General features: G+C 39.3%; 9 protein-coding genes across 12 annotated transcripts; 3 read left to right on the forward strand and 6 right to left on the reverse strand.

Annotated features, from left to right (window-relative positions):
* Nucleotides 1-40,500: 40,500 nt before the first annotated feature.
* mylk4a (myosin light chain kinase family, member 4a) lies at nt 40,501-49,991 on the reverse strand. 2 transcript variants are annotated; one of them, XM_083890034.1, is made up of 15 exons: nt 49,179-49,991; nt 46,714-46,851; nt 46,368-46,464; nt 45,692-46,103; nt 44,962-45,179; nt 44,329-44,434; nt 43,717-43,810; nt 43,302-43,411; nt 43,012-43,153; nt 42,838-42,908; nt 42,616-42,744; nt 42,382-42,534; nt 42,207-42,285; nt 41,928-41,982; nt 40,501-41,687 (listed from the first exon to the last, which is right to left on the reverse strand). In XM_083890034.1, exons 1-14 carry the CDS (start codon nt 49,707-49,709, stop codon nt 41,929-41,931), a joined length of 2,334 nt encoding a protein of 777 aa, XP_083746160.1. In that variant the 5' UTR covers nt 49,710-49,991; the 3' UTR covers nt 40,501-41,687; nt 41,928. The 2 variants fall into 2 exon arrangements, with proteins under 2 accessions (XP_083746160.1, XP_083746161.1); XM_083890035.1 differs by lacking the exon at nt 46,714-46,851.
* A 7,513-nt stretch (nt 49,992-57,504) lies between these two features.
* wrnip1 (WRN helicase interacting protein 1) lies at nt 57,505-63,673 on the forward strand (the record flags this gene model as incomplete). The annotated part of the gene is made up of 7 exons (XM_083889590.1): nt 57,505-58,185; nt 59,441-59,635; nt 60,009-60,247; nt 60,682-60,905; nt 62,204-62,359; nt 63,014-63,093; nt 63,173-63,673. 7 exons carry the CDS (start codon nt 57,505-57,507, stop codon nt 63,452-63,454), a joined length of 1,857 nt encoding a protein of 618 aa, XP_083745716.1. The 3' UTR covers nt 63,455-63,673.
* Nucleotides 63,674-63,903: 230 nt separating this feature from the next.
* On the reverse strand, nt 63,904-65,584 carry LOC310927298 (chymotrypsin-like elastase family member 3B; the record flags this gene model as incomplete). Its single annotated transcript, XM_083889592.1, has 8 exons — nt 63,904-63,921; nt 64,011-64,163; nt 64,255-64,397; nt 64,566-64,702; nt 64,944-65,069; nt 65,199-65,281; nt 65,369-65,457; nt 65,545-65,584. 8 exons carry the CDS (start codon nt 65,582-65,584, stop codon nt 63,904-63,906), a joined length of 789 nt encoding a protein of 262 aa, XP_083745718.1.
* A 554-nt stretch (nt 65,585-66,138) lies between these two features.
* dhx30 (DEAH (Asp-Glu-Ala-His) box helicase 30) lies at nt 66,139-72,976 on the forward strand (the record flags this gene model as incomplete). The annotated part of the gene is made up of 19 exons (XM_083889593.1): nt 66,139-66,310; nt 66,613-66,743; nt 66,834-66,944; nt 67,039-67,272; nt 67,354-67,503; nt 67,581-67,733; nt 68,274-68,744; nt 69,208-69,576; nt 69,679-69,757; nt 69,881-69,985; nt 70,086-70,261; nt 70,389-70,595; nt 70,695-70,776; nt 70,857-71,050; nt 71,171-71,330; nt 71,579-71,736; nt 71,896-71,996; nt 72,081-72,220; nt 72,717-72,976. 19 exons carry the CDS (start codon nt 66,139-66,141, stop codon nt 72,974-72,976), a joined length of 3,453 nt encoding a protein of 1,150 aa, XP_083745719.1.
* A 468-nt stretch (nt 72,977-73,444) lies between these two features.
* Nucleotides 73,445-77,847, reverse strand: LOC310927300 (alanine aminotransferase 2; the record flags this gene model as incomplete). Its single annotated transcript, XM_083889594.1, has 11 exons — nt 73,445-73,535; nt 74,347-74,459; nt 74,605-74,760; nt 74,868-75,042; nt 75,500-75,636; nt 75,738-75,817; nt 75,893-76,136; nt 76,234-76,367; nt 77,337-77,442; nt 77,576-77,665; nt 77,743-77,847. 11 exons carry the CDS (start codon nt 77,845-77,847, stop codon nt 73,445-73,447), a joined length of 1,431 nt encoding a protein of 476 aa, XP_083745720.1.
* Nucleotides 77,848-79,762: 1,915 nt separating this feature from the next.
* On the forward strand, nt 79,763-87,742 carry sharpin (SHANK-associated RH domain interacting protein). 2 transcript variants are annotated; one of them, XM_083890237.1, is made up of 9 exons: nt 79,763-80,193; nt 83,736-83,910; nt 84,876-84,968; nt 85,070-85,211; nt 85,286-85,376; nt 85,466-85,751; nt 86,396-86,499; nt 86,689-86,790; nt 86,918-87,742. In XM_083890237.1, the coding sequence occupies exons 1-9, from the start codon at nt 79,930-79,932 to the stop codon at nt 86,981-86,983; spliced, it is 1,323 nt and encodes a 440-aa protein (XP_083746363.1). In that variant the 5' UTR covers nt 79,763-79,929; the 3' UTR covers nt 86,984-87,742. The 2 variants fall into 2 exon arrangements, with proteins under 2 accessions (XP_083746363.1, XP_083746364.1); XM_083890238.1 differs by having other exon boundaries at nt 86,692-86,790.
* Nucleotides 87,743-89,194: 1,452 nt separating this feature from the next.
* gpaa1 (glycosylphosphatidylinositol anchor attachment 1) lies at nt 89,195-93,638 on the reverse strand (the record flags this gene model as incomplete). The annotated part of the gene is made up of 13 exons (XM_083889278.1): nt 93,600-93,638; nt 93,193-93,304; nt 92,518-92,697; nt 92,214-92,325; nt 91,973-92,120; nt 91,669-91,770; nt 91,332-91,528; nt 91,031-91,227; nt 90,772-90,925; nt 90,585-90,656; nt 90,293-90,489; nt 89,525-89,695; nt 89,195-89,438 (listed from the first exon to the last, which is right to left on the reverse strand). The coding sequence occupies exons 2-13, from the start codon at nt 93,264-93,266 to the stop codon at nt 89,195-89,197; spliced, it is 1,848 nt and encodes a 615-aa protein (XP_083745404.1). The 5' UTR covers nt 93,267-93,304; nt 93,600-93,638.
* A 488-nt stretch (nt 93,639-94,126) lies between these two features.
* On the reverse strand, nt 94,127-95,914 carry exosc4 (exosome component 4; the record flags this gene model as incomplete). Its single annotated transcript, XM_083890118.1, has 3 exons — nt 94,127-94,546; nt 94,651-94,857; nt 95,744-95,914. 3 exons carry the CDS (start codon nt 95,912-95,914, stop codon nt 94,187-94,189), a joined length of 738 nt encoding a protein of 245 aa, XP_083746244.1. The 3' UTR covers nt 94,127-94,186.
* A 12,358-nt stretch (nt 95,915-108,272) lies between these two features.
* On the reverse strand, nt 108,273-119,226 carry prkacbb (protein kinase, cAMP-dependent, catalytic, beta b). 2 transcript variants are annotated; one of them, XM_083889482.1, is made up of 11 exons: nt 119,087-119,186; nt 118,857-118,990; nt 113,757-113,818; nt 113,548-113,676; nt 113,048-113,146; nt 112,860-112,942; nt 112,305-112,431; nt 111,639-111,734; nt 111,155-111,277; nt 110,816-110,980; nt 108,273-109,771 (listed from the first exon to the last, which is right to left on the reverse strand). In XM_083889482.1, the coding sequence occupies exons 2-11, from the start codon at nt 118,900-118,902 to the stop codon at nt 109,646-109,648; spliced, it is 1,056 nt and encodes a 351-aa protein (XP_083745608.1). In that variant the 5' UTR covers nt 118,903-118,990; nt 119,087-119,186; the 3' UTR covers nt 108,273-109,645. The 2 variants fall into 2 exon arrangements, with proteins under 2 accessions (XP_083745608.1, XP_083745609.1); XM_083889483.1 differs by having other exon boundaries at nt 113,757-114,492; nt 118,857-119,226.
* Between the last annotated feature and the right edge of the window lie 11,277 nt (nt 119,227-130,503).

Consider the following 130,503-nt stretch of genomic DNA (forward strand, 5'->3'; position numbering starts at 1 on the left):
TGCTCAAACCACAACTAGGTCTGCTTTTTTATTTTTATTATTTTATTCATATATATCTCCATTTAAAAATAAAATATATATATATATGTATGGATATTTGCATTGCATATCCACCAAGTAATGTTTTCTCCACAAACCTCAGGTTTAGCATCCACACAAACTGCACTGTGTATCTGCATTTTTCAGTTTTTCTAGTGCAAACCACAGACAATATATTTATTTTCAAAGAATACCTGCATACTAATGATCATAACAACAACAGCAACAACAAAAGTTTGTTTTGCTGTTGTTCCACAGTTTGCTCCATATCCACGCTTCAAAGGGCTGTGTACGTTCCTCCACCATGCTGGATGAGCCCGGGCTGAGTTCTGCAGTAGCCCCCTTCCATTCAAACAGAAGGCAGGTTGGTTGATATTTAAATGGCCTGTGTTTGTTTTTCTTTTGGTCCCGTGTGTGCTTGTGAGCCCAGCATAAAGGATCGTGTCCTTTTGAAGGGGATAGCACCAGGAAAGTGCAGGGGAAGGAAACTTTGCTTTGGTGTTTTATGTATCAACGGAATGACTTCCCTCAAATAAAGACGTGTTCCATTCTGCCGGTCGGTCTGGAACAAGCTGCTGGTTTCCTGTCCTGAAAACTCGCAGTATGCTCGAACAATGCACTCAGCCAGAAAAGAGGGAGATGTCACGTCTTGAAGCTCTGGTGCGATGCTTTTGTTTGACCGCGGGGTTCAGGCTTGAATCATGTGTTTACAGTATATGTGACATTTGAATGAACCGACACAATTGTGCCATTTGAATTAATATAAATGCCGAAACAATAGAGATCCGTTTTTTTGAACTGTCATCTTGAACAAAAGGTGAAGATGAAAGCATTTCCTCTGAGGCTTTAAAGTGACTTTTCAGCCTTAAACGGGAGCTGCGCAATAAATCTGGAGATGAGATTTGTGGAAATGAATGTATCCCAGTTGAATTAATCTTCCCCATAACATTCACTTTTGTGCTAACAGACATGTCCACACCACGGACAAAGGCTTCCCTCTGCCTCACTCACCGCTGGGAGCTTGCCATGCAGAGTTTCTCATTCACACTGTCCCCTCATCAAATTACAGCCCTGCTCCCTCCTGTCATGTTGGCAAACAAAGGTCTTAAAGCACGCTCCCAGAGTAATTGCCTCTAATCTCAGACATAATGTGGTCTTTCATGTCAACTGCTTGGAGAGAAAGGGAGCTGTTGTTCTCTCTGCCTCCTTTTCACCCCTTGTGTTCTCCCACTTTCACTTTGAAGAGCGCAGTGTGTTTTCTGTTTTTAGCGCTTTTATTCTGACTCTGTGTAAAGGTTTTAACAAGGTAAAAATTTGCTCTAAACGACCTCAAACTCTATGAACAGATGCTTGGTGCTGCGCCTACAATAAACATGAAAAGCAGTTAAACCCAGAGAAATGCTTGGCAGTGCTGTAGTTCTTGGTGTGCTCCTCCACCTTTGGCCTGAATTCTCTCCGTGGTGAGCATCAGGCAGTCTGCAGCTGGAAGTGTTTCTGCGGTTTGGCCAGGTGTCTCTCTGCCCTGCCTGGGACAAGGCCTCAGCGGGGCCTGGGACTGGATTCTGGGAGCAGGCTGGAGGCGCTGAGTGAGCTGGCTGCCCCTGCGTGATCTAAAATGTCACACAGACCCACCTGACTGGTGGTCAGCTGTAACTGATACAACACAATATACAGGGGAGGGGAAAGGTGAAAATGAAGATGTGTGTGAGCGTGTGAGAGACAGGGAATCAGAGCTGTGGGGGGAAAAGAAAGAAGAGGAAAGAGAGAAAGATGGGGGATAATGGAAATTTTTGAAAAAAAAAAAAGAAGAAAAAGTTCTTCAGTTAAAGAGGCCCTTTGGTTAAAAATATGGAATACAGGCTTTAATATGGTTTCCAGGGGCTTTGGCAAGCAAAGATGAACATATCAAGTAAAAAAAACTATATCTGATATCTGCGCTGTGCTCGACGGAGAGCGAGTACAGCGAGAGTGCACGGTAAGACGAGATGCAATGTTTCTAAAACCATTCATTGGGCTTTTTTAAGGGACCCAGCTGTGAGCCCTCGAGGTCCAGAGCTCTAACTGGGGCAAAGTCAGCACTGTGAAGTCAGGCTGTAGCTTCAGAGTCTGGTTAGCCATGACCTGATGTTCCAGGGGCCTCTGTGAATTGATGGGCCCCAGGAGAGTCATCACCAGACCCCGAACAATCACCCATTCATCCCTCCGACCACAGCAAGTGGGCAAACACTCTGCAGCCTTTGGTAGTGTTGACAAAAATGCTCGTACAAGTGTGATCTAGTGATGTAAATAAAATAATTAAGATTCTCAAAATGTCCAGGATTAGTTCGCCCACATGTTTCATTTTAAATTTCAGAATTTAATATTAGATTTTGCAAGATGCTGGTGTGTTGAGAAGTGCTGAATGTAATTTATTCTCCGCCACCTACTTCGAAACTCTCCAGTGAGCATCAATTGTGAAACGTTGAGAAAAACACCAAATAAGTGTATATCCCCCTGTGAATATGGCCAATATATTTTTGGATTATGTGGCTGAGCTTGGCTCGAGCCCATCACGCCTCATCTGCCAGGACTACACACTGCTGTTACATAAGACAGCTGAGCCAGGCCAGACATCCAGACTAGACCTTATGTGGACAAAAAAGGGTGTGTGCACTGCGTCCCCTCACCCAAATCCATCTACCGTAACTGTATCAACCAACTTTTCTCCAGCGTTTTTAACGTCCCTTTAACCCTCAACGATGAGAGGCCAGAGGGTCAAACGCACATCAGTCACATTTTTCTCGGAGTAACCAGCAAGTTATTTATAGAGCACGAATAAATATACAATAGAAGGAGGGTAGTGATTTGAGCAGGAGGCAGGTTAAATCCAGGCACATCTGTCCTTTCAAAGGCATCTCTTCCTTGGAATGCCCAGAATCCACACCAGGGGTGTCAGCACTTCCCTGGTAGTCAGAGTACTGGCATGCTAGTCAAAACAGAGCTGGAGAAAGGGGGGGGAGTATAGAACCTCATCCTAGTCCAATCTCCCATGTCACTGAGTGCAGTGTGTGTTCCCAAAGTCACCTGACTGTTGACACTTTCTGGGTTGGTCTTACTAAAGAGGGCAGGGAAGAAAGAGAGTGCAGGGACCAGCCTTTCCGAGTGAAGACATGACAGTTCAGACTGTAGTGAGGAAAACACAGAGCGGCCGGGAAACGTGATTTGTTGTATTGTGAACAGAAAATCCTTTGTCCTTCCAGTTGGTGAGCAGTAGATTTACCGTGTCATGTTATTTATCGAAAAACAAATACAAAGTACTGAACGTTACTGGCAACTTACCACTTGACTATTTTTTTTTTTGCCAATTTCTATCGACCCAATTGTATTGTATTGTAATTGTTTATAAAGATCGCATGGCAAGGTTTGTTCTACTTTTATTCCAGTACAAGCTCTCTGTTTTTTTTTTTTCTTCTCTTGTATCAACCTGTTTTCAATATCAAGACCGGTTCTGATTTGATGAGATCATGTGTGCAGCCAAGATACACAAACATGTTTGGAAAACGGGTACAAATATAATTTAGCGCTGGATTTGTCATTTACATTAATGTGCATGTGTGTGTGTGTGTGTGTGTGTGTGTGTGTGTGTGTGTCTTTGTTCAGTCTGTCTGTGTCAGAGATGCATCATTACACACAGTCGTAAATTCAGCTGCAATGACAATCCCAGTGCGACCACTCACTCTATTTTCTATAATTCTTTCTGACGTGCATGGAGACACGAAAACACAAAAATGCACACACACACACACACAGGTACACAGAGGGCCATGTCATCACCTTTATTTGCAGTGTTTCATTCAATAAATGTAGATGCCTACACATCACAGTACAAATAAGTCTCTTTAACAACCAGAACATTGAACCTATAGGCTTCAAATAGCATGAAAAAACACACATTTCATTCTAGCATAACTATTTTAAATGTATTGATTATGCAAAAATTTAATGTTGGAAAACAACTGAATCTAAACGCAGACAAAAAAAATCCCTAATCTTCTTGTATACTTTTAATTGTGTGCATTATTTCAAAATCAACACTTGATGTGTTCTTTATTTGTGCAGCAGAGTGAATCAAGTGACAATGAGCAAAAGCTCTGCGAAAATAATTAATTCAATGATATTTTTTTTTTATTATTCTCCTCTTTTACTGTGGTCCTGGTGTGTTTTACTTCCTCGGCCATGCGTTGCAGTACAAGTAAGGAAACTTTGAGGATGAACAGCAGACTAAATAAACTCACTGAAAGCAGCAATATCACATACTTGAACTGGCTGAGAGATGTATTATTTCTGGAATGACGTTGGAACTTTTCACTTTTCGAAGACGTATTTGTTCGTTGTGTTCAGCAGCCAGTGGACACTGGATTTTTTTTTTTTTTTTTGTTATACATACCAAACATTTTAACATGAGGAACTGCTGATAAATACTTCAGAAATAACATTTAAAATAAGCCTTCCATGCAAATTAGTGATTTCTTCATTTCTTCTTTCCAGCTCCATCGTCACATCCATTCTTGACTATTAGCCATGGGCAGGACACATTTTATTAGAAATAATTATGAATTTAAATTCATCCTAAATAAATATATACATGTGTATATATGTGTGTGTGTGTGTGTGTATATATATATATATATATAGGCTTGAATTGATTGAAATCTGATTAAATTGTCACAGAAACAGCTACAATATTTCATTCTGATTTTTAACATCTACTCAAGACCCAAAAAAAAATTAAACAGTTTCAAAAAGTTTATTTTTTTCACTTGGAAAGTCAAGTTGTAAAAAAAAAAAATTGGCTCAACTTGTTATATCTTTGCTGAATTATGTCCTTTATTACGTACGTTCATAAGGGTAAAATACTTATTCATCATAAAAATGAGTAACTCATGTCTTCAACATTTATTTTGGGTTATGATCAATTTATTTTGATTTATGAAATAACTCTGCACACACTCACATTCTTTAAACGTTTAAGGCCGTAGTTTTGTGGTTCTTTGTTAAATATGTGCAGTCAATACAGAAAAGAAAATGAGTGTGTTGGTTTAGGCCTGTTAAAACACTTTAACAAAGGGAATTATAAAGAAAACAACAACATTTTAGTAATATCTAACTGTTTGTTTGCAGAAATAAAAATAGTTTTCCATTCTTTTTGCACGTTTTTAAAGAGCTTTCCGAGTTTATTCATTGACGCCAAAGTGAAGGAAATGATTTTTTTAATTATTCTTGAATTAGACATCATCTATCCTGAGGCTCTAAAGTTTCTATGGGAGTCAAAATTATATTTGGGCGTCCAACATCTTTATTAATTTAAGTGTTTGTAGTTTGTTGGCTTTCCTTGTACCAATTGTTTCTATATTTTACAAAAGAACAAATTAATATATCTTTCAACGTTTCTCTTAATTCAGCTGTTTTGTCAAGATAGTGGTATAATATATTTTTCTAAGTTTGTAATTTTTTGTGATCTATTTCATAATAATAATAATAATAATATAATAAAATATGATATTAAATCTTTTGGATATCAGAAACAAAGAGGGAAGCAACTAATCATTAACCCAGAAATGACGTAAAATATCAGGTGTAATTTTGTACATATTTACAGTGCACCATGAATCAGTGTATCATGAAAAGAGAGAGTTGTCAAACGCCTGTGCAGGAAAGAAATCCCCCTATAATTACATTTAAAGAGCAGAGGAAGCCGTAGGCCTGAACCCCGTCATTTAGACGGCATTAAACACAAGCCCCATCAGTTTCAGATATGCCCTCACACAGTTGCACTGTAAATAACGTCTGTCATGGACGTGAACACAAAAATCTCGGGTCATGATCAGGGTAGGTGAAGAGCAGTCATGCCACTGAGTGATATATTAAATGTGGGTTAATCATTAAAACATGCAAGAATGCACTGTATTACACCAGTGCTGTATCATCAATCTATATTAATCCCTTCGTATAAAAAAAAGAGGGAAATCTGTATCAGTAGTGTGACAACAAAATGTGCCAATTATTCAGCATGGAGAAAGACCAGGAAGAAACATGTTTTTACTTGTCCAAGAGCAAAAAAAACACAACAAAATACCTGTAGACTGTGGATGGTGGTACAAGGGCTTAAAGGAAATCTCCTAACTGATCGAAAACAATGGCATATTAATTGAAACGAGTAATGTGTTGAGCACAGAGAGGTTTGCATTGATTTCCAGATCACTGAAATGTGATATTTAACACACGTGATGGAATTTCTATTCTTCGTCTGTCCCGGCTCGCCTTTGATTGCACGCCAATACCCTCACTATCATAATCTTTTAAGAACCTACAAAGATGTGCATTAGTGGGGTGGGGGGGGGGGTTATAAATGATTCAGTGACAATTTTTAATTTGAGATCAAACACGACACTTTGTCGCACCTTTAAATAACAATGTCATATTGATTTTCTCCTTTGATATTGACATAAATTTTATTATATCATAAAGTGTATTTATTTGCCTCTCAAAGACAAAGTGCCTGTTTATATTAGGATGTGTTTTACCACCATTAATAACCATTACTTGTTTTTAATGATAGATTTGGTTTAGTTGACCCTAACCCATTTTTACATTCATTTGAGAGCAATAATGTATTCTGATAAATACAAATTTTCAATTTAGTTTTTCACACAGACATCTCTCCACGTAGTGATCGACGTTGTTTTGAGGTGCACCGTTTGGTCAGCGGTGCGAAACCTCTGACACGCAATAAAACGTTAGAAAACATTGGATCTGCTCATTAAACTGCAAATGTGAAAGGTTACAGGCCTTAACAAAACATTTCTCACCAACTCTTCTTGCCTTATCATAAATCATTTCCTTGCTTATAGGTGCCACTGGACAAATTGTGAGCCAAAGCAAATCACAGCTTAGTCTAAAAAATAATTGATATTTGATAAATACAGTAGATTATTCCAGGATCGTGATAATCTTACTAGAAGTGACAGTAACAACCAGGAGAATTAGACTTGTTTTAAATTTTCCACCAACTAATGTGCCTCCAGAGATCCCATGATCAGGGTCTCAACTGTGCAACGCACCAAATATTTAGAGTAATAGCTGGTTACTGTGCTATCTCCAACACTACCAGCTGTCAATCTCCGCTGTGGAGCTAATTAAAAAGGCCCTGGCGCTTTATTTGTTTGCACACACTCTCAGGGCAGACTGGAACAGTGAGGCATGGGGGCATGACATGCACGCCATGCCCCTTTAAATCACTCCCCTGTGCCAAAATGCTGACACCACACCAAGAATCCTGACAAAACATGTGCCGTGTCCCCAGTGTGTGGGCGAGACACAGACTTAAACAATCGTAATGAGGATGATTTATAGGCAGAGTGCAACAACCAAATTGTACAAAACATGTATACCAAATCACATTGTTGTATCTTTATCATTCAGCTTCAATATTGTAATGCTATTTTGCTGGGTTTAATGAATAATATCACTCACACTTGAACTATTTCTCCACATTAAATAAAGGAGAACTTTGTTTTAGTGCAAATGGTACAAAACATACTCACCTTTCTGTCTCGGGCCTGCATCCATTCGCCCTCAAACCTGCTATCCTCATGCTTCACTGCCTGCATGTTTGTCTCCTTTTCTCTTAAGAGCTGCTGTTATTAAAGTATTTTGCTACCTTCTGAAATCTGGACGTGCTGCACGAGAAGTGACACAAAGATGGAGCTGGCAGGGAATAAAAGTCACATGCATTTTAATTGTGGTGCACTGGACCCTCAGGCCCATTAGCTGCTGCTGGCCTCATGGCTCTCTGCTGCCACCTGTCTGTCTGAGGAGGAACAGCATGTGAGGAGCTGAGACTGACCAGCAGAATAATGCTGAGTAATGTCGCCGATCATGTTGTAATTGCTGAATTTCTTTCATATTTTTCTGTCTATGTATGTGGGCTCTAAAAAAGTGTTTTTTTCCCCTCCCTTTTTTTTATTCAACCATTCACAAGCTCCATTCTATAACATTGGCTTACACCCAAAATGGTCTAAGTTTTACAAATAAAGTGGCATGAAAGTTTCATCTTTTGGGAAAATCACATCATAAGATTATAACTGATTGAGATTAGTATTAGGATTAGAAAGTCTCTGGACCAGTGAGATTGTCTTGTCTTTGTTTTAAGAGGGAACTCGTGCTTTGCATGATTTGATCGACCAACAGGAAGTCGTTGAAATGCTAACATAAATAGCAATCAAACCATGTGTAAACCAGACAGGAGCTTTGTTTCGAGATATGCATCAATCAATTAGCAAATGGATTTCCTTCCAAATTAACAAAGGGGAATCAGGAAACTTGTTAGGGAAAATCTATTTGTTTTTGCTTGATTTAGGATTGATTGTAGTAATTTGTATTAATCTAAAGTCTTTTGTTTTAATCATTTGATGATACTTTTTTTTTTCTTTTTTTTTAACCACAAGTCGTGCTCACACAGCTGTTGTCCAGGCTGCAGGCACAGCTCCATCACCTGCATCCAACTGCAAACCACAAACAGATTGAAGTTTTCCCTTAAAGTGGAGTTTTGCACAGTTCATCACTGGCAAGGAAGACGTACAAGCACAAACTAAATACAATCGATGTAATTTGCTCACCAATGAAGGTCAGTTGGCAAAAACTTAAAAACTCTGGGTGCCGCAGAGGGTTGACACGGCAGTAGCGATGAATGGTGCCTGACCATGTGACAGCATTTTCCAGACCACTAATCATTGAAAGCAGACCGATGGAGCAACATGTTGCACTGATTTAGTCATTTGACAAATAGCCTTGGAATGAGTCTTCATGTCCAGTCGTTCGTAAGCAGTTGCCATATAAGTATTGGATAAAAGGAAACATGGTTTCCTATTTTAAGAACAGGAAATGAGACAATGACAAGAGGCGAACTTATCACTGAGTGAGATGATTGTGGTCAGTGTGGTGAGAAATGTTCTGTGGATGGCGTCTATATTGTCTACACCGACGTCCTGTTGTGGTCATCCCCGTTTACAATATTGATGCAGCTCAAGGCCACATCATTACTGGATTATCAAGCTTTATGTCATTCAGTGAGTTTTATAAATGGCGCATAGTATTTTTCCATTTTCTTTTACATTATATCCAACTTTCTGTCCTTGTAAGATATTATTCTCTATTCGCTCTCTCTCTCTATATATATACATATATATATATATATGTATATATATATATATATACATATATCATATCGGCTGAATGTGAGAATTAGCTCACCTGCCAACATCTGAAATGTCATTTATCTTCTACCTTTTTTGAACCACTGGAGCAAAAATATCTTGCTGTCTCCTGTATGGTGTTTTTGTTTCCTGAAACATGCTGATACTAGTTGTCTTAAATGAACTGTGCATATCCCAGGCATAATTGCATATCATACCCTAAACACCTGTCTTGATAGAATGTTTGAATGCAATCTTTTCTTGGTCTCGCTCTGTGTCCCAGCACTAAACAACCCCATCACAGATTTGCTTATGAAAACACTCGCTGTGATTTGCCTCAAGTCTGAAAACTATAATATTGAACTTCTGTCAGTGAGAGCAACCTAGTTGTGAAAACAGCTTAATTCACTATGGCAACACCTGCAAGTGAAAGCACTTTCAAGAAGGAGAAAAAGATCCACGGATAACTGCTGCAGACGATGACACTACTATATTTACATTTGTCTTTTGGCAAAGGACATCTCAGCCATTCCACTACAAACCACAGCCAACTTTTTGTCTAATCTGGGCCAATGTAACTCTTAACTCAAGTGTTAGACTGAGGCTTCTGGACCCTAACAGGGTCAATGGTGTCAAGTGACTTGGAGTGACTTGAAGTCCTTGCAGTTTCTTATTATTTGGAGGAGCTGAGTTGAATTATACAGCATGCCAGTGAGCCAGTGATGTGGCCAAGAAAGAAAAAGAATGGAAGGCAAAGGAAAAAACCCTAACCTTAATACTGAGACAATAGAAAGTGTTTTCTTATGTAAGTAACATGCTGATTAGTCAATGCGGAGGAAACATTAAAAATGCATTATTTGATTGCAGTGTAGCACTGTAGGGTACATATTTAAAACAATATTTCTCTTAAAAACACATTTTCAGGATATATACACATTGCATTTTTCAGATGTCAACTACAGGGAAAAAATGTCCGATGTTAGGCTGTGAGACGATTTTAACAGTGTACTTGTGAGAAGAGTTTTCAGTTTTCCATCGTGCTGTAGGTTTGGACCACTTTTGGCATTATGACATTAGGGCAAAACGATACGCAGAGTATAATAAAATCGTACATTAATTTGAGTTGTTTCTGTATATTAAATCCTGCAAAAACTAGAGCTGTCTTAATTAGGTTCAGCATGAAACAACACTGCCATTTCATGTTTCACAACAAGTTTTTAAGAGGGCGACCTTTTTACAGTAATTTATCCATCATTCGCAGTGAGAACAACTGATACTGCCTCCCTCTACCCTCCCCGGCCTCAGGTCACATTCAGGTGGAGCTTCTGTTTGACGCCACAGGGTCATGATCCCAACTCAACAGACTTTTTTTTTTTTTTTTTTTTAATGCCCCTCTGACCCACGGGCCAACGATAGTACACAGGCCTGTGTACTGGCATTGAGTTTGCTTTTATTGAGGCTTTTCCGGTCCATCAACTGTACACATTGTGCCAAGAAAGATGGTAACTTTCAAAAGAGAACAGAGCGCACAAGGTGAGAAAGGGCAAAGAGATGTACAAACAAAGGGAGCGAATGGGAGATAACGTATCAGACAAAGAGATAGCGAGAGCGGCGGAGCGAAAAAACCTGTTATCGCCGAGCCAGTTCATCACACACTCAGGTCAGAGGGGTGTGAGACATGAGTTGGCAGTGCTAAGAGCAGGGGCTAGTTTGAATATGTGTGGGGCCATAGGAAGTCCTGTGTAGAGAAGATAACGGTATGTGACTGTGTGTGTGTATGTGTGTGTGTGTGATGGGGAGTGAAACAAGGTCCTCAGCCCTGCCCTGCTTTCCTCTATTCACTACCCTGCATCCTGTCTATGTGCTGCTCCTTAATGGCTTTTAATGAGCCACTGGTGAATCCCTCTCCTTCCTGCCTTCACACTACATGCCAGAGAGAGCATGAGGTGATGGTCACATGTTCACTGAGACATATAACAGAGATGATAAGATTGAGGAGTGACATGACTTTTTGAAACACTACGAAAATGAAACAAAAACTATTATACAGCGACTAGACAATGCAGGAGCACATAATATGTATAAAAAAGTGGATTTTGAGTTATATAAACCCATAAATACTACACATTGTCCCTTTAACCTGATCATGTTTATATTTTCCCGTGTTGTTATCCTCACTCAGTACTTTTACATGCAACAGTTTAATCGAGCTAAGGCTGTAGTCCGACTAAGACAGCTAATTGGACAACTTGCCCAGCCTGAGTATACATGCCTATACATGGCCGGCGTACATTTGACTCCGCCTCCATAGGTGGCGCTGTGTCTCTCGACAAGCTACTGCTTACTGAATCAGTTTCCTGTTGACCTTTACGTCACAGAAAAACAAACAGTGAACAGCGAGATGGATGGTGCAATGAATCGCGCTGTGGTTCTGTATGTTTGGTACCCGCTGTACATCGTGATGCAAATTAGATGGAGCATGGCTCTTGTGGTTGCCGTGTTGTCTGAAGAAAGACACCACAACCGCTGCATGATTTCCAGAAACAGTACTGCAATTTATATCGTCTCCTTCTATTTCCGGGGCAAAGACCGGGGAGGAAATTATGGCGCATGCTCAGAACACTAGTCAGACTAAGTGTGTACATGTAGGAGTAATCGGACTATGAATTGCAGGTATGTTAGTCTGACTAAGACTATAGCTCGATTTCAATAAGACTAGTATGTTTTCATGAGATTAGGAAAACCAAATGATTGTTGACTAAATCTTTTAGTCAGGACTTTTAACATACATGTAAACACAAATGTTGGATAAGTTTAGATTTAGTCAAACATAATCTTTTTAAATGTTTATACTAAAAATATATGCAGGAATATAATGTATAAAAGTAGGAAAAGCTCATTATATACAGTGTGAAACAAAAGTTGAAACAAGGGAACAATATTATGTAGATTTCAAGGGAATCGTAATTTTGCCGATTGAAATCGAAAAGAGTAGAATACCAGCTAATAGTATATCCCACCATGTTATCAGATAATATTGTATGCTGTCTGCAGAAATGTTCATGTGTAACCTCAACACAGAAAAGAGCAAGCAGACATGTGATACACAGATAAACTCTGTTCAAGTTGAACATTTGTAATTGCTCACTCACGTAGAAAGGTATGAAACGCTTCTTAACACCACTTTAAACATCGCTGTCTCCTTCCCCATTGTGACCGGTCGGACTTCATAGGCCAGAGTTGTCTCGTCACTGTGATAGATGACAGGTGAGAGAGTCCCTCTGATCCGCTTGACACTCTGTAATCGAGTTAAGAATGCCGGATTATAGGCTCCTTTTGAAAGGGGCTGAGGTCAGCACTCTATTCTGCCTGATGCATAGCTTCAGAGAGCGACAAAAAGGCCAGACAATGATTGCAGGAATGTGTCTGCACGTGAGACGGAGATAGAGGAGGAGAGAATGAGGGAGACCGGTACAGTACTTGTTATTCCTGTTACTTCAGGAGGACGTTTGGACCAAGTTTTCTGCTATCAAACATTCACAATAGAATATAGATTTATTTTTTAGAATAAAAAAAAGCTTAACAATATGTATGTAGTAGTAGTTAATGGCGCCATGTGATTCAAAATTGTTGTACTTTCTATGTCCCAGGCAGGCAGTGCTAAACATTTAATTATTGTTAAATCAAATTTGCAATTTGAAGCACTGCGTAAAAAAAAGCAAATTGCAAAAGCTGCAATATTTACTGATTTTATTTTTGACTGATGTACCGTTAACATGCATGCGGGAAACAATTAATAAAGTAGTAAATAATTTGATGGTGTCTTGGAGCAGTTTTTTTTAAATCTATTAAAGGAATTTTAACATCGATGGTTCTCATTACATCACTGATCAAATCACAAACACATATCTGTCATTAAAAAAAAAAAATCACAATTTCATAATTATTTTCCCTAAATTATTCGGGCTTGGTCAAGGCTAATTCATAGTATCAATGAAAATTGTTATCCACCCATAGAACGATGTGTTGTGACTGTGTGTTGGGTATTGTTGTTGTGTTGTTCTCCTTGTCTTTCTCTCTTCCTCTGGCTGAGAGTGACAGCTCTGGTTCACCTGCACAGCTGCGCTCATTTTGGTTAATTGGATCTGCCACTACTTAAGTGCTGCTGTTGTTTCTGTCAGTGCCTGATTGTCAGGACACCCAGAGAGAGCCATGTTTGTTTCAGCTTGTAGTAATTGTGATTCCTGTTTAGCTTCATATTAGACCTTTTTTCTGTTGTTACTTTGGGTTTAGTTTCATCAGGCAGGTGCCTCGCTTTTGGTTGTACTTTTTTTTTTATTTCCGGTGTCCAGACCTGCTCAGCCCAGACTTTTTCCCTATCTGCTTTTTTGGTTCTCATTCCCTGCGACGCCATGACAGGATTCTTTTCAGAAAATCTAGCACAGGGAAAAGGGACTTAAATAAAAAAGATATACTATGGGATTGTATCATCTGATTTCCATAGCTACCCTGCTATTTCTAGAGTATAGTTGAGAAATGTGCGACTGTACACTATCATTTTAAAGCCGTCGTTTGTTCACAGAGAGCGGCTGCACATTTCAGCATGTGCAGTTTGTGGCCGTGTTTTCATTCATACTTAAATGAGTCCTCACAGTCTTGTGTTCTATGCATGCATACTGTATGCTACATTCCATTCCAGTTGCATCAATTATCTGCAGTTATATATTATCTGAGATGCATACCAGTGGCCCTCTTTATACAACCTCAAGCAAGCATGCATGGTTACAGCCTTTTTTTACATATCTTCCTCACTACAGGGAGCATGCACAGCCATCACTTATGGTGCATTTCCATTATACAGTTCTAGCACGACTCAACTCTACTCGGTTTGGTATCAAACACGTTGTTTTTTCCATTACTTCATAGTACCTCCTCAATGTGGGCGGGGTCGTCACAGCACGGCTACCATGACGTTGTTTTAAATAGACATGGACAAAGCAGTTATTTTCAGTACATTGAATCATTGGAATCAGTCAATTTATTAGATTTGTTCAGTACTTCCCGCATGACTGGAGCGTAAACTCCATCTGATACAATCACTGAGTTGAAATGGGGCTGAACGGGTTGTGATTTGGCTCGTGATCGCTGGCTTTCGGCAATGCTATCACATAATACTCCTCTGGTAAATATTGAGATTTTAGAAATGTTCTTGCTAAATGTTGGAGATTTACGCATGTTTGAGTTTGATTCTTGTGTCACACATAGAAACTTCTGACTCAGTCTGTTGACGTCACATTTAGTATGGGCTCAGCTCGCTTGCAACTTTGCCAGAGCAGGTATCAAAAAAGCACAAGGTACCAGGTGCTATCGCTAACGTCGAGTCGAGTTGAGTAATGCTAGAACTGTATCATGGAAAAGCACCATTGCCATCCATGTAGTCACAAAGAGAAGCCCATGTACATATAGAGGGTCTGGCACGCAATGTCCTAGACATGGACCATGGTGGAACTTTGCAGAAGGTATTTCCCAGGCCATAGTTGGTGAGTCCTGCCAACACTCCAACAACAGTCCTGACTATGAAAGTAGATGCAAGAAACGTGTGGTAAAGCAAAGCAAGGGCACAATGGTGGTAGGTTTCACTGCCCCCCAAATTATTATATTTCCCAGGAGCCCTGGTGATGATGAATAGGTCAACCCCAAATACCCTAAAGATAACAATGAATTCTGGAACATCTGCTATGCCCACAAAAAATGGAAAAGCAATGCATCACCTTTGCAATCACAAAGGCATTTAAGTCATGTCAAGTAAGGCAGTGACAGCAAATATATAGCACACTGTTGTAAGACAGTATACCCGAAATCCATCAGTACAGCTTCTGCTTCAAGTGTTTGTAACCACAGTTGAGTAATAGATGGAACAGTTGTCTTTTCATTCCTCACAAATCACCCATCATTTCTTTGGGAAGAAGTGTAGTGGTGACAGCATCCAACAGATGGCGGTTAGTTTAACATTAGTCATAATAGTCATGATAGCGATGATGATGACAATAATAGCTGCTGCTGCAGCAGACGACGAGTGCAGCTGCAGGTGGGGATACATGGAGGAGGAAACGTGTTTGTGAGTGTGTCCATGCAAGCACCTGAGTGTCTTGGCAACCCTCAGAGGAAGGGTCTCGGTCATCGGACATGCCTGCTGCAGGGCCTACTCCCTGCAGCAGACCCCCTAATCAGTGGGAACAAAGGGGGGAGGGCGTGTAGCAGCTCCAAAATAGCATGAGGAGTAGGAGGAGTGGAAGGATGTAGGGAATCTGATCCAATGCATTGTGGCACACATTTTAGTTATGGTCAAAATCCACTGAACAAACAATACACCTGGTAAATATTGCCACTGTCCTACAAAAGTAAACACCACACTAGGGAAATAAGAATATAAAGGTGAACATAAAACAAGCAGAAAGATTCAAAGTTAGTTTACCTAGAACGTTTAGAAAGTTTACATTTCTGTGTTTCTTTGATCATGTAAATCTGGAGGATATTTGAGTGTATATATATATATATATAGTATGTGTGGATGTGGTTGTGTGTGACCTCTTCAGCGTTATGAAGTGACAGCCTGACAAACTGTGGCTCTCGTGGTTGCATCATCTTCCTGACCCCATGAGCCAAAGTCTTTTCCCCTGATTGACTTTTCCTCTTGGACACCACACAAGACGATTTAAGAGTGCACTGACATTCTGGGGGAGGAATCCTTCACAAATCTTGACATGAATCTGCCTTGATTGGGTTTATTTCATTTGTTGGTGTTTACTAAAAAAAAAAGGATTGCCCTCTGATTTTCATAAAAAACAATTTTGATAACAAATGAAATCTTAATTTTAACTTACTTGAAGAAGCCATCATTGTCTCCAGTGACTATTTTTCTTGATAAGTCCCTGTCCATATGGAGAAAGGCTCATCAAAAGCAGGAGATGATAAAGTGGACAATAAGCGGTGGCCACCAGTTCCCCATCCTCTGGGGGCCACAGATTAGGCCTCCTGCACTTCCTTTGGAAAACAGGCACCGGACCCAGAGGAAGCTCCTGTCAGCTGTGCTCCCTCACCTTTCTGGCCTCTCTTGCTCTAATTTCTAACTCCCTTTCCCTACCACTGTCTATCTCTCTCGCATGCTCTTATTCTGTGTGTCTCAGAGATGAAACGCAGGCCTCTCCACAACTTGCCACGGTACTCCACCCGGATACCACAGGCCAAGCCTCATCAAGCTACTGCAGCATGTCACACCATGGCTGTTTTTTCTTCGTTGTACTGCCACATTCCAAGTAGAACCTGAATTAAATTATATATTCTGATGGATAGCCTTCACTAATACACCATAGACCTTAATTTGTACGTTTGTAAATGGCGTAAATGCGGAGGAACATAGAACTGTGAAACAGAAAGCAAATCTCCTGCTGAGAATATCCTGTGTTCTGCTGCTGTTCTGGGTCAGGTGGTCAACGGTGATTAAGGTTGGACACTCCCTCAACTCCAGTGCCAAATCAGTTACAGTCATCAGACAGATGACATCAGGTAGTCCCCCACCCTGTTGTCTAGGGACGAGCCAATTATTTTTGGGACAAATAGGTGCTTTTGCCATACAAACACTGTCAGCTGGGTTTGGCTCCAGCTTCCCCTCACAGTCCTAATAGAATAAGCAGTAAATAATAATTCAAAACATAGTTGGCCATATTATATTTACAGAATTACCTATTCTAAAAATCTGTTTGGGGATAAAGATCATCCTTTATTCACTGAATGCACTTATTTTCATTTACTTTTTATTGTTTCCATTTAGGGTTATTTTCCAAAAGCTAAAAATACACTATATAGCAGGGGTCACCAACCTTTTTGAGTCAGAGAGCTACCTTAAGGGTAAAAAATAATATGGAGGGCTACCATATAATATTTTTTTGTTTGTTTACCATTTAAATTATTAATATTATGCATTCAACTGCATACACATTCCTTCCAGTGCTTACTCCTAACGATTACCAGTTTTTATAAACAATATCAAAGATATTTTACTGACAGATCATACGGATACATGCAAGTGAGGTGAAGTGAAGTGAGACCGCGGGCACCATATTGGCTGCCCGCGGGCTACCAGGTGCCCGCGGGCACCACGTTGGTGACCCCTGCTCTATAGTTAAGAGACCAACTTTTTTTGTTCATCAACCCCCAACATTTGTGGAGTCCAGTCAATGTCATGCTAAAGTCCAGACAATGAGCTATAGATAAATTATGTCCAAAGAAACACTGGCCCAACTAAAAAAAAATGGCAAGCTTCTTATAAACTATACATTTTCCATCAAGCATTTAGGGTAAAACATGTATTTTCTTGGATTTCAACAGTTTTTTTCGGGGGGGTTCAACCATACTCATGAACAGACATTCACTGAACCGTGTGACTGCTTGAGGCTATTTCCTGTCTGAAGCATGCATTGCCAAAAATCATGCTAAAGTCACAGACCCAAATGATTGACGTGTTTAGAGTCACGTGTGTGGTTAGTACTCTGTCCAGGGGTTGCATTCTGGTCTTTGTTGACATGACAGGCATTTCAGAAGACTGCAGTACTGTAGGTTCTATTTCCAGCGGAGCCGCCACAGGCAATTTGGATCTCCTGCTGGCCAAGAAGTGTGCTTGGTGTGGGCGCACATGGAGAGCCTAAGTAGGTAACTTAGTCAGGCTTCCCTGCAGGCCCAGCGGCCGCTGAAAGCTGGCACACAGTGAGTTCTCCACCACAAGCACTGCCACAGGTAATGTTTTCCTGAAGTTACGCCAGTGTTTTAAGAATTTCCATGCATTGACGAAAAAGACCTAGGCCTGACTCCTGAAACACAAGCAGTCTTTTCAGCCAATATGAAGCACTAATGTAGTCTGTGTGCCTTTACAGACAACAAGCAGACTAAAGCTCTGCTGTCTTGGAAGCAAAGAGGTGAGAGGATTATGGCTTGCCACAACATTTAACGACACTGAACCTGTTTGATTCAATCAAGCGTAGCAAAAAGCAGACTCAAACAACTGTGACCTAAGCCTCCTGATTTTAACTTTGCCTTGCAATGTGTGGCTGTGCGAGGACTGTGAGTGTGTGTGTGTCTGCTGAGTGAGAGCCTCGTGGCACCACACGCCAGCGCATGGGGAAGGCAGGTTGATCTTGCAAATAATTTCATCATGTTTTCCCCCTGACAAATTTGACAAATTCACAGGAAAATCCTATCATGTGTAATCAACATGCACCTCTGACGAGATTAAAGGTGAGACACTGGTCCTTTCAGAGAAATACTTACTTCATGTCTCAATGCTCTACACTCCACATTAACGTGTGCATGCGTCACTTTAAACCTGAAATGACTATCTGTCTTACTAAAACTGAATCATTTCTTCAAGTTACCTGAATAGACCTTTTACATAAATTCCCAGCGTATGTCCAAATTAATCTAAGGTGATCACTTAGACATTTTTTTTTTTTCAAGAGTAAGAGCTCAGCTCCTGACTAAGACGTGTCTTGCTATCATTTCTTCCATTTTATGTGAGCCAAAAGCCAGACCTCGGCCAGACACCAGTACACCCTATCCCTCGAGAGGCAGGTTCTGTGATTTGACGGAGTCTGGGCCTCAATCTGGTCAGGACGGAGTGGAGCGAGCCACAGAGGAATGACGTGTGATAAATGGGTCTTATCTGGAGGTTGGGGCGTTGGGAAGCTGACTCTGTTTCCCTACGATTACATTAGCAGGCAGGAAAATGGGACATGGGGGGAATTGCTGGAATTCCATAGTGCGAGGGTTAGACGTACGTTTGCACTTGTTTTTACCGAATGATAAAGAGACCAGGAGGAGGCAGAGAGGATGTGTGCTCGACAAGGTGTCGCTACATATGATGATGGCCATGTCTTCAGTGGGTTTAGCTGCATGCACGATACACAGTTCATTGAGTCCAAAGTGAATTAATGTCACCTGTGCCATTCGATTGCCTTGATGGCTTCCCAAACCTGCAGAGTTGCACACAAGTGTGTGTAAGAGAGTCTGAGTTCCATTTTGCATCCTCACTCTCAAGGTACATGGTGGTTCCCTGTCACAATATCCTGATTATCATGAACTAAACAGATCCCTCTTTACTGGAATCAGTAACACCTGTGTTTTTCCTGCTAAAACATGTCAAAATGGCAGCTGTGCAAAGGGTCAACTGGTTTAAATCAGGCCCAGACCCTTTGCTTAATGTTTCTCCTCTCTGTCTGTCCTGTCAGTTTGTACTCTGAATGTGGAAGTAATGCCATAATGTCCAAAGAATAAAAACAAATGTAATAAAGTTATATTTTTAGATGTATTGAGTATTATATGTATGGTATATTTAAATATTTGAAAGAGTTCCATAGATGTATCAAGGAAATCCCAATTACTCAGTGGTACACCTTGTTTTTGCAGATATTTGACACATCTGCACTGTCAGCATCTCATTCCAACTCTTTCCAAAGATCTCCGGGGCCTCTGCTATGAAGTAAATAAAAACGGCAGCCACCTGGAAAAGTTTTGACAAGTAGATCATAACCTGCTGGATATGGCCTTTAAGAAAAAAATCACACAGAGGATTGTGTAAACGTGAAACTGTAAGCATTAGAAGGTAGGCCATATGGATCATTTCTTTGGGAATCTTGGTAGTTTGATAAAACTTTCTCACTTCATAGTAGACTAATTACTTTATCATCAGGGTTTTTAGCCTAGTTTCCCACAGTATATCTGCATGTCACCCACTTTTTTCCACAAAAGATTAGTGGGCTGCTAACTTAATTAAAAGAAAATAGTGTTTGCCTCAATACAGCTTTATTGCCTCTCTCTGAGAAGAAAAAATATTGTTTTAAGATTTCAGAACAGATAGAAAAACATAGATATATAGTATGATATTGAGGAAGGGGGAGAAAAAGGAAGAGAGAGCGATTGTGATAAGAAGTAGGCAGCAGCCCAGACAAACATGGCGTGGCCCTTCCTTACTGACATCCTGAGAAGGAAGCTGTGGTGTTCTGGCCCTCTCCGTTCCAATCCCTCGGAGATCGGCTCCTCCATCGGGTCATCGAAGTGAGCCAGTATCAGCGCTTATTAACACTTTCCCTTCCGCTTTTTTATCTCTCTCTTTGACTTACTCATTTTTCTGTTGAACTCAACCTTAGACGAACACGTACGCACAGCCTGTCTTCTAATCTTGCTGCCTGTATCTCACATAACTTGTTTTTTACTCCCACCATTGTCTATGTACCTCTTTTTTTTCCCCTCTTTTCTTTCCTTTCCACTGTCCACATCACTTATTTTCCACACCTGCTTGTCATGGCTCTGAGTCTATATCACATACCAAATAACTGCAGATATCCTCCAGATATGCAGGGGAGCGAGCAGGGGGAAAGTTCTACTCCCGGTTCCATAAATCACCATTCAGACAGTCAAGCTAATTGTTGCTCAAATGGCTCCTAACGAAGCTCTAATTGAATAAGGTGGCTGGTGCATTTAAGCAATGCAGTAAACTGAACTCTGGAAAGGATATCTTGAAGGGTGTGTGTGTGTGTGTGTGTGTTTAAGTGAGGCAGGCCTGCTGGCACCAGAGGCACAGTGGTAAATGGCTCAGTTTAGCATTACAGTGGTGGCTCCCTGTGGGTCTGTCCTCCGCTGCAGCAGCAACCTGAGGAATTGCAGGCACTTGGAGAAAAGGCTGGAAAATAAAGAGTGAGACCAGAAAAGAACCAGGTTGTGCCAGTGAAGTATGTGCACCACAAACACCCGAGACCATTTTACGCACTAAATTGCAAGTGCATTCTCACTGCAAGACACACATGTGTCTGTGTTTATGTCCAAAATGATTTCATTTACATATTTCTGTTTTTGTTTTACTTTCTGTTTTTCCCTTTTTCGCCTTTGAAACACCAAAGGGTTGACGGACGTGTTTTTGAACAGGGCGTCACTGTAAAAAAAGAATACCACAGCCCAAAAAACAATGAGCAGCAAACAACTTTTTTGGATGTTGGATATGTGTGACTGCCATGTGTTGTTATTCTCCATTCATTTTGTTCTCACATGTATTCATCCTCTGGCCTGGTTATCTACACTCTGCATGCCTGTCCAGCACAGCAGGGGTCCCCCGGGAGAACAAACCCACAACGACGGGTATAAAACAGTCCCACAATCCCCGTCTCCCTCCCCTTCCCTCTCCTACTCTGTCTGCCTTCTCTTATCCCACTGTGTCACTGCCTATATGCCCTGCCAGTGTGCCTTATGACCTGGCTGCTGATAAGACCAGAGGCCCTGCAGTGCCCAGCCCCTGGTGCCAGCACTTCCCCCTCATACAAAGTCAGTCAAGCTATATGTCACAGATGGGATAGGTGATCAAAAACAGCAGCCTTGCTCCAAAAAAAAAAGAGCAGAACCATGAGACAATAGGGCTCCATGATATGTGTCTACGGGTTTTTTAACCCTGTGTGTATGGCTCCTTTCACATGTCAGTCCAGTATAACAAATACAATCATCTGCACCTTCTTAACCCTTTAACGCCTAAGACTCAAAATGTACATCTGGACTTTTTTGCTTATCGTAACAATAAAAGGGCCAGAAAATGTCCTGTGAGTAAGTGCTTTTGCCCATTTTTCCAGAATAACTTTCAATATATGGCAGTTATTTACCATTTATTGCATGTTAAAATAGTGTATAAACAATTTAAAATGAAGCAAAACAAAAAGTGTTATTTAGAAATAAACACTGTAGTTGTACATGAACACCAGATTTTGCATGTTAAATTTGAAATTTCAACAGTATAAAACATATTTAAAATAACATTTGGCCAAAAAATTTAAACTACGTACAGGTGTCTTTCCAACTCTCTCCTCTCTGTTGACAAAGACGCTGATTCGCCTGCTTCATGCAGCAGTGCTATTTAAATTACCGTTATAATCACATTGTTGTTGTTCTTGACTTTAGCTTTCAGAAACCATTTTTCCAACAGCACAAACTGTCGTGTAATTGCACTGCCGTCAGCGATACGCTCAGTATTAAAGGGTTTTAAGATGCACTATGTTGTTTTCAGTGAAATAAATTCACTTTGTACCACAGATGTTGTTTTATGACCACACACCGACTGGCAATGGCCTAATTTCCTCATCATGATTTGAGTTTGTTGCTCATTGAATCACTGCAACTGCAACAAGAACTGTAAGTATTGTAGCCTTTTTTTTTTCTTTCTGTCTGTCTTTCTTTCGTTTTTTTTTTTTTTCTTTTGAGGACTCTGATTTCGTTCCGTTATGTAAAAGGTATTTGGCCACAGGCCGACACCTATACAAGGTGACACACAAAGTCCCACAGATTCATGTTTATACACAGCCCTTCACTCACTCAATCACTCTGTAATTCAGAAAGTGTGTATGTGTGTGTGTGTGTGTGTGTGTGTGTGTAGTCCCTCTCACTATTTGTCTGGACATATATAACAAGGCTCATCAATCTTCTTCAGGGACTGTTCAGACTTTGTATTAAAAACACCTGGCCCTGAACAGGCTGACTCATGAGGTGGAAACATGCTCGTACCCAGTGAGAACACCAAAGAGCAGTCACTCTAACGCAACCTCAGACAGATAGAGATGGAGACCTGGGCATGGTCCTGATCCCTGTTGGTGTTGTGGTTCTGGGAGAGCTGTTTGAAACTTAACTCTTTCTTTCTTGAAACAAACTATGGAATAAGGCACCTGAACTATAGACAACCTTTTTAAAAACCATGCAATAATTAAACTGCTAGAAAAGATAGGAAATACAATGAATGAAGTGGGTCATAGTGTATGGGCGTATTTTTTTTTTTTTTTTTTTTTTTAATCGAGATAAATAACATCAACATCCTATAGTTAGTGAGATAAATGTGATCTTTCTAAAATTACATATTCAAAGGTTACATTTCTGTTCAGTAAAAGAGACAATAGGTTTTTAGGATACATTTCCCTGGGATATGGCATATAATACCATTACTAAACTGAAAAATGTCTATCCTAAACATTGACAGAGCATGCAGTATAAAGTGAGTATAATTTACAATATGCAGAATTAATTTAGTTAAAACTCCAATGCAGAGCTTCTGTCACCCCATTTAAGGATTTCTTAGTAATCAGCACAAACCACTGCAAATGCCCACACAGTCGTCTTTCTTTGGTAGCATTACGTTGCTGTTGCGCTTCCTCCTCGCCGCCGTCAGTCGTGGCATAAAATGAATCACTTCCTGTGTGCAGTCTGGGAATTTCAACAGGCAGCACGGGAACAAAACACAGCGATGCTGAGAAATACACAGAGAGTTGCATGGAGCTGATAAGCTTACTCAGCATTGTGTGTGTGTGTGTGTGTGTGTGAACTAATTTAAAAAATGACTTGAACGTAAAGGGCATCCATTTATATTTAAAAGTTACACATGAGCATCCAGATCACCTATAGACTTCTTCACTACATTACACAAATACAAATTCACTCAGCTCACCAAATGAAATTAAAGACATTTAGACAATTATTTATTCATATTTATTCTATGTTTTTGTTGTCCTTGTATAGTTTGAGCTTTGTTATTGCTCCTCTGGACAAAAATGCACCATGCAGCCACAAGTGATTATGCAGGAGAAGCCCAGAACATGAATCACTTTTGAATCAACTGAATCAAAATATCAAAAAGACCCTGAGGGGGGAGAGGGATATTGGCTTCCTCTGTGGTCTATTTGCCTTCCTGAGCTGATCTTGGCTCTGACAAAGATTAAGTCAACTCCAGAAACAAGAAAGGTGAAAGTGTGCCCATGCTGAAAGTTTGGTATAGTTCACATAGGAAGGAAGAATGGGCATTCTGAGAGTGTTGGATAAACACATTCCTGGACAAAGTTAAACCAGTGCAGACAATAATATCTGTCTGAGGAGGGGGGAAAAAAGCAGTAATTTAAGGCAAAGTAAGATGTTGGATAAGTATTGAGTGTCACCGTGAAGTTGTGCACGTACGATCATACGTGTGTGGCGGGCTGAGAGAGGTGCTTTGACCCCGGTCAAGTCACTTGACTTCTCGGCACCTCTGGCTACCCCAGCTGTATCAACACAGCCCCGCTTGCAGTGAGCTGGTTATGTGTGTCATGAGTTCTGGCTTCAGCCCATCACCCAAAGACTGGCTGTGTTTGTGTGAGTTTGGGTGGAGGGGATAGAGGGTGGTGGAAAAGGACCTGCGCCCCTCACCACAGCTCCACGCTATGGAATTCAAATAATTCCATGCCACCCCCACGTCCCCCACTAGCAACCATGCCCTGAGTAAACAAGCAGCTGGGGTCGGGGGCAAAGCAATCAGCACCACTGCGTAGGTCTTAATGGATTGCTGTGTTGCTGACAGGTGGTTTGGTGGTGCCCCAGAATCAATATCATAGCTGGCCCCTTGTGTGACATGTTGTATTGTGACAACGTAAGAAAGATAATGTTGCGGTATTAATGTAATGTATTGAGAAAAAAGTGTTTCACTATCAGAATCATAATTGTATGTTGAAACAATGAAATTAAAGCACTCTGTACAGGTACTGATATTGAAATGTGTATTCTTATCGTATTCTCTTATTAGAATGCATTGTTTAATGTGCAGATTTTTAAAAAATGATAACCGATCACTGATTTGTTTACAGTTAAATCAATTTTGGGCATTTTTCAATAGAAACTGGAAAGTCAGCGTTTCTAACAATTTCTAATAAGGTGTCATAGTTACTACAATTATAATTCATCAGCAGCTAATCAGGTCTGCATGCTGAAATGTAATCTGTAGTGATCTTATTTTGAACATTTTATTGTAACAAGACTTTCTCTGCAGACACTCTCGAGAGGACAAGGACCAGCGGCCTGTACGGACTTGTTGACACTAAACCTCTGAGCACGTTTTATAAATGTTCCATGACACAGTATATTGAGCCAGGGGAGCAGTGAGGAACATCAGCTCGTCTGGAGGTGATGGCAGGGCATTGCCTTTTAATGTCACTCCAGTAATTAATCATGCACATTTTGCGTCACAGCTGACAGGTGAAGTGTTGTTGAGCTGTAATTTACACGTCTGTAAGCTCAGGAGCAAAGGTGAAGCACTTGTATTGTTGAATATTTTTAGCAGGAAGAAATAAAGACATATTTATTATGTTGTTGTTTTTGTTGTTCCATTGCTGGATTTTCTGCAAAATTGTAGCACTTACATTTGAACACTGTAATCAGGCTGCGGACATTAAATGATCATAAGGAATCTGCATTTGTCCTCATATCAGGCTTCACAGCACACTTTCTTCGGACTGTAGCCCGGAAGAGGATGTGGATATGGGTGGAGGGAGAGAGTGGAGGATGAGGACTCTGGAAGCGGGTGTTTGTCTAGACATATAATAAGAACACCAGAAATCTTTGGTATATGTTATATCTCACCTTTGCCTGACAGCGAGGAAAGACACAGTATCACATTATCTCATGACATAAAACTGACTGTTTGTTTTACTACCAGGATTTTGGAAACGGAAAACCACCGTTTAGCAATCTGTCTGTAACTCACTTGAACTTGATAATGGTTGAAGCCTTTAACATTTTATGAGCAAGTTTAAGATGATGATGTGAGGCACTGTATTCTTTTTTTTTTTTTTTAAGATGAGACAAAGTGTCCCATCTCACACAACTGACTTTCATTGCAGGGCAGCTTTGCTCGAACGGCTGCTGAAGATATGATGCATGTCTGACGTCTGTCCACTGGGTCCCCTTTTCAAAGGATTTAAGGATGCTGCGTACCCTCAGCAGTGACATTAAAAGAAAAAAAGTCTGCTACTTTACTAATCCTTTCTGAACCTCTAATATCATTACTGCAGTAAATTCATCTTGATGGAGGAGGAATGAATGGGCCTCTTTGTTTTATTATTATTATTTCTGGCATGGGGAACCACACGTCTGTGCAGCACTGACCAAAGGTCTATACCCAGATGGTAATGGTGCTACAACTTATTGTACAACAAACACATCTTTCAGGTTTTTGAGCCAACACCGGCCTCGATATGGGCTGGGACAAGAGCCAAACAATGCATTACCTCTCACCGCCTAACCTCCACTGCATCCATCCCACATAGTTAGCCCTCCTCTGAACAGGAGCATCCCAATCCTGGGGCTGATTTACTGACAGAGGAATACTGTGTGTTTCCTGCTCCAGAATACACAGATTCCACAGTAAGGTACTATAAGTAGAGGAGTAATCTTTAAAACAATAGTGCAGTGTCTGGGCAAAAAGAGAACAGTCATATATTTAATTGCTTATCAATTATTGCATGCGAGTCATTGGAGGACAAATGGCTACTTATGGTTGAAATTGTCGGTGGAGACTTGCATGTGTAGTTGTGCGGTTCTGTGCAGTCTGTGTTCTGACAGCTGGCTGAGGAAAAAATTAACCTGGCAGAAACCTGCTCTCCACAAAAAGAGGCAGTCAATAACAGGAACTCAATCAAACTGCCCTCGTTTCCGGTAAGTTATGCACTCTGGACTGCGCGGTCTGACAGAGGCTGGCTCGCTGAAAGACTGGCTGGCTACAGGTCAGCCCCCACCACAGCACACAGACAACTCTCTCAGTTGGCTCCGTTGTACCACACTCATTTGTACCTCATCTCAGTGAGGTTTGGTCTTTTATTCAGGTGGGTTAGAAAATGTGCCTGACACTGCAGTGACGTGCCAAAGAAAATACAGAGCCCCAACGTCAAGTCAGGTTAATGCAACATAAGGACTCCAGTTATCCTGTGCTTGCTTTTCAAAACACATGAAGTGATTAAAAATAGAACATTTTGGCAAAAGACAATTTGCTATCTGCTGTCAGGAAAATAGAAGAATTCAGTAGGACTTCTCACTTTTTAAAGTATTATTCCACACTATGGGTATTTAAAGAACGAAAAAAAAAGTTTGCCTGTCAGCTCGTGATTCAGGCAATGGATTCCAAGTTTCACAGCTGAAACATCCACAGAAACTTGTCAAACCACTCCTGCTGCAATTTTCTTTTCCACAGACAACAGGTATGTACCATATTTTTCAACCTGCTTTGCAGGGTGCCTCTAAGTGTGCCCGTTGCACTTCCAAGTCATGAAGTCTGATTGCTGAATTACTTAGGATATTGTATAGTTGTATAGTGAAGATGCTTGTGACTACCTTTGTATTTCATAGTAAAATACAGATACAGTGGTCACAGACAGACCCCTGGTGGTGCCAGCTCTTTTGCCCTCTGACCAGTTATGGCCCTTTATGAGAGACATTTGTATTCATTTATTTTCAAATATTATATTTAGCATAAATTCTCAATTAAAGTTTAAATTTTCCAAAACAGCAATCGTTTTTATACAGTAATATAAAATATGCAAGTACGCACACAAGATTTGCTTTAGTAGCATAATTATTGTCTTGTTAATAATTATGACAGGCTGTGCCCCTTCCCCATGAAATATCTGTGCATGCCACTGACAGTATGGTTCATGTTGGACATAGCACCGGGGCAGCTAAGAAAGTGCTAAGAAAATTAGATCCAGAATGAGAATTGGCAGAAATTATCACAGGAAAAATGGGACTTTTTACCTTTTTTAAACAGTTAAAACCGGACTGTTGTTGGCTATACTGTCTCAGCAGTGACCTGGCATTATTTCATCATACATATTTTTAATGAAGTCACATTAATTATACAGTTGTATGAGACATAATGTGATGCACTCATATTTTCAGGTTCACCATTATTTTCTACCTTAATTATTTCCATTAATTTTGTTACACACCAAAGTGACGTAATCATGTGAGAGGAGCTTGTACAAAAAAATTTTGTATTTGAAACATTGCATTGATAAGTTTTTATTAGGATCCACAATAGCTTTGTCCTTGTGTGCAATTAGTGGGTGCCTCTTAAAAACAGAGATTAGAAAATAAATAATTTATTGGTACCCCATATAAATTAAAGCAGATACAGGCATTATACTAACTTAATAATAATGACCAATTTAAACTGTATTGGTGTACATACAGTGCATATTGTTACCCTTATGGTCCATCCTCACATCTGTAATATGTAAAAGTGCAGGATAGAAACTGCATCAAGAGTGCTTGGAAGTTCATTGTGTCAATGTAATGGGCACATAATACAATTGTTATGACTCCAAAGGACTATAGGGGATGAAGGAAAGTAACAATCAATGAAAAATAAACAGTTTTTAATAAACTGAAAACCAAGAAGCTGAGTTAACAAAGAACTGTATATTTTTTCCAAAATCAAAACAAAAAAGCACAACTAAAATAAAAGTTACCTGGTTAACAACACACTTCTTCTGGCACGCAGCACAGCAGTCACAGACACAATGTGACTGCTCTTCCCTGCTTCAATGCTCTTTCTGATGTGGTTGAGTGAAGGCAGGTGTGCATTCAGCTGAAGAGGACGGCAGCACCTAAGGATCAAGCAGAGAAAAAAAAAAAACACACACAACACGTAACTACATGTAATTACATTTTCATTCAGGTGGATCTAGTATTTTCCATCACTCATTTGCTCCATGTTAATGTCATTCAATTATAAAAAATGTTCTATTAAAAAAAGAGAGATATGAGTAGTATTTCCTGGACAACTTTCCAACTTGTGTCCCGTTTGCTTTATTGACACAAACATTAGCTTTCCCTTATGTTGGCAACTTATTTGATAAACATAAAGTTGTGGAGCATCAGGTAGCTGAGCCACTGTGATTTGTGTTGTATTTTCAGTGATTTCCATGCAATGGGCTGCATCCCTTCACATCTCTTTATCAGGCTCCCCAGGCGATGTTAACGTCAACATGTAAGGTGTCATGTAGGCGCCACCCTCTGGCAGGAGAACTCATTTACGCTCATGTCACAAAATATTTCCAGGTTTTCTTGCTTTGGAAGATTGTGGGCTTCTGCAGTCTTTAATAAAGACACGGCGCGGGCCTCAGTGTTCAATATAAACAGATTCAGCTTCCACAACGGCACCTCCAACACACACACACACACACAGAGGGAGAGGGAGGGAGGGAGACCACCACCCTCTCTATCTGTACACTTTCTCACACTCCGTCTTGCCCTACCATGTTTAGAGCCATGGCTTCAAACTAATTGAATAAGCAGCGACCCTGTGGACAGCCTCTCTGAGGGATTAGGATATGATCTGAAAAGAGCACTCCTCTGAAGACAAACACAGCCAATTTAGAGCCATTTCATGCTCTGCGCTCCAGCACACGAGAGGCCAGCACGGAGGCCACACACACACACACAGACACACACACAAACACACACAAAAAAAGTAAGTCATGGACATTCAAAATATGCATTCTTTAATCTTTCTCTTATAGCACAGCTGTTTTCTCTTTTCTTTTGTTACCACCTACCTCGATATTCAAAAAAAATATCACTAATGATGATGATAGCTGCAATTAAAATGTAAATGCTGTCCTAAAAATAGTGTCTAGAATGTTCTGATGTTTTTCTGTTTTGTTTTTTAAGTCACTTGGTAGTTAATGCATTCGCCTTCATGGCTTCACACAAAGGCTTTTTTTGTGTACAATAAATGAAATTGTGTTTTAATGATAATCACATTTATCAAAATCCTATCCTTTGGGTAACTGGAAAGAGCAAAGGGACTGAATTTCCAGATAGATGGCGATGGAGAGCCATTTTTTTATTTACAAAAAAAAAAAATGCTAAATAAGTTGTGAGATTAGTTTTGTTTCCTAACATTTAATGCAGACCCCCATCTAAAAAAGTTAACCCAATGAAACATGCACAATTTCCAAATGCCAATTATTACTTCTTCTAATTTAATCTTCTGTTATTTCAGTGCTTTACTTCACTGCTTTGGCTTTACATCATTTTTCTTAAATATGAACTTTGGGGGTTCTGGGGTTCAGGAGAAGCAAATCAAACAGTGTGTGTTTTATTACATGCCTCAGTAATCCAGGAAAGGGAAAGCACATGTCTCAGTGAAATATGATCAAATTCTGATAATCTGTGGATATTTTGTCCGATTCTAACCTCTTACATAAAATGAAATAAATGAAAGTCTCTCCTTATTTCGTAATGTTCCATTTTTCATGCAGAAGGAGTATTCTTCGTCTTCGTCTTCTTCTTCTTCGTCTTCATCTTCTTCTTCTTCTTCTTCCATCTCCTCTCCTCAGGGCAGCCAGTGCAGTAGTTTATGTCTGTCTTTCTTTTTCCAGCTGCCTGTTAGGACTGTGGCTTCCCCTGTGGCGGTCTATTTCTCCCCCTGGCAAAGAGAGAAGTATGCCATTAGTTCACCAGACCTGCCATTGCTGTCAAAATACAAGTGGGGAGTAGATCTATTAGATACCTATATTTCCTGGTTGAGCAGGCTCCATTTCTGCCGTCCACTTGGCACATTAAACAGAGAGACAAAACCCAGATGACTGGTTCTGAATCTATGAAAACATGGACTAAGTACACTGCTTTGGATGTTGATTCTCAAAGAAAATAATGAAAAAGCCACTAGTGGGGGAAAAAAAGGACAATGCAATTGAGAAAAGACAGTCCACTGTCATGGTTAACTGTTGTGCCAACTTTAGTCTCCTTTCACTTTTACTGTTTTCATTAGTTATATCAGCTTTGCACTGTGTTTAAATGACTCTTAATGACTTATATAAGAGTAACTTATAACTTTCTTCTCATAAATAATGACAATATTCCCTTTTTTGTAACAGTGCTGGTATCTTTGTGAGATTTCACCTCATTTAATACAAGAGTCAGGAAGCATCTATGGTTATTTAGTAGCGAGGTTCAGCTTCGCACTGAAGCAAGCCTGATTATGTAAGTAGCACAGGGAATGGTGCAAGAAAGATTTGTAATAAAAGCCTGTTCAGGTAAATCACTTTTCAGCCTGTCATCACGAGCAAGGGCAGTATTATTGGAAACAGGCGGTGTGTATAACATGTGGATATTGGCCACTCGTTTCACGGTCCCTTATGACTTGGGCACCAGTCATTTCCACACTTCTATATGAATTAACTTTAACCTCCTTTTGACATTTGATGTCTTTTCCAACCACTGTCATATGATTATTTAATCATGCATGCTTTGTGCACTCTTCACTATCTCTAAGTCATTTGTTAGATACTTAATAATTGTTATCAACGAAATTTTATTCTCCTCTGATTTTAAATGCACTTTTAAGTACAACAGTCTCAATCCTGACTTTTTCATTTACTGAGTAAATGCATTTTCCTTCAACTGTATACTGTCCGAAGAGAAAGATTGGTATGTGAAGTGAATAAATAATAAAAATAAATCAATGCTCTGTCTGGAATATTAGACCAGAAACTAGTCATCACTATTAAAATAATCAAATCTTTTGAGAGGGGTTCGTGCACCAGGAAAATTAATTCAGCAGTTATTTGACTACCCCCTCTGTCTGGCCAAAGCTTTATCCCCTAAGCTGAGTCTCAGGGCGGTCCACTGTTTGTGTGAGCTCTGAATCTGCAGGCTTTGCAGGCTTTCCTCTTCCCCAGGCAGGGCAGAGAGGCTGCTGACTCCACAATCTCATCCCTATATCCCTCTGTCCTCCTTCCTCCATCCCTCCATCCCTCCATCCCCCTGTGTCCTGTTTACTCTCTGCAGCCCTGCCGCCGTGCCACCTCGGAGACACTCCAGACCACCAAGGTCCTGGCGGCTGCCTTGGATTGGCCAGTGAGGGCCCTCACCATGGGAACACCGGGGAGAGGTGCTGGAGTGGGAGGGGGAGTGGCGCTAACAGTGGCTTAGTGGTGGGGATTTTCTGTGCTGTGGGACAAGGCAGGAGAGTAAAGGTATGATTAAATGTGGCTTTAGTCCTTGACATTGAAAATATATAGATGCCGTTGCATTGTGTGACCTCTTATTGGGCTCCTCTGGATGTTTGTATTTTTGAGCTTTTCTGTGGTTGAAAACCATGAAACCATTATGAAAAATAAATAACATTTTACTGTGACAATGATATAAATCCTATCGTATAAATTTATAAAGCTATTGCATCTCTTAGCTGCACATAATAGTCTAAATGTGAGCAACTTCTTTTTGTAGATTGTACTAAAACATTTTGTCTCAGCTCCGGTTGGCAGGAGGTTTTCATACCACCCCTTCTTAAATTTCCTCTACAGCCATGAATGTAACGGGAGATGTTATTTTTGACACTCTAAGAAATCGGGAGGGGAGGTCGTACTGGCTCAATAATGTTCTGGGATTCTTTCCAAAGCTTTAGTCGCCCTCTGTTGGTTAAAGGCTGCACTTTTCTCCTCTCTGTGTCAGCAGTTATGTGGCGTGTTTGCACAGAACTACAGCCTACCACCAAAGCAACCACAGCAAGCTCCATTATGACATCTATTTTTGCATGGGTGGTCCCCTTTACATTGTTGAACTCAGTGACAGCAAGTTCTAGTGAACGTTAAAAGAAAGCACTGCACCAATTTTGGGCAGTAAAGAAAGTTCTGCTTAGGTCAATCTGTCAGCAGTCTATCAAAGCACCGGCCAAGAAGTGCACGCAGCTATGGAAGGGTTTTCTGAAAACACTCCCTTGTCAGACTTCACTGCAAGAAGGCAGTCATTGTGGAATGACGAGAGTAAAGGCTATATTAGTTTTGTTTTGGAAGTGCTGTATATGAGGTGTTAGAGCTCTCTCTTTTGGGGACAGACGTTCTGACAGGAATACAGATCAACAGCCTGTAGAGAGAGGAGAGGTGGGGAGGGGGGAGTACAGGTGTGTGTGCATTAGCCACAACATAGGGTCAGTCTGCACTATTTTTTTTCTTCTGAGTTTCTGGAAAGTTCCCGCTCTGAGGCAATCAGCGGTGTTTTCCCCATGTTGATGTGTGCTGATTTGACTTGTGCAGGTTGTGTTGGGCTTCTTACTTTCAGGAAGAAGGAAGGGAGAGTCTGCTGAGGCAGCATGTGGCAGTTTTGAAAATCATATTTTATTTATGTACTTGTACAAAGCAAAACAACTACCACAATACTTGTAATCACCCAATTTAAAAAAAAACTTCATTAATGAAGATGGATCATTAATCCATCTTTAACCTTAGTTTTTGGGCCAATTTCAATTCAGTTAGTTATAAGATGATACTCATACAAATACCACAACCACGGAAATATTCAGCTGACAGTGACAGTTACGGCTTGACAAAAGATCGTAAAATAAAAAGAAATGTTACGCAACAATGACGTCAGTAATCCATAAAATGGGCCTAAACTAAGATAATACAATGGTTTTCATAAGTTTTATATCTCTATTAACAAAGAAAATACTTAATTTGTAGCATACTCGTTTTGTAGCTTTCGGCGCCATCTTTGTTATGTGAAAACACGCAATGCATTCTGGGTAGCCAGAAAATCTCAATATTGAGAGCGATACAGCCCTTAAACTTGCCCCTCAACTTTATTTTTCTGAGAATCGGGACAGCACTTGCACTAGCGGGAGCGCGCATTTTTGAGATTGTGGGTTAAGCAAGGAATTGGAATTCACCCATAGTCTTACTACAAACAAGGGAGGCCTCACAACAACAAAACTAAAAAACAATCTGTGACTTTTTTTTTCCCGCTGACAAAAGTGACAGACAACTACTGAAACAAAACCTGGAACACTGGGGGGAAAACTGGGGGATTGTGGGTCCTGACTCCACAGTGTTTGTGAAGGGTCTTCAAGATTTTTGACAGCTACAGGATACGTGTGGGCCATTGTTTGTCCCTCCAAGTGCTACCACAGTGGTACAACTTCCTCCTCTCCCACCAACCTCCATGCCCACACACAGACACACACACACACAACTATGCATTTGACTTTATTTAAAGATTACATTAATAGTGCTGCAATTTTGTTTAATAATAGCACTCAGGTTTTATTTCTAAAATTATGATTTTTTTTTGTTTACTCTTTAGAATGAAATTGGTTTTGTGACATTTACTACAACAAGTCATCTTAAAACTATAAAACACTTCATGTGGAAGGAATGCAGACGTTTATTTATTCAAAGATTCCAAAAATTAATTTGTTTATTTTATCTGATGTCAGATATTTACAGATGACATTACTAAATCTAAATAATGTAAAATAAATGTTTTTATTACTGGTTTAAATTTAAGTATTTCTGAATATATTCTTGTTGACATTATACATTATACTCCCATAAAATACAGGATTTTGGAATCAAATCAGAAACATGTTTGTTATGTTGCAATTAAAGCGTCTTAGCTGACAGTTCTTTACTTTAGCCTATTCTTAATTCTTAAATGATGTTGCTATTATACAAACTACAATGCCACATGAACCAATGACAGACAATACACTGTCACTGTTAAAAAAAAAAAACAATTATGACACAAGTCATTTTTTATTGACAGATAAATATCTGTTAACAGGCTAGTGTGTTTGTTTTGAACGTCAAAGTAAAAAGGAGCATTTGCCCTTGACAGAAACATCTACCTGATAATTGTTTCCAAGCTGCAATAAACCCCCGGCCCCTACCAGTAAGAGCATGTGTATCATCCAAAACGCTACGGAATAGACACAGTAAATCTTTTTTGCTTGCTCTTGCCTGCCACACAACACATAAAATGTCTCCCTCAAAATGGGCTCTTTGTGTGGTCAAGCGAATATGGCCCGGAGAATGAACCGCAGCACTGTGACTCTTTTCCTGTTTCCCCCGTCTAAAAGCAGACTGGACTGAAATGAAGACAGACCCAGAAGAAAGGCCAAACCAAGAATACCGAAAGCAAATCAGGCATAAATATTCCGCTTAAATATGTTCAGGTAGTGTTTGTTTGCTTGTTGCCAGACAATGATATAAATAAAACCATAATGCTGTAATGATCTTGTTCCTGAAAATATGTCTTTTCAAAAAGTGTAGCGATGCGATTTACATCTCAACAAGAGTCAAACTGCCACAGCTTATTCATTTGTAACACCTTGTGCTTCACCTTACTCTGACCCTTGTCTCTCACTTTCAGGGTTGTGTCATCTGTTGAATCCTCCGTTGCTTGTCTTGAACTCCATCGTGAGAACCTTTTCACACTACAATAGCAGTGGTAGCACAGGCTGCCTTTTGGGTGCCCTGTCCTGTGTTTTTGTTGGCCGTTGGAGCCGGTTTTTGGGGAGTCAGACAGAGAACAGGCTAAGGGTCTTTCCCCCCCAGTACGTCCTCGCTGCAGAGAGAGACGAGCACTCGGCTCATCGATCACCGTGCACCAGGAGGGAGGACAGACGCTGTGGGTGGGACGAGAGAACATAACTGAGACATGTTTAATATGGAAATGTATGAAGCTACGCATGTCGAGAATATGCTATTCTGTAACAAATGAAAGTTAAGCAAGCATGTGTGGGGGGGGGAATACGTGTGAGTTGTTAAAGGGGAATCCAATAAAATTTGACAGAGGTATGTTTTGGGTGCGCAAAGTTGATGTCTGCATGGGTAAGGGGTCAAGAAGGAATTCATTTGTCTGAAAAAGGCCTGATGTAATAAAACATGCGCACAAGCAGCATGTACACCCACGTCTTCACACAGGCCTGTGTTAACACACCAACCTCCGTCACAGAAAACACGCTCTATCAGTCTGTTTGAACAAGACGCTTGGCTCCATTTAGTTCCCTCAGCAATGACTCCTCAGCAAGAGCTAAAGCATAAAAGAGCAAAGCACATTCACACATGGAGGCCTGATGGATTATGGCTCTCTTGGCCACTGAGGCCTCTCAGCAGGGCTGGCAGACTGAACAGAGACCCCGTGCAGGCCTTGGGGTGAGCCAGAGGGACGAGTAAATACAAAGCTGAAGGAATGAGCCCCATTGTGGGACCGCCTGACCAGCAGTCGGGCCCAACCTGGAGATGATATGGAGCCAAGCATATAACCTAACAGCAGGGAAGCTCCAAGATCATTAAAGGCTTCGCCGTGGCCATTTGATCAGTGTTGAAACCACCGATTGTAAACACTGGACACAGCAAGCTGCTGTGTTTCCCCGTCGTCTGTAAATCAATCTGCGTGTGGGTGGATGAAGGCTATTTTCATTCCAAAAGTCATGTTGTACTGTTCTGCACAGTATTTGAAGCATGTATGGGTCAATCACATAAATCACTTCCTTATATCAAGCTCTCAGTAATGATCATTTAGCATATTTGACAATACAGAACATCATAAATGCACGTAATCTATCGTAAAGACATTGCCTGGAATATGGGATTAAATGTGCATTAATCACACTTTGGCTAGGGCCAGTGGAAACGAGCTTTGAAAATGACATTAATATACAATATTATGCAGAGTGAACATGTGCGCAAACACCTGATGAATGTAGGAGCAATAATATTTGCTTTTCTTGTAGCTTCGCTCTGCTTTCCACCAACTTGTGAGGAAAATATCTGACTCAGAGGAGAATTATTTGCAGGTTTATATTTGAGCGACACCTGTCACACTGTCGCATTGCCTTGACAGTGTCATTCTATCCACAATTATTTAAAAAAGATATGTGCATTGCTGCAAGTCTGTAACATTTTCCTGATGGTGGCACATGTCAGCACCAGTGTCAGGTATTACACAGTGTAAAAGTAGCACAGGAACAAAAGAGTCACAAAGCAAAGTGACACAAGACGTGTAAACCTTTAGTTTATTCATATTTGCTAACAACATTAGCCGTCCTAAGATCTGAGCTGAACAAGAAAAGTTAATGGACCCATATAGTATATTTAATTCAATTAAAAGTTAATTAAATTGCTTTTGGATTCCATTTGTTTTCGTTAGAAGACATTTTACATAGTTGCAGCACAAAAAACTGTGGAGTGAAAAAACTCAGTCTTTGTAAATGATATCAAGGTTTAAGATGGGGGGAAACCATAAAGGGATAACTGGACAGTGTGTTCTTACTGGTGGCAAACCTCAGTGGTGTTAAAAACAGATCACTCACCCAGCATGTTCCCACCACTGGACGTGACGACACGTGTTCTGCCATTAACTGAACATTAACGTGGTTTATTCCCCCCTTCGCAAATCAGAACCACCTGCCCCCAGGACTGACGAGTGGATGGTCCTCTGTTTGGACCTCCATGGAGAGAGGGAGAAAGAGAGAGACTCTTATTTAGACAAACGTCAGGGCTCTAGGGTTTACACATGGAACACAGAGTTGAGCATGCAGGGAATCTCACCCTTCACATAGCCTCCTATAACCCTGGACCTCGTCTCCTCCCTTCTGAGCGGAGCCCAATATTTTTTAATTATGAAGAGGAAACTCTTGTTACAAAGGACACTGTCTCTGTCGATCTGCAGGGAGGCTGCGAGGAGTTCTGGGGTCACCCTTCCCCTTTTATTCTCTCTCTATCCCGTGTGTGTGTGGGCCATAGATGTATCAGCTAACATGCCACCCAGAGATTCAGGTCACAGGTGACAGACTACCTTCCCACACCCTAAATGGCACCTGGATCCTGAACGCAACCCCCTTTTTTTACACCCTTGCAACACCACGGCGTCCTCGAGCACCTCTGTACTTCAGCTCCTGTCCTGACCAAACATATCAACTTTAGCAGCACTTTCTGTCTTATACTTCCTTATTCACATGGACGTATCGTAACACTTGTCAATATTAATCAAATTTTATACAATAAGATTTTGACGTGTCAGTGAGCTTTTTTTTTTCACGCACAGCGTCTTTGCTCCGGTGGTCTCTAACTGACAGGAATTCAGGCAATATTTGTTATCTTTAGGCCCAACAAGTCCATCTGGTTTTGGTTTGGCTCCTCAAGATCGCCCCTGGAGATGTGGATGGAGGGGACAGGGTGAGGTGGTGGAGGGGCAGTTCTTTTTTTTTTTTCTCCCTCCTCTTAAATTGAATTTCTCACCATTGAAACCCGGGCCTCAGACCAGGGATAGAGCGAGGGCTTGTGTTCAGCTTCCAACCCTCGGGCTTCTCAAATACCAGAAAAAAAAAAGTAAGTCAGATGGGGTAAAAAGAAAGATTGGGAAGAAATCAGTATCACCTGTTTTTGCCAAATGATTCGCATGTTCGTAGTAATGGCTATTAGCTGACTCGTTTTCTCTCAACCTGTGTTTGTATTGGAAGAATGCATGAACTCTCTCTGAACCATTCCTGACATGAAACCTTTTGTGTCTGATGAAATGGTGTGTGAAAATAAACAAATAGTAGACTAAACAAATCTGTCCGCCTTTGTTGGGTACTCAGAATGGAAAGTATTTAAAATTCATTCAAGGGTGTTTAATTTAGATTCAAATTATTATAAAATTAATTTAAAAAAAAATGTTTTTACATATGCATACGTTTCGTTAGGATGTGAGATCTAGTGCACTGTAAATGTTTATAATCATTTTAAAAGCCAACCAATATTGTAATAACATGAATATCGTTTTTCATTGTGGCAGCAGATTTTTCTTTAGATCTATATTTGTATTTTCCTCCCCACTAAATCTGCACTTGATAATACATTTTACAAAAATACATTGACAACCACAATAAATATCAATATAACACTAAAGGAATGGCCTCAGTTATCACTTTGTCCTTTTCACCTTATTTATAATAGTTTCTTCAAGACTTGGCTTTAATATCGGATATTCTGTGCCGAGTCCTCCAACAGCTTTCCATTTTTAACTGCACTTCTGTTTTCGTCCGCTTTCTAGGAAAACATACCACAAAAGGAGCCTGAGCTCAATATATTTCAGGTTTTCATATGGATGGACGACAGTTTGTCTCTGTCATCCATCTCTCTTGTCATTGTCCACTGCACGCTATATAAATCAAAATGGAGGAAGAATAAAAGTAACCCAAAACTGTGAATTATTTTGTCGGCCCTGACAATTTCATGTCAATGACAGTCTCAAACCACTGGATGTAAAACTGGACAAGTACCGGGTTTCTGTGCTTTTCAGTGGCACAGTTTGCTTTTCTGGTATTTCTGTATAATTAAATACATGTTTCCCATGGTACTCCCCCATAAAGTCTGCACGTATCCCTGACTAACCCTGCGGTTCTGTGAAATAAGACGTTACTGTCATTTAAAGACTAGAGCAGGATGAAGAATAAGGTATACTTTGGGGAAATGTTGCTTGAAATGTACACATGCTCCTCTCCATGCTGCCATTCACCTCCAGCAACCTCAGTAAAAATCCTTGATAGATCATCATCACTATTGTCATAATAAGATGCTCCTCTGCTCTTTATTAGGCTCCTGGAATCAGTTTTTTTATGTGTTTAATGTTCAAATAGACCAAGGCTGCACATGTTTTTTTTACCCAAAAATAGCAACAAAGTTAGCTTACAGTAATTATACTTACTGTACAGTATCTTTTGTGTGGGTTTTTGTAAATACTATTTACAGTTTTTTTTGGTTTTCTTATTACTTTTTTTCAATTGAAAAATGAGGAAGCATTTACAAACACCGCTATATACCGTTCAAAAGTTTGCCGTCACCTATACAACATTGTCATGTTTTCCATTAAAACTCACACTTTTGTTCGTCAAAAGAGTTGCAAAATGAATAGAAAATATAGTCAAGACCTTGACAAGATTAGAAATAAGGATTTTTGTCAAAGAACCAGAAAACAAGGGTTTTCAAGGGTTTTCTAATCATCCAATATCCTTCTAACACGATTAGCAAACACAATGTACCATTAGAACACTGGAAATAGGCCTTTATACATCTATGTACATATTCCATTAAAAACCAGACGTTTGCAGCTAGAATAGTCGTTTACCACATTTACAATGTATAGAGTGTATTTCTGATTCATTTAATGTTATATTCATTGCTTTTCGTTAAAAAAAGGACATTTCTAAGTGACCCCAAACTTTTGAACGGTGGTGTATTTGTAGTCGTCTCTGCTCACTGATCACATTATGATCCTCAAAAGATAGATAAACAGGCAAGATGAGACGTTTTCTTCTACAAAATACATAATTACATAAATCATAACGTAATCACTCTAATTACATAATACACTACATACACCAGAATGCCTACGTTAGGTGTTCTCACCTAAATCTAAATAAAAATGTATAGTCAAATATAAATATTTAAAGTTTTTCACTAAACCCCTTTAAAGTTCTGTGTGCTTCTGTGCTAATGTTAAATCGAAGAGTGAAAAAAATTGGACTACAAGAAAACAGTTCCACTTTAATGGAGGTTTACACACTACACAACTACATGCTGAATTTAGATTCTCCAACACTCGGTGGCGACAACTTCTTTCACAGTCACTCCGTGTTCAACAACATAAAAATCATAAAAACGTAAAAGTACTAACAATAGTTTATGCACTGAGTTATCATTAAGTAGGTAGTGTATATAGTGAACCTTCACAGAAGGTATTTCAAAGACAACTTTGAAATGTTGAAAAAAGCCTCTAGAGTGATGTGAATATGCAGCCAGAGTGCACTCCAGTGGCATGGCAGCTCAGGCACACGGCACAATCAAATGAATTCTATTAGCAGCGAATATGATATATGATATATGATATATGTGTTAAAATAAATAACAGTATAAAGTGCACATACTACACCTCATGACAACAGCCACACAAACTCTGTCTTGACGTACAGCGCAATAATAAACATCCTCTATAAGCCCTGACAACACGTGGATTTAAAATCTACAGTTTGTCGTCTATTTACAGCTCGGAAACAACATTTCTAAGTGAGAGGGGAGAAAGGCATCACGAGTTATGGCGGTCACATCATGTTGTATAGCCTTGAGCAGTTGAGGTATATTTCTAACATTTAAGTTCTCGACTATACTCTATCAGTAGGACAATGAAAACAGCAGCAAACAATGGTAGTGTATTTCTTATACACATATTTGGTTATAGATAAGAGATTGTATAAATGAAAGTGAAGTATACTGTATACGTAGAATGTGCAACTTTCAAGACAAACATTATGTGACATTATATGCTAATGGGTCGAATAAAGCAAAGGTCATGCTATGACTTTAGCACCATTTTTGACAACAGGACGGAAACGAAACCTCACAAATCATTGCAGCGCATTAAAACACCACCATTCACTGAAAACTAATCTCTCTGACACTTGCCTCGACAAACAATCACAGAGGCCGCATTTATTGAATGAAAACCGCTTAATATTGTAACACGATCTTATTATTATTTTTCTTCACCTGTTGCTTCTCTCGCATTACATTGATGAGGAGTAAATAATTCATGGCAAAACCCTATTGCGTTGCTTGAAGACTGCTTTGGTACATTTGTGACATTAACACAACACAGTGAAGGACTTTTCAAAAGAAACGCTAGAGGTACATCTACTGAAGTTTAGGTAATACACATGGACAGGAGTGTTGGTCCAAGTGGCCACAGCTGGAGCTGTCACATCGATGTAGTGCCCTAAAACAGAAAATTATTCAATTAAAAATCAATAGTTGTTATATTGTATCTGTAAGAGGAAGGGGCCCTGCTTTGGCACCCTCCTCAAAATTTGAGACATGCTTCCCCCTTGTGGCTGTTTTTAATATTTTCCTGTGAGGTGGTTAAGTCAGTGTAATATTTGTGCCTCAGATGAGAAAAAAGAATTTTGCAAAGAAAAATTACGTAAAAGTCACACAAAAAACAAAATATCACACCAACCTCAACTATTTGGCACGAGCACACATGATGATTGCCGTGACCTGCACATGGTTTTCTGTGGAAAAAGGGACAGTGAACGACAACATGTCGATAAATGATCAGCTGGAAAACAAATGTACCAACAGGGAGAAAATAGTACATGTTGCTCACTATTTCTACAGTATTTCTATTCATTTTCTAAAATTAATAGTCTACTGAAATCAACGTGAAAAACCATTTTGCACACACATGTATTTCAGAATTCATCCTCTCTATGATAAATAACTGTGTATTCTGTACCTTTGAATGAAGGCGATGATGAAGCCCTGTGCTCGACAGCCAAGGATGTCTCAAGGCTTCAGATGCACTCATCCTCCAGCTGATTGGGGAAACATCAGTGATGCATAAATATGATGCACAGATAACGATTAACATCATCACATGAACATCAGAGACACATAAACATGACAGATACCTTTTATTTATAATAAGGAGCCTGGAGATGAAATCCTTGGCTTCTTCTGACGTATCACTAAACTCTTGCTCGTCAAAGTTCCACTGACAGGCCAAGATGTTATTCAGAGTCTCATTGTCATCATCACCGAGGAAGGGGCTGAGACCACTCAGGCTGGCGAGAAGACACATTGATATGAGTCTGCAAAGTCTGCGTGATACACTTGCGTAGGCATGAGTTTGCGTGTTTACTCACAGCATGTAGGTGATGACGCCGAGACTCCACATGTCTGTGTTAAATGACGCAAAGTCGTAGTTGATGACTTCCGGTGCGAGAAACTCTGGAGTGCCAAAATTCACCCGCAGTTTCTCTCTTGGTTTATATCTGTGTGTGTGTGTGTGGGCGAAAAATAACATCAATGATATTTTACATTAAGGTCCAGCAGGCGATAAAAGAGAAGTAAACGCCAGCACTTACATTCTGGCGAGACCAAAGTCGATGATTTTTATCTTGTTTGTGACTCTGCTCACGCACAGAATGTTCTCAGGCTGAAATGTACAACAAAACAAGGATTTTAATAGAGGTACATTAAACTGAAGGAGATGTAAAAGATTCAAAAAGAGTCATAAAGACAATAGGTGGCATCGCTACCTTCAGGTCCAGGTGCAAGATGTACATTTTGTGCATGTGCTGCAGGCCCTCACAGATCTGCCTGATGAACATGACAGCGTCCAGCTCCATTAAAGTGTAGTTTTCATCAATGATCCTGTCAAACAGCTCACCTCCACTAACACTGGGGATAACAACAAAGGCATGAACAAACGTTCCAGTGTTCACAATGAATCAAACACAAACAAGAAATTCATCAATTTGTTGTTTTTGTCATTCGTTCAGAAATCGATAAATGAATGTGCTGGAAATATTAAAAAGAAGGAGCATACTATTCGAGAACAAGGATGATGTCATTCCTTGACTCATAAGCTGCATAGAGCTGGATCAGGTTGGCATGGTCCAGGTTATTCATGACCTGGATCTCATTCTTCACCATTTCCTACCAGAAACACAAGTGCAGACAGACAGATCAATACAGACAAACATGGACACAGATACACAAGCCAATGAGCACACGCATGCGCACACAATCAGAGTTGTCAGCTGCTCTCTACTATGAAACAATGCATCTTCTCTTCTAGGTCAAACATTTCTCACTTAGGTGAGAAGTATTCCCTTTGCTTCTGTTCCAAGTGTAGTGCACTAGATATTGTAACCAAGCTTTTTATATCATGTGGCATGTGGGGCTCGTTATTAAAATACATCTAATTAATTACAGTCACTGTAGTGTGTTAGATGCTGTACCTTTTCCTTCTGACTCCTGACTTTAATAACCTTGGCTGCAAAAGTGAGACCGGATGAGTTTTCAACACATTTATGCACCTGGCCGAAACGACCCCTTGAAGATGAATGGAGGAAGAAGAAAATCAGTTTTCCAGGGGTTGCCAACTCCTATCATGTCAAATGCAACATCTCAAAGCCTAGATATTTGTAAGAGAGCAAAATAGACTTTTTTTGTGTGTGTTTTCCCATGAGAAATCTTGTTTCAGATCTTGCTTCAGACAAGGATGCTTAATCTGTTTTTTTCATTAAATACGAGCTGGACTCTGTCTCCTCTTTGAAGACTTGGATTAACACTTAGTGATTAGCTCCCAGCTGGCACCAGGGATACTGTTTCACATACCGTCCAGTCCTGAAGTAAAAATAACTGTTGTGACTCTGAAGTTATGAACCAGGGGAGAGAAGAGGGGAGAAGACGAGGAGGGGGGGAGGTTATGCAATCAGGCTCTATGGGATTTAAAACTCTCTCTCACTGTCTTTGATCTGTTGTTGATCAAATAGTCACAGTAGGTGGATTCATTTCCTTTTTCTTTTTTTTTTACTTTTTTATATGATACGCAGAAGCACAATGCTCACCCGCCCAGTATGTCTTGCCAGCTGATGGTGTAGAAGTTGCTGATCTGATTAGGCTTGGCCGACACAATGCGGTGATTAAAAGGAGCCGCTAGAGGAGGAGCGGTGTCTGAAGTGGAGCGGGGGGACAAGAGAATAGATACAATCTCTTTTACTGGGTTACGAGGAATGTGAGAACACGGGAGCTTCATTGATGATCAGATATGCTGGGGTGCTTGAAAGGGTACATGGCTGCCATAATCGAGTTAGCACATTGTATACTAATGTGCTATGATAAACACAGTCGCTGTCTCGATATTACAGAGGAGTATACAGAGCAGGCAACCTTCACACTTTATACTATCATGTTGTACCAAGTAAGATGAGTAATCTATGTTTATGGTGACACAATTTATATACTGCTACTACTTTGGCAGCCCTGGACTGTATTTTTATTTACTTTTTGCTTAATATGCACCAAACAGAATGTTAATATCAACTTGATATCCTCACTTGAATGCTGTGAAAAACAACTATAGACAATAGAGGCTACTATTTGAGGATCTTAATTCAAACAACTGTCATTTCTTTAAATGTCTCCATAACAAAAACATTACAGAAAATCATTAATAACTTAACTTCCTCGCCCTGACTTACCTATAAAGTAGCGATCAACATTGCCATCTTCCTCCGTTTCTGCATCATTTTCCTTCGCCCCCATCTCCAACTTTTGTTTGAGGTCAAACTGGTATTCAACTTCATCTGACTTGAAGACACAGCACTCAGACTCGAGCTTTGGGACATCCTCTTCCTTGTCTTCTTTCGTCTCCTTCGTCTCCTCTACCTGGTCTTGCTCAGCTGGGGAGGCATCGGGCCTGAAACAGGATTAATGGTAACGCAGATATAATTGGCTAATTCTGACATTAGATGCTCAGTTATGATTCTTTATTCTAAAAAAAATTAAAAAAATTAAAAAAGTCAGTGTCATCAGAAAAGAATAAAATATGGCATTCACTATTTCCTAGAGCCAAACCTGATGCAATCAAGTAAATTGTAAGAGACAAGGAAAAGCAGCATGCCTCATTTATGATTTACATCTTACACTCTTAGAAATAAAAGTGCGAAGTAGAACCATATAAGGTTCTTCGGCTTGTCCTCATAGATAACCCTTTTTGGTTTTCATAAAAGGTTCCACCTGGAACCCTTAGTCTTACCAAGAACCCTTTTAAAACCCTTTATTCAGGAAAATGGTTTTCAGAAGCAAATGGTTCCAGGTAGAACCTCAGCCCTTGTAGAAGAACACTTTTGGAACCCTTATTTCTAAGAGTGTATGTAATATAGATGCATATCAACTTTCTGTGAATGGACCTGTTGATCTTCAAACTACCTTGCAGGTGTTGGTTCTTTATCGTCAACGGTAGCAGGCAGCTCTGGGGGTTTAGCTACTTCTTCTGCAGCAGAAGCTTCCTCTTTCTTTTTTCCCTCTGGGACTTTGAGCTTGTTGTCTTCCTTCTCCTTCTCAGCATCCTCCTTATCAAGCATAGGCTCCTGCTCTGTGACCACTGGCTCTCCCTCAGGAATTGTTTTCGGCACTTCCTCTTTAATAGATGCCTCAACAACCTCATGGTTCTTCTCAACCGCCTGGGAATCCTCAAGCTGTTGCTCTATGGGGGGAACTGCAGCCTCCACATCCAGGCTTCTGGGAGTGAGCTGGTTTGCCGTTTTCTCTGAGTTTTCCCAATTGAGTTTCTGGACCTCTTGAAGAAGCAAATCCTGCTTCTTCAGTGAGATGTTATCTACTAAAAAAAAAAAAAAAAAAGCAAAAGAGAATTGAGATGTTCACTTTTACAAGCTGATAAATATTTATCATAGCTTTCTGTCATTATTCATGACTGAATATGTATTTGTGAAAGGTTGTAAGGTGTGAGGTTGTAAGTGTGAGGCTGCCAAATTCTTTGCTTTGACATTTTGACATATCTCATGCCATAGATGCATGTTTTTATGTTTAGTAATAAATAAGTCTAATTGATAAAGCAGTTATGGAATATGTTAGTTCTCAGTACCTGTTGTGTCTTGTGGCTTCGTCCTCTTTTGAGATGTTTGACTTTTGGGGCTCAGACAAGGCTTATCTGCCCCATCACTGCTTTTATGGTCTTTCATCTATGAAATAAAGATACAAATAAGTTAAAGGCTAAATAATTAATTTAGTATTCATCATTCATTCATTTTGATGTGGCTATGTGGAAATATGTTATCAATTTGTTGCACTTTCCTTATCACGGATACAGCCCAACAACACAATTTACAGTCTTTAAAGACAGAAACATTAAGAACAAGGGAAGAAATGCAAAAGCACATAATCAACAACTTACAAAAAGTTTCTACAGTCTAAAATCACAATTAACGTACAAAATATCCACATTTGCGGGAGGCAAGGAAATGCTTTGGTCCATGGAGCTTTATCCTGTGAGAAGGCTGTGGAGTACTGGGCTCACATGCAGAGGTTATCTGTTGGTTCCCTTTACTGGTTTTGTTAGAGGTAGTTTTCTATTAAAAAGGGGAAAAAAAGGCAAGATACAATGCTTAGTAGGTTTAGATGCACATGGAATGGAGTAAATATCACATGTTATCTATGAATTGTAACAAAAAAAAAGATGAAGTTAATGTCACACAACACAAATTAACCAAAACTTTAAAATTACAGCAAAAAGGTGATTTAATAAAGTTAGGATCATGTATATTGCCCCCCAAAATGAATAAATTATTCAATAAAAATGGCACAAAAATGGACAAGTTCTAAGCAAAAGCTGTTTTGTTTTTCATTTTAGAGGTTATAGCACATTTATTGAGCATGCACAAACATATCAACTAGTAAGACGTGTTTTTGATTATTCATGGCACATGGATGGACAGCAGCAGTGTAGGGAATTTATAGCTTATCACTTGTCGCACTCAGCAATGGCATGCAATGCTGACCCTGAGCGGAAAATATTACAAGCAACCGTGGGCCGTTGTTCAAATTTCTCAGCTGAGGAAATGCACTTAACACTTTCAGATCAGGTCAGCATGGAAAAACCTGTCTTGAACCGCAGGCTGTCTCACATTTGTTCTCTGAATGGTGTTGTGAGGTAAACATCACAAGAGTGCAGTGTTTCCCCAGTGATAGCACTGTGTTCAGGAGCTCAAATCTCTGATTGGGGAGAGGGGAAAGTGTGTAGAGGCCTCAGTAACTGACAGAAATGTCACACCTCTGTATGTGGCGTAAGATGAAATAGTGCTCTGACGACTACAGAAATTCTCTGAAATTTGACGCACACTGAAGCAATCAGATTGGTATGAGGTCATTAGTCATCAGAATTAACTTTATTATACAAAACTTTAATTATCCTGAATTTAGAGAGTCATATCTTTGATTTAATTTGGGAGGAAAAAGAAAGTGACCTTCTCACATACAGTCAGTGTTTTCTCAAGTGTGTGATAACGTTAGCACCTGACATCACAATCACTCAGGTTTGCTATTTGCTTGTAGATCACGGAGGAAAAGTGATATGACGCTACAGCAACACAAGCGATAAGAGTGTGGTGATGTCTGCAAGTGCAACACATACCGCTGATGTCAAGCAGCAATTACTGACCTTTATTACAGGGCCACGGTCGTATGATTAGATAATCAAAACAAGATTTGATTTTTGGAGGTCAAAGGTATGTTTTTGTGTAAGTTTTAAAATGTCAAATAATTTTAGTGACTGGGCAAACTAGCCAAACAAAAAGCTTTGGAAATAAAATTAAACATTTCAGCCTGCATCGGGACTAAGACCATGTTTGCAAAAGTGCATATTCACGTTTTTGCTTTCCAGAATTTTCCAAGAACTGCATGCCATGTTAAATGCAGACTTTTACAAGCACCTTTAAACCAGAATTGCTTTGACAGCATTATCAGCAGGAATCCCAATGAAATTTTATGAAGAGCTATTTTGCGCTGCAGTTTGCATAGAATCACGTTGCATGGGCTAATACCCACTTTACTGCAGAGGTGTAACGGCTGAAAATAGTAAAAGTTGATGTCGCATAAACGGGTATGAGACACAGTGACTCAGTGAGAGAAACAATCTGCTAAAGCAAGAAAAGGAGAAACATTGACACATCACTATTTGTTGACACCTAACTCCTATAGGCTGAAGGGGTCGAATCCCTTTTGGAACACAAACACTATAGCGGCCCCAATCCAAAAACAGCATTTCTAAACTGGGCCACTCACATTTCACCACTGGCCCTCTCGTGCCCTGCCGGGAGGTCCCACAGTAAGTCTCATGCCAACATATTGCGTTCAGCATGGAAAGAGATCCAACACAAGTACAAAATGAAATAACGGCTTCATATACAGTAAGATACAAGTGACATATTTATTGCAGTCATGCAATGACTGAAGTAAATGGCACAACACAATAAAAGAAAATGGTGTTGTTATTCTCTTCGCCTTCAGCACTTCTGTAAACATACCAAAGCCCAGACACTACCCGTTACGCCTGCCCATTAAATGAATAATTTAGCAGAGAGGCCAAGTCACATTCTGAGGCACGAGGACTGTTAATGGTCAGCCTTGCTGCTATGATCATTTTCACATGTTCAGCCAAGACCAACAAGATCCTGGAAAGATCTAAGACACTGAAGTCAGCAAGGCAGAAATGATGGTATCTCTTACATAACTGACAAGGATGGGACATTGTGTCCATACTGACTGACGTGCTGCAACACTTTTAGATGCCCACGCTGATAATGCACACTAAACATAGTTCAAATTTTAAAATGCTTTTTAAAATCTTTACTTTTAATGTAGACACATCAAGACAAACAACTTTGACTCTTAGTCTCACCTTGTCCTGTTTCTTGGTTATTGTGTCTGCAGATGATTTTCTCTTGATAGCTTGCTTTCCTTTATTGTCTTTGGGTTTGGAGACCTTCCTAGAAGTCGGACCTTTGAGTATCAGCTCCATAATCTTTGAACTCTTCACTGTCTCCCCAATGAAGCTGATCACCTGCTGCATGCTGAGGACCAGCTTTTCCATCCCTTCCAGCTTCTGAGCCTGCTGCTCAGACCGCTGGTTCACTGCCGACATAATGGTGCTCATCTCCTGGCAGATCTTCTTCACTTCTCGCCCCATCACCTGGGTCTGGTTCATAACCCTGGGTGGCAAATGGATCTCCTCCTTGTCAACCTTCAGATTCTCCATATCCTTTTCAATGTCATCAATGTCATGGGACATCCCATCCAGTCTGTAGAGCACCTTCTCCTGAATGTGGATGAGCTTGTCCATTTTGCTGCTCAGCGACTCGATCCGATTTTGCATGAAGTCGAAGCTTTCACCCTTGTCATTTCCGACTGTGTTTGTTATCAAGGCACTCATGGCTGCCGTTGATACAGGAGTCACGTTAAGACACCAACTTCGGACAAAAATAGGACAAGCAATGTGCTTGACAAAGATGAAAATACTTTTTCAAAAATCGTAGCCAGCTCTACCTTTCAATGCTCCAAGCTGATGTACTGGGGAAATGCAGTGAAAAAAATCAACAGGAAATAAAAAAAAAATGTAGAAGTGGAAATAGCTTTGGTTAGTGTCAAGTAATGATATAAATATCTATTTATAAAAAAAATAATCTATTTCTTTCAAACTTTGTCCCTTGAGCCAGCTTCTGTCCACAGTAGAAATGATATTAGGAGTGAAGTCAGCTGGTGTCCCTAAATGTAAATGGCCAGCCTACGTCAGCAAGGGTCAAGTGTTTGGGGGAGGGGGCTTGGCAATGCTTTCGGCTATGAGATATTTGAGAGCCTTTAAGTGTTAAGCCCTTCAGCGTCACTCACCTGCTGGGTGTTAAAATGGTCACTGTACATAGTACTTATTCAGTGTGTAAGCCAAGTGAGACAATGGTCATTCATTTGTACAGTTTTTTTTTTTCCTTTTCAAATGACGTTCAACAATCCTGACAGGTGGAAAACCCTGGTCCACATTCTTGAGTGGACTGCACAGGTGTCCAAAAAAGGAGAAGGGTAAAGATGGAATTCACAGGTGAATATGTTGAGATAAACTCAAAATAGTAGCTGTGTTGACAATTTAAAATAAATGATTCGCATGACTGTGACTAAAAGGACCCGACTGCTGATTATGTTGCAATGCAAATTCCCTCCTTATCTATTGAATGCCTGTAACTTGCACCTATTAACAGGGGAAATGTGAGGACACCTGTGAGTTCTGAAAGACGAGATGAGTGACACAAATTATTCCCAGGATGCCTGCTCGCTGACAAAAACATCCACTGTTAACCTCCCTTTAGATAGAAAAGGGGGTCAATTTTAACTTTGCTGGTGAAATATGATCATAATTTGCCTTCCAAGTCAATGATTTCCAGGGAACTAATACGTCACAGGGGCTACAGTCCAAGTTATTCAAAGTTTAAATAAGTACAGGCTGCAACACTCTCGCTGCTGGTTAATCAAGTCATTTCCTCTGCACACTTCCCACACATTTCGGCCCCTATAAATTCACGTAGTGGAAAAAGGGATACAGCATTGCTCAAGGCACCATGAAATACTTTTGACAACAGAAGCACAGGATGCAAAATGAGCCCCGGTGACCCCGGGCCAAACTCGCCTCACCCGGGTTGCTCAAGCCAAAATCTGGGCTCATGGTTGCAGAGACTAAAGGGGAAAGGGAAGTTGGCAGAGAGCGTAGACCTGAGCAAGGAAGTGGTGTAAGGAAAAGAGTTTACTTGCCAGCTCATGTTTCATGGTAAGTCATCACACCATGTTCATATCACTTTCTGTCTTACAAAAACCAAACTGCATTGTGTAAAGCCTTGAGTCATTTTCTTACATTGCTAAAGGTTTGTTAAGAGCAGATTGACCTGCTGCATTCTCCTGTATAGCTTTATTTCTGTGTAAGGTGGCCACAGCGGAAAGAACAAGTGACTCTGACTGGGCAGAAACAGATGGGTGTGGAATCAACTATCAATCAGTGAGGGAAAGACCAGGACACGCACACCTGTCTCTGGATGCCAACAGATGACAGACATCATGTGTCATTTGCAGCACACTGTGTCAATAGCTAAGTGTCCTGGTGTGCATGGGACAGACTGTCTGGATACAAAATGAGAGTATAGAATTTTAAGTGTTTCTTAATGAATGTTTAAAGAAAGAAAGGACGAAATCAGAGCTTTTATTTTTTGCTGCACATCAAAGGCTACTATGCCTGACGGACGATACAATTGCATTACTATCTTGCGCTACTTAGAGGTAGATAGAGGTCATTACACCTTGTGGTGGATATAAACAGACCTTTAGCTCCTGGAGAAAATATGAAGTTCATCACAGTGAACATAACAGTAACATGACCAGTCCTCTCTCATGTTCCCATGCTCTCACACAGCCCGAACCCGCAAGGTGGCAGGCGAGGAATCACTGTCTTGCCAACTGGTGCACGATAAGACTGATTACCTAATCGTGCAAGCAAAATGTGTATGTGCATAATTAATAGATGCATTAGCACAATGTCAACTGCACAAATGCTGGAAAAGCCAGTATAAAATGCCATCAATAATACTGTGTGTTGTTTTGGGAATGTAAATCTGTAAAGGTTAATAAACAGCACAAGGTTTTTACTCCTTTGAAACTTCACAAAATATCCTTTGTTACCCTATGATTCAAAAACTATATGTCATACATTTGAAGACTATCTTGTGTCCAAAGAAATGCTCATTACAGTTTGCATGTTCAAAAGCCAAAAAATATTTGATATTGCTTGAAAATAATACTTTGACAATAAAATAAGATTAATTTATTTATTATCGAAGTTTTAATTGTTAATTTCAGTGGCTAGATGAACTATGAACAATGAACTTTATAACATAAAAGTTTGATATTGCCTCAAAAAGTTTGTTTTTGCACAGACAGTAAATTCTCCTTCTGGATATGTAGTGTGACCTTTGTGATCCTCCATTTTTATTTTTTTTTGGGCATTTTTGTTCAAACAACCTAGCTGAGATGAACTGAGCAGCGCTTCGCTGACAGAGAACACAATGTCCTGGAGGATCAGGATCTGTGTGGCGTGGCTACTGTCCAGTCACCTCTCCAGTCTCCACTCACACAACACACAGCACTGCCAGCTCTGGCTATACTTTCCCTCGGAAACTTGTGGGCTTAAATGTGTGTGGCAGCCATGAAACTTGAGTCCCCCGTGCAAATGTCCAAGACATCTCTCCTGTTCTTTCCCTGTCGTCTCAGCTTTTCTCTTGGCATGTAAACACATTTTGCTGCTGCACTTCGAAACACTTTTTGGCTTTGTTTTTACAGGGTTATATAAGTACATTAGATTATGTTATGCTGATTCAGTTCCTGGAATGAGCCAGCACAGTCAAACACGTGTCTCTCTGTCTAGAAATACCCAAACGGGGGGATTCCATGTGATATGCACTCATGCCTTTAGGAGCACATTTATAAGTGTATGTTTTCAAATTGGTACTGCATACCTTCATTGACGATTAGAATGATTTTATAACATAGGGTGTATTGCAGTTATTGAAATGTCTTAATTTGTTAAATAACTTTAACATTGATCCACAGTGATGTTAAAACAACACTTTATAATATACACAATTATATAGTAATAGAATTCTGCTCTGATATCAACATGTATAATATGTTGTTTTAGTATTATTAGTATTATTATTATTACTGTAATCTGTTCTGATTGTTTTTGAGTTCATAATGGATTTGTTTGCAGCCACACATGACAAATACAATCTATATTATGTGTAATTTTCCGTGATTAATCACTAACTGATCAATTACTGAAGAGATAACCATAAATAAATATCCTTACTTTCTTTTAGCCTAAGACTCTTGAAGAGATTGTACTCCCAGATGCACGTGCATCACTGTAGAAATATACAAAGCAATTTAAGTTGAAAATATCATAAAGGCATTTAGTGACAGAATGCAAAAAAAAAAGAGGCCTAGTCACATACGTGAGTCAGTGTGGATCTCTAAATACCAAGAGAGGAATGGAAACAAGAGAGGGTGAGAGGGGTTTCAGCTTGTCACTGAGGCACATACTATCACAGTATTACAGATAACTCAAGAATGTGTGTATTTATAATAACTGTGCAGCATTAGTGCCCAAGCAGGATTATTACTGGATAAATACACATTGTATGATTTAAAACTGGTAAAGTGACTTATGCATATGAGAAACAAACCCATGCAATTGGGATATTTAAGGTTTGGAAAACAGAAAAAATATATATATAAAGTACAATAAAAACATGTCTGTGATCATGATCTCTGAAAAGATATGGTATTTCTCTATTTCTCTTAAGTTAGTGTTAAAACAGTGATGTCACAATTAAAGCATAATAGTGTACCACTAGATGGCAGCAAAAGAGTGATATTCATCCATCAGTGTGTCTGTGTCACACTCTACCACTTGAGCTCAGTGTCTTTACAGCTGGTCTTCTAATCATCACACCCCCTCATAAACGCTACCAAGACCTTATATCATGTTCTATCCTTCCTGTTGATAGCCATAGCATAGCAAAACACACATGCATCATAATAACAACTAACTACTCACGTCACCTGTCACAGACATACTGAGATCTGCATGACTAGATAGATTAGAGGGATAGTCCCCTTGTAGTGAAATGACTGATCAAATGAGACATTTTGCTAGAGGATAGTGTAGTTGGTATAAAGTATGCATTTGTTGCACAAATAATGCACTTTGAAGGCAACACAAATGTGACTTCATATACAGGTTATTCAACTAAATGCTGATTAAGCTCTTCAGTAAATAATGAGACAAGCTTGTTGTCTGAGAGTCATGTTATATGATTTAAGAGGAAAGTAATTCATTGTACCTCTCACAAGGAAAAGGCACAGAATTCAAGCAATTACTGTTCATCAGTAATAAATTGTGTATTTGAGGCTACTGGCCTACCTTAAAAAAGTATTAATAAGATAGAAAGTAATTAGAGGTGACACTAAAACGTTATAAATCACTGGAGAAATACATTATGCCATCTACAAAACAATTGATCATATATAATTCAAATCATGGGAAGCATTTGAATTACAAATTTTGACATCAGTCACTGATTACAGCAGATGCATCTCATAAATTAAGCTTTGGATTACAGAAAACACCAAAAAGTATATACAGTTTATGACTCAAAAGCCCTAATATGTCAACAACTTCTTTATCTCTTCATCCTCACAGGAGGGTAATATAATGATGTACCTTAAGTCAATAAATCTGCTGTCATCCTCTAATTCTTAGCACTATCTAAGGCCTATGATGTATATAGTCACATATGTTTGCAATGTTTATGAATGATGATCAATTTGTAGATTCCAACCTAGATGTGATAATCATATGTAAGTGGTAACACTACTTTAAAATGTTTTTGTCTTTCTATTAACAACTTCTGAAGCAGTAGACAAATCAGTATAATTATGCAGGATCTATCAAACACATGACAGACATGGGCTGCTAATCAGTAACTTGTTCTAATAGACGTATTCTCATCTTCACTGAAATACTACAAATTGTAAACAGAAGTAGTTTTGAGGGGAAAATATGGTCCATAAAAATGTAATATGGAAATTAAAATGTGAAATTAATAAATCAGCATTGCCATAAATATTATGTTATTGTAAGGTTCCTTTTGGAAATCAAAAATGGGTTCTTTATGCTGTTATTAGTAAAATACATCAACGTATGCATATACCTGAAAGGCATGTGGAGAAGATGCTCTGTACCTCGTCCTGTTGCAGAGTAAATCACACAGCCGCTGCCAGAGGTAGGAGGCAACCAAACACACGCCGCTGACAAGCCAAATATCCAAGCCAGTGACGAACTTCTCCCTGGCTTTCACTTTATTCCTCATCCTTCGTCTACGGTCTTGGTTTTCCTATCTTTGACGACAAAGGACCTCTTGGAGGTTAGGGTGAGGAGTTCCAAGTAGAAGGTGAGAGGAGATGACAGCTTCTTCTTAGGGAACAAGGACCGCCCAAACATATATACGTTATACTATGCTATCCTTTGCACCCTGTGTTAATACTGTTAACTCCCTTCTGCAGAGGACACACAGTTTGTCCTTGTGACAAAAGAGTGACAGGTGCCGGCGTAGGGTGTCAGCGGAAAACACGTCCCTCTCACTTTCTGTCTATCCTCCAATTTTCACGAATGAGCATGTTTCCTATGTTCTCCCACATTCATCTTTGTGAATAAATGATTTGAGTCACAATTATTCTTTAACACGGCCCTGACATTGAAATCATAACAAATTGTAATGGGGGGTTTCGTCTTCCTGTCACCACAGACACTTGGACGTGGTGTAAATAAATAGCCTGCACCTATTGGATTACTGCTGTAAATGTCACCCTAACGATCATGGGGCTTAAACTCTGTGGTCGTGGCATTGGCAATTGTATATCAGCCTTTATTGTTTGGATACCAAAAACACACTGTTTGGCCCCAGATATGTGAATGTGTCTGTTTTTAACAAGTGTTTGTGGTCATCTGTCCATAAAAAAAAAAACACGATTAGTTTGTTTCTTTTCTTTCTTTCCCTCAAGAACATCATTCAATCTTTAGTTGTATTTGATCATTTTCATAATTATATAATGCAAAACTATTTATCTTGAAAAAAAACTTTGGTCATATTGCCCAGCCCAAGCCACAAGTTTACAGATGCATTATCTGGCCAGTGACGGCTATGAGCAGCTCACTGAAACTGCTGAAAAGTATAACTGGTCTTACATGATTACTTACATGTCTCAGTTTGCCGTTTAATTCACTACTAAAGTGTCAGTTGCAACATCACACTGAATCCCAGACTGTCATGTTTGCACCATTTTGGCACTTATGGCTGTCACATAATTTGGCAATAAATAAAAGTGATATTTATTTTTGCATCTTTACTATGAGCATACTGGCATGAACTTGTTTATATTTTGTGCAAATGTGCGAGTGCCCCTTTTTTGTGCAGCGTTTCTGTTTCTATCTCAGTTACAGTATGACTCAAAAAAGAGATTTTGATCTCAAGGAACTTTCTGTTTATATAAAGGTTAAATAAATACACCCCCTCTACTGGGGCTCCTACAGACAAAATGGCTCACTCACATATTAATAATATTTCATTTGAGTATCTTTAATAAGGAATTAATTTACAGTAAGGAGATCTTTGGATCAAACGTCATTTTCCAGAAGCAGTGCATGGTTTCACCTTCTAAAGCCAGTTTGGTCACATTTTGGCTGTTGGCACACTGATGAGCTGATTTATCTTGGCCATTCTCCCTGGTGAGAATATTTGGTCACCAGCCCATAAATCAGAGCTCTCTTTCAAGTCTTCCTGGCCTGGTTGACGTCTTTCATTAGAGCATAAGAAGAGGATAACAGAGGGAGTAAATAGTAGAATTTAATAATTTCAGACTTTTAACGCCTTCCTTGATACCGTTATGGTAAAAAACAAACAAAAAAACAACCTGCGACCCAATGCATCAAACTGATTTGTAAGGACAATCACAACCGGTTTTCAAAATAAAATACCGATTCCATTGCCATTGAGTGCACATGTGAAAGCACATTTTTAATGGGTGGGAAAAAATACAAAAGATCGTCACAGACACCTCTGTAACTGGACTTCCAGCAACTGTGTATATATAGGGTCCTCGAAAAGCTCTGAATAAGAATGGAAAATGTTTTGGATGGATATCGGACAGTTTTACTGCACAGTTTTAAAGAAATGTCACACGCACACATTTATATATATAAAAAAGATTTTTAGACACATTTCAAGTTACACATTAAAAGTTCCATGTTATTTATATATCTTAGCGAATATTCAACAGATATTTTATTGTCAAACACAAATTGTTGTAGTATTATTCATATACCATGGACCGGAAATGCCCCCGTGTCGGACCGCCACGTCAGTACGTGACGTGACGCACACAAACAGGAAGTGAATCAAATAATGTGTGTTGTGGTTTTATTTTAATTTTTTTTACTGTATATATGTATGTATTAGATAAATTCCATGTGTATGTCGTAAAAGGGGGTAAGTCGAGATTGGGTATAACATTAAAACAAAAACAAAAAACGGTAATGTTTTGGTCACGTGATTAGGTGTACGCGGGCATTCAATATGGCGCAGGATATGGAGAGGATAGCCTCAACAGCAGACTCGGTACAATGTCCGATTTGTTTTGAAAAGTTTAAGTCTACCACAATAAACGGACACCTGGACGTGTGTCTGCTGAAAGACGTGGTGGAAAGCAGCCACTTCGCCGAAGATGACAGCGGACCTCCTGTAAAGAGACTGCGGGTCAGTGGGGAGGCTGAGTCGCACAGCAGCAGCTCCGGTGCCGACAAACTTGAGGCAGCGGGTAAAGTCGCTGCTCCACCTGCTGCCATGTTTCCCCTGTTTCATAACAACAAGAGCAAATTGTCGGAAAAAAGTGAACGGTATGGTTCGACTGCCAATAAACAAAGCACCGTCAGCGGTGTAACTAAGGGGGTTAAACGTGGTGTAGACCTGCTGAATGAGACTGAACCTGGACCAGCAGGACTGACAGAGAACGGGAGGAGCCAAACACCTGTGTCCTCCAGAGGACAGACACTGTCAGCGAACACATCGCGTGGTTTATCGCCACGGATGCTGCTGCTGACGACGAACAAACCTTTGGCGGAGATACTGCGACCAAATACACTGGAGGAATACTTTGGTCAAAATAAGGTCGTAGGACAGCACACACTCATCCGGTCACTGCTGGACTCGCAGGAGATACCATCTCTGTTACTGTGGGGGCCACCTGGATGTGGGAAGGTGAGACAGCTGAGAGAGGAAAGTGCATCATCTTCTCTGATGGGGTCTGATTTTCATCCCCTTGCTGGTTCCACACAGCATTAATTATTAATACTATTGTTTGCCCATTATATCTGCCTGTTCACCAATTCTTAATTCAAACACATACTGTGTATATACATCAATCAACAACACGCTATTTTGTCCCATATTAATAAGTACTAATGTATTAGTTTATATTAAATTAGATATGTTTAATATTTTTTTGACATATTTTATTATATACCCATATTCATTTGTGTAACAGACTGCATTATGGTCATTATTTGCCTATACCATAGCAATTTATTACATACTAATGATGAAGTTAAGCTTCATTATTATTGTACTGCTATTATATCTGTAGCCTTAAATGGCTACTACCACTATAACTATTTTTATCTGCCATATTTTTATTATTCGACTTCTCTTTGGCCTTTTATCATAGAGTCATATCCCCAGAGCCCCTACTGCAAGAGTTGCTGATTATTGTATTATTTGTCAGAACAATTAAAGTACATTTTCTGGTTCCTGCTTCTCACACGTGAATATTTCATGCTAAACCTAATCGTACATGTAGCTAATTCCTCTGGGTTTTAGACAATCTGACGTCATGTCACGTGATGTGGGACATCTAATCGACAAGGAAAAATGGCTCTCAGTAACACTTGAAAATATACAATATCTGTTACTCCAATCATTTTTGTCAGTTGCTTAATTTACACTTTCTTATCTTCAATTTGTATTGCTCTTCTCTCTGTTGCACTTCATAAAGTAAGAGGTGAGAGTTGTAAGACTTTTCACAACATGTGAATTATACAGTCTGTGGCTCCTCTCTTTGTCAGACCTTAATATAGTGTGGGAATGACTTCTTAAGTATGACGGGCTACTTGCAGGGATTGTCGCACAGTGACTTGTCATACTTAGACTTCATCAACATGCTTTACTCATACTTCTGTAACTCCCTCTGTCAGTTGTCTTAACAGTGTTCGGGTTTCACCATTGATTTGTTATTTATGTAGCTGGACTTACAGTGAAGACAAGATGTATTGGGGCTTTCCAAGGTGCATAATGTGCCTTGGAATTAATTATAGAATGTATGACCCAAGCCCTGGGGATTAAATATATATGTGTGTCGACATTAAGATTCCATTTTTATAAGCAGATACTGTTTCCATATTCCACATTTGTTTGTGTTGGTTTTAAATTACTTTGACTGTGTTGTGATTTCTTTTAGACCACCTTAGCCCACATCATTTCCAACACCAGTAAGAAGAATGGCACAGCTCGTTTTGTCACTCTGTCGGCGACAAGTGCGTCCACCAGCGACGTCCGAGAGGTGATCAAACAGGCACAGAATGAGCTGCGACTGTGCAAGAGGAAGACTATCCTGTTCATAGACGAAATCCACCGCTTCAACAAATCCCAACAGGTGGCTCACTCAGCCGTTCATTGTAAAATGGCCGTAATCAAGCACACTCATAGCACAGCATAATCAGTGGATTGTGCTAGATGCTAAAATGTCTAATTATTATCCCATTTCCTATCAGTATTGTGTAATATGAGGGCTCTCCATCAAGATTATTTAACGTACAGTAGGAATCGGTTGGCTATTACTTTCACAACAGATTCCATGACCCTCAGCAAATATGTGCTACTGGACAATAAATACCGATATAAACTGCCATTTAAGGCTAGCTCAGATCTTTATTTAATGAAATAACTTGATTCAAAACAGGCTATTATGGACTAAACAGTATGCAAATAGTCAAGCACTTACTTGATATGGTCCCTTGTACATGTAGGACACTTTCCTTCCTCATGTGGAGTGCGGGACAGTCACACTGATCGGAGCAACTACTGAGAACCCGTCCTTCCAGGTGAACGCTGCCCTGCTGAGCAGGTGCAGGGTGCTGGTTCTGGAGAAGCTCTCCGTGGAGGCGATGGGCTCAATCCTGGACAGAGCAGTGGATTCGCTCAGTATCAGAGTCCTGGGACGAGATCTGGAAAATTTGAAAGATCGAGACCAAGCAGATGGACATGAGTAAGCATTCCTCTGTGGGCCAAGGCTGAGTTGTCATCAGATGATATTCTGGTTTTGTTTGACACGTTGATAGGAAAGAATTTGCGAACAAGTGGCAGTCAGCAGTTAACTTTTGTGTGAAGGTCACATTTGATGGCTTGATCCTCAGCCAGATAATCATATAGTACTGAGATTTGTGACACATTTTAAGATTATAAGGCACTTTCATACAGAGTAAATCACCTTGTTAAATAATAATAAAAATTTAACATTAAACCAGTCAACTCTTTATAAAAAAATTACATGAGCCATTCTTATCAAGAAACTGAATCAATTTGCTTATAATTACAACACTTTAAAAGATATGTGTGAATACATTTCACATGTACATCGCAATATTTGTCCTCGCTTCAGTAAAATATTCATGTGAATTGTTTGTTTCCTTTTCTTCTAAGGCCAAAAATTTCCATTGAGCAAAACGCTTTGGACACCATAGCTTACCTCTGTGACGGTGACGCAAGAGCAGGACTCAATAGTCTGCAACTTGCTGTACAGGCTCAGATGAACTTGGCCCGGTCAAGCCTGTCTGCACAAAATGATTCCCCTCAAGAAATAGTGGTGAAGGAGGAGCATGCAAAGGAAGGTCTTCAGAGGTCCCACATTCTCTATGATAAAGCTGGTAAGCCCAAATGTATACATCATTTCAGTGTAGTGACTTACCAAAGTAACACTTGTGGTTTTCTGTGGTTATAATTGTAACAAGACAGGCAAAGCAGGCAGCAAGCCAAGATCCAGTTCGAGTTAAACTGTTTGTTCATACAGATCCTTTTTGCCTGGGGACCCAGAGTCCCTAGAAACCTCTCAGGTTAAAAATTTGTCTGAGGATGGCATTAAATACTTTTGGCATGGTGTTGATATTAATATCTCAACTTCGATGTCAAACCTGAACAATACACATCGCTGTAGAATTCTGTAAATTTTGCTGGCCTGGTAGTCTTTTTCTCGCCAACCATTGCACAACTTCCTGCACATACCGATTTTATTAAACAAGCGACAGCCTCTCAAAACAGACATACTTAGATATGCTGAGCCCTGTCTTAATTCTCATCTTTAATCCACATCTTGTGGCTGCCACTAATATCTCTGTTTTGTGTGCAACTGAGCTTTTATGTCCTATATTACCTACCTACAAGTAGTTTCTGGTTTGTGACATAATAAAATGATAGAATAAGGTAATGGTTATGTGTATGTATATTTTTGAATATGTATATATATATATATATATATATGTATATATACATATATATATATATATATGTGTATATATATGTATATATATATATATATATATGTATATATATATATATATATATATATATATGTATATATATATATATATATATATATATATATATGTATATATATATATATACATATATATATATATATATATATATATATATATATATATATATATATATATATACGTAATAACTATATGGAGTGAGAGCGTTTTGGGAACGTGTGGGCATTTTGGATGGTCCTCATGTTCTGTCACCCCCATTACAGGGCTTAGAAATGGATTTAGGTTACAGTTAGGCATTAAGTTGTGATGGTTAAGGTTAGTATCAGCAGCTAGGGAATGCATTATGTCTATGAGTATATTCAGTAAGATTGCTGTGTGAGAGTGTGTGTGTGTTTGAGAGAAAGAACAACTGTCCACACTGTCCTGTTACAGAACACTCCGCTGTCCCAGGAAATAGAGATTTACAGTACCCTGGTTCCCAGAGTGATGAAACTGCACCTCATTTTGACTAATGAGCTATGGTTTTATATAGTTAGCATTTTTTTTCCATGATACCTACTGCAGCCATAGTTACATATGAATATCTGAGTGAATTACTTGGTGTGGTAAAAAGATTGAATAATCTGTCTTTCATGTGTTGATTTACTTGTATGTGTCTGTGTTTCTCAAAGGTGAGGAGCATTACAACTGTGTCTCGGCGTTGCATAAGTCGATGAGGGGCTCACACGAGAGCGCCTCTCTGTACTGGCTGGGCCGCATGCTGGAGGGCGGTGAAGATCCCCTCTATGTGGCCCGCAGATTGGTCCGCTTTGCCAGCGAGGATGTTGGTATGTGTAATTATAGGATCACATCGTCACAGGCGTTGCGCAATTTTGCAACATGTTTGGATGTCCTGTACGGTTAGGATTATATTTTGCTGATGGTATTTCAGCCTTGCATTGCTCCTGGTTACATCCCTAATGCTGCGGTTCACTTTGAGCCTCAGTAAAGACTATGGTCTACAGACAAGAGCCTCTTGGTTGTCCCTAAATCTCAGCTCATAACTAAAGATTACTGTGTGTTTTTGTAGTGAAATCCTTCACATGGGCCCTGTCATGAGTCCACAGGCATGCTTATTATGACTCTTATTATTATTTTAATTTATATTCTATTTTATTAGGATTTTGTCTTTTTCCTTGCAAACAAAGCATTTTAATGATTTAAAATGTCTATATATTATTTCACTCTCCTTTAATCTATCAGGTGAAAAACAGTACAAATACAATTATATATGTTTCTATTGTTTTGTAAAAAAATATTTTACGTTCCCTTTAAATAAGCTGGAGAATTTTAAGACCTTTGCTATGTCCGTTGTTTTGGCTTCATGTGAGTCTTTAAACTTTAAAGTGAATACAGGGGAAAAAGTTCTTGCTCATAAAGTTTGACTACAGAAAATAAGACGTCTGTCTGATTGGACCTCCTTCTTCGCATGTCTCTCTCAGGTATGGCAGATCCTGCCGCTCTCCCTCAGGCCGTGTCTGCCTTCCAGGCCTGTCACTTCATTGGGATGCCCGAGTGCGAGGTACGCTCACACATTCAGTCAGTAATCATTTCAACTCCCATGACCTGTTGGAGTCATTTACTCATCTGCTGCTCAACAGGTGATCTTGGCTCAGTGTGTGGTGTACCTGGCCCGAGCACCAAAGTCTGTGGATATCTACAAGGCCTATGCTAACGTGAAGGCTTGTCTGAGGAACCACAAGGGCCCCCTGCCTCCTGTCCCGCTTCACCTCCGCAACGCCCCCACAAGGCTAATGAAGCAACTGGGCTACGCTAAAGGCTACAAATACAACCCAGCCTTCAGCAACCCAGTGGAGCAAGAGTACTTACCTGAAGAGCTGAAGGACATTGACTTCTTTACCTGGACACCTTCAGACTCATGAGTATGTCCTCGAATTGTTCGTCTCTCCTTTTGATTATTCTAAAACCAAGGATGCTAATTGAAAGCTTTTGACATGAACATGTATTTGCTGTGCTGCTTCAAATTCACACTTGCACTTAGGACTCTTGAAGGTAAAATAAATGATTTTTCAGTTCAAAGTTTGGTTCAAATGATATGTTACAGTATACACAAATAGTTTGATTTGAATCTAGATTATGGCCCTTGCTCATAGGAAGTCCTTCATTACAAAATCAACAAAAATGTGCAATACAATTCAACAGTATGCATTCATATAAACACCATAAAGAAATGCAAATCTATGTTAAATATGTTTATGTTTTACCATTGTTTGCCTAATAATTACATAAATTGTTCAATTAAAATGTATATACTTTGCTGAAACAAATATAGTTTGGAAGTTTCATTGCTGTTTATTGTTCAGTAATTTCTTCACTTTTTGTCCATGACCTGCAAAGAGACACACATTTAAGTTTGTGCATGTCAAAGACTCGACGCCATGTCCTCATGAATAGGGACATCTGTGTGGTTTCACTCACCTCACGGATCCAGGGGATGAAAGAAGCCACACGGGTAAAAACTGTGGGCTTGTGAGGAGTATTACACCCACGTCCATCCACAAAACTAGTCACTCCTTCAGCGTACCATTTTCCATCTCTGCCTTTACAGTTCAGGGGGCCGCCAGAGTCTCCCTAGAAGATGACAGCGGATACTGAGGCACTGAAGCAAATCTGTATTTTGTTTGTGTTACAGAAAGCATATTGCTGCTTTATTTTTCCTTACATGGCATGCTGACTTGCTCTCTCCTCCTGCACAGACCATTGTTGTTTTGGCTGAGCTGCCCCACCAGTCATTTTGGCTGCAGATACTGTGCCCTACCACAGGAAGTAGGGCCTGCTGTAGTGTAGTTGCCTGTGGGCCTCCGGCTAAAGGCAAATGAACACAGTGTTTATCATAACAGCTTAGGATTTTAATGATATTTGTACTTGATTCTTTTCTTCTCATTCCAGCACAACATAAATGTTTTGGGTTTACACATAGATGCACTACACTTGTTGTAAGCTGGAGTTAGTAGACTTGGCAGCAGGTCTTACAGTAGAGACGACCCCAGCCTGTGATGTAACAGGGCTGGTTGTGGGCAAGGGAGGCACCATGTGGCGGCAGGCAAGCCAGCTGAACTTTATCATTAATAACAGCACTCGCCTCCAGCTTAAGCAGAGCAATATCATTCCTGTGTAACAGATAAAATATAGAATGAGAACATGTGGGTATATTGAACTGTGTAGAGTACCTGCTTTGTTAACATACCTAGGTGAAAATATTTACATTCATTTCTGTTTGCTCAGCTGCTGTCTGACAGAAGCTGTCAGGGTCAGCACCTTTTTTTTTTCAAGGACACATTTACTGTGTATACTTCAATGATTAAGCACAGATCTAAGTACAGGGTTGTACATTGAAGGATGGTTATTTACCCACAGGACACACAGTTTTTGTTCCATTTGTGGTGGATGAACATTTCTTTGACCCTAATGGACTGTTCCAGTCCCTCATCCTTGTTCATGTCATGCTCGGCAAGCACCACCCGGTACGTGTGGAATCTGGATTGGGGGAGAGCGACATCTATACATTTTGTTTTAGAAATGTCATTACCATTATGTCACTCTCAGGAAATAACATGAAACTTAAGGTTTTAAGCCCCTAGTGTTAGACAGTAACTTTTCTCTCACGTGATGCAGTGAGCAGCAGTCAGAACCCAGTCAGGAGCAATAAGTGTTCCACCACAGGTTGGGAAGAAGGACTCCAAAGAGACCTACAAATTAGTGGAAACTGAATGACCTTAGACTAACATGTGAATCAGCTTGGTTTGTGAAAAACAAAAATGTTGACACTGACTTACCTGCCATGGCCAGCTGTAGGGACGAGCTTCCTCGCCATTCACCACACGACTTGGATTGGGCTGGTAAATAGGTGTCCCACACCCAGACACTACGACAGACAGTGAGACTCAGAAACAAGCTGAAGAAGACAGCACCCAAATGCAACTCTGGTGCTGTGTATTTAACATGGACTCACCAGTTGTGACGGCTAAGAAGAGAACAAATGGCAGTTCCATTGCTTATTGATCCAAAGTGAGTGTTTTTTCACACAGAGCTATTTATGGGTGGCAGCCCAAACAGCCTGGGAGTTTCCTCCCATTCTCCAGGTGACGAGAACTCCAACTAAGGCTGAATGCATAGAATGTGTAAAGCAAACATTACACAAGAATGATATAAATAAAATATTTCAAAACCCCATGATTAATATGTATAATATTTTCTACACTTCATATGGAAATACCACAATAGTTTCTGTTTTGATAAAGTCACACTAAATTGTTTTTACATATCAAAATAGTACCTCATTAGTAAGCATTATAGTACATATTGTGATACCATGCGTTACACTGACTCCGTTTTAATTCACTTATTTATAATATGCAACTTTAATTTGAGGCGACACTAAGTCCAATGAAATTAACCTTGAAACAAGTGAGGGAAGAAAATGCATTTGCCTTTTCATCTATGTCGTTACCGCAGCTTTCCTCGCCAAACAGTGGTGTCGCTGTGAAGGTGAACACTGTCCTCTATTTCCGCTCACTGCCGTAGAAGAAGAAACCGGTTTTTAATCATGGCGCTGCACGGTGTCTTACGCGTGCCCCTGAGAGGACTCACTAAAGTCCCCAAATGTGTTCGTATGGGACGCACAGTAACGTCCAACTGGAGCAGGGAAATGCGGTGGTACTCGACTAAAACTGGACGCATTGAAGAAACGAATGCGTCATGGAATCAGACTAAACGAAGTGAGTAAAAACGTCTCTCAGGTTTGTTAGCTAACAGCGACAGCCCTCAGACATGCTAAACCTCAAGGACATCCATCCTGAAAACAATTATAGCTATAAATTAAAAATGTAGAGATATTCACTTCTTCACATCGATGTGGCCATTGAGTATTTGTGTCATACATGGAAGGACACAAATGACTGAAATTGGTGCGTTTGAATTAAGTCCAGAGCATGAGACTAGTTTTTCCTCATTTCTCAAGCCTGATGTGTTGTTGAAACTCTTTGACCTTGCTGTTTGTCTGACCATTTTTCCTCTTTAGATAACTCAGCGCTATTAAAGGAGTTTCCAGAACCAAAAGGCCTCTTGCATAACACCGTTTCTCGGTCACTGGGAATCAGTGATCTGTCCCAGCTTGTCCAGTACAGCTATACCGAGAATTCTGGTGTCAAGGTGAGAACAAAAGATACATTAATCTATGAAAGGATCGAGAGCTCATGTCCAGCATATAACACTTAAAATGTTGTATTTTTGTTTGTGTAGAAAGCTACTGTCACACTATTATGGCCCTGTAAGATTGAAGAGGTGGGTTATGCCTCAAAGAAGATTGATGCTGAACGATTTGCTGCAGCTGCTGCTTGTCTCAAGCTAAAAGTAAGTCTTAAAACTTTGGGGGGGGAAAATACCTCTTTCAATTTCAGTATTTTTGCTTAATTTGTCTCTCTAAACCATCTCTCTTTGTGTGCAGGAAATGGGTGTAATTGGTCCAAACAATCAGCTTTCCAGGAGGAGACCTAGCCGCAGGAGAGGAGGGCATCATTCCATCTTCTATGATGATGATGAGGGTGGCATTAGCACAGATAATGGCCCTAAAGCAGATGTAGAAGACCCCGCTGTTGCTGAAGCGCTCTCCCTCTTTCCTCATCCTAGAGCACTCTTATCTAGAGTCATCCAGGTGGCCAAATCATCTGACAAACTTGGGGTTAGTAGTTCTCATACCTTCCATAATGACACCAAATCACCTTAAACTCATAATATATTCTAAATCTAATTGTCTTTATAGGAGATGATGAGTTTCAGAACAACAGGAGGGACGCAAAAGAAGTGTGAACTGACTCTGCACTGGCCAGAGAAGATGATGTTCACGGCTACAGCGGGGAAAAAAGTGATGGCAGAGAAAAGAGCTGCAGCTCTTGCATGCATGCAACTGAAGGTGAGAATGACTTTGGGGGGAATTCTATGCTTTTGCATGTTTGAACTGTGCTCATACACGTCATGTCCCCTTATTAGGAGCTGCAGCTGCTCGATAAAAACAACAATCCACTGACTCATGCCAGATACCACCATGAGCAGGTGAGGGAGGCTGGGAAAAGGGAGAAACTTCCACTACCACTAGAAATCCCAGAACACCTGGAGTGTCGCTTAAGGGAGCATCTTGCACAGGTAATATATATTTTCTTTTCTTCAAATCATTTGTATACGTGTCTGCACTACCTGACCATCGCTGAACACAGGTTATGTTCTCCATTCAAGACTTAAAAAAAATGTATTTATTTATTTCAGAAGAATAAATGTAGGTGACAGGAACAGTCAGAAATAATAACATTGCGTAAGTGAAATATATATATATATATATATATATATATATATATATATATATATATATATATATATATATATATATATATATATATATTTTGTGACCCCCTTGTATTAATTGTGGAATATCTTTTATGGGGGCGGACCTTCAGTACTTGATACAGCAGCTGAAGCTCAATATACTATTTCTCCATTTTACCAAAACCAGGAAAACCTATATTATTAATAAAAAAATATTGAAATATGCTTAATTAAATATTTTTTTATTTGTATGTAATTGATGCTGATTTTTTATTATTATTATTATTATAATTTCTTTGGTATAGGTCATGTGGTAAAATGTTCTGTCCAAGATTAAATCTCCTACCTTATTGGTTCTAACAGTACCCAGTGGCAATGGAAGTGCAGAAGCTATGGGAGGAGGAAGAGGCAAGAGGACAGCAGGCAGTCAACCAGGAGGATGATGCAGAGGAGGAAGATTTAGTAACAGACGCCATCACGGGCAGACCGTACAAACCTTTGTCTAAACAAGAGGCTCGTGAGCTCAACAACTACCTACAGGAGGAATGGGAGAGGGCAAACCCCAGACTCAGTGTGGAGCTCCCAGTCGATGGCCACCGTCAACGTGTGGTCTCGGCCGTGCAGTCCTCTCGGGTGGTTGTGATTGCCGGTGAAACGGGATGTGGCAAAACGACGCGGATCCCCCGCTTCCTGCTGGAAGACTGCGTGAGAGGTGGGGAGGGAGCTAAATGCAACATCCTGGTGACCCAGCCTCGTAGGATCAGCGCTGTCTCAGTGGCACATCGAGTTGCTCATGAGATGGGCCCAGCTCTGAAAAGCTCTGTGGGATATCAGGTAGATATGGCTTTACACTTTACTCATGTTGTTACTTAAAAGTGCATTATGTAATAAATCTAAAGCAACTGGCCATAAAATCCTCCTAATATATCACAGACTCAGGAATAATGTTCATATAACAAACTGAACTCACCAACAACAGTACAGCTAAAATATTTGCATTAAAAATGTTTTTTGCAGACTGCGAATCATGTTTATGTTTTGAAATCATGTTTTGGCATGTGGTGCCACCTACCGCCATCTACCAATCATGGCAGTCGGTAGAGTCTCAGCTGCTGAGCAACCACAGGTTGCCAGTTACGTCTGAGCTACAATGGCGGAGAAAACGAAACCTAAAAGACCTCTGTATTTTGAATTTGAGTGTAGTAACAGTTTTTTGCAACATTCTTACATATGGGGCCTTTGATTAACTGTGGCGATTACAGCTGAAATTTAAGTAATAATTATTTTTGTTCCATAGGTGAGACTTGAGAGCCGACCCCCAGAGCACAGTGGAGGAGCATTACTCTTCCTCACTGTGGGCGTTCTGTTGAGGAAGCTGCAGTCAAACCCATCCCTGAAAGGAATCAGTCACATCGTGGTGGACGAGGTCCATGAGAGAGACATAAATACTGACCTGCTGCTGGCTTTACTACAATCCAGCCTTAAAGAGAACCCTGACCTACGAGTAGTACTTATGAGTGCGACTGGGGACAACCAGAGGCTGGCTCAGTATTTTGGAGGCTGTCTTATTGTGAAGGTTCCAGGTTTCATGCATCCAGTCAAGGACAGATACCTGGAAGATGTGATGAGAGAGATGGGACGCCCACCGCCATCCCAAGAGATTTTTGTATGCATTCTTTAGCTTATTTTTGTGCAAAAATATTATTCTATATATTCTGTATATATATGTCTCCTATATATAAGCAAATTTGGATTTTATCTTTTTTAGGGAGGAAGAGATGACGCTGCACCTGATCTAGATTTATTAGCTGATGTTATTGAACACATTGACAGACATGGAGAGCCAGGTAATCCAAACACTATCTCTACCTTGCCTCTACCCTTTTTTGTAAATGCATTCAATTACTGTATAAGATGGTGGTCTGTTTGTTTTTTTTCTCTCTCAAAACTCCATTCCTCTCATGATTCAGGTGCAATACTGTGTTTCCTCCCTGGATGGCAGGACATCAAGGCAGTTCAGGACAAACTCAAGGAGAAGTCACACTTTTCCTCTGGCTCACAGATGATCTTGCCATGTAAGAGCAAAGAAAGCAACGTGTCCTGTGTCTTCATAGTATTATTATTTGTGTGTGTATATCTATATATATGTATATGTATCATTTCTCTTCGTTTCAGTGCACTCTAGTTTATCAGTGGCTGACCAGCAGATTGTGTTCCAGCACCCCCAGATGGGCCAGAGGAAGATTGTGCTCGCCACCAATATTGCCGAGACCTCTATCACCATAGATGACATTGTTCATGTGGTGGATACAGGAACTCACAAACAACAGAATTATGACCCACGGACAAAGGTTAATTAATTGACATCTCTTTTTTTTTATTATTAAGATTTCTAGATTGTGGTATTTTTTGATGGAATTCTTGTAAAATAACTGAGGATCAAAAATAAGGCAACTGTCTTTTTGTTTGGTTTTCCAGGTCTCCTGTCTGGACACAGTTTGGATATCCCACTCTAACGTCACTCAAAGAAAAGGGAGAGCAGGGCGGTGTCAGCCAGGACGATCCTACCACCTGTTTCCAAAAAAACAGCTTGAGTCTATGACTGAGTTCCCAGTCCCCGAAATCCTGCGTACCCCACTGGAGAGTTTAGTCGTGCAGACCAAAATCCACAGTCCGGACTGCAAGGTATTGACAAAGAACCACAGCTTTTGGGCTCCATTTTCCCTGTTATATTTGTCTCACATTTTGAATGATTACATCTGTTCTTTTTTTTTATTCCTGTAGGCTGAAACATTCTTATCCCAAGTCTTAGACAGTCCAGAGCGAGATGCTGTGAGAGATGCGATCCAAAATCTACAAGTCATCGGTATGGAGTAACTTCTACATGTTCATTAATTAATTAAATTCTACTCAAAATTGATGTAATGTCATTTTTTATTTTGGCAGGAGTTCTAGACAAGACGGAAACCCTGACACCTTTAGGAGAGCGTGTTGCCTGCATGTCATGTGACCCTCGACTTGGCAAATTGCTCGTTCTGAGTGCCATGTTCAGGTGTGTTCTGCCCATGTTGTCTATAGTCGCCTGTCTGACCAGAGATCCTTTCCACAACAGTCTTCAGAACAGAGCACTAGTCGACAAGGTGAGGTGCTCTCACACACCCCTTTTTTGATGAATAAATGAATGTATATCTTAAAAACAACAACTTTGTCTTGTGGACTGTACTGATTGTAATTCAATGGTCTCTGCTTTGTTTGTCCAGGCCAAAAAAGCTCTAAGTGGCTCCAGCTACAGTGATTACTTGGTGTTCAGCAGAGCTGTGTTGGGCTGGAAAAGAATTCAGCTGGAGGGCGACAGACTAGACAGAGATGAGTATTTGGAAGAAAATACTCTATCCAAGTCCAGCCTTCGATTTATCAATGGTGAGTTTAAAGCATCAGTCTCATAGATGGCTTCTTTAAAGTGATTGAAGACCATGAGTGCCATTCACAGTGACTTAAATCCAGGTTGATCTTTTTACATGCATGTGTTTTTCTTGAAAATAATATATGATTTTTGGTAACTCTTTTACTTCAACATTTTTTCAATGGCTTTGAATGCAATTTTGTCCATGCAATCCATTTGATGCAGATTCTGAACCGATTGTTTGCCTTGTGTCATTGTGTTGAAGGGCTCATCTCTCAGTTCAGTGAGAACCTGCATGACGCCAAGCTGGTTTCTCGTGCCAGTGAGTGCCAACATCGCAATTCTCTCTACAATGAGCTCAAGGACCAGGATGAGCTTCTTAAAGCTGTGCTACTGGCTGGACTTTATCCCAACCTCATTCAGGTACATGGCAACCTCTCAGAACCCCTTTGTGTGCTGTTTGGGAAATTATCATCATCATCATTCTGTAATTTTAATGTTAGAATTATCTGCTGTCGTGGATTCCAGACTGTTGGAGCTTGACGTGGATTGTAAAACATTTCACTTGTGTCTATTTCTCAGGTTAAGAAAGGTCTTGTGATGAAAGGGCGTTTTCGACCCAATGGAGTGGCTTTCAGCACAATGACTGGACCAGTGCTGCTTCACCGTTCATCGGTCAACAGGTCTGGGCATCTTAAAAACTTAACAGAGCAAGTGTTGACTAATAATGTGTATGTAACCTTTACTTCTCCCTTTTTATATTGCAGAGGAGAAGACCATTTCCCAAGTCGCTGGTTGACCTATTTTTACGCAGTCAAGTCAAACGGGAGTGTTTTCATCAGGGACTCTTCTGCTGTTCACCCACTCGCTCTGCTGCTGCTCACAGACTGCGATATCACGGAGACAGGTAGGACGTGACACTGCTGCCCATTAAAAGGTTTCAACTAACGTATACACTGGTGTTTAAGAGTGTACTGAATTTGAGGGTACATTCTTAGCACGGTAATCGCACAATAGCCCTTCATCTTAGCTTGTTTCTGAAACAAATCAATCAGTAGTGGCAAAGTCATTCATTTTGTAATTTTCAGCCCACTAGCGACTGTGGTTGCTAAGTCACAGTCATTTCTGTGAGTTCAGTAACATTTACAGCTGCATTTTTCTCATCTGGGGGTTTGTGAAGCCATCTCTGTCTTGCCAAATGCTAAAAGCTATTAAGCACAGCACAAAAATGATGGTATTGTTGGATAAAAGAATGGCGATGTGTGTGACAACATTCTCAGTAGAAAGTGTACAACACTGAGCATAACAATCTAAAGCATTTAGAATGTAACCTCTCTGCTAATTATTCAGTCTTAAATCTCACTGCTACCTTTCCTAAATATCTTCTTTTTTTTTTTCCTCAGTGATTGGAAACCGAGTTCAAGTGTCTTTTCCCGGTCGCTCTCTGGTGCACTGTGAGCTGACTGCTGACACGTGGGAGCTGCTGTGGGATCTACGTACGTCGATTCAGACCATGCTGCACCGAAATCTGAGCAATACCCAATCCACAATCATCAATTCCTCCCAAGATGGAAAGCTCCTCTCCTTACTGGTAGAGCTGCTGAAAAATTCAGACTCAAATGCTCATGCTCAGAATAACCATAGTGACTCTGAGGTGGATTAATGACTTCGAGTGGTTTCCATGCTTGTGCATTGGCTTTGCAGGAACCTAAGAAGATAATGGTATCTTTCATTCTGTCTTTATTTCTTTTTTGTTGTTTATGAAAGCACCTACTGCACAGAACTGTCCAGGACTTTCAGAGAGCAAAAATCCACATTGGGATCTCGTCTACCTTTCGATGTTAATGATAAAATTGAACTGTGGCTAAGTAATCATTGGTATGGATGGTGGACTAAGGTTTATTGGCCATGAATGATAATGTGCTTTCTGGAAAGCAGAAGTTGAATTTTACTCTAACCAGTAAAGACTTAATTTATGGCCAAAGGTCATTTAAAGTGTACCGCATGCAGACAATGTATTTATTATAATAAATATTCACAATACATGAGTAAATGATTTTAGTCTTTTATTGTGTCTTGAATCACTGTACTGCTGAAATGCAACGTAACTTTTTTTCTTCAGTGACATTGTTTAAGAAAAATCCTTCATTAACTGGGTGTGAAAGCTCGTCAGGCGTTTCAGTAGTTCCTCCATGATGTCCTGAGGGGTCATGATGCAAATTCTGTAGGAAGAAATGTGGGAGTGAGTAAAATGTTTTCTACCAAATGGATCACTTAAAGGGGAAATATTATACCCTACTTCTCCAAGTTAACCTAGTTCCCTGGTGTCTTAATGAACATGTCTGTGACATGCTTTGGTCAAAATACCAAAAGGATGAAGCACCACAGCAGTTCAATCACCCTGACAAAACAGCCCTGTTCAGAACGCTCTGTTTAGTAGTGTCTCTTTCTTAAAAAAAAAAAAAAAGTTACATGTAACTTGGGACAGGAAATGACATCAGCCACAGAGGCTACTGGGAGCTAACAGCAGTTATTTGGAAAAGTGATCATTTGCAGGCTCTAGCAGGCACATTGCTGTCATATATAACATGTATCCACTGGACAGATAAATCCTCTGAGGCTGGAAGTTTGTGTAGGACTCTGTGCTGCACTGTGGAGCCAAGAATAGAACATTCGCGGACTTCCGGTTTTCGGATACCATTGCCCTAGCCTGCACTCTCGCGCATTTTATGGACAAAGCGGAGCTCCGCGAGACAACAATTCCAGGAATTGAGCACATTGTGAAGTACAATGAGTGTGGAAGTCAACATCGCATGTTTCATCTCCCATACTTAGACTGAGGAGGACCACAAAAACATGAGCGAGTCATCTTTTTTTACACTTTGTCGACTGATGGGAACTCCAAAGTCCCCCAGAGTGATTTTGCATAATATGTCCCCTTTAAACTATCCTATAGTTTTTCACCTAGAACCCCTGGTTTTATCTGGTCTTTGTCAATGCTATATTTTTGGATAACTCATAATTTGACTGCACCTGATGTGGTGGGTGCCCTCCTTTTGTCCATATTCGGAACCAGGACGAACAAACACACCAGCATCCTCTAGCAGATTGACACAGTAGAACGTATCTGGCCCCAGTCCTGCTTCCTACATTATCAAAAGGGTCACATTTCATAAGAAAAAATAATGTATATGTGTGTATGCTAATGAAGTACAGTATATGTATGACAAGTTTTGATTGTATTGTAATTTTGGCTGTGTGTATTTGTTTCGATATGTTGAGTATTATAACCCTGGCTTTCTGAATGGCTCTTGGTGGAAGATCCAATCTGGGGAACACAAATGCTCCTCCTCGCACTGGTTGGCAGGATAAACCCGGGAGGCTGTTGAAAACACTGAAGGCTCTCTTTCCATTATTAGCCAGTGTGGTCCTAATGTGTTGAGTCTCCTGCAGAAGAGGGAGTTAAAGGCGAGAACAAAAAATTATTTCAAATTGCAGTGTCTGAATTAGTGTACTTTGTTATGTTGCATCATAATCTGATCAGGGCATCTCACCTTAATGTACAGAGGATACGAGGGATCTCCTGGTTGTGGTGGATTTGACATCACATCCAGGGCAATCTGACCCAGCGCAGGAGCGCCGCTGTCCTTTGCGAACTGGGTGTAGATGTACTTCGTCACATCAGGGTCCAGATTTACCAGCTCAACGTATCCACATCGTAGACCACACCTGAATCCAAAGCAGAGTCATAACGTTGACAAAGCAGTCTCGGCTGTTCAGGAGCTTTCGATGGCATCATCACTTTAAGGCCTTTAAAAAAAAAATATATATATATATATATATATATATATACTCATCCTGTGATAAATTAAAACTGTCAATGAATGACAAAGTAAAATATAATTGTAATAATATGGTTTGCTTTTGTTCTTTGTTTGCACAATAACGAGACAGGATGTCCTCATTTCACTCCATGTTTTATTTTGTATCTCAAACAGAAGTTTAGAAATAACTAGATTATTGTCTGTTATACAAATGTCCTGGGAGTGTTTATGTGGTACTTGTGTGCTTAAATGCCGCAAAATGCTCACCCTTGTGATCCTAATGGTGAGATTGTCAGTTCGGCATCGAGAATGAACTTTGTTTTGTGAAGATTGTCGTGTCACGAAGTAACAGAGGAACTTACTCTCCGATGATGCCTTTGGATGCTGAGTGGAAGGAGGCTAGTTCCACTGTGTCTGAAAAAGGAGGCCCCATCTCTGCCAGAACTCTCTTGTAGGAGACAAACTCACTCTTTTCCCCACAAACCATGTCCTGATAAACCTTTGGAGAGGGACATATGGAAGTCCAAATGTCAATTTGCTGAATGTGTGTGTTTTTTTCTCCTTATGCTTTGGAAGATGATAATCCTTTGAGAGAACCACCTCGTCGGCCAGAATGAAGAGCCTCTGCTCTGAAGCAAACTGGATGACCTCTTGCACCGATTGTCTGCTTTGAACTTGACCTGTGATGGTGACATAGCATGAAGTGGCGTATATTCATACAAGATACAATACATCTCCTGTCTTTTGCTTTCTACCTGCTGGATTTCCAGGGTTGATCATATACAGAGCAACAGGGTTACACACGCCTTTGGCTGATGCCAGCGCTCGGTGAAGCTCCTCCACATGCAGCTCCCAGCCCTGCTCCTCATCCAGGTAGTAGGGAATGGGAACTGCTCCCAGTTCCATTATGGACAAAACCGAGGTGTTGTAACCTGGCACTGGAGTTAAAATGCCTGTTCTAGTTGAGGCCTCTGTGTTCACCAGGATTTTAAGAATGTTCTATGAAGCGCAGAAAATGATGGGTTAACTTAACGATGTCAATGATTTAAAGGAGAAAGTGTCAGCATATAAACATATCAGTCATGTCGAATGTTACCGCAAATGACCACTGTGAGCCTGGGCTGATGTAAATGTTTTCGGGGTTCGACTGAGCCCCACCATCTCGTCTGCTTATATATTCAGAGACTCTGCGGACTATATCTGGCATACCCTTTGGAGCACTGTAGCAACCTGAAGAAAAAGACGCATCAGAAAATCAGACATGACACTGACTCCATAAATATTTTCTTTGACTTTGCATATTTGCATTTAACCTTAACTAAACAATTCTGCGCACTTTTTTTTACATTGTGTGCGTCATTGATCCGTGGGCTCTGAAGTCATTAAAAAGACATTTTTAAAAAATGATTTCAATTTCATGATGGACTGTAGGCTTTGCTGTTCGCCGAAGATTTTAAAGTAAGCCATTGTGTTGGGTTTGAGACAGAGCGGTTAATTCCATTTGAATGCGACCTCCTTTGTTTATCCTGGGAATTGTTTTTTTTTTTATTCTTTAGGTTTTAGATTAATATTATTTATTATTATCATTATTATTGTTTGTTTTTTCTTTAGAGACATGCACAGACTGACTTTTGAGAGACTTTGTGGAATCGCGTGCCTTGACATGAAATTCTGCCTGGAAATTTTTATTTATGTTTTTTATGGTTTATTTGTTCTGTTACAATATGTTTGTTCAAGTTTACAGTTTTAAACTAAACTAATTTTTTTTTTTTTTTACAATTTCAAGCTTTGTAAACGGCTTCATCTCTGTTTCTTTTTGCTCAAATCACTCATGAGATTGCCTAGGTTATACTGAAAATAAGCATATAAGACACTGTATTGCACATTCTTATAGAATCTGTATTATGTTTGAGCTTGGTAATGGAAAAAAGTGATATTTGTATATCACACAAATATTTGCAGTTAATTAGAGTACTTTTACATATTGTAGTATTACATTTATAGACATGACCCAATTTTTTTTTTTTACCAAAATCCACAATGACAATTATCCCACTCACTCAAACAATACAATAATAATTATATTCTGTACTAGTACCTATATGTATCAAAAGTATATCCAGTATAAATGCATTGTCTTCAATAGTTTGAATGGGAAATATTTTAGTGTTCATAGCGACTTGTTATAGACACCCTTACCAACACTTCCACCAAAATCTCCCAGCAGCCGCTGAGCCCTTTGTCTGACGTCCACTGGCAGTTTGTTGTCGTTCATGAGCTGAGGGTAAACACACGCTGCAAGAATCTGCAAAACATGTCATATAGTCCTATAGTACTTTAGACACAAGTTTTAGTTCAGAAGAAATAGCAGTGGCTTGCACATGCAGTCAAGCAGTTTATTGAATTTAAATGTGCAGTCTTTGAAGGTCACAGATTACCTGTCGGACAAATGTAAGAGGTTTCGTGCCTGTCTTCTGCGGGTCACCCCAGGACAAATCTATCACTTCTTTGTATGGCTTTTTCACACCCTATTCAATTAAAAGATTCCAGATATGCTTGTATCCATATATTTCAGATTTATTTCAACATCTTGTCTATTTCTTACCTGTCTGAGCTCCTCCGTGATCCGGTTTATTCGTCCATATAGAGCTGCAGTCTCAACTTCTGCCATGTACTTCACAAATGGATTGTTTTCCTGCAACACAGACATTTTTGTACTTTTTTTTCTCCAACCTCTTGAACATCAGACCAGCAGCCGTTTTATCCTGACTTGTTGTGAGGTCAAACTGTAAACTGTCCTCAAGTGTCCAAGCTAGGACATTCAGTTAAATATGTATACTTGTGTGACTTATTAACAGACAGCAAGATTCCAGGACAACCTTCTTTTGACAGCTTTTTTACTGATTAATCCTATTTGGAAATATTTCTCCAAAAATACACTTTCATTATATCTTGTCTTTAATCCTGGCTGTCAAACTCAGATGAATAACAATATATCCATTTAGAAACCAGTATCAGTCAGCATTGTTATAGTGCACCTCGTCCATAAAAAACTCATCCATAAATCCAAGCCCTCCACATGTCGGCTTGAACCCCTCCACAGGGCTCTGGTCAAATGGTCCGTACTGTCGCGCCTTCCCTTCATTTCTGCCATCATCCACACTTCACTCGCCACGGGAATTGTTCCATCACATTTCAAAACTGCTGGTATTCACTATTCACATCCTCCTTGACCTGTGGCCTTTGGCACAATTTCTCCTCAAAAGATTATGTTGTATTGGTGTCTACAGGTGTGCCCCAGGGGTCAGTCCTGGGGCCCCTCCTCTTTAGCATCTCCTTCCCCGTGGTAATATCTCCAATGCTTCATGGATGATACCCAGTTCTATTTATCCAGCTCACCAATTTCACACCCCCACCCCTCTCCCTCACCTCAAATTTCCTCAAATTAAACAGTAACAAAATAGAAATTCTCATTATTGGCACGAAATACACACACCATCCAAAGTTGATAGTTTTCCCCTCACCATTGATAGCTCCACCTTTCTCCCTCCTCTCAGGTTAAGAGTCTGGGTGTCATTCTTGACAGCAATCCCACATCAATAATATTACCCCATATTTCCATCTACTCAACATTCATGGACTCTGCATTTCACCTGAAGTAATAATTTCCTTGAGACACTGTGGGTGGATGTGTGTTAATGTTTCAGCTCAGCCTGTGAAGTTAGTTTTAAGGTTGGATATTTGATTAAAAAAAAAAAAAAAAACTTGCTAACTGACTGCAAAGTCCTCTTCTTAGAGGATATTCCACATGTCAATGGACTCAGCAATTTTACCCACTGACACAAATCAGATACATTTCTTTTACGTCAATGTTGGTGCTTCTTATATTGTCTTTTCTTTTTTCTTTTTCAATAGCTCCCCCAATAGACTATAGAACAGTAATGGACAAACCATTTTATTGTCTGTGAAGATTCACATTTATCCAGGTCATAGTTATCCAAAAGCTTTAAATCAGGAGAAACTATACTTGTTTGTTCTTAAAAGAATTTCACTTCTCATTCAAAACGCTTTCTACCCACAACAAATATGTATTTGTCTTGCATTTCCAATGACTTCACTGCAGTCAGATAAACCCTATGAAGAAATCCATAATTTCTTATCATTTGGATTAAGTCATTTGTAAATGCTGAAATGACTCTTCACCCAAATACAATGCATTGTATTTTTTGTTTGTTGAATTATAATAATTACAATTACATTATTGCTGTTATCATTTTTTTAAGGTTATAAAGTGCTTTTACAAAATAATCATAGATTGAATTCACCAAAATAATAATAAAAAACAATTATATACAGTATGATTAATTCAACAGACAAATACATTTATCAAACCCAATAAAAGCAAACATTAAAACACGTATTATGTGCTTTAAACGTTAACATTACAATCTTAATGAAGGAGAGCATGCATATATATTTGTCCTGCTACAAACATACAACTGAATTTGCATAATCTCGAAGCTGTTTCGCTTTCACTGCCACGTTCCTCCACGGACATAAATAAGGGACGTACTCCCGCACTTCCTGTTGTGTTTTATTTTCGCTCCGTGCTTTGGTCGGGCAGCTATGGAAGAATCTGCAAGTAGAGGAGAAAACCATAGCCTTCCTGTGAAGAGGCACGTTCTTTCCAAACACCGGGGAGCCTTTTAAGCCACACAGCAGCCGCTGCCAGCACTCACATCAGGAGAGAGGCGGTCAGACAGCCCATAATCCCGCCTCTGGTGCCCGCGACATGGCACTCAGCTCGGGCGGTTGGGCTCCTCCAGCCCCGGTGCCTGCCTCGTCACAGCAAGCTGTGTGCGGCGGGCCTACGCCGACGGCGTGTTGCACTACTGTTCTCATGTCGGTCCGTGTTTCCGTGTGTCATTCCGGGATACGACCCTTGTGCCTCCCCGGTGCAGGCAGCGAGACTCTGCGCCTCCAGCTCAGCATGGACCCGATCCGGGCCGGAGAGTTCAGACTGGCGCTGCGAGATACGAGCGGAAACCGCTGTGTGGTGAGCGCTTACATACATACGTGCACACACACCTGTGCGTTTTAAAATATGTACGCTCTGTCACTATGTGCTTTTATATACGGTTGTCATGAACCACTGAATCATATTTGTATTTTCAACAAGGGCCTGTGAACACATATGGATCAGACTACCAGAGACATGAAGCTCCACAGTACATGGGAACATAAGAGCAGGTGGTTTCAAGTTAAAATGTCTTCACTCATTGGCGACGTATTTATGTACACCTGCTCAGCTGCTGGATTGTAGGGATAGCCGATAACACTCTCCATACGATACTCCTACCTCCATACCTATGATATGTACGATACCGATATCAATAATCATTTTACACCTGTAAGTCATTCCCAGAGACTGGTTTGGGAATTACTTGTGGATTGTGGCAGATGTGTTGTGGTTTGACAAATACAAATTCCTGTTACATAATAGTCCAGTAATGTCGATATAATGAAGTTGTTATTAATGTACTGGAGCTCTTGGAAATATCTGGGTTACCAATTCAAAATAATATCAGATGATGCACAAATGGCTGCAGGAATAGTCCATAATATCACTGTTAGGACTGGGTCAAGTCAATAACTATATAACATCCTTAAATCATAACATAACAGAGGTTCAATATACGGTTAATGCGTTACACAGACACACTGCGAGGTACAACTTGTAATGCCTCACATATTGAAATGTGTTTGTTGATTTCTGTTCTTAACAAGTATAAAACCCCAATTTACAGGTTTTTCTTAATCTTTCACTCATGAGAAAAAAGCAGTCCTTAATTATCTGTAATTTATTTTGATTCTAAAAGAATGGTGTGAAAACACAGTTTTTAAGCTACAAGATGCTAACAACACTTTTGTGGTGATGCATTACTGTCTAGCCACAACCAGCTGTTTTCAAAACATAATATTTTAACTGTTTAACAAATATTTTGCTCTCATAAAAGAATAGAAGAACAGCCCACAATAGGACTTGGTTATGTTTTTGTCTCCTAAGTGAATCCATTATGTCTTAGTTTTTGTATCATATTCTATTTTACATTTTAATTCTCAGATCTGACCCAGTGATTTTGACCAGTATCTGACTGTTGCTGATATTGCATTGGCTCATAATCCAATGACCTGATCAGCCAATCCCATGGCAGCAACTCACTGCATTTAAGCATGTTGACATGGTCAGAAAGACCTGCTGAAGTTCAAACTGAGCGTCTGAGTTGGGATGAAAGTGACAGGCTAGTCTGGGTATGTCAGAAATCTACTGGGATCTTCTAGTTTACAAAGACTGGTCACAAAAAAAATCATGTTAGCAGCCGTTATCTGGGCTAAAATGCCTTGTCGATGTCAGTGGAGAATGGCCACAATAGTTTGAGGTGATAGAAAGGTAACGAAAACTGAAAATAACCACTCAAAAAGCAAATGGCAGATGTGATACAGCAGCAGAAGGACACACCAGGCAGGTACCACTCCTGACACGTCACATACCTGTGTACCTAAAAAAAGTTGCACGTGTGTGAATATGTTTGCGATAAACCGCTGAGTCAGTTCTGTATTTGATTATGAATCAGACTACGAGGGACATGCAGCTCCACAGATTCAGATTAGGGGCTACATTCACATCAAATTTAATTCAGTGCATTTCTGCATCAGGGCAGGTGGTTACAACTTGCAACATCACCCAAGAATTTCCCCCTGCATCCACTATAACATCGGTATGTGTCACATGTATAGTAAAAAATAACTTCCCCCCCCCCAGTGACTTAATATCTTCCTCGAGGGGGTTAAGTTTTCACTGTGCTTGAGAGCAGCAAAACTCAAAACATTAAAGCTGGATTTTGATCATGTTTTCTGGGGATGTAGGTTATTGCCCGAGGAAGAAATGATTATAACTGGATCGTCACTGAGAGGAAGCACGGAGCACAAAGCTTCTCACGTCAATACACTTCTCTATCTTGCATGATAAACGATTCTGAAAAAAAATCTTGAATCATGATTTTTTTTTTTGTGATTCATGTGTGAATCTCAACCAAAAATAATTTCTTCCCTGGGCCATAACTGACATCCCCTCAAAATGTCATGAAAACCCCGGCTTTGTTTTTTTGATTTATGTTACTCAATAATAATAATGATGTGGGTTTATTTATACATATTAGATTTGTGAAATGGTATAACATTCATAATGTCCACTGCCTAGAACTGCTGTCAGTATACAGTGTGAGTGTTTTTTATTTTCACTTTCATTTTCAGCATAACCTTCAACCACAACATGTTAAAGTGATCATCGAGGGGAAGTCATTCATCTGTTAGACTATGCTGAATTTAGTCGGAAGGCATGTGGGTTGTTTTCCCTCTCTGGTGTTTCCTCTACAAACAAACCAAAATACACATTCTGCTTGTCATATATAATTGAAGCACCTTTTCACTTTCCTTTCAGTATTTTGCTGGAAGACTGCTCATCTCTCTCTCACCCTCCTTTTTTTTTTTTTTTTAAACAAACACATGATTCACAAGTCCCATTTAAGCCCTGTAATCTCTAATTAAACATATTTTATTATCAGATAACATTGAAACCATGAAACCAGAATTTCTTTAGAATAAGCTTTGGCTACATACTGATGTTTGGTGTGGTTAAGATGAATGATGCCTTTGCACAAAGGATGTAGATGAAGAAATCGAAAAAAAAAAAACATAATCCAAAGATGGTAAACTCTAAGTATAATATAAAGCAGTAGTGAGTTCAATGCAGTGTTTTTATTATTTAAAAATATTAGTGTGTATTTTTTTTTGTCCAATGTTGCACTGAGGGACACATGTTAGTACATAAACAACTTATTCCCTCTCTTTCAGTATTACAGGTGATTACTGACAATAGCATTGACACAGATGACATTCTTGAAGTTGCCCTTATTTTGCACTCTGTCACTCACTCCACATATAACTCTTAAATCCTTTGTTTGTCAGGTTCACCATGCGCCATTTTCCCAAAAATCTGACATGCTTTTCATCTGATGTTTAACAGATTGCCCTCCTGCTGTTGACATGCGTCTTTCATGATTTACATAGTTGTACTTTGATCTCACCTTCTTATGTTTGACCTCATCTGCCTCGGCTGAGTCAGATCACATTTACACACTCACGCACACGCTGGTAAAGCCCTCTTACCTGTGTTTGTCCTCTTACAAAAGACTTCAGAACCTTTTGAATGTTTCCCTTCATTGCCACAGTGAAAGTCTAAAGATTATATTCGACAAGCCCTTTGCTGTTCCCAGCCAAAGACTTTAGGTGCGTCGCTCGGCCACACAAATCAGTTTTGCGACGCATTTCAAAGTCGGCTATGGTGCAAAAGTGAGAGCCGCGGAAAACAGAAACTTGAGACTTGTTGCAATTTAAAGGGTTGTGTTGTATTTACAGGGTAGAAAACAAATTCTGTGACATATATTAGTACACAATTTACTGGCACAAGTACACAGGAGTTTTTGTTTAGTTGCTCCCAGAATGCCTTCATGGCTTGTTTGTGTCAATTTCCCTTAGTTCATTGCTGAGTTTGACCTGCGCGCTGTTCAGTACGAGGTCAAGTCTCCTCGCTGCCACGAAATGCGTCTCGCCGCTCCGCCTCACGACTGCATTCGCTTCAACTTCCGCTGCGACCGCGAGGCTGAGGAGTGGGCCACCGTGGTGATGTCGTCGCTCAGAGAGGCACATAGAGGTCAGCATGACGCCCGTCTTCTTTATTCCTCAACAAACTATTTGGATATTTGAAAGAAGACTAACACTTAATAACTGGTCTTTGTGATTCCTAAATGGTTACAAAATTAGTAGTTCTTGTAATTGTCACACAGACTCTGTGACTCTAGTTCTTAAAGGAGAAATAGCTCTTGGATGATCAAGATTTATTGGTTATCTAATTTTCAAACTGCATATCACCAGTTATTAAGTGGACATTGAAGTTTTTGGCTTTTAACTCCGTTTGAGATGTTGGCTTTGTTTTTTGTTTTTATTGTTTTACTGTCTTTTATTGTTTTTTACATTTTTATTTGTCATGTCTGTACAGCATTTTGGCCAACTGCGTTAACTGTGCTTTATAAATAAATCTGGATTAGAGAGAAGAAGAAAGACAAACTTCATGATGCCACCTGAAAAACAATTATACTATTAGACTTTATTAGACCTTCAGGCTAAACCACAAATGCTATGTATAGACTTAGATAAAACTAAGTAGAATGACGAATGGTTTAATTTGATTCAATAATAAAGGACAACAATGGGTTGGACCTTCAGCCCTTTCCCACACTATCATAATAAATATTTATAGCACACACTTGTGTGAATAGTGTTCAGTTTTGCATCTGTTTTGCAGGTGAAATCTGAATAAAAGGAAAGCAAAGAGCTTAAAGATGAGATGACAACACTGTCTGCTACTGCAATCTGGAAATTATTAGAAAAGAAATGATTAGTTAAAGTGTAATATTGGAAATAAATTCCCTGTGAAAAATTGAATGTACAGTACCTAAGAAAAATGGTAGCTTGAGTCTGTGACCAAAATACAAATGAGACTTTTATTTTCCCTGTGAGTCAGGTTTGATCTTGTTGGAGTGGTATTTTATCCACCAAGGGCCGATAAGATAACGTCTAATATCAGTTGATGATGTTGTATCGCTTCTCTTCTGACAGTTGCAAATATAAACACATACGAAAACGATGGAAAACTGAACCACACGGCAGCAGCTCTGGAGCAGTGGAGTTCAGCTTCACTGCCGGTCACAGGTGAGTGTCACTTTGTGTCATCCTGTGGCATTTTTTCCCCCTCCTTCTACAAAAAACATGCTCCAAATGTCACTTTCCATTGCCGCCTTGTCGATTTTTAGAAGAGCTGTGCTTGGAGCTCGCCAGGGCGATCGAAGCAGGTGACACTCAAGCTGCTTCCCAGCATGCATCTGCTCTGGCACGGCAGAAAGCAGTGCTGACAATTCAGCTGTCTGAGAAGAACTACGCTGAGGGGGAGATCAGGTGAGAATTGTGAGGATGGGATGGTGTGAGTTGAGGTCACTTGCGTAACTTACGGTGTCTTATCTGTGTTACAGTTTATCTGTCGTAGTGGAGGATGTTTCATCTTCCTGTTGTGTCACAGTGAAAGTGTTTCCCTACATGACCGTGGCTGCTCTCAAGCAACAGGTTAAAATAAATCTATCCATCTTGTATTTAAAATATATCCCACGGTGGCTTCTGCAGCTCCACTGAATCCCTCTGTTCTTCTTCTCCAGGTGTTTCTCGAGTACGGTTTCCACCCTCGCGTGCAGCGCTGGGTGATCGGTCAGTGTTTGTGCACAGAGCCGAGGTCATTAGCATCGTACGGGGTGCAGAAGGACGGCGATACAGCGTACCTCTACCTGATCTCTGCCCGACAGGCCCGCGTCACCCGCCAGCTTTTCCAGCAGGACCTGGAGAGTTCTCTCCTCGCCCCGCCTCTCCCGCCGGGCAATGGACCTACCTCGCAAGATTGGAGGGCTTATAGCACTCTGCCCTCAAGGCTAACGCACGACAACCAGGGTCAGTTCAATATCTTACCTTTGTGTCACATTTCTGTGGCAAAAATGTCAGTGTTTGCTGAGCCAAACGTGTCCCTTAACTTCATTCAACCGATCACTTGCTGAAGACCAGACTGAAGTCCTAAATCTGGATCAAATCCAGCTGAACCTCACCAGAGCAGATATTGTGTGTCTGGGGAAAACTGTGGATTCGACACTTCTGTCAGCCACAAATAACAAAAGAATTGAAACATTTCCACTTGGATGAATTTATTGAGGTTTATAACTGTACAGAAATGACTGTAATCCCAATGCTAAATTAACATTAGACCAGCAGTGTTTTTGTAAACATGAAGAAGTGAAGCTATGTGGCAGTTGACATTTACAAAACCTTATATACTTAATTTGGTTCATAAATGTCCCACAGTGTCGATCTGATATACAGTACAGTAGAAGGTAACAGCTGTGATTTATATTAAAAACAAGTACACAGATTAAAAACAACTTTACATCAAAGTACAAGGATTAAAGTGTCAATAAAAGGGAGTAGAATGGGTCCTTAGGACGGCTAATGAATTGAGACTGAATGACCTTAGGAGCAGATTTAGAGTGTTGGAGAAAGGGAGGTCAGTGATCTAATGGGACGTTTCTTCTCGTCAACTTAAGGGAGCACAAGTGGAGGTTGTGACAGACCCGGCGACATCAAAGATGTCCTCAACTTAGAGAATCTGCGACTTAATGATCACACCAACAAAGCCAGTAAAACCCAGGTACTGTATGCAATCTTTCTATATTCTCAATAAGCTGTGCAATATCTCATCATCATTCAGAAGAAGAGCTGCTGCTTGATTCTATCGACATCCTGTCGTAATCTATGAGCTGTCAGACTCTGAAATTAGTCAGCAAAATAGTAAAATTTACCCTGAACCTGATTAGTGCTTCAACTTCTGTCCTCTCAGCAGACAGAGTGGGCTTGTCCCTCATGCACTTTCATCAACAAAATGTCTCGTCCAGGCTGTGAGATCTGTGCCACAGCCAGACCCGACACACACATCCTGCAGGTAAATCATGAAATTCTACAATTCAATACTCGTGTGTTCTCTTTTTTTGTGATAACACTATGTCAGTGATATTCATGCAAACTCAGCCATTCACACTCTCTGCTCTCTATTTTCATCTCTCACTCAGGACAAAGGAAGGAGAGAGGACCGCGGAGAGACTGGTTTAATCAGCAGCAGCAGCAGCAGCAGCTGACTGCTCGTCATCACCCTCTGGTTGCAATCTCTCACGTACTTACACACGCACACACACACAGACACACAGGATACTGCATCCCCACCACCGCCCCCCCACATACATGTTGACAAAATGCATCGAAACCTCGAAGTGCACTGAGAGTTCTCTGCCGAGGACTCGGAGCGTTGGACGCACTGTAGCATGACGACACAGGCTGAAACGATGGTCGAGGCTCAGGTGATGAACTGCAGCATCAAGCTTCGAGCATCCACACAGACACAACACGACGACCATGACACACATCTGTATTTGGCCAGACCTCTTTCTTATTTATTACATAGGGTGTGTGTGTGACTGTGCGTGTGTGAGACTGTGTGTGCGTGTTTGTGTGTCTTGACTAATATTTATTTTAGGGGAGAGAGAGGTGATATAAGTTCTTTGCATATGATTGTGTTTGGAGGCGAGGACGCGTCGTACATTTCTTTTTGGTTTGTGCCAGCTGTGAAGTGAGAGGACAGCCTTGGGTTGAACACCCCTCCTCTCTTCAGGTGTGTTGTCTTTTGGTGCCAAAATGTTTGGGAATGAAAACGTGGGGGGGGGAAGAACAGAGAAGGAATGTTGCATTTTACAGGGTCGACAAGTGCTTTTATTTTTTATAACATTGTATTAAGTGTGTTATTTTTATCGAGATGCATTGAATGAATCGATGTTCATTTTATCAGTCGGTTTTAATTTTACGAGATTCTCTCTGGGCTGTGACAGCAATGGAATGACCTGTTTCCAGTACATAATACTGTAAAAACTTACATTAGCAGAATAAACATAATGCAACTAAACAAATGTTTTGATCTATTTTTCTAACCGAGCGTGTTTGATTGACAAAATGGTAGTTCTCCACCAGGCTTTCAGTGCGGTCTTTTATAAGCTATTTTTATCCTGTTGTTGGTCTCAAGTATCTCAACTATTAGATTGCTATGAAATTCAGTTCTGACACAAACTACTGTATGTTTAGCAGATACATTTCGTGACCCATTTTGAGAGCTTACAATTTGTGGCTGCAACCACAAATGAAATAGATTTTCATGATCCTTTGCTTTTCTCTCTCTTGCCACCATCTGGTTACATTTTTTTTTTTTTACACATTATCTTTGATGTCCCTCGACTAGATTAATTAGGAAAAATAAAAATGTTGACATTCCTATTACCCAGATGGTCTTAATCACTGTGGAGATCCACTCCGATGGCCTCTAGCCACAGCATGCAGTTAACAAGATTTATTATTCACAGAGCTGCCATTTTATTTCCAAGTTCACCATACATGCTACACAGTTTACACTGTAGTAGTTTCAAATCACAAGTTGTGTTATATTATTAACAAATTTGCAACTTCCCCGATACCTGCAGTAGACAAAGGGGTGTGAAAGCACGGCCTGCAGGGGCAGACCTCTTCAACAGAAAAAGGGTTGTGAAAAGGGTGTTCCTTAAGTATAAAAGTTTAGCTCTCGTCATGCTCTGGGTCTTCATCTTCGACTACTCGTGTCTTGACTGACCTTTTCATTGCAAAGAAAATAAAACGGTCAGCAGAAGACTATTTCATTCTTCACCAGCAGCTGAAGAGAACTTCCACAACAACAGGTAAGTATTATGCTTCAAACACAGGATCCAGTCTTTTATTTTGGCATTTATAAATAACAAGAAAAAAAACATGTTTCAAAGACAGTTCTCAAAGCAAGTACAAAATATATTAGATGTAGTGATGCAGGTGTGTGACTGTTGGTTTCTTCTGTTTACCGTGAGAGTAAACCACGTTGTTGCTGTTGAAACTTCTTCAGTCATTTACAATTCTGCTAAACAAAAGGCAGTGCAGTCTTGAAAAAAAGAAAATCATTTAACCCCATTCTGATTTTTCTTCCAGAGAAGGCCACCCAACAGAAACGTGACTATAAAAAGATCATCAACTCCACATAATTTTGACATGTTTTTGAAAAAAAAAAAGTCCCTTATGCTTGATCAAGATGGCATGTTTTAAGATGATGTATCAAATACTTAAAAGTCCAAAACACTATCTAAAAAATGAGTCACTGCAGTCTTATCAAGTCAGTGACAGATTTTTATCTTATTTTCTGTCAGTCAGTCTTCATACTTCCTCCACTGAAGACAAACCTGAGAACACCCCAAAGGTTGTTTGTTTAATTCCTGACAGCCCACAATATTGTTCTGGACTGGCATTCACTTCCAGAAGAGGATGTTCCAGAAAAGCAGCCAGCAAGGATAGACCAGCAGGGCTATGAGTGGGTAAACCAGAGAGCCGTACAGGTAGTGGTCCAGGATGCCCTGTGAGATGACTGACAGGTAGAGCAACCACCCATCCTGGAAGCTGACGGGCATCTCCTGTAGCTCTTGGAAGAAAAAAACTGAAAAGAGGAGGGTGCAGGCTGGACTGAGGATGACCAAGATGAAGGCTGAGAGAACTCTGAAGATAAGAAGAAGATTGTTGAGTATTATTTTTATTATGACGTACATGAGGCAGGTTTTTTAAACAAAATATCAGTTTCTTACTTCGGGACGTGGGGTGTGATGAAGGCGGCCACAGGCACCAGGGTGAGAGCCAGGATGAAGCCCAGGGAGAAGTTAATGAGGGCGGTGCAACCTAACAGCACAGCCAGGTAAAGCACTGCCACCAGCTTCAGCACTCTCCAGCCCTGCTCGGTCCCTTCACCTGTGAGGAGTCTGTAACAGAAACGGCACAAATACCTGCTCACACTTCTGCATCGAGGTGCCTTTTTATGTTTTATTTGGTAATTTCAGCTGCTCAAATAAGGGTCAGAAAATTCCGACTTTTTGATGTGATGTTCAAAGCATGTGATTGATCTGGTCTGAGAGAAAATGTAATGTGTAAATGTATATGAAGATGTGAAGTAATAATCTGAGGGGGTTTAGATTATATTTGAAATTTGCCATTACACTGTTGCATATCAACTCTTAAAGCACGGCCATTAACAGTGTAATGGCAAATTCAATGTATTTGTCTCAGAGCTAGAGCCTTTCCTAACACAAGGTCCTTTTGTGTATTCAAATTAGGATGTCGAGACTCAACTTGCACCCAAATACGAACATTAGAAATCGAGGTATTTTTTAAATTGCAACCTTTGTAATACGCTAACTGCGTTGTTCCAAATTGCCATTTTGATTTGAAATCTGATTGTGAGACATTTAAATATTGTAATTCTTAATATAGGAAGTCATTTGAAAAAACTAGAAAGAGAACATTAAAACTGTATTAAAAGAACAAAATGTTAACTTGGTGTTGCAGGTGTCAATGGCTACCTGTTCGTGTTATGAGGCAAAGCCAGTCCTGCTGTGTAAACAGCAATAGCCGTCAAGACCACAGCCTCAGTCTCAGACACGGGGAAATGCTCAACTGCCATCTCCTGAAAACGAATTGGCAGCATATACAGAGCCACTCCGGTCAGGTGGCTGATCACCAGAGGAGTCAACACAGACAGCACACCTGGACCAGACTGCTGGAAGGAAGCAGATTTTATTCATTTGTAAGTGATTATTTGTCAGCTCAAATGGTGATTGTTTCAATATCTGTCAAGATGTTTTTGTCTCTTACCTGGTCTATGTCGATGTTTCCGTCTTCTGTTTTAGGTGGTGGAGTCACAAGTTGGACCCATAAGTCTAAGGCCTGTAGCATTGTCAAGGGAATTTACAACAACCATATATTGGCAATAAAATACGTACTAAATAAGTAAGTAATCTGACCTTATTAAACTGTAAGTAAAATGATTGGGAAAGGATACGCGAAGCAGCAGGATGACGGCGAGCAGGCCAAAGGCAGGCATGTAGTAGCCAATGGAGACAAAGTGAGAGAGTGAGGGCATTAGGTAGAAGAAGTAGGACTGGTGCAGGCGCTCCAAGAGGTTATTCAGCTTACGGTACATTCCTTCCAGAAGCCTAAAGTATAACAAAAACATCTGTTATCAGCTTGTAAAATGTGTAATTCCAGCTAAAGCACATGGAGAGATCAAACGTTCAAGAAGAAATAAGCCTTGCTCTGACCTGCCAATGGTTGTGGCGTCCGTCTTGTCCTGGCGGAAGCTGTTGACGCCCTTGATGGTGGCAGCTTCAATGTGGTAGCGCAGGAACAGGCCATGATCCCCCCAAGGCCGCCCACTGGCCTGCTTCATCACCATAAGCATCATGGTCTGGACTGCATGACTATAGCCAGATACACTGTCCCAGTCATTCCTCTGCAGCTGTAGAAAAAGAAGAATGGAAATTGGGCTCATCCTACACCAAGGTAATCTCCATTCTGTTCCAGAGAAAATAAGAACTGTGCCACGCATTGACAAGATCTTACCTTGCCCTGGATGGTGCAAAGAACTCCTATCTTCTGGCAGAAGGCATAGAAGAGGTTGGCTAAGTCCAGGTTGGGTAACTGGCCATTGAGGCCTTCCAGTACCAGATCCAAACTGGTGACCACATTACTGCTGAGCTCCAAGGACAGAGCTGCCTGGATTGAACCACCACGGCCCTGAAGCGGAGACCAGTCCATTCCTAGATGAACAAGTGGACAAAGAAAACTCAGTTGAGAAAGTCACCGTTTCTGTTTTTAAATCAGCTCTGAGTGAATGAATAATTCAATGCTAGCAAGGACAAACACTATGTATGTTGATTGTGTGGAAGCAGGAACTGACCTGTAGTGTTGGTGTGGTGGTAGCCCTCTAGCCAGGCCTGCATACCAATCAGATCATGCTCATTTATGAGGAAGATGATGTCCTTGGCCAAGTAAATCTGGTCTATTGAGGGAAAACAGCACAGTCATCAATCCAATCAATAAACACTGAAATTCCATTCAGTTTTGTTGAGGCCATCCAACTACATAAACCTACAACGCTCAAAAGAGCTGAGCGAGAGGATAATGCACTAATTATCCAGTATATTGTGTATGTGTCTTGATTTGTGATTGCATATAGGTGAAGGAAGATGAAGAGTACTCACTCCTAAAGTACTGTGCCAAACCAAGCAGCAGTCCCACAGCCTGGTTGTTTTCATCACCAGGGCTGCAGGGAGCAGTCAACACAAGGGCTTCTGTCCTTGGAGCTCTAGGGGCACGAAGAATCCCATACACATTTGTGCCTTTAACCATCTGAGTAGAAAGTGTAAGGTGAGGATGGTCACTTGCAAAAATCAGAAAAGAGAAGCACAAATAATACAACAATGTCTTTCATCGCAAACTCACATATCTCTCTTTATTTTCATCAGGAAACGGCAGAGTACGAGAGAAGCGCTGTGTAAACACCTCAAGCCCTCTGGCCTGCATGGTCTTCACCAGCCAATTCACTGGCATCCCACTGCAGAGAAACAACTGGTCACACGACTGCACATAATAGTCACAAATGTTTAAGGTCATTGTATGGATCTTAAACATAAGATCCAGTGAGACATAGCATCACAAAATTAACACATTTTGTTTTTAATAATCGTGTAACTCAGATTATATTCAGACTGTCTGGTGTGTTTCATTAAAGCTGCATGTCACTTACCCCATTTTCTTCTTATGAGCAGAAAACTCTCTGCCAGTGGCCAGCGCCCTCTCTCCTGCAGGAAACCGCTCCTCCACCATTGTAGACCCCATGGCATTCTCTGACATGTACGTCCGCAGGGTAAACGGCTCAAAAGATAAACCCATGAACCAGGCCACGCCCGCCATGTAACAGACGATGCTGACATGGAGGCAAGGAAGTGAAATAAATCATTTAAGGTATATAGACAGGTGCATGGTAATTAGGTAAAATAAATGTAAAACTGGCTTTTAAAAAATATTTGTTTATTCTGGTGTTATTGGTATGTTATTATAACAACAGATCCCAGGCACAGACATGTTACATTTTCTGAGGATGTAGGGGATGGACTGAAGGAGAGGTGCTCAGATTTTGGTGGTGATGTGAGAAACTAAATAGCTTTAGTGGAGGTTTGCACAAAACTGGTTGTTACCTATTCATTAGTCATGGGAAGAATAACGGATTTATATCAATGCATGATACAAGTGTGTCAGGGTATGAACCATATCGGCCTCACACCAGAGATGTGTGTTTGAGAGGGAGAGAGATATGAGATTCCAGGCATTGTCGTCTTTTTCTTGTTATTTTGCTTCTATTTGAGGTTGTTTAGACTGATTTCCCCATACATCAAAACCCATGACCTGTGCAGACACTTACCAGATGGGGGCATTCAGGCGGGTGAGCAGGCCGATCAAAGCCCGTCTTCTATTTGGATCAGACAACAGTCCCATGTTGCCGTTGTCTGCTGTACAGTCCTGAAACCTGGACCCTGAAAGCAGCACACGCACTTTAAATGCACAATTATTTTATAATTTGAAATTTAACATACGTCAACGCCGTGCTGGGGTTTTTATACAGCCATCTATTACCGAGAAACAAATGGTTGTGTGAATGTGTTGCTGCGGCAGCTATTGACAGCTCTATGGTTAGCCTTCTGTTAGCTAGCAGACTGACTTCGCAACATGATAAACTACTAGACACCTGTTCTAAGCAAAACACAGACGGGTATAATTGTATATGTTGTCGATTTTTAACAACTTCGTAAAATCTTCTTTTACACATACCTCCTTTCAGGGTGCAGCCGTTTACATCCACCTCCCGAGGTAAAGCTCATTCACTACACATAGGAGCCGCTGCTAAATGAGTTATTTCCTTGTTCCTGCGGGGACTTTGATGTGTGGCGGACTGATTTCCGGTTCAGGGAAAAAAATTGCTTTTAAAGAAAAAGGAAGCAAATAATAATGGAATATTAAATGTCGCAGTTTAAAGCGTTCCAGAACAACCAATTACTTATTATTCAAATACTAAATCATCTGCCGAGGTGGTCTGTGTGGATTAAAATGCTCATTTAAGTGCTATTCACCATCGATGCAGATAAAAAGCACCACAAAATAAAGACACATCAGTTTGAGCCTGGTATGTGTATGATAGTTGTTGGTCAGATTAAGAGGTGAGAAAACTTTCTCAAAAAGTAAAATGTGTAAATGCAGTCAGTCACAAATAAGCAGCAAAGACAGGATGCAGAGTTCAAATATTTATTGTTTGTGTCACCCGCCACATATATACACAAAAGTTCATCATAACTGTAAGGAATGAATAGAAAAAACATTATCGTCTCCCTCTAAAGTTCATATAACCCCCCATGTCTGTGTCATTCTCCTGTGAGCATTGACACTTCTTCAAGATGCTGTCTGACCACCTGATCCAGCACCTTGCTCACGCCTTTACAGGCCGTCATCGCAGCTTCCATCAGAGCCTCTAGGTGATCCTGATGCAGTCTGGCGTCCATCTGCAGCAGTGCGATCTGTCCACCTCGGGGAAGCAGTGCTAGGGCCAAAGAGCTCACCCCTCCACTTTCCTCCGCATAGCAAAGGTCAGCAAGTGGTGTCTCGTCCACAAAACCGACAGTGCAGGCACACACATAGTCCCGCATGGGGATGCCGGCGTCAATCACCGCCAGAGTGGCAGCATTCACACACACGCTGTAGTTGCCTCCATCTGACTGCAGAATCTATTTGGAAAGAGATGTTGACACACATTTCAGTGCAGAAAAAAACATATTCAAACTGATTCAAATCACAAAAAGCAAATCCCAAATACAATTTAATTAACAACCTTGACATAGATGTCTATCTGAGAGCGTGGGTAGAGCTGGGTCATCACAGCAGCTTCAAATGTCTGCTTGAGGTGGAGGCTCATCTCGGTGGACTTGCGGTCCCCGTGGGGTCTTCTTTTCCTCTCAGCTGTGCTGAATGTGGCCATACTATACTGACAGTTAATGACAGCTCGATCGTGAAGTGTCCGGCTGCGTGAACCTCGCATCTGGGGATGACAAACACAAGCATGTCATAGCACCTCTTCATTACATACACCTAGGAGGTTATGGCCGAAGGAAGCTATTAGGACCGCAACACACAATTATTTTGATAATCGATTAATCAGTTGATTATTTTCTTGATTGTTTAAGTAATTGTTTGATCCATAAATTGTCAGGAAATGTTGAAACATGTTGATCATATTTATCAAACCGGGAAATTATGATGTTATCCAAAATTATTATGTTGTAATGATTTATTTGTTATATGGAGCAAAGAAACCAGAACATATTCACATTTAGGAAGCTGAAAAATCAAGAACCTTGTTTTAATTAATGAAACAACACTAAAACCGATGATCAAAATAGGTGACAATTAATTTAGTATTCGATTAATAACTGATTAATCGTTGCAGAACTAGAAGATTTTACTCGATTTTGGTTGTGATCCTAATAAACCCAATAAATGGAACTTTGTTATCTTGCTCTAATACAATATCACTAAGATATAATTAAATAAATCAATATGCACATGACATGTACACGTTATTACTGCAAACATGTCCTATTCAGAGCATTAGCATTATCTCATATTTTATCTATATTTCTACAATAAAATTGCTTGACATGTTCATGTTCAACTTATAAATAATATGTTACAAATGATGGGTATTTTTTAGAAAATACAACTGACTTTCCTGTATAAATTCTTAAAAAATATATATCGTTTAACCACTTTCAACATAGACTTAACATGAAATATATCAGTTTCAACAAACACAATAACACGTGTTCATTTGTTTTTGCTGAGCAGATACTAGCTGCTGTGTTTATTTGCTGGATAGTTTGTAGCATAGCTGGCTAACAGACTCCTCCACCGGCCAGGATACTTACTTCATGTGGACCGTACACTACAGCCAGAGCCTTCGTGTTTCCCTGCTCCAAATATGCTGAGCCGTCCGCCTGAGCGAAGACTCCCATACGGGCCTGAACTTTACGTAGCTCGGTGGCTTTCCGTCCATCTAAGCGGTAACCCTGGTCAGAAAGCAGCTCCAGGCCCGCCATGTTGACGCAAACTTCGAATGAACGAACGAGGAGTCGCGGACCGTAACCGCGCCCCACGTGTCTCTCTCATGGATGTATTGGATAGAGCACCATGGTGGCCACTCTGGGTACTGCAACCAAAAATATTCCTTGGTCCTAAAAAGCATACAATTTTCCTATTGACTGCAATAGTAAAAGAGACGCCTGTAAAAGTGTCCACAGGACACCTCGAGACATGCACATAGGCTTTTATAGATCTTTATAATCTATATTTTTAATGCATGTACTTTCATATTTGTAAAACCTTCCTAAAGGCCATAAAAAGTCAAAAAAAATTATTTCCCAGAGTGACGTCACAGCTGTGTACGAGCACAGCGAAGCGCGGTCATGTGGCGTCTCGGGAACGGCGCAATTGTAAAGGTAACCGTACAATATGAAAACTTTGTGTGAAATGTGAATAGATGAAGACGATATTAAATATATATATATATTATTATTATATATATTTTTTTTTAATATTACGATAAAGCACGTTTTAGTCATCATGTTAGAGTCTGCAGGTTTTCTGGCCTGACTGTATTTCCATTTCAATATTTTATGATCATGATATTAACCATAATAGTAATTATAACGATAAGTTAGCTTTATTTTTAAACCACCTCTCCGAAATCAGTTACACATTTGAACTTTGAAATTCAAACCAAACTACAAAGCATAGCAATGAGACCAAAACAATCATATTTGTGGTTAATATTCAATGGAATTGTTTTTTTTGTTTTGTTTTTTTTAACCATCGTAAAAGTACTTAATGTTGTCATTATTTTCTTGAACAAAAATAAAATCCCTGACTCCTGTGACAGCAAAATGTTGCATTTTACAAAAATGTTTATTATTAGCATACAGTATATCAGTGAATAGAAGCGTCCAAGAAAACAACATAATTCTTGTAACAACACATATAAGCAGTTCATATACAGTGTATATATATATATATATCTATATATATATAGATATATATATATATATATATATATATAAATATAAATATAAATATATATATATATATATATATATATATATATATATATATATATATATATATTATAGTTAGACCTGGCTCAGGGAAACCCGGACTGCTTTAGACCTAGACTGCTTGGGGAATTCCTGTGGTGCACGCACACTCACTCATTGTCATTAACCTTGTTCTTTCTCGCCGTAGTTTGTCTTCCCTTCCTTTCCCCTCTCCCTCTCTCTCTGTGTGTCCTCATCTTGCAGGTTGCAGGATCCAGATCCAGTTTTGAGGCTACTACTACTACTACTATTATTATTATTACCATACATGTCATCACCATTATTATTAGTTGATATAAGTAAAAAATACAACTTTTTTTTTTTTTTTTTTCTGCTGCTGCTTATATAATTGACATCATAGTTCTATAAACATGTCATCACTGACTCTAACTGTCCTGTATAAACTTATAACTTGATACAGTTGTATATCTGCTCCTCCGTCTTGTCTTCACCTCATCTCCCTCTTTTCCCTCACCTGTCCTCTGTCCCCTGTTTTTCATTTCACCCCAGCCGACCGAGGCAGATGGCTGCACATCTTTGAGTCTGGTTCTGTCAGAGATTTCTTCCTCTTAAAAGGGAGTTTTTTTTTCTCTCCACTGATGCCTACTGCTTGCTCATTGTGTGAATTGTTGGGTTTCTCTGCTCTACATGATGTTGTCTATGTACATTGCTTTGAGATGATGTATGATGTGATTTGGCGAGATACAAATACAATTTAATTGAATTGAATAAACTAAAAGCCACGGTCAATTAAATAAACCATTACATTTTACCTTTAATTGCGCCATTATGCTTTTCAGCTTACTGTATTCACTATCGGTTGGTTTTGACCAAATCTTTTTTGAAAAAAAAATATATATTTTTTTTTAAATCACATTTTGGACGAAATAGTGTAGTATGACATTGAGGTCGACGACATAGTATAGTATGACATTTTTGTCAAATTTTAGACCAAATTTTTTTTTCAAAAAATGGTCACATTGTGGACGACATAGTGTAGTATGACGTACTACATGGTATAGTATGAACTTTTTGTCAAGTTTTGGACCAAAAAAATGTTTTTCAAAAAATGTTCAGATTTTGGATGACATAGTATAGTATGTCATTTTTGTCAAATTTTGGACCAAATTTTTTTTTCAAAAAATGGTCACATTTTGGACGACATAGTGTAGTATGACGTACTACATCGTATAGTATGACCTTTTTGTCAAGTTTTGGACCAAAAAATGTTTTTCAAAAAAATTGTCAGATTTTGGAATACATAGTATAGTATGTCGTTTTTGTCAAATATTCGACTGAATAAATGTTACTAAAAAAACTGTATTGAACTGCTCCTTTAGCTCAGAAGGTAGAGCACCCGACCTGCCTCACGTGTTGAAGCTTTTGTCCCCTCTGCAGGTGGCCCTGGTTCGAATCCCACGTCGAGTGGCCGATCCGGTATGTAATTCTCCCCCTCTCTGCCTCCCATTAACGGCGATGTAGAAATTTAGACATAGTATAGTATGCTGTTTTTGTCAAGTTTTGGACCAAAAAAAGTTTTTCAACAAAATTGTCAGATTTTGGACAACATAGTATAGTATGTTGTTTTTGTCAAATTTTGGACCAAATTCTTTTTCTAAAAAAATGGTCACATTTTGGAAGACATAGTGTAGTATGACGTACTACATGGTATAGTATGACGTTTTGTCAAGTTTTGGACCAAAAAAATGTTTTTCAAAAAAATTTCTGATTTAAGACGACATAGTATAGGACCAAATGTTTTTTTCAAAAAGTGGTCACATTTTGGACGACATAGTGTAGTATGACGTACTACATAGTATAGTATGACCTGTTTGTCAAGCTTTGGACCAAAAAAATGTTTTTCAAAAAAATGTTCAGATTTTGGACGACATAGTATAGTATGTCGTTTTTGTCAAATATCCGACTGAATAAATCTTACTAGTAAAACTGTGTTCAACTGCTCCTTTAGCTCAGAAGGTAGAGCACCCGATCTGCCTCACGAGAGGAAGCTTTTGTCCCCTCTGCAGGTGGCCCTGGTTCGAATCCCACGTCGGGTGGCCGATCCGGTATGTCATTCTCCCCCTCTCTGCCTCCCATTAACGGCGATGTAGAAATTTAGACATAGTATAGTATGTTGTTTTTGTCAAATTTTGGACCAAAGTCTTTTTCTAAAAAAATGGTCACATTTTGGAAGACATAGTGTAGTATGACGTACTACATGGTATAGTATGACCTTTTTGTCAAGTTTTGGACCAAAAAAATGTTTTTCAAAAAAATGTTCAGATTTTGGACGACATAGTATAGTATGTCATTTTTGTCAAATTTTGGACCAAATGTTTTTCAAAAAAAATGGTCACATTTTGGACGACATAGTGTAGTATGATGTACTACATAGTATAGTATGACGTTTTGTCAAGTTTTGGACCAAAAAAATGTTTTTCAAAAATAAATTCTGATTTTGGACGACATAGTGTAGTATGACGTACTACATAGTATAGTATGACGTTTTGTCAAGTTTTGGACCAAAAAAATGTTTTTCAAAAAAATTGTCAGATTTTGGACAACATAGTATAGTATGTCGTTTTTGTCAAATTTTGGACCAAATGTTTTTCAAAAAAAATGGTCACATTTTGGACGACATAGTGTAGTATGATGTACTACATAGTATAGTATGACGTTTTGTCAAGTTTTGGACCAAAAAAATGTTTTTCAAAACAATTGTCCGATTTTGGACGACATAGTATAGTTAGTCGTTTTTGTCAAATATTCGACTGAATAAATCTTACTAAAAAAACTGTGTTCAACTGCTCCTTTAGCTCAGAAGGTAGAGCACCCGACCTGCCTCACGAGAGGAAGCTTTTGTCCCCTCTGCAGGTGGCCCTGGTTCGAATCCCACGTCGGGTGGCCGATCCGGTATGTCATTCTCCCCCTCTCTGCCTCCCATTAACGGCGATGTAGAAATTTAGACATAGTATAGTATGTTGTTTTTGTCAAATTTTGGACCAAAGTCTTTTTCTAAAAAAATGGTCACATTTTGGAAGACATAGTGTAGTATGACGTACTACATGGTATAGTATGACCTTTTTGTCAAGTTTTGGACCAAAAAAATGTTTTTCAAAAAAATGTTCAGATTTTGGACGACATAGTATAGTATGTCATTTTTGTCAAATTTTGGACCAAATGTTTTTCAAAAAAAATGGTCACATTTTGGACGACATAGTGTAGTATGATGTACTACATAGTATAGTATGACGTTTTGTCAAGTTTTGGACCAAAAAAATGTTTTTCAAAAATAAATTCTGATTTTGGACGACATAGTGTAGTATGACGTACTACATAGTATAGTATGACGTTTTGTCAAGTTTTGGACCAAAAAAATGTTTTTCAAAAAAATTGTCAGATTTTGGACAACATAGTATAGTATGTCGTTTTTGTCAAATTTTGGACCAAATGTTTTTCAAAAAAAATGGTCACATTTTGGACGACATAGTGTAGTATGATGTACTACATAGTATAGTATGACGTTTTGTCAAGTTTTGGACCAAAAAAATGTTTTTCAAAACAATTGTCCGATTTTGGACGACATAGTATAGTTAGTCGTTTTTGTCAAATATTCGACTGAATAAATCTTACTAGTAAAACTGTGTTCAACTGCTCCTTTAGCTCAGAAGGTAGAGCACCCGACCTGCCTCACGAGAGGAAGCTTTTGTCCCCTCTGCAGGTGGCCCTGGTTCGAATCCCACGTCGGGTGGCCGATCCGGTATGTCATTCTCCCCCTCTCTGCCTCCCATTAACGGCGATGTAGAAATTTAGACATAGTATAGTATGTTGTTTTTGTCAAATTTTGGACCAAAGTCTTTTTCTAAAAAAATGGTCACATTTTGGAAGACATAGTGTAGTATGACGTACTACATGGTATAGTATGACCTTTTTGTCAAGTTTTGGACCAAAAAAATGTTTTTCAAAAAAATGTTCAGATTTTGGACGACATAGTATAGTATGTCATTTTTGTCAAATTTTGGACCAAATGTTTTTCAAAAAAAATGGTCACATTTTGGACGACATAGTGTAGTATGATGTACTACATAGTATAGTATGACGTTTTGTCAAGTTTTGGACCAAAAAAATGTTTTTCAAAAATAAATTCTGATTTTGGACGACATAGTGTAGTATGACGTACTACATAGTATAGTATGACGTTTTGTCAAGTTTTGGACCAAAAAAATGTTTTTCAAAAAAATTGTCAGATTTTGGACAACATAGTATAGTATGTCGTTTTTGTCAAATTTTGGACCAAATGTTTTTCAAAAAAAATGGTCACATTTTGGACGACATAGTGTAGTATGATGTACTACATAGTATAGTATGACGTTTTGTCAAGTTTTGGACCAAAAAAATGTTTTTCAAAACAATTGTCCGATTTTGGACGACATAGTATAGTTAGTCGTTTTTGTCAAATATTCGACTGAATAAATCTTACTAAAAAAACTGTGTTCAACTGCTCCTTTAGCTCAGAAGGTAGAGCACCCGACCTGCCTCACGAGAGGAAGCTTTTGTCCCCTCTGCAGGTGGCCCTGGTTCGAATCCCACGTCGGGTGGCCGATCCGGTATGTCATTCTCCCCCTCTCTGCCTCCCATTAACGGCGATGTAGAAATTTAGACATAGTATAGTATGTTGTTTTTGTCAAATTTTGGACCAAAGTCTTTTTCTAAAAAAATGGTCACATTTTGGAAGACATAGTGTAGTATGACGTACTACATGGTATAGTATGACCTTTTTGTCAAGTTTTGGACCAAAAAAATGTTTTTCAAAAAAATGTTCAGATTTTGGACGACATAGTATAGTATGTCATTTTTGTCAAATTTTGGACCAAATGTTTTTCAAAAAAAATGGTCACATTTTGGACGACATAGTGTAGTATGATGTACTACATAGTATAGTATGACGTTTTGTCAAGTTTTGGACCAAAAAAATGTTTTTCAAAAATAAATTCTGATTTTGGACGACATAGTGTAGTATGACGTACTACATAGTATAGTATGACGTTTTGTCAAGTTTTGGACCAAAAAAATGTTTTTCAAAAAAATTGTCAGATTTTGGACAACATAGTATAGTATGTCGTTTTTGTCAAATTTTGGACCAAATGTTTTTCAAAAAAAATGGTCACATTTTGGACGACATAGTGTAGTATGATGTACTACATAGTATAGTATGACGTTTTGTCAAGTTTTGGACCAAAAAAATGTTTTTCAAAACAATTGTCCGATTTTGGACGACATAGTATAGTTAGTCGTTTTTGTCAAATATTCGACTGAATAAATCTTACTAAAAAAACTGTGTTCAACTGCTCCTTTAGCTCAGAAGGTAGAGCACCCGACCTGCCTCACGAGAGGAAGCTTTTGTCCCCTCTGCAGGTGGCCCTGGTTCGAATCCCACGTCGGGTGGCCGATCCGGTATGTCATTCTCCCCCTCTCTGCCTCCCATTAACGGCGATGTAGAAATTTAGACATAGTATAGTATGTTGTTTTTGTCAAATTTTGGACCAAAGTCTTTTTCTAAAAAAATGGTCACATTTTGGAAGACATAGTGTAGTATGACGTACTACATGGTATAGTATGACCTTTTTGTCAAGTTTTGGACCAAAAAAATGTTTTTCAAAAAAATGTTCAGATTTTGGACGACATAGTATAGTATGTCATTTTTGTCAAATTTTGGACCAAATGTTTTTCAAAAAAAATGGTCACATTTTGGACGACATAGTGTAGTATGATGTACTACATAGTATAGTATGACGTTTTGTCAAGTTTTGGACCAAAAAAATGTTTTTCAAAAATAAATTCTGATTTTGGACGACATAGTGTAGTATGACGTACTACATAGTATAGTATGACGTTTTGTCAAGTTTTGGACCAAAAAAATGTTTTTCAAAAAAATTGTCAGATTTTGGACAACATAGTATAGTATGTCGTTTTTGTCAAATTTTGGACCAAATGTTTTTCAAAAAAAATGGTCACATTTTGGACGACATAGTGTAGTATGATGTACTACATAGTATAGTATGACGTTTTGTCAAGTTTTGGACCAAAAAAATGTTTTTCAAAACAATTGTCCGATTTTGGACGACATAGTATAGTTAGTCGTTTTTGTCAAATATTCGACTGAATAAATCTTACTAGTAAAACTGTGTTCAACTGCTCCTTTAGCTCAGAAGGTAGAGCACCCGACCTGCCTCACGAGAGGAAGCTTTTGTCCCCTCTGCAGGTGGCCCTGGTTCGAATCCCACGTCGGGTGGCCGATCCGGTATGTCATTCTCCCCCTCTCTGCCTCCCATTAACGGCGATGTAGAAATTTAGACATAGTATAGTATGTTGTTTTTGTCAAATTTTGGACCAAAGTCTTTTTCTAAAAAAATGGTCACATTTTGGAAGACATAGTGTAGTATGACGTACTACATGGTATAGTATGACCTTTTTGTCAAGTTTTGGACCAAAAAAATGTTTTTCAAAAAAATGTTCAGATTTTGGACGACATAGTATAGTATGTCATTTTTGTCAAATTTTGGACCAAATGTTTTTCAAAAAAAATGGTCACATTTTGGACGACATAGTGTAGTATGATGTACTACATAGTATAGTATGACGTTTTGTCAAGTTTTGGACCAAAAAAATGTTTTTCAAAAATAAATTCTGATTTTGGACGACATAGTGTAGTATGACGTACTACATAGTATAGTATGACGTTTTGTCAAGTTTTGGACCAAAAAAATGTTTTTCAAAAAAATTGTCAGATTTTGGACAACATAGTATAGTATGTCGTTTTTGTCAAATTTTGGACCAAATGTTTTTCAAAAAAAATGGTCACATTTTGGACGACATAGTGTAGTATGATGTACTACATAGTATAGTATGACGTTTTGTCAAGTTTTGGACCAAAAAAATGTTTTTCAAAACAATTGTCCGATTTTGGACGACATAGTATAGTTAGTCGTTTTTGTCAAATATTCGACTGAATAAATCTTACTAAAAAAACTGTGTTCAACTGCTCCTTTAGCTCAGAAGGTAGAGCACCCGACCTGCCTCACGAGAGGAAGCTTTTGTCCCCTCTGCAGGTGGCCCTGGTTCGAATCCCACGTCGGGTGGCCGATCCGGTATGTCATTCTCCCCCTCTCTGCCTCCCATTAACGGCGATGTAGAAATTTAGACATAGTATAGTATGTTGTTTTTGTCAAATTTTGGACCAAAGTCTTTTTCTAAAAAAATGGTCACATTTTGGAAGACATAGTGTAGTATGACGTACTACATGGTATAGTATGACCTTTTTGTCAAGTTTTGGACCAAAAAAATGTTTTTCAAAAAAATGTTCAGATTTTGGACGACATAGTATAGTATGTCATTTTTGTCAAATTTTGGACCAAATGTTTTTCAAAAAAAATGGTCACATTTTGGACGACATAGTGTAGTATGATGTACTACATAGTATAGTATGACGTTTTGTCAAGTTTTGGACCAAAAAAATGTTTTTCAAAAATAAATTCTGATTTTGGACGACATAGTGTAGTATGACGTACTACATAGTATAGTATGACGTTTTGTCAAGTTTTGGACCAAAAAAATGTTTTTCAAAAAAATTGTCAGATTTTGGACAACATAGTATAGTATGTCGTTTTTGTCAAATTTTGGACCAAATGTTTTTCAAAAAAAATGGTCACATTTTGGACGACATAGTGTAGTATGATGTACTACATAGTATAGTATGACGTTTTGTCAAGTTTTGGACCAAAAAAATGTTTTTCAAAACAATTGTCCGATTTTGGACGACATAGTATAGTTAGTCGTTTTTGTCAAATATTCGACTGAATAAATCTTACTAAAAAAACTGTGTTCAACTGCTCCTTTAGCTCAGAAGGTAGAGCACCCGACCTGCCTCACGAGAGGAAGCTTTTGTCCCCTCTGCAGGTGGCCCTGGTTCGAATCCCGCGTCGGGTGTCCGATCCGGTATGTCATTCTCCCCCTCTCTGCCTCCCATTAACGGCAATGTAGAAATTTAGACATAGTATAGTATGCTGTTTTTGTCAAGTTTTGGACCAAAAAAAAGTTTTTCAACAAAATTGTCTGATTTTGGACGACATAGTATAGTATGTCGTTTTTGTCAAATTTTGGACCAAATTCTTTTTTTCAAAAAATGGTCACATTTTGGACGACATAGTGTAGTATGACGTACTACATGGTATAGTATGAACTTTTTGTCAAGTTTTGGACCAAAAAAATGTTTTTCAAAAAAAATTTCAGATTTTGGACGACATAGTATAGTATCTCATTTTTGTCAAATTTTGGACCAAATTCTTTTTTTCAAAAAATGGTCACATTTTGGACGACATAGTGTAGTATGACGTACTACATGGTATAGTATGACCTTTTTGTCAAGTTTTGGACCAAAAAATGTTTTTCAAAAAAATTGTGATTTTGGACTACATAATATAGTATGTTGTTTTTGTCAAATATTCGACTGAATAAATCTTACTAAAAAAACTGTATTGAACTGCTCCTTTAGCTCAGAAGGTAGAGCACCCGACCTGCCTCACGTGTTGTAGCTTTTGTCCCCTCTGCAGGTGGCCCTGGTTCGAATCCCACGTCGAGTGGCCGATCCGGTATGTAATTCTCCCCCTCTCTGCCTCCCATTAACGGCGATGTAGAAATTTAGACATAGTATAGTATGCTGCTTTTGTCAAGTTTTGGACCAAAACATTTTTTTTCAAAAAAAGTTGTACGATTTTGGACGACATAGTATAGTATGTCGTTTTGTCAAATATTCGACCAAATGTTTTTTTCAAAAAATGGTCACATTTTAGACGACATAGTGTAGTATGACTTACTACATAGTATAGTATGACCTTTTTGTCAAGTTTTGGACCAAAAAAATGTTATTCAAAAAAAATTTCAGATTTAAGACGACATAGTATAGTATCTCGTTTTTGTCAAATTTTGGACCAAATGTTTTTTTCAAAAAGTGGTCACATTTTGGACGACATAGTGTAGTATGACGTACTACATAGTATAGTATGACCTTTTTGTCAAGTTCTGGACCTTTTTGTCAAGCTTTGGACCAAAAAAATGTTTTTCAAAAAAATTGTCCGATTTTGGACGACATAGTATAGTATGTTGTTTTTGTCAAATATTCGACTGAATAAATCTTACTAAAAAAACTGTATTCAACTGTGCCTTTAGCTCAGAAGGTAGAGCACCCGACCTGCCTCGCGAGAGGAAGCTTTTGTCCCCTCTGCAGGTGGCCCTGGTTCGAATCCCGCGTCGGGTGGCCGATCCGGTATGTCATTCTCCCCCTCTCTGCCTCCCATTAACGGCGATGTAGAAATTTAGACATAGTATAGTATGAACTTTTTGTCAAGTTTTGGACCAAAAAAATGTTTTTCAAAATTTTTTTCAGATTTTGGATGACATAGTATAGTATGTAATTTTTGTCAAATTTTGGACCAAATTCTTTTTTTCAAAAAATTGTCACATTTTGGACGACATAGTGTAGTATGACGTACTACATAGTATAGTATGACCTTTTTGTCAAGTTTTGGACCAAAAAATGTTTTTCAAAAAAATTGTCAGATTTTGGACTACATAGTAAAGTATGTCGTTTTGTGAAATTTTGGACCAAATTTTTTTTTCAAAAAATTATCACATTTTGGACGACATAGTGTAGTATGACGTACTACATAGTATAGTATGACATTTTGTCAAGTTTTGGACCAAAAAAAAGTTTTTCAACAAAATTGTCCGATTTTGGACGACATAGTGTAGTATGACATTTTAGTTACATTTTGGATGGCATATTATAGTATGACTTTTTTGTCAAATTTTGGACCAAATTTTTTTTTCAAAAAATTGTCACATTTTGGACGACATAGTGTAGTATGACGTACTGCATAGTATAGTATGACCTTTTTGTCAAGTTTTGGACCAAAAAAAATTGTCAGATTTTGGACGACATAGTGTAGTATGACATTTTAGTTACATTTTGGACGGCATATTATAGTATGACTTTTTTGTCAAATTTTTAACCAACAGTCTTTTTTCAAAAAAATGTGCACATTTTGGACGACATAGTATATAGTATGACGCTTTTGTCAAATTTTGGACCAAAACTTTTTTTTTCTTTCAAAAAATGTCACATTTTTGACGACATAGTATATTATGACATTTTTGTCAAATTTTCGACGACAGTATGAAGTTTTTGTCAAATTTTGGACCAAAGCAGATTTTTTCAAAAAAATTGTCACATTTTGGATGACATACTATAGTATGACGTTTTTGTCAAATTTTGGACAACATAGTATTTGGACCAAAATGTTATTTCAAAGTCACATTTTGGACGACATAGTATAGTGTGACATTTTAGTCACATTTTGGACGGCATATTATAGTATGACTTTTTTGTCAAATTTTGAACCAACAGTTTTTTTTCCCAAAAATTAGCACATTTTGGACGAAATAGTATAGTATGACGCTTTTGTCAAATTTTGGACCAACATTTTGTTTTTTTCAAAAAAATTGTCACATTTTGGACAACATAGTATAGTATGACATTTTATTCACATTTTGGACGACATATTATAGTATAACATTTTTGTCAAATTTTGGACGACAGTATGAAGTTTTCAGTTTTCAAGAATCATCATTTCCAGGTTTGAGAAACAATAATCAAAAAATTTCTGGATTTTTGTCTTTCTGTAACAAACAAAAAAATAACACAATTTGTATGTGAAGACAAGTCATCTGAAAAATGTATGTTTACTGTGGAGCAGTGATGTCACATTAGCAGCAGCAGCAGGTGTAATCTGAACACCTGTGATCAGATCACTCAGGTTGGATATGTCTGCAGGTGTGAACAGAGCGTCAACAGGACGTGTGGATGATTTTTAAGCAGCAGTTACCACGTTTGTCCCCGCTGCTCCTTGTCCTCATCCTCCGCCAGGTCCCCCAGGTCCTCCTGCTGGAGTGGAAGGTCCGACTCGCAAACAGGAAGTGGATGATTCCAATTCAATTTATCGAGAGGGGAGGGCGCGGACCACACTAAGCCAGTCCACTTTTCCTCGTTGAGTTTAATTTGTGTTTCGTCATTATTATTACTACTATTATTATTATTATTATTATTAATAAATATAGTAATAATAATTAGCACATGGCAAACATGACAAAATGACATTGCCATTTTGCAATTGCAAAAATTCAGGTTCTGTGATTGAATCCTGAATGGAATCTTGATGAATGTCACAATGCAAGGCAAGATGGACAATGTCAACACTTTTAAAAATAAAATTTATTAGCATCTCTAATGTGTATAAATAAGAACATATATGAAACAATGCATATACGAATAATGTAATGAGCTTAACAATAACAGGGTTACATGTGATACAAAGCAGTCTTTATTTTAGACAGTGTATTGTGAGGAAAACTGTACCTTGAAATCAAGCTTTCAAATAAGCATACCTATAATTTGCAAATCTACATTCTTTGACAAGAATGAATCAACAATCTGCTTGGACGTGGTAACAGGGAAAATATGGCAAATTTCTCTTTTGCATTCCTGTTTCTTAAAAGATTTTAAAACATCCTTGATTTAATACATTATAAACTCTGTACTTTTTTTAAGGAATCACTAACAATGTTGAGGCAAAAAGCCGCAACACTACTCACACATATCTTTTCAACTTTATGTTACACTCAATAAAAACCCTTCAAAGGATTTCACGTCATTCTTTTTGATTTACTGAGATCACATTGTTCCACAGACTCGTAACAACAGGTCTTTATAAGCAGACCTGAAATCTAGGGACAATATGACAAAACTGTTAGACACAGTGACAAAAATAAGAGTAAGATACCAAATGACAAACTTTACATGTAACAAACAGATCCATAAGGATCAAACAAAAGAATGGATTTGCTTTTAACTACTGTAACAAGTTTTGTCATTTTTCTGCAATGGCTTGCTGTGTCTGGGTCAGAATACCAACAAGACAGTGAGTGGGTGGGTGCTTTAGTGGGGGGTCTAAGGCAAAAAGCAAAGAAAGGAAAGGACCTCTCTTCTTGTGTCACCCAATAATTTCTATTTGGTCATGCTTTAAACACCCAACATGTTCAAATGTCTTACAAAACATAGGACAGACACTACTTCTGAAAGCTGGCCAGCACTTTACTGTAGCCATGTGATGTGGACTTGTAACAGACCATCAAACTTACACTACTACAAGGAACCTCCATCAACCCACACAACTGGGAGTCAAACTGCCACAGACAAGTCAGCTACAATGTGTGGACTACCATTGGCCATTGTCTTAGTTTTCCTCATAAAGTGAAAAAATATCACATTTAAAAGGGGATAAGAACATCCATGACTAACTGCTTCAAAGTAAAGAAAAAAAAAAAAAAAAAAAACAGTTGGTAGGTACAAAAAATAAAGAAAAAAGTGGTGTGTCTGCTTTAATACGCAGGTGTAAGTGACAGTGAGAGGTTATCGGCACCCAAGGATCATGTCGACCTCATTCAGCCCTGTGGAATGAAGGGTCAATGTAGTAGAGCTGAAAAAACCATGGTCTCTGCTCCATCCCAAGTCTTTAGAAGAGTGCAAAGATCCCCTTATTTTCCCTGATTTATCCATGTCCCCATGTCCTAAAACTCTGCAAACTCTTTTGCGCATTTTTCTGTAACAGAAACGCGGATTTCCTCCTCCTCATAGTCATCGAAGTTGCTGGTGTCGCCTGGGCCTCTGCACTTTGGTATGAATGGGGCTTCCACCTGTAACAAGGAATACATTCTGTTTTAATAAACACAATTCATATTTTGTCTACACTGGCAGTCAGGCATGTCAAAGTGCTTTGAATGTCTCAGCACTGTCAAAATACTGTATGTCAAGAAAATGAAAAGAGGTGCACAAAAGAAGATAGTTACTACATGTGCAGCAGTGTCAGTTGAGTTTAAATACACTGAATGAAGACAGCTAAAGGAATCACTGAGCGATAAATGAAGTGGGTGTCAGGTGATCCGTGTGTAAAACGCTACATCACACTTTTCCAATGTCAGTTTGACAATGTTGACAATTATTCAACATTTTCAAGTCTCTTCCCTCTGTTTTATAGGGAGTTTATAATTCCCTTCTTTTGACTGTTGACATCCTGCCTGTATACATGGACGGACAACAATGTAAACTTTGTAGTCCTTCTCAAGCATAACCTGCTTTTCAAATGCACCTAATGTAGTCATGTGAATTAAACCAGCACCTCTCTACCAGATTATAAGCACCGTTTTTTAACATTGTCATTGTCATGGAAGCAGATATTTTGCAACCATTTGCCACTAGAATATACTGCAAAACATCAGTGCAATAATACATTAGGGAAGACAATAAAATATTTGTCTTGTAATAAATGTAGACTCAGGTGTCAGGATTACTTTGACAAGAAAGGGGCAGTTTTATATTAATCAAATCAATTGTACAGTTTAACAAATTGTTCCAGGGTTTAACAAAATAAACAGATCAATGCGGATCAAGGCTGAGCTAAATGACTATTGTCCTCCCTGCAAAATGCCATGTGACACTGATATACAACAGCCAGCATGAGAGCTGGGTGATTTCCAAGTGGAAAAAAAACAAGACTAGTCAGTTGTGCAATGACCACTAATCAGGCAAAACACACTGTGCTCCATTTAGCATGAACCCGGAACCACAATTTGTTTTGATGAACATCTTTTAGGGAAAATAATGCACCATCATAACATGGAATTTTAAAACTTGCAAAAAAAAAAGTTTGGTGGCACAACAAAATGCATTCTGGGACTTGCCTTTCTCTCATAGATAGCGATCCAGTCTGTTGTGGCAAACCATTTGTGGCCCTTAATGTCATTGACTCCGTTCTTCAGGTTGCCATAGCGTTTAGTCAGATCCACTTGCAAGAGGTTTCTCAACAAGTCCTTCAAGTCAGAGCTGAAGTGGGAGGGGAACCGGACCTAGAAATAAGAAGGATGAGCTCTTAAGACTTTTCCCCAGATCCTTATAAATGCAAGACATTTGGATATGCATGACTGAAAACAGGTAGAAAGCATGTTAAATTCAAAGGGTGTTTTGCTTTTATGTCGTACTTAAACATTAAAACAAACAAAAAAGCAACAAAAACTGCTTACTTTTCCAGACACTATCTTTTCATATATCTGAATAGGTTGATCCGCGAAGAACGGAGGGTAGCCAGCTGCCATTTCATAGATGAGAACTCCGAGGGCCCACCAGTCCACAGCTTTGTTATAGCCCTAAAGCAGTCAAGAGAGATAAAGGTTCAAGAGGCTTGTTATTAAGACACATTCTTAACTTAAAATATTACAAATAACTCATTATTACAGTAAATTGTAATTTTACTGAAATATTTACGTATACATTTCCACACAAGAAAATGACAACACCCACTTCTGTCTTCCCCTTTGGTTACTCAGACTGTGAGATAAATACATTTTATAGACTATTATTTGTTGTAATTTACCTTTGTGTAATACAGACTTTGTCTCAATCAAAGAGATTTTCTGTATTATTGCACATACATAAATACAAATAAGAGCTGCTGCAATAGAAAAGCAGCAGTTTTATTAGTTTTGCTGTTAAAAAACTAATTAATACTTTGCTGAGGATGATTTCTGGTGCCAGGTACTCCGGTGTCCCACACAACGTCCAGGTCCTGCCTTTTACCCTCTTGGCAAATCCAAAGTCTGTCACCTAGGAGTCAGTGCACATACATTAACATGGATAAGTGTGTGTGTGATGTTAAACATTGTGTTAAAGGTCTCATATCAGCCACAGAGGCTACTGGGAGCTAACAGCAGTTAGCATTTGGAAAAGTGATCATTTGCAGGTTCTAGCAGGCACATTGCTCTCATATATAACATGTATCCACTTGACAGATAAATCCTCTGAGGCTGGAAGTTTGTGTAGAACTCTGTGCTGCACTGTGGAGCCAAGAATAGAACTTTTCTCAGACTTCGTGGACTGTTTTTTTGGATACCGTTGAACTCGCCTGCACTCTCCCGTGTTTCACAGACAAAGCAGTGTTCCGCCAGACAACAATTCCAGGAATTTAGCGCATTGCGACGTCACAGCGAACGCGGACGTCAACATCGCATGTTTTATCTCCTGTACTTAGACTGAGGAGGACCACAAAAACATTAGTGAGTCATCTTTTTTTTGAAGACTGACAGGACCTCCAGAGTCCCAAATATAAGGATTTAAATGATTAAAAAGTTGGTTTTGCTTAATATGGGACCTTTAATTGGTTATATTGTAGCTCACCTGAATGTAGCCGTGGTGATCAATGAGCAGGTTCTCAGGTTTCAGATCTCTGTATATGAGATCTAGTGAATGGAGGTACTCAAATGTCAGGACTATTTGAGCAGCATAAAACCGTGCATGTGGTTCACTGGAAAGGAAGGAAGGAGAGAGCGAGAGAGGAGTGTTCAGGAAATTCAGGAAATTGAAGCAAAAAATGAGGCTAATAAATAATAAGGAGCTACATCCAAAAAACTATGCTTTAGTTTGGTTATGACTGCCATCAACACTACTCTTGAGTTTTCTTGACTTGAATGAAAAGCACTGTTAAAGCTCCATTTCAGTTCTACCTTCTAAGAATAAAATAAGAAACCCCAGCTATTACTGATTTGTAGTTGTTTCTGCTCCACAACCAAATGCAAATAGACAGTCCACTTCCTGTTTACACTGGGACAAACAAGCTCAGTGTAAATGAGTGAGTTGTCATGTGATGCAATGTAAAGGTCGTTTTAGACAATGTCTTAGTTGTATTAGTTTGGACGGAGCCTCCGACACCGATGTACTAAGTTCAGGACTCACCTGAATCTCCCAATTCGTCTTAGGTGTGAAAACATCTCCCCTCCTGGAACGTACTCCATCACCATGTACAAATTAGAGTTGTCCTAAAAAAAATTTAAATTAAAATAAAAAGACAGTTCAACATTGCTGCTAACATATTACCGACATTTTAATTACTACATATGTTTACAATCGAAGCAAAAACGTACCTTAAAGGCGTAATCCAATCTGACAAGAAAGGGGAAGCTCACGGCCTGTAATATCCTCTTCTCGTTTAATGTGTGTTCTATTTGCTTGAGTTTTACCACCTGACATAAAAAAGACATAACGATAAGCTTGTCAGGAATACCTCGCATTAGGAGGAGAGATCGCAAACTCTGAGAGGGATGAAGACATTTTTATGCATTTTCATTTTACTTGTGCTCTTGTAATGACACAAAACAGGATAAAAATGTCATATTCATTTTGCGAGATATATTTTGGTACCAATACTGTATTGCGCCGGCAAATAACACTTTTGTTTTTGTTTGACTCATAATCCAGAAAAATCAAAAAAAAGAAACAATAAAAAGAAATACAAACTTCACAACAATATGCAGTATGAAAACAGTATATAAATAGATAATATAGCCTTTCCAATATGATATAAAAGTGTATTACACAAATGAAGCATGAGGGTAATTTGCATGTCATGTGTGTTTTAACCTACCTTCTGCTTGTCCAGTATTTTCATGGCAAAGTATTGCTCTGTTCCTTTGTGTTTCACCAACATGACTCTCCCAAATGAGCCAGTACCCAGGGTCTTTAATCTGTCAAAGTCATCGAGGCACGTTGTGCTCTGTGGGAAAACAACGTGTTGAGCTACTATGTAAACAAAGATAGTGGGAAAAGTGAAGTTGAAGTTCTCATTATTCTCACCTGTGGTGGACATTCCCATTTCCGTAAGAAATCTTCTTTGGCTTTAGCTAGAAACTCTTTAACTAAAAAACAAGAGGGTGCAATAAGGTACAGTTAGCCCACAGGTCTTCTTTAACAACATATTTTTTTTAATATTAGTAGAGAAACACATTCAGGTTTTAGATGGAGCTTGTAAAACAACCAAATGCTATTATTCTACAAGGAGAAAGGAATATATGTGCTAATGGAAAATGAAATTGTTAATCAATGCAGAAGAAAGGGGGCAACGTCATCTCTCATCTGGATATAATTTCAACTGGATCTTTTAAATATCACATACATTGCTTTAAGGTAAGACAAAACACAAACACAAGACAACAAGGTCCAAGTCAGGCAGTCTAGTGATGCATGCCAAGAAACTCAGTATATTTAGTTATTTAGTAGCCTAATTCAAAAGGAAAGAAGAGCCACAATTATTACAGGGTTGGTTTCTCTGAGCGTCTTGTGCATCACTTAACACGGTTTGGAGGATAACTATTAAAACACAGCATAAGAATGGTAAGCAGAGACAAACCAATGTATGGGGAAACACAGCAGACAGCAGATATCCAGATTGAGAGAATGTGGATAACAAAAACACTGACTTATTATCAAAGCACACAACAAACGCAAGCACATCTAGCATGTCTTCACAATGAGACCAGTGTCGTTCTGCCATTCTGGTCATCTTTTGGAGGGATGAGCATACCAAAAGTGTCTATTGATCACCAAAGTTGTGCAGGAACAACCACCCACATGGATGGGATGATACGAGAAGAAAAGAGAGAAATATAGAGTTCATGTACACAACAACAAGTATAACACACATCAACCGTCAAGAAGCTTTATGTGGTGAAACAAAGCAACAAGAATGAAAACAGAGTTGACATTCACCTGGGGAATTTAAACACAGACTGACTGTCTACCGCAGTGTTAGAAGAACAGGTGTACCGGAATGCCATGTAGTAGAAATTCAGTCATGCATATTAGGTTAGATTAAGAAGATAACAACAAATAGTGGAGAAACAATCGTTCAAATTATGTTTATTAGATTTGGGAATATTACAGATAAGTCATTTATGATCATCTGGTTGATTGACTAAAATAAGCGCTCTTATATGATCTACTTCATATATATCTATATCTGCATATATAAATATAGTTATATTATACAAATTTTCGATTTCCAATCCTCATTTAAGCTTCGAAATTAATTAAATGGTGAATTACATAACAGAGGTTGTGAAGATCAACAAACTAATTCATCTGCTCCTACTCTCATAATCTGAATAATCAAATAAATCTGATTTTACGAGCCAAAGATTAGTTCCAGTGTTACAACATAACTCTCTCTTCAGTTGAGAAAAACAAATAAAAAAAATGTGTTGTTTTTGCGCACACAAACTGCTCTCAAACATTTTGTACCTTGGGGGAAAAATAAGTGCACACACACACACACACACACACAGTGGGGGGCAACCTTTGCTGATAACAACACCAAAATCCAAACAACAAAAACACGATTAGCTATGTCACTCTCTTCTGTTACACTACAGACACTGAGTGCAGAATAGCTGCCATGATGGCAACTGTTAAATCTCCCCGTGACCAAGTGTGACTATCTTGGAGCCGATCCATGAGATCCAGCTAATGGCAGCTAATGACGGCTATATAGAGTAAACACAGGGAGTCTAGAGTATAAACAGGGTTGCAGGTAACCAGGTCGTCTTTATCGGAGCAGCTACCCTTCAGACAAATCTGCAGCTCAGGGCACGGTGTCAGCTTAAACAGGTTTAACAGTTAGCCACAGCCCAGGATCTGTGGATAATACTGGCATTCGAAAAGAAATACCTGGCAGTCATAAGAACTGTCACTGATCTGATCACCTTTGTCTGCTGAATGTCTGTGGTTGGCACAGTTCACTGTGTCTGCCTGATCTCTCTCAACAGGTCAATAAATTTCAGAGGAACATTTTCACGGCATCATAAAGTGACATTACTTAAAACAAACTAAGTGTGTAACTGAACACAGATGGTTCTCCACAGGTTTCTAAAGGTGTAAAGTGCTTGAAGGTGGTGGACTAACTACTGTAGTAAGACATCAACCTTCCTACACAACCTACAGCTTCTATACAGACAACCGGGATGTTTGGTATACTGCATGTGACGCACAGTGATGACCAGCTGCACACATCACAGTAAACGAGTGCAAAGTAACATGGGCCAATAGGCCAAATTACGTCAAACCTTTCAAAGCTTGTAATACCCCTTATCCTCTGACGAAGGTCTGATGACAAGCTGCTCCAGTCAATGACGAGCTGAGTGTGAGAAGTGAGCCTTGCTGGACTTTTACCACAGCAAGATTAGAAATGGGGCTCTAAATAAACACATCCGACACAATTCAAGTGTATCTGTGCGAGTGTGTGCGTGCATGTATGTGCATATGCCCGGAAGACAGTAGTAGTTCCTAGTTTTATGAATGGAAAGAAGGCATTTGTCATTTCTTCACCATATTTGGTCAGGATGCTGTACAGAGGGAAAGCTTTGTTTATGTAGCTGAGAATAAAATGTAGCAGTGAGGCCTGAGGCAGAAACAGTCCCACAATGCCTTCATGTCAAATTTATTGGCTATTTATAACAATTACTCATGGGTATGTGGTTTATTGTCAGAGAATTAAGATAGTTCCAAAGTTTCTGTCTGGTACAGCAAGCAGTGCCGAGAAGAGGCTGCAACTAACAAACAGTCTGAGCCATGTTGGGCACAAAAGAATTGATTAGACGCTATGCTGAAGTTGGACTGACTACGATTTTCACCACTTTTTGATGATAAGTATCTACCAATTGTTGCATGTGCTAATTCTGTTCTCAAAAAACTTGGACATTGGTGCACTAAAACAATTTTTCATCCAACATTTTACTTGAAAACTTCAGTTTTGATTAGCTGGTTCATGTACTTAACATTTAGTTCATACATTATTTGATTTAAAATATATGAAACAAACGAAAGCGTTGTTAACAGGTCACGGGTAACTGCAGATAAGTGTAGTGTAAACAGATTCAGCAAATAAAGAATGACATTTAAAAATCAAGAGACTGGAACGCCCAGCATCCACTTTTCAGAAAAAGCAGAAGAAAGGTGTGATGAGGTATGTGTGGAGTGGACTGATGAGGAAATTAGAACATTTATAAACTTAGTGTAGGAAGAAACTTATACTGCAATAACAGATGAGAAGCAAAAAAGCACCTTCTTATCTTTTTTTGCACATTTTTGTGATTGATATTAATCGAAACCAGCCTTGTGTTTATTTGAGTTAAAGGTCCACTTATTAACAATTAGAACAGATTTATTGGCAGAAATAGAATATACTAGTCATGTTTCTAGTATGTTATTGCTATAAAAAATAATTTACCCCATAGCCTTGGAATAAGCCTTTTATTTTTTTAATTTTGGCGAAGGCCTTGCTTTAAGGAGGCCATCATTGTACAACGCCATGTTTCTACAGCTAACCAAAACGGACTCATCAGCCACAGTCTTGTACATTTGAGGTGGACCTTGCGCTGTCAACAAACATCATTTGTTATGCAAAACGGAGAGGTGAACAAAGAGTACCACTGTTTGTTACAACCTGCAGTCTCACTACTAGATGTCACTAATTCTAACACACTGCACCTTTATACACCGATTACAATTAACCTGTAGAGAACAGAGAACCATGTCAAATAGGACTAAGTGATACTTTCATAACAATACTCCAATGTCACAAAGACTCAGTTTATATGCATTTAAAGGTGCATATGTAAGAATGTGGCCAAAAACAGTTACTACATTCAAATTCAAAATACTGAGGTCTTTTAGGTTCCGTTTTTCTGACGTAACTGGCAACCCGTGGTTGCTCGGCAGCTGAGACTCTACTGACTGCAATGATTGGTAGATGGCGGTAGGTGGCGCCACATGCCAAAACATGATTTCAAAACATAAACATGATTTACAGTCTGCTAAATATTTTTTAATACAAATATTTTGGCTGTACTGTTGTTGTTGGTGAGTTAGGTTTGTTATATGAACATTATTCCTGAGTCTCTGTGACATATTAGGAGGATTTGGTTAGGATATGGTCAGTTGCTTTAGATTTATTACATAATGCACCTTTAATGTTTAGGCAGTTTGCTAACACACTTTGAGACCAAATTTGAGAAATGTTTACCTGTTCAACAAGTGTGTTTTGTCCATAAAGAAGCAACATTCTAACCCATATCTGGCATTGTATCGTGGTAATTTCCGATAACTACTCACCTGTAATGTCAAACATGTCTAAATGTACTTCATATATCGGACATCAGCTGCCATGATGTCTAAATATTGGCATAGGCCATAGAACAACCCACACCAGTCGACCTCTATGTGCCACCGTGAAGATTATCAGCCATTATCCAATCATAAATATTGAGGAAGGTGACTACATGCTAACTGTCTCTGTGTTTGTGTGTGTAGGCCTGTACACCAGCACCACCACCATCAAGAGGCGATGAAATGACAGGGGCCTTCTTAGGGCTAATCCCCCCTCATAGCTAAAGTTAGCAGGCTAGCTGGTCATCAAGCTTGATCCGTCTCGTGCTCCAGCTGTCATGCAATCAAGCTATTATTAAACGCGCGGAACGATCAATATGGAGGACATGTCGATAGGCATTGCATTCGCGGCTCTGTGATATGCGTTAATAGGCTGTTAACACTGTCGACTCAATGCTCTCCTTCCCCACCCCCTTGCAACCCAGAAAACCACAACCTCCACTAGGTCTCCTTGCTGCTACCTATTTTAGCTAACACCATATAAGATTACATTAGTGCAAATTCACACACGTACGCACAGGGAGAGAGAAAGTCATTTTTGGCACGGTTGTTTTTTTCGCTAGGTGGTGGGAAAACTGCGGGGGGATGCCAGAGGGCCCTCCCCCCGCTGTACTGCCTGTAGCTGCCAGATAGGACAGTGTTAAGTGTTATAACAGGGTAGCTAGCTACATCGCGGAGGCTAGCTAAGTGTCAATTAAAACGCAAACAAACACGCAAACAACGGCCCGGACTCACCGCTCTCTAGCTCGTTGCCCTTCTTGGCGGTGGCAGCGTTCCCCATGGTGTGGAAGACACGGCGGGCGCTCCGACAGAGAGGAGATGGCGGTGGCTACAGCTAACCTTTCCACAGATGGTACTATTCCCAAGCCCTTTAAAAATAGGTAAACACAATCGCAATATTCTGTTGCGCTGAAATGCGAGCAGATACAGTCCAGCAGTCCCTTCCTGCAGCCCCCCTCACTCACTCTCCTTCTGTCCCTCCCTCTCCTTCTTCTTCTCCCTGGAAGATTTCCGCTCTTGCTCTCAGTGGAGTAAACGTCTCTGTGCTTGTGTCTTCGTGTGACATGAAGCTAGCGGTCACTTGTGGTTCTCACTCCCCCTCCTCCCTCAGTCCTCTCCAGCCTTCAGCTGCACGCACGGCATGGTAAAAGCAGTCGTAGCTGGAGCTCGGGTCAGGAGGACTCACCGTAGGTTCGCGGGAGATTGTTATTCTTTTTTATTATTATTTTTGGGGCGGTCATCGAATAAAAATGTTGAATCCCCCCCCCCCTCCCCAACCGTTTACTTTACATTTGCATTACACCCTTGAGCCACATGACGGAGCTCATTCACTGTCCACCAAAGTCCACTTTATACCACAATAATAATAATAATGATTATAATATTAAGAATAATAAACCATTTAACAGCTCATTTTTTGAAGATAAGGTTCGATCTTAAAGGGATAGTTCAGTGTTTTATGTTATTTTATGAGTTATTTACAGAATACAGATTATTTGACTTCCAACAAGGACAGAAGGGGAATACAGATTTTAGTTGCAAGACTCACTCTAAAATCTAATAAACTCTAAGTCTGCCTTAAAGCTGCAGTGCGTAGATTATGGTGATTTATTTATTTATGTATCTTGATATAAATCTGACTCTGCTTAGACTTTAACAGAAATTACATAACATTTGTCAACCAATTCTGTCAGAGCTGACTGAGGGAGCATGTGTGTGTATACAGTGGCAGCGCAGTGGTGGGCCAGGGCAAAAAGCCTTTATTATTACTTATTTATTATTTATCCCATCAAATTCCTGAACTAACCTTGTTTTTTGCACAGTAGTACTCACTCCTGAAACTTTTTGTGGGTCTTTGTGTTTCGTTTTGTATTTTCAATCATGCTCCAACCTGTTTGCAGCAATGATATCTTTAGAATGTTTTTTTTTTTTGTTGTCATTTTTGCCATTAGATGGTCTTTTCCGGGGTGTAAACCAAGTGTTTGAGTGAATGTAACTTGAGTGTTCAGAAAATTGTTTGTTTTGTTTGAGTGCTAATTGGTTAATTGCATAATGTCTGTATTTATATAGTACATTTCTATAGTTTTGAGGACCATTCAAGCTTTTACCATTCACTCATTCACACCTATTCACTCATGCAGCTCATCTATATGCAGCACATTTTTCGATCACACATCTATGATATCCATCCATTCACATGCTGCTGCCACAGCCACCAGAATCAATTTAGGATTCAACCCATAACCTTCCTATTGAAAGACGACCCTCTCTACCACTGATCCCACAGTCGGTCAGTAACAGGTGCTACTTGGCGTTATCAAGAATTAAGTAATTACCACTACCAATATATTTATTGTCTGTTCAGTTTTAATCAATATCATGCTTGTACACTGTGCAAACATGCTTTTAAGTGTAACTTAACATTGAAACCTTTACCTCTAAAGTGTAAAACTTTACCCCCACGTTTTCTGCTCAATAACAAATTTAAACCTCATTCAACACTTATATTGAAATATTGAAAATCAGTCTTTAATTAGCTGACTTTCATCGTGATAAATACAGACTTTAATGTTTTGTTGTGATTTATTGTGACACATAGCCCAGACCTCTTAATGTTGTAATATTTAATGTTTAAGTGTTGTAATAAACCTTTATCGCAGGGCAAGTGAAGTGTTTATTTGCTCATGCCAAATACTGTAATTCTTTGCATTAGAATTAATTATGTTTATGCATAAATGTGTTTAGAATATATACTGTATATTGACAGTACTAATAACCTCTCAGACAAGATTTGAATATCAACATGTCAAAATTCTTACAAATAATGAACATATAAAATGTTACAAGAAGTCATACACACATTTGATGAGAAGTATAAAATGTGGTCAAATTCAAATACTATAAATAAATAAATAAATAAATACCAGTTTCACCAAATGTGAATGGCTGTAAATAAAATGTCTTTTTTTTTGCTTAAAGACTTAAGAGAGTAAATACAATGTTTATCTTTGAAAGCCCTCTTAGTTTCCAGGTAGTTGTCAATTAATAACATTGTGTGGGGGGAAAAAAAAGGAAAAAAAGCTGTTGTGTGTAGCCCTCCAACAATAATAACAATGATCGATCATTTCATTGTGAATTTAATGGAATGAGCGGCTGATGTACCTGTTGGTCACTTACCAGCCTGCCTGTGCTCTTACTTCACATGACAAGAGCCTTCACAACAAACACAGTGGCGCACACTGAGAGAGTAATAGAAAAAGAGCAGAGCAAGTGTAGCCATAATTTCAAGATCTATTACAGAGAACAACTTCCAATGATTTAGGGTGTAGCTTTGACGAAGACCAGTAGGAAGGGGTACGATGAATTGGTTTCATTAATTCTACCCTGCTATATTGATCGCCTTTCCAAACTTACTGACCGTAGCTTTAATCTCAAGACAAAGAATAGTAATCAGACCCTTTATCTGAGTAAAAAGCAAAATGTACTAATGTAACACCTTGTGTCAACTTGAATTGGCAATAGGAGTAGTGTTCATTTTGTTATATTGTTTTATAAAGTAAACTTGTCATAGAAACGTAATGGTGCATTTGCCTTTTAGAAAGATGGAATACTTGAAGTTAGGATTCCACATCCTTCCACATTCGCCTAAATGTGATTTAATGACTAAAATCACCTTTTAATTGGTGCATCTGCAATTTTATCAAAGTTTTTTTTACTTGATCTATGATTTTTGTTTAGATAGAACTTCATAAACATACATTTAAAATAACCCAGGGTTATAAAATAGTTCACTATACCTCCAAATCAAAATATAGTATGTAATGTATGTAAAAACAATAATTATGTTATTGAAAAAAGCCTGCACTGACGCTACTTTAGTGCACATTATTCGCAAAATGTGAGCCATCTTATAGTAAAAGCACTTTATTTGCCTTCATTTGAATTTATATATACGCAACCTTCTAATGTTGCAGCATTAAATAAAAGGAAATAAGTCTTCCTGTAAGTCACATTGAATTGTTATATGTGAAATACCTTTAGACCAAGGCTATTCAACTTAAGGCCCGGGGGCCAGAACTGGCCCTTCAAGCAATTTGGACCGGCCCGCTGCCCATTAACCCATAAATAATGAATGTACTATTACAAAGCCAATAAAACCATAACTTCGCCTATTTTTGGCACTTTGCGACACTTTGTGTTTCTTTTTTGGCAAATACTAGTACAGCTGTAATTGTAGGCAGCCTATGTATGTACCAGGATATTTTGCACTATGTGAGCCAACTGTAGCATTTGTACCTGAATATTATTGCTATAGTTACTTATATTTCTGCAAAATTTGCCTATTGTGGCCAATGCACCTTAATGTTGTTTAAATTGTTATTTTTTTTTTAAATTTTGTAAGAGCCAATTGTGACTGTTATACCCACATGTTGGTGTTACTGTAACTTTAACCTTTTTGCACTATATGCAAATTGTATTGTACCTGAACATTGGTGGTTTTGTTACTTGCCTTCTTTGCACAAAACTTGCAGCCATTTCAATAAATAAGTGCAAAATAATTTATAACATTTTGTATCCGTTGTACTTGTACACACTGTACATGCGGCACAAAATAGAAGTACAGGGGTTGACAGCCTTCCGAAAAGCTGGCCCTCCGGAAATTTTAGTTGAATAGCCCTGCTTTAAACTATCTTCACTCAAATGCCACAACAGAACAGTTTTCAAGGTAAGATGTCTAAATCTTGACACAAATGTATCCACTTAAAGCAATTATTATTTTATCCACATATTATAAATCTATTAGATTAATGTCCTTAAAATGTGGCCTCTTACGTCCTGCCTAAATGATATAAATGCTTAGACTTACAACACAATCTAAAGCACTGCAGCCACAAAGAACCCACCTGGTACAACATACAATTCAATTTATTATTTGCGAGCTTCAGTGTGTTGGTGTAAAGTGCGTCATATTCCTCAATGTGAGAAGTATAATTTGTACTGAGTATTTTCAATGCATGCTTCTACTTTAGATCACTGCTTCCAGTAAATATTAAATGGCCTGTAGACCTGAGGCCATCCATCTTCTATCACTTTATCCTCCACATGAGGGTCGCGGCTGACAGGTCACCGGTCCATCACAGGGCCACATAGAGACAAATAACCATCCGCTCTCACACCTACGGTCAATTTAAAGTGTCCACCTTACATACACACAATAAGGGCCTTATAGTAGACATAAAAGCCACTCAGACACATTAACCTGCTTCTGACCACAGACCATAAATATATACTGGTACTATAAACAGCCTATAATAAAAAAAAATAGTATACTTGGAGGTAATGCTCCAACAAGGACAAGTTGGAATAACAGAACATGATGTAATGTTTGCACAGACACACTGACAGAACTGACAAAATGCTCACTGTATGAATGTCAATCAAAATGCAAGTACAACCCTGTGGTTGCTATAGCAACAGAGTGTTCAACTGACACTAAATGCCGCTGACAATAGTGAAAAACGTTACATTTTTGGGTGAGAGGGTTATTTGCTTTTCTTCTTTGAACCATCAGAGCTTTGTAGTCGCTCGTTCGTTAGCCAATCGAACAAAAGAATGAACTAATACGTCTTGACAAAAAATGATTTATATTCCACGGTATAGAACGGAGTTGAAAATCTCTTATATTCTCTTTTAAATTCCTTATTTTAATCATCAAGCAAGTCACGTCGTTGTATGCTGTGTGTAATCTGTTGATTTGTGCAGGTTTATCGTAAAACTGACAAAATTATAATTTTTCTTTTATTAGATGTTAAATGTTTGGTGTAAACTTGGACGATGTGTGAGATGGATGGGATGGCAGATCGCTCTGCACAGCCTAATGCACATACTGTGAGTGTGTTATTAATTATCATTAACATGTGGGATGGGGAGGTTCCTCCTTCACTGACTCACTCAGCCAGCTGTCATATTTTGATAAGGAGTCTGATGACTGGTGTTAGATTGCAGGCTTCCTGCATAACGCATGTATTAACCTTTTGTTACTTTGAACACAAGTTCTCAGTTAGGAGTATAGTGTATATTCCCTACTTTGGAATATAGCATTACAAGTGACTGTGGTGCACTCATTTTGGATTTCATTCTTAAAGTTTTCACCATGCACCATGAAATAATAATAACAATGTTTAGTGTGCAAGTAATTACACAATGAAAAAAGGTAATGGCATGTTTCAGCACTTTTAAATAACATCCTGTCTCTTCAAAACAAACAAATAGACTGATATTTGTATGTCTTTAAAGAATATATTTGTATCCCCACTCTCCTGCTCTTAATCCTGGACTCCATTTTATATATTAATACAAATTAGATGATATTTGGACAAATCTGCTCTTAAGCCATGTGGTGTCAAACTCATTTTAGTTCAGGGGCCACTGGACCTGTACAATAATAGCATAATAACCCTTACACAACAAGATCTTTTTACAAAACATATGATGAGCAACTGGAAATTCCTTGAGAAAAATTAGTGCAATTATAACAATATTATGCCTAAGTTTACCATTTACACAACTTACATATCACAGTGGATCTACAACGGCACAAAACATTTTAGTCATAGGAACTGAAAAATATCACATTATGATTAGATTCACAAATTCATCCTGCGTGCTGGAGCAGACCCAGTTGTGGCCATATGTTTGACCCCCATGTCTTGAGCTGTCCTTTAAGGAGACTTCGTTGTATCGTAAGGTATCAATGTTGGACATAAAAGATTGTAGTTGGGTTCTCTTGAGGATGCAAACACACTTTCTTGCAGTTATTATACTTACGACACAAGAGGGCAGCAGATCTCTTCTGTTCTCCTGTGAAGGAAATACACTCTGTGTCTGATCTGTGTGCAATGATGTTTTTTTTTTTTGCCTTGGCTACGGTCTTTGGGACTTGATTCAATTTCTTGATTTAAGGCAATTGTTTTCAGTTATGCGTTTTCTGTTCAAATGTTGTAACTGGGTTATTTTGGCATTTGGCTGATGTAAGCGAGATGGTTGTCTACTTGGTGAATTTAGCATATCTCGTGTGATTAAGTTGTACTTTTGGCCCACTGTATCCCGTCAGAGCTGTGGTATGTTGATGCTGAAAAAACAGCGCTTTATGTATCTTTAGATATCCAAGGGGTTTTCTCTTGGTAAATAATACATCGGGCTACATTTTGTGCTTCATATAAAAAGTGTGTGCAATCTTGTGTAGAGATATTTTGCTTATTGAATCTGACACTCATCTGTTTTCACTCTTTTATCTGATTGTTTCTCCTTTTTCTTCGCAACAAACAGCATGTCATGTTCGTCCCAACTGACCAGCTGCTCTCCATATTGGAAGTTTTTTTTTTTTTTTATGTTTTTTGCAAACAGACTGGGCTGTTCTTCAAAGAGAATGATTTATGCCCTTAAATGAATGAATGAAAAGCCATATCTTATCCTGTTTTCTGACTCACTCTGTTTGGAGCTGTGTCTGTGGAGCATGCTGCAGTTTCTTCAGCATGGGGCACTGGGCTACATTTAACAATGATTGTAAATATTGTGTGTTCTAATCAAGAATTACACCAACCAAGTTAGTACAAAAACATACCCTAGCACAATCTGAAGCCTTTATCTGTCGAGGCAATTGAAATATTGCGTAGAGCGGCTGGATTTCAGACACACCCTACTACACATTCACACAGGAGCTGCAGAGTCCAACCACAGATTTCCTCTGTTGGCTACTGACCAATTTCACTCCAGTGGTTGTTGCCGAAGTGCTTTCCTCCGCAGCACATCGACTGAATTTATGGGGAGTGGGTTGTGTGATATTTGCAGCTATCAGGCTTCTGGTTGTCACTTGATACCTGAATATATTTTTTTTCCTCCCTCTTATTGGAATTCAAACCAACGACATCGTATTGGAAAGGTTTTTGCGATCGTTTAAAGATTACGAGAGCTCTGAATGCTGGACTGCTGGACTCGTTGTATTTTTAGTGGGTGGGTCATGCATGGTGTGTTTGGCTTTGCCTGCAACACATCATCTATTAGAGTGTTAAAAAAAAAAAAGAGATCAAACTGATTAATGTACTGATGTAATGTAGACGTCGACCCTAAAGTCTGAGGCTACTAAAGTGGTCTCCGCCTTTTTGAATCCAGACAGTATAGTCTTAGCCTCCACCATGTTTGCATTCATTTATTAATATTGCTGTGATTTTCAACGTTGTGATATAGCTATAAAAAGAAGAGAGGGAAAGAAGAGATTGCAGGTTGCAGGCAGGCAGTGATTATCTGGTTATCTCCTTCTTATCAGTCACCAGCTTCTATTAGGATGTTGCATGTGGTTCCAGGACATTACCCATTTCCTCCTCTGTATATCAAAGCCTCCAGGTCCCCCTCCCTCCCACAGACTAATTCACTCCAGATGAGCACAATGGGACATTTGATTTAGTGTGCAAAGACACATGTATACAGCTGTGTCAGCTTGCCTCAAACAGCTGGCGCGGAGCTCCGGTACAACTTTTAATCATGCGTTTGTTTGTGTAATTAAGATGGGAAAAAATAATTCAAGAAAACAACAACACAGAGGCCTGCGTTGGACTGGTCTCAGCTGCGGACCGATCAGATATTTCAGTGTGATGTAGGTCCTGTTAGCAAACACTCATGGTTTAATGACATGCAGGTGATACAAATCATGTGCAAACTGCAGAAGGTTTTCCAAATGTTGTCAACACGCATGACAGCTCTCACCAGTGAATATATTTCTTATGTACTTTGGACACCACACAAGAAGCTCAAGTGACCTGTTGCAAAAGGCTTAAATCCTGATATTGTTACTAATGTGCACATCATTTTTTATCTGCTTTTATTAAGCTGTTTTAAACCTGACTTGGAACACGGGCTGTGATTATGCAGAACACACCATAGCTGTCACATATCAATGCTCGTGTTTGCAGTTAGGTTCCTGTATCAGCTCCAAACTCTCTGAGCTCAAGTGATATCATATGGTGTGTGTGTGCCTGGGAATGTTGATCTGACGACCATAAGGGCTTTTCTCTGTTCAGTTCTGTATATACTGTGCCAAGTCTCCTTTGTGCCTCTATGCAGAGAATATCCACATTCTTTTGTACCGTGTCAGGCTCAGTGGTGCACTACAACATAAATGCCTATAATTTCATAACCACAAGATAATGTATTCTTACCAACAGAGGATGCTTTAAAAGTACTCAGACAGTTGCTCAGGCAGCTAATTTGGGAAAGATGCACAATATCCCTTTGAAGTTATGCTTTAGTGCCAGCACTTGAACCCCCCACCCCCACCGAGCCCTCCAAAAAACAACACATACCATGCAGCTTCTCTGTCGTGCACTGTTTTGGTTGCTGAAAGGAAGGTAATGTTGCATTTGATGAAGTGTTTCATTAGCTAAGCATTGCACGCACAAGAGAATCTTAATAGAAAGTACAGCAGGAAAAGTGGTCCAAGTCACCTTGCGAGACTATATTCCATTTCCGAAAAACTCTTGTTTTCCTCCTTGACAGACTTTTCTAAATGTATTCAGTGTTCCCTCAGAAGAATTTTCTCTCCGGTTTTTATTCATAGATAGGGTGATTCATGCTCACCATGAGAGGTGAAACTATTGGCCGAGGCAGAGAAGCCCAGTCAGTGTCTTTTCCACTGCGGCGTTTTCAGAGATGGCAGAGATTATGGGAGGATAACACTGCACAACATGGCTGCCCCAAACCAGATCAAAGCAAAGACAATCAAAGACAGAGTGAAAGCTACAGCAGTAAGCTCTTTTAAATGTCTTCCTCCCCCCGCCCTGACCGAGTAAGAGTGCTACCCTCAAGTCAACTGTTTCCAGCCCCAATCTTTGCACTGGTGGAACCGCCATAAGCCCCATTTGTATGAATACTGGACAGTGAGTAGGCCTGGATATAAATCCCTCAAAGCAAAGCAAACAGTGCAGTAAGTGGCCTATGATAATATTAAACCAAAGCAGTCATGCTGTAAAATCAGTGTCATGCTAGAACTGATAAGACGTAATGTTGGCCATAATCATTTATGGCACCGGGGTTAGGTCATACAAGATAGTCACGACAAAAGCCTTGTTGTTACTCATGTATGGTTTTACAAGAAAGGGTACAGGCACACGGCTCGCTGCTCGGTCACAGCTGATTTGACATTTTGAGCCGCGTTCTCTCAGAGGTTAGACTATGCAATATAATGCATGTGGTAAGAAATCCACTGACACATCCCCATACATCTCAAAAGTCAAGCCTTTTTGACTTTTAAGCATTTGACCCTTTACCTCCTTGACTTTTGCCCATATGTTTTCAGATTGATGAATGCGGTTTTTCCACCTCCCAGACAGCTATTGGTTTCAGTTCATTTCCAAGTGGTGCGACACTCAACATCAAGAGACTCGCTCGGGCAAGGCAATCCATCATAATGGACATTTATTCGTCTTTATTTTTTTTTGTCAGCGTTAGGTTAATGGCTGCGTGGTAATGCACTCAAAAGCCGGGATTGTTTTGAAAATGCTTTCAAGTGCTGAAATGAAGCGCCAGTGACCAAGGCTCGCAGGGATGTGAGCGACTAAACATCCGCTTTAATACACTAAACACCCAAATTCACATTTTCATGACATGAATTTCAATTTTGAGAAATTTGATCCAACTATGCAGCGTGTAGCTTGTGGACATTTTTAGATGATGATTTTGGTTTTCTGGTCTGCGTGTGGACTGTACGGTTGAGTCTTTCTGTTCTCGGCGAACCCTGTGTTTTTTAAACCATGAGCAGCTGTTTCCAGCCCCAAAAAAAAAAAAAGAGAAATCCCCAAAGGTCTGACCATATACGACAGTGTGCTGATTAACTGAACTTTAAGTCAAAGAACGAGTGTTAACTATTACTGGTAAAGTAAATATAGCGTTTCAGATAATTGCACGACACACAATGAAAGCATAACTTATATTTACATGGTTACCAAAATAAAACCTCCACTTGATTGGACGTGTTTCTGTGCATGAGTATTATTTGAGCGGTGCGTTGGCAGTTTGTTTACATGTTAGCAATAACAACATACTGAGCGGATAAAGCCTCAGAGCTGTATTTGGGCTCCCCTATAGTCATAAATCACTTAATCTAGCGTCAACCCTTTAAGCCAAAGGTCTATTTGAATAGTTTTTACTTCCTTATTATGCTTCAGAGTCACAGAGCCACATATTTAATAGATGTTACTCACACAGTACGAAGTGCACGCTTATATTGTCACTTCTGGTAATAATGCTCAGATATCTTTAGGTGCTCATTTCTAAATTTTATGATCACAATTTCTGGAAAGGTTTATTGCAAAAATAAAAGACAGATAATGTAAGAAGGCTAATATTAAGGTGTGTTTAATCAGGGAAATTGTCTTTAATAGTGCCGCTATTGTCATTTTTTTTTATGTGTAGCCACAGTAACAAGGAGCCAACTCAAGTACTGAGTTGATGTTGCTATGTTAATATTTGCAAAATATTTCACGTTTGAGGCTTTCCAACTGCAACTTAAAACACTGCCTGAAATATCAGGGCAGCAAATGCCTTCAGCTGACTGCTTTAACTTAATAATTTAGAATTTACTAAAAAAAAAAAAAGAAGAAGAAAAGAACTATGCTGCAATAGAGTCTCACTCTGAAGCAAATTCCAAATATTGCAATTATACTTTCATTTAAAAAGTTCATATTGAATTAACTTGTTTGCTTGTTGCCTCCCAAGAAGGCACAGGAATTAATTCACGCATTTTTTTTTTTTTTTTTTGTAGGATTACAATTTGCAGTGAATGCACGAGGCAATGTGCAAAAATAGAAGATGTCTGTAGATGATATTTTGCAGTCTTTTTGACAGTCAGTGTCACCTCAGGGCACAGAGGTTACAGGTAGACGGAAGAGCCTCTGAGGGACAGGTTTACTTCAGGGAACATGAATCAAACGCGGGAGAGCAGCGGCAGTAAGAGGCAAAACTCGTTTTAATTAATAGCAGCACACTGATAACGACTGAGATGAAACACCTCACCTGTTCTGGTGCTGCATGTCAATTCTACAGACAGCATCTTTTGGGTGTGAGGACAGGGATGAGCATGCTGAGTGGCAATTCTTGTTTTGAGGATGTTTTATTCATCTGTTTGAAATTGTTAGGCCTTTTTTTCTGGCCCCCTTTTTCTCTTTGGCTGCATTCATATTAGGTTTGCAAAAGCTATCCTGGTGATAAATAACCAAAAAAATGTGCTGTCCTAAATGCCCTTGAACTTTTTTTATATGAATGTGGATAAAGCTGGAGTTGACAGCTCATCATTCATAATTCAATTAGACCAGATATGGTTTAGTGGTTT

Source organism: Microchirus variegatus (genome assembly GCF_963457635.1).
Source record: "Microchirus variegatus genome assembly, chromosome: 5".
NCBI classification, from domain to species: domain Eukaryota; kingdom Metazoa; phylum Chordata; class Actinopteri; order Pleuronectiformes; family Soleidae; genus Microchirus; species Microchirus variegatus.

Excerpts from the sequence above, each read along its gene's own strand:
- mylk4a (XM_083890034.1), bottom strand. The coding sequence starts at position 49,709 with ATGAGTGCCTTGATAACAAACACAGTCGGAAATGACAAGGGTGAAAGC. Across the intron at positions 46,852-49,178 it reads TAACCAAGAAACAGGACAAG|AAAACTACCTCTAACAAAAC; the intron begins GTGAGACTAAGA and ends CCTTTTTAATAG. Across the intron at positions 42,745-42,837 it reads GACTTTGGTCTCGCCAGAAT|ATATAAACCAAGAGAGAAAC; the intron begins GTAAGTGCTGGC and ends ACACACACACAG.
- sharpin (XM_083890237.1), top strand. The coding sequence starts at position 79,930 with ATGGCACTCAGCTCGGGCGGTTGGGCTCCTCCAGCCCCGGTGCCTGCC. Across the intron at positions 85,212-85,285 it reads TACGCTGAGGGGGAGATCAG|TTTATCTGTCGTAGTGGAGG; the intron begins GTGAGAATTGTG and ends TCTGTGTTACAG. Across the intron at positions 85,752-86,395 it reads GCTAACGCACGACAACCAGG|GGAGCACAAGTGGAGGTTGT; the intron begins GTCAGTTCAATA and ends CGTCAACTTAAG.
- prkacbb (XM_083889482.1), bottom strand. The coding sequence starts at position 118,902 with ATGGGGAACGCTGCCACCGCCAAGAAGGGCAACGAGCTAGAGAGCG. Across the intron at positions 113,677-113,756 it reads AATGGGAATGTCCACCACAG|AGCACAACGTGCCTCGATGA; the intron begins GTGAGAATAATG and ends GTTTTCCCACAG. Across the intron at positions 112,432-112,859 it reads AGACGAATTGGGAGATTCAG|TGAACCACATGCACGGTTTT; the intron begins GTGAGTCCTGAA and ends CTTCCTTTCCAG.